The 125154-nt window shown below is 32.9% G+C and overlaps 12 protein-coding genes across 15 annotated transcripts in view; 5 read left to right on the top strand and 7 right to left on the bottom strand.

Annotated features, from left to right (window-relative positions):
* The window catches only part of LOC11413515 (BES1/BZR1 homolog protein 2), a 2443-nt gene extending 698 nt beyond the window's left edge, over positions 1 to 1745 (bottom strand). The window contains exons 1-2 of the mRNA XM_003611886.4: positions 1283 to 1745; positions 1 to 472 (exon numbers count right to left, since the gene is read on the bottom strand). The exon at positions 1 to 472 is cut by the window's left edge and continues 698 nt beyond it. Coding sequence (XP_003611934.1) covers positions 1 to 472; positions 1283 to 1507 — 697 coding nt within the window. The 5' untranslated portion in view covers positions 1508 to 1745. The remainder of the gene's footprint in view (positions 473 to 1282) is intronic.
* A 10478-nt stretch (positions 1746 to 12223) lies between these two features.
* On the bottom strand, positions 12224 to 32222 carry LOC11410975 (uncharacterized). 3 transcript variants are annotated; one of them, XM_003611881.4, is made up of 26 exons: positions 32111 to 32222; positions 31866 to 31925; positions 31135 to 31261; positions 30981 to 31043; positions 30184 to 30285; positions 29929 to 30094; positions 28978 to 29076; positions 27757 to 27906; positions 26754 to 26793; positions 26495 to 26552; positions 25301 to 25383; positions 24306 to 24404; positions 23079 to 23194; positions 22883 to 23004; positions 20651 to 20721; positions 20118 to 20223; positions 17953 to 18092; positions 17296 to 17454; positions 17118 to 17221; positions 16770 to 16945; positions 15309 to 15498; positions 14791 to 14890; positions 14493 to 14661; positions 13286 to 13368; positions 13115 to 13191; positions 12224 to 12599 (listed from the first exon to the last, which is right to left on the bottom strand). In XM_003611881.4, the coding sequence occupies exons 2-26, from the start codon at positions 31911 to 31913 to the stop codon at positions 12428 to 12430; spliced, it is 2820 nt and encodes a 939-aa protein (XP_003611929.2). In that variant the 5' UTR covers positions 31914 to 31925; positions 32111 to 32222; the 3' UTR covers positions 12224 to 12427. The 3 variants fall into 3 exon arrangements, with proteins under 3 accessions (XP_003611929.2, XP_024639727.1, XP_024639726.1); XM_024783959.2 differs by having other exon boundaries at positions 22883 to 23001; XM_024783958.2 differs by lacking the exon at positions 32111 to 32222 and adding an exon at positions 32014 to 32031.
* A 3723-nt stretch (positions 32223 to 35945) lies between these two features.
* LOC11409946 (uncharacterized) lies at positions 35946 to 40618 on the top strand. Its single transcript, XM_003611879.4, has 4 exons — positions 35946 to 36175; positions 37489 to 38115; positions 38621 to 38796; positions 39448 to 40618. The coding sequence occupies exons 1-4, from the start codon at positions 36090 to 36092 to the stop codon at positions 40044 to 40046; spliced, it is 1488 nt and encodes a 495-aa protein (XP_003611927.2). The 5' UTR covers positions 35946 to 36089; the 3' UTR covers positions 40047 to 40618.
* Positions 40619 to 41551: 933 nt separating this feature from the next.
* Positions 41552 to 45398, bottom strand: LOC11408646 (NEDD8-conjugating enzyme Ubc12). Its single transcript, XM_013598065.3, has 6 exons — positions 45242 to 45398; positions 44231 to 44343; positions 42593 to 42701; positions 42279 to 42357; positions 42047 to 42163; positions 41552 to 41943 (listed from the first exon to the last, which is right to left on the bottom strand). Exons 2-6 carry the CDS (start codon positions 44337 to 44339, stop codon positions 41806 to 41808), a joined length of 552 nt encoding a protein of 183 aa, XP_013453519.1. The 5' UTR covers positions 44340 to 44343; positions 45242 to 45398; the 3' UTR covers positions 41552 to 41805.
* Positions 45399 to 54616: 9218 nt separating this feature from the next.
* LOC11407094 (geranylgeranyl pyrophosphate synthase 7, chloroplastic) lies at positions 54617 to 55904 on the top strand. The gene has a single exon (XM_003611876.4). It carries the CDS (start codon positions 54637 to 54639, stop codon positions 55750 to 55752), a length of 1116 nt encoding a protein of 371 aa, XP_003611924.1. The 5' UTR covers positions 54617 to 54636; the 3' UTR covers positions 55753 to 55904.
* Positions 55905 to 66913: 11009 nt separating this feature from the next.
* On the top strand, positions 66914 to 69168 carry LOC11416577 (UPF0496 protein 1). Of its 2 annotated transcripts, none has more exons than XM_024784394.2 (2): positions 66914 to 67088; positions 67838 to 69168. In XM_024784394.2, exon 2 carries the CDS (start codon positions 67898 to 67900, stop codon positions 69038 to 69040), a length of 1143 nt encoding a protein of 380 aa, XP_024640162.1. In that variant the 5' UTR covers positions 66914 to 67088; positions 67838 to 67897; the 3' UTR covers positions 69041 to 69168. The 2 variants fall into 2 exon arrangements, with proteins under 2 accessions (XP_024640162.1, XP_003611921.1); XM_003611873.4 differs by having other exon boundaries at positions 66914 to 67249.
* A 1919-nt stretch (positions 69169 to 71087) lies between these two features.
* LOC11415587 (DNA (cytosine-5)-methyltransferase DRM2) lies at positions 71088 to 78278 on the bottom strand. The gene is made up of 11 exons (XM_003611872.4): positions 78046 to 78278; positions 77868 to 77934; positions 76384 to 76423; positions 76095 to 76223; positions 75074 to 75173; positions 74934 to 74980; positions 74153 to 74266; positions 73673 to 73772; positions 73089 to 73180; positions 72241 to 72993; positions 71088 to 71685 (listed from the first exon to the last, which is right to left on the bottom strand). Exons 3-11 carry the CDS (start codon positions 76384 to 76386, stop codon positions 71251 to 71253), a joined length of 1773 nt encoding a protein of 590 aa, XP_003611920.2. The 5' UTR covers positions 76387 to 76423; positions 77868 to 77934; positions 78046 to 78278; the 3' UTR covers positions 71088 to 71250.
* Positions 78279 to 91445: 13167 nt separating this feature from the next.
* Positions 91446 to 92138, bottom strand: LOC112421955 (uncharacterized). Its single transcript, XM_024784181.1, has one exon. The coding sequence runs from the start codon at positions 92136 to 92138 to the stop codon at positions 91446 to 91448; it is 693 nt and encodes a 230-aa protein (XP_024639949.1).
* A 2493-nt stretch (positions 92139 to 94631) lies between these two features.
* On the top strand, positions 94632 to 96829 carry LOC11406332 (calcium uniporter protein 2, mitochondrial). Its single transcript, XM_003611866.4, has 2 exons — positions 94632 to 95260; positions 96056 to 96829. The coding sequence occupies exons 1-2, from the start codon at positions 94700 to 94702 to the stop codon at positions 96524 to 96526; spliced, it is 1032 nt and encodes a 343-aa protein (XP_003611914.3). The 5' UTR covers positions 94632 to 94699; the 3' UTR covers positions 96527 to 96829.
* Positions 96830 to 98726: 1897 nt separating this feature from the next.
* Positions 98727 to 99943, bottom strand: LOC11407408 (elongation of fatty acids protein 3-like). The gene has a single exon (XM_003611864.4). It carries the CDS (start codon positions 99892 to 99894, stop codon positions 98986 to 98988), a length of 909 nt encoding a protein of 302 aa, XP_003611912.1. The 5' UTR covers positions 99895 to 99943; the 3' UTR covers positions 98727 to 98985.
* A 3491-nt stretch (positions 99944 to 103434) lies between these two features.
* Positions 103435 to 104864, top strand: LOC11405855 (E3 ubiquitin-protein ligase RNF185). Its single transcript, XM_003611863.4, has 2 exons — positions 103435 to 103585; positions 103913 to 104864. Exon 2 carries the CDS (start codon positions 103931 to 103933, stop codon positions 104648 to 104650), a length of 720 nt encoding a protein of 239 aa, XP_003611911.1. The 5' UTR covers positions 103435 to 103585; positions 103913 to 103930; the 3' UTR covers positions 104651 to 104864.
* Positions 104865 to 121865: 17001 nt separating this feature from the next.
* On the bottom strand, positions 121866 to 122336 carry LOC112421954 (uncharacterized). The gene has a single exon (XM_024784180.1). It carries the CDS (start codon positions 122334 to 122336, stop codon positions 121866 to 121868), a length of 471 nt encoding a protein of 156 aa, XP_024639948.1.
* Positions 122337 to 125154: the final 2818 nt, after the last annotated feature.

The following is a 125154-nucleotide window of genomic DNA, read 5'->3' as shown; positions in this document are numbered from 1 at the left end:
CCCACCGACCAGAGTCCACTGTAGAAGCATCTGACTCATCACATTCTGGAATGGTGGAAGGGGGTAAGTGGTTACGTCGCGAGGGGCTTGATGGTGCAGAGGTAGCGAAAAGGGGGTGGCGAAACGAGGAGTTAAAGGAACCATTACAAAGGGATTCAAAATCTGCTTTTCGCTTTGAACTTCTTGGAGAAGAAAGAGGTGGCGTAACAGGAGCACTGTTGGAAATCCTAAGGGGTGGAAGATTTGTTGGGATTGAAGTTATGTTGCGGATGAATGGTAGGAGAAAGGAAGAGGGGTTTGTAATTCCATCCATGCGAGTTGGACTCGTAGGGTATGATGGTATTGGACTTGGGAACGAAGAAGATTGTGGACTTGGGAACGAAGAAGATTGTGGACTTGGTTGCATTGAAGAACAAGCACTCATATTTGTAGGAGTTCCTCCCATCTCATTTGGTAATGGTCTCTTACTTCCCTGTTTCAAATTCATTCACTCATATTAGTCTAGGCAACAATCAAAATCATCTACAACACTTTATATCAACAATTCTTCAACTCATTATTAATTTCTTCGAATTTAATAGTTTATGGTGTTTGGTTCACCTCTGACAAAAATTGATTCTGACTAAATACAACTTAAACATAAAATGACTTTTCCTTAGTATACATTCAAGTAAAATGACTTAAACAAGTCTTTAACACAATATTAACTCATTTCAATTTAGTAGTTCATGTGTGTTTAGTTCAACGGTAAGAAAAATTGATTTTGTAAAATTGATTCCGACTTAATGTGACTTAAACATAAAATGACTTATGTTTGTATACATTTATTTATGTAAAATGACTTCAACAATTCTTCAGCATTATTAACTTTTTTCAAGTTAGTAGTGCGTATGTGTGTCTGGTTCAATATTGAGGAAAATTAATTTCATAAAATTGATTACAACTAGATGCAACTTAAATGTAAATTAATTTAAGTTGACACACATTCAATGTAAAAATATATTGAACAATAAGTTAAGATTTTACTCGAAGTTAAATCAATTTCACTAGAGAATATCCAAACATGTCAAAATTAATTCTACTCCTACAAAGTCAATTTCACTTATTCAAAATTAGAGCAAAAAATACACTATATCATGCAGAAATAAGCTTCACCACTTAGATCACAAAACCAAGTTTCTTATAAGATAGATGTAAACCTTCAACTTGAAGGAATTCAGTGAAATTGAAGCAGATCAAGATAAAAAGCAAGTTAGTTAAAAAATTGAAACGAGATCTGAACCTTTCGATAAGTAGTACCATCTTCTTCAACGATCCAACCAGCTTCAGAACAAAGAGCTTTCAAGACTTCATTATTATCACAGTGTTTAGGAAGCTTAAAATTACCTTGAGCTCGTAAACCTGAATAGATCTTAGCAGCAATAGCTCTTCTTCTTCTCTCTCTTCTTTTGTTGTTTTCTCTCTCCTTCCATGTTGGTAATCTCCCGGAGGATCCACCGCCGGTCATCGTTCCGGCGAATAGAGAGAGTTTAGAGAGAGAAAGTGTGAATTGTTTGAGTGACGAGAAAAGGAAGAGGAGAAGATTATGTTGAAGTTTGTAAGAAGAGAAGATGAAAAAATGAAGAAGAAATGTTGCTTCCTTTTTTAGTAGATTCTTCTTTCTTTTCTGTTTCTCTCTCCTACCCTTTTCACACTCTCCTAGTTTTCACTTCCTTAATTATTGCTCTACTGCTTTTTTTTTTTTTTTTTTTTTATGGAGAAAAAAAAAGTTGGATTGGATAGGAGAATGGAGAGGAATGGACCCCATCAATACTGGTCAGAAATTCAGGTTAATAAATGTACTACTATTAGCTCAATTTTTTTTTTTTTTTTTTTTCAGGGGAGCTCAATTGCTAATACTAGTATATTTGTACATTTGTTTTTCTTAAATCACACAAAAGATTAATTCCTTGAATTAACTTGGTGCATATTTGGTTCTGTTTCGATGATAATCGATTTTTGAATGAATTGATTTTAATTAAAAATAAGTTATAGATAATGTGATTTGTGTTCGAGTACAGTCACTTAAAAATGATAAAATAGTTGAAGGATTTAAATATCTATCGATAGTATCACACTATGATGGTAGTATTTATACATTTTAAGTCTAGAAAGCAAAGACATAAAATGTTGAGTTTTGTTAATAACAAAATTGTTGAAAACGTTGTTTTTATCAAGTATTTACACTCCCATTTAGCAATACACTATCATATTCTTCTAAGCAAAACAAAGTACTACTACTCTCATGAGTGGTAATCTTATGATGTAATTGATCAAATTTATTTGTTTTTGTCTTATTTTAATGCAAGTAGTAGGTGTGTCTGCGAGTGTTACTCTTATTGACATTTATTCTCTTATCGAATGAATTTAATGTATATCTCAATGGTTTATATGAAACTCATTTTAAAGTGTGATTCACTTTAGTTTAAGTTAATAAAAGAGTAAGTGATAGAGAAAATAGGTTACAACTACTCTTTTTAGTAATACAACTCTTTTGCTACCTAACCAAAACTTCTTGCTTTCTTCCCTTTTTCCAAATCCAGTCGTCCAGATGTAGATCTATGGTCGTGGTGGTGCGACGAGACTACGTCTCCGCACCACCGTTCCCCCCCCCCCAATGATGGCTCTCCGTTTGTGTCCGTGGGTTTCTCCGTTTTAGGGTGCCTGCTTGGGTTTTCTAGTGGTGCCTTGAAGTGGTCGCAGCTGATGTGGTTTTGGGTTGCTGTTGTGCGCGGCTGTTTGATGGCTTTTGTTCCTATGGTTGTCGCAGTTGAGGAGGTGGGTTGCAACTGAGGGGTTTTTGCTGGGTTGCTTTGGTTGTTGTGTGTTTGGTGGTGGTATTGTGGTGGTCGTGTTGTGCGGCGTTGGCGTTGTGTGGTGATGTGTGAACCGTTTCCGGCGGCGGAAGTTGGGTCGGCTGTTGGTGGGTGGTCCGGTTGGAGTGAGTGTTGGTAGTGACGGGGTGGTGGTGACGAATGTGTGGTGTGAATGGGGTGAATTGTGGAGCCGTTAGGTGTGTTCCGTTTCCGGTGGTTGTAGGTGTGGTGGTATCTCGTTCATTCACGATTAATCCTCCCTCAACGAACTCCCGGATCGTTTGTCGTCGTAAGGATCGTGGTGGTTAGGGTTTGTTTACACTGGTGGCCATGGGCTTCAGATTTTGCTTGTTTTGGTCCCATGACGTCACTGTGTGTTCCTTATTTTTACTATTCCGATGTTGTTTTCTGTTGTGTGGTGGTGTTGTGGTGGAGGTGGTGGTGGGGGATCGTGGGGCTGTCTCGGTGAGGTTTAGTAGGTGGTCGTGGTTTATTTGGACTCGGATTTGGTGTCAGAACGGTTTACCGACGGGAGCTATTAGGGGGTGGTTGGTGGTGTTTGTTGGGGTGATTTCTTCTGGAGGATGCCTCGGTTACTCGAGTCATTGTTTCGTCGTCACTAGCTCTTGTTTGCGTTTTTGTGGGTTGTTAATGTGTTGAGGGTGCTTGGAGGGGGGTGGGTCCTGTTGAGCTGTGCTATTTCTTTTTGATCGGTTTGTTGTCTGCACCTATGCTCATCATGTTTGTCTTACTTTTTGTGTGTTGGTATCTGATGGACCGGTTACTTTTGCTTCGAGATCGGGAGTTGGTGTCTAGCTGCAATCTTGTTTGGCTTGATTTGGTGTTTCTCTGATGTACCGAGGGTGAGGGGTGCCCTTCTGATTTGGTCCTAAAGTCTGGTGGACCGATCACTTTTGATTCGAGATCGGGAGTCAGTTCTTTGGCATTGGTTTTGGGCTTTTATGGTTTCTTTCGGTGGATCGGAGGTCGAGAGGTGGTTGAAGCGGATTGATCTTATTGGATAGGAGCTTTTCGGATGTGGCTCTGCTTTCGTGTTGGAGAATGGGAGATTATTTTTGTGGCTCTGCTTTCGTGTTGAGGAATGGGAGATTATTTTGAGGGGTGTTTCTTTGGGGGTGAGTAGTGACGACAGGCTGTGCGGGATTTCGTTTTTACAGTGGTCTTTTCCGTGGAGGAATCAATTTTAGGTGGTGACATGTATTTTGATGGTGTTGTCCTCATGGGTGTTTTTAGGTTGTGTACTTTCAGGTTTTCCGCCTATATACAGCACATTTACACTTTGTATTCTCATTTTCACCGGTCTCTGTTCGTCTTGAACAGAGATCTGATGATTTAATAAAATTTGTTGATTAAAAAAAAAAAAAAAACTCTTTTGCTACCTAATATCATGAACAACAAATGGCCAAATCATGTACATAGCATTAAATTTGGTTAATCTAATTTGTAGTCAAATGAAGAATAACATGGTTATGTATATCATTAGACAACATTAACATTAGCAATGCTACTCTTTGCTACCTAACATTACGAACAACAAATAGCCAAATGATATAAATTGCATTAAATTTAGGCAATCTAAATAGTAGTAACTGCTTCATAGAGTTTGATATTTTTGCGTACGTGCTCAACTGGTCTAATAATTCGTTATCAGTTAGTCCATTTAAAGCATGGAAAATCATCAATAGGAAACATGCCATCAGAGGCCTAACATATCCCTCCTTCATGAATCACACATGACTTGTTGGTTAACAATTTGCATTCCAACAGTGTAGCACTGTTTAATCACGGATACTACAGTCCATTTCTGCGGCGAAGACTCACTCACCCACATGAATATGCCCCACACACCTACACCTGCTATATAGTGCCCTATCCCCTAGGTCTCGTTGGAAAAAATACACAAAAATTAAAAGGAGTAAACATTAATTTTGATCAAAATAGTTCTCAATTACAAAACATTCTTAAGATAGAAGGGATCAAAATGATTTTCATGGTCGAGTAGCAACCATCGAGATATGAGTTTGGAGTACGTTTAAATATTGTGACGTTTAAGTCAGAGCAAAGAGGATATTTAAAATTGGTTAGATGATGTTTTTTTTGAGTTATAATTCAATGATCTTTTTATACAATCAATGATATAGACGTCGAAGTAGTCTTGGAGGGCGGTTACAGACGACGAGCGTCAACAAATGTAACCGTCGACAGTTATTTATGTTAATGGTCAAAGACATTACAAATTCAAAGAAACATGTATCTTTAGACTATTAGAGGTGATAGGTCACTGTGAGTCGACCGTAAATACAAGCTTGATGTATTTGGATCTATTACTAGGTCCATTGTGTTCATGCCAAAATGTATTTTGATATGTGTGCGTTAAGCTTGTGCTTTGAGAATGTCTCAAACAGGGCCGGACCTTGGTGAGTGCAAGAAGCGCTACCAAACCGAGCCTCTAAAAACTATGGGCCTCAAAAAAAATTATAATACCCACCCCACTTAAATTAAAAAATTATTTCTTTGTATAATCACTTAATCAGTCAATTTAAAAAGTTATTTCATCGAAAGAATCACGACAATTATTTCTTTTTCGCATAAACCATTCGTTTTCCCCTTTCCTGCGACATAGAAGTGACATTCAAACGACACCGTTAGATAAATTTCACCTCTCTTTCACTTAATTTTATTTTGTTTTGTTTTATGTTTAAAAGTTCTTCTGATTCCGATTTTTTAATGAAGCTTAGCTACACACAAAAAATTACGTTTTTATTTTATTAGGGACTATTTTAAAAATAGAACCGAGCCTTCTATTTCATAGGAACGGCCCTAGTCTCAAATAGTATATTTTGTTGGAATATTTTATTATTTATTATATTCCAATATCATTATGTGGGAAAATATCGTAACGATAATTATATTAGCTATTTATCAATTGTGAGTCTTAGTTGATTAGTGATCAAATTAAGTAATAAGGCTATTAGATTTCTAATTGGATAATTAATTAAATATTTAATTAGTTGATATGGACTTAATGAGTGGATGTTCGGATGACCCATTAACGGAATAATGGGAAACTCTAATGGCCATCCAATATAAAAGAGGCTATGGTTCCCAATATACTGTACACGGCAAAACTCTCTCTTCTCCCCATCTGAAGAGAACTTGAGGCATAAAGGTACCGGTTGAGGAAGAACCAAATCAGTCGCCGCTAACTCTATTGTGTGTTTCAGATCATCTCCTCTCTTTGGTTATCGTTGTTGATGAGAGAGCGGCTACAAAAGCTTTATCCAGGTATTCCTAATACCCTAATTCTTAATATCTTGATAAATCAAACATGTCGTGGATCCGATCATAATCATGTTCAATGTTTTGTTTGCTTCCGCTATTGATTCATAATTGTTGAACATGTATTATGAAATTTGTTTATATTAAGACCTAAATTTCCAACATATTTTGTTAGTGATTTTGCAAATTAAATTATCAACAAAAATCACATTTAACATTCAAATTAACTAATAAAAATTTAAACGTGAGAATCAAATTTACTAATGAAATATTCATTTTGGATCCATTTTACATAAAAGAGATCTAAAAATATCAAATAATATTTGATATTATCAAAACATCTTTAAATGTATATTTTATTATTAACTTTATAAATTAACACCATAATACATTCAAGACCAAACAAACTATACCATTCCCCTGAAAAATAATAGTAGTACATCGTACTAAATTAACCGACAATATACTCATTGATTCATTTTTTGTAATTTTAATATATAAGAAAAATGAGTTTAAGTATGCTCCATTTAATGCTATATTTAGCCTATTTAAAGATTTGGATGCAAGACACACACGGGCACATAAACATATAAGGGTTGTGATTTTATTTTAAGAAATAAACATTTATTTAATTAATTAAAAACCAGAACGCTAAGCCTTTGTCTTTCTTCTTCTTCGCTCTGCATCACTGTCTCTCCACCGCCGCCTCCATTGCCATTCGCCACCGTTGAAACCTGCATCGAAATTCTGTTTCATCTTCTTACTTTCAGCAACCAATGAAAATCTCTAACATCTGAACCCTTATATGTTTCTTGCACAGTCCATTGTTTTTTCAACCAATTTTAACAATACGTTCGTTGTTGTAAATAATATTGAATTTTCGTTCAATCAAATCTTCGTTCACCTTCTCCCATTATTGTTTGCCATTTTCTATTGCGGTGGCCGAGAGTGAGGCGGAGATGACGATATAGTGATAGAAACACATGAAAAGAAAACGGTTGCGACATTGATTATACAGGTGGTTTCAACGGCAACGAAGGAGGGCGGCGACGGCTCAGGGAAGAGGGGCGGTGGTGCTCAGGGAAGAGGAAAGGATGTGTTTGAGAGGAAGAGAGACACGTTCTGGTTTTTTAATTAAATAAATGTTTATTTTTTAAAATAAAATCACAACCCTTGAATGTTTATTTGCCACATGTCTTGCATCCAAATTTTTAAATGGGCTAAATGGAGCATTACCTAAATTGAGCATGAACTCAAGAAAGAGGGTCTCACACATTGATCGAAATGAGTGTTTTACTCAATTATAAAAGATGATGGTACTTCCTCCGTTTTAAAATAAGTGTTACTTTAGTTAAAAAATTGTTTTAAAATGAATGTCACTTTATATTTTCAATACAATTTTAATTTTTATCTTCCATCTTTATCCTCTTCAACTTTTCTCTCACAATTTTCAATGCAACTTTAAATTTATCTTTTTCTTATAAAATAAGGACAATTTAGTAAAAATATTATGTCTAATGATTATTTTATTTCATTTATTAATCTATGCGCAATAGCGAGTGAATCTGTGACCTCAATTGCTTCTGTTCCAGACAAGATTGTCAGGTAAAAATTATATACTGATGGAAGGAATCGAAATTTACATTTACATAGTAAAACTGACAGAGATTTCTTATGATTTGCGAGTCTGGGTAACATATAACTATTATTTTGTCTGACCCTTGTCACTTTATTTTGGTAAGAAACCAAAGCTAAAACTTGCTTGTACAAAAAATATTTTTCTAATCCAAAAAGAATCATACAAAATATTTTTGAAAAGGAAAGCAAAAAAATACAAATTGATGAACCAGACCAGTGACTGGTCAAAGTAAGTTGCAGCCCACATGCAAATTCGTTGTGTGACGAAATAGAGATAAATATGAACAGCAAAATCATCCATAAATGGGACCCAGATGTATTACATTTGTATCTACAACATTATTGCCAATTGGCTTCAACAAACCAAGTGCAAGTGCACGATCGCAACACATTTTTTATACTCTTCCTAAATATATTATTATATATAAAAAAAATTGACAGAACGAAATGAACGTTATCTATTTTAGAAATAATATAAAGTATAGAGTGTCACATGTGGTATGAGACATAAAAACTATATACCCACATCTTAGGCTAAGGATACCCTTGACTATTGGCCCCATCCATGCCAAAAGGTTCATGCATATATATACGGTTGGATATGAAGTGTATTTATAAGATCATTCCCTCCAACCGTATACTACCATCAATAATAATGAAACGCACTTTTTATAAACAAATACTTTAAGTTATAGACAGAGGTATAAATGAATTTAAAACTAACTATTCAAACAAGTTGCGTTTAGATTTCCTTATATTATTTAATTTTATAAAAACAATACTGATGCGAGTATTTATTTATTGTTGTCAAATAATCTAATAGATAAAATTCATCTTTAAAAGGCAAATGAATGATATCTTCAAGATGCAAATCTATACAAGTTAATAAGAGTCAAAAAAATGAAGTATGAACAAGTTCTCCGGTAATTGAGGTTAACTTAACTGCGACGTGACGTGACGTGACGGTTAGTTGTAGTGAGGGATAGATAACAAAAAGGGACAAAGAAGGAGATGTATGTGGGACCCATACAGTCGGCTTCACACGTGCGTGCGACACAGAAATCCGTAATAATAAAAAATTGATTATTGAATAGTGTTTTTTGGAGGGGACCATGTTTGACGTGTTGCTTAAGGCTGTAGCACCATAATAGAGGAACCAAAATTAATTATTTTCATGCTAGTAGTAGTACGGTTTTATGTTATGTTACTCAGATGCTCTTATATTATGTTATGGTTTCCATGTACTACTCACTGACTCAACTTGAGTTTATGAAAATTAAACAAGGACTACTACTACTAAATGCCTGTTTAGCAAAGCGTTTTCACGCCCCAAACCCACGTTTTCTTCTCCAAACGCGAGTTCGGCGGTTCCTATGATGTTTGGATGAATTCAAACGCGGTTTTGTAGATTGTACGATAAGTGCTCAAACGCGGTTTGGTTTGAAGCTACAAATCTGAGCTTCTGCGGCAATCAAAAGTGAATTCAAGATTCAACTTTTCAATGACTAGTTTATTTACCAAATTACCCATACCTTCTTCTCCAATCATATGTTTACACACCCTGTAATCGATTATGATTTGAGGAAAAATGGAGATTAGAAATTGAAAATAAATGTCAATGGAACAAGGGGAAGAAGATTTGTGTGAAAATAAATTGAAAATAAACACTTATCTGTTTACACACCCAAGCTGCGTTTATTTGATTGCAGTATGAAACTATCGAATTTCTGGAAAAATGGAGAGTGGGTTTGATTTTATTTTTTTTAATTCTTGGATTTTTTTTTTGTTTCTACCATTGGGTTGGAATGTTAGTGTTTTACAGATCACAAAACAATTGGGTTAATTATTTCACATAAGCAATACACGCTCACACATAAAAGAGGGTGTGTTATTTTTTTTGTTACAAAAATTAAGAGGGTGTATGATTTTATTTCACATATACTTATATATAATTATGATTTTATATATGTCAAGACCCTTTTGGTAATTTACACTTTAAAAGCAATTTTGATTTAAATTATCCAAACAACATCAACTCATAAGAATCACTTTTAAATAAGTGTATTTAAACATAAATCAATTCACCTCAAACCCACTTTTAACCAAAATCAATTCTCTAAAACTTAATTCTATCAAAATCAATTCTCACCGCCGCTATACTAAACACACACTAAATGTATTTAAAATAAGGTTGACTATACGGGGTTTATTTTTGGACAGTAAACGGGGGTAGATTGTTTTATCCTAAATTTTAATAATTTGAATAAATTTTATAATATCAATACGATGCTAAAATATCTTCTACATCCAACTTGAATCGGGTAAAATTATACGGAAAATGTGTCTCAGAAACAATAGTTAAGGAATCAAATATACAATAATATTTGCATTGGAAGATTTCCTTTTTGACCCAAACTACAATAAGGCAAACTTTCTTTCAAAAAAAAGTTAATGATGTTGTATTCTTATAATTGGATTTGAATTTAAGATTTTAATTATCTAGAAAGAATAGTTACTAACCCAATAAGAGTTAAGTAAACCAAACTCAATTCACGTGGATATAAAAGAGTAGTAGTCTTCACAATTTAGTGTTAGAAAATAATTTGATGAGTTGAATGGAATCCTATACATAAATCAGTTAATAAAAGGATCGAAAAAGCTTTTATTGTATCACTTAGGTTATATAGAAATTCTTGAACCCAAGAGTTAAGAATAATGAGTTCTTGATTACCCCTAACAGAATAACCACTTAGAATAAGGAAACATATTATATTTGTACAGAAATGCAAAATCGTATGGATACGGTCTTGGTTGTTCGTCTCGATCAATTGGATGGTTTCTTTGTAGATTTCCATACGAAGATTTTGAAAATGTGTTTCCGGATATTCCTTTAGCATTTCATCCAAGAGGAACAGTTCCTCAAACTCTATCAATTTCTTTAAAATCGTTTTTTCTTGAATAATATTCAAGAAAATTTCGGATTGTTTCGTATTCCACCAATTAGTAATCCAAGATTCCAGACTTTTCTTAAATGTAAAAGAGATGCACCAGGGCAAAAAGACTATAGATGTAAGACATGTAAGGGGAATGAATGCTTTCTTTTTTGCCATTTTTCGTCTTTAATGAACTCAGTTTCATCTCATTTGTCAACTATATAGAATAGAATAATAATTTTTCTATCAAGCATAAGTTCTATTACAAGTAAATACAAGTAATAGAGCCTAGCCTATGTATCAATTTCTAATTTTTTTAATATAAATTGAGAATCGATTCTCTTTTTTTTTATTTGTAATTCGGAAATTTGTTTTTTCCTTTAATTGGAAATTAAAGAATACAAAATAATACAAAAATAAAAAAATAAATGCTTTCTCAAGAAAGCATTTATTTTTTTGATACAACGATTTTCATTGGTACACTCATGAATCTGGACAAGTCCCAAGCTTTTTGTATAACGTTGCGTGGAGTCCTATCATAATAATCATCAACAGGAGTCAAAGGAATGGTCCCTTGTTCTGATGTTTGCATATAAAGAACACCACTTGATTAAATCATAAAAAAATGGTATCAATAATGTACAAGAAAAATATATATATCATTCACTTGATTATTATAATGATATATCTATGAAGATAATTTGTTTGACAGATTATTGAAGAATAAATTATTTTTGTGGTGATTAACACTAATCACGTTGACAATTGACGATTCAACGATTGTATCTTAAGGGATAGTATATGAAGAAATGATGAGATCTTAAGATATTATAACCGTTTTATATGAAATTTGAACTTCCTCAAAAAAGAGTATCTTAAGATCACAACATTTCCTTCTCCTTCTTTAGGAGAATTCGACTACGAAATTATTTTTCATTTGAAATATTTTGGTGCGATTCATGAACACATTCTTATTTCCAAAGCTCATTATTTCTTTCTACTTGTTGAGAAAACTCACCTACAATCACTTCTTTCCATTCTTGACATAAGCAAGATATATTAGACAATTGAATAATATTACAAAAATTCCAACACTTGACTACATAAACCAACTTAAAATGTAAGTGTAGTAGTATGCCACAACTTTCCAATATTGATCCTTTGGAAGAGTTTCTTCGTTTGTTTTCTTTTACAAAGAGGCTCTCTACTTTTTCAGATTTTTTTTACCACTTCTTTCTTTTTCTAGCTTCTCACTCTCATTTTCTTTTTCTTTAGATTCTTCATTCTTTTCATTTTCTCTCAACTCTACTTTCTTTCCATATTCTTTTTCTTGAACAAAGATGTAATAGGTCATATCATGTCACATCCATGATGTATCCCAGAAAGCATCTGCTAACCAATTTTTTGAACAATAACTAATAAAAAATGGGATAATTCTGAGATACGTATTTGAGAGTCTCCTATGAATATCGGTATCTTATATTCAACACAAATAAATGCAAGGCAAAATGGTTATATTATATAAAGGAAATCGCCATAAATAAATTAACATTTGCTAAGGAGTTATCAAAATCCACTTTTAAGTCCTACTCCAAAGGTATTTATGTACAAAGCTAATTGCAAATCATTTCCATAAACCCTTGTACCAACACAAAAATTCTCGTAACAATCTAATTAAACTCGTAATGATCGCCTGAAACCTCAATTAATCTTTGGTTTTGGTCGTCTTGGCCTTAATACCATATAAAGGCAGCCTAAAACAATCAAGAAAGCAGGAATAGTTGTCATATCAAACACCATCTGCATTTTTCTCTCTCTTGTGCAGTTAATTGGATGGAGTAGGGTCAGGGTCGTATTAACTTGCTCAACAAATCTGCAAAAATGAAAAACCTTGTTAGAGGCAAAAGAACCAATGAAGAACAGGCCCTTACTGAAGATGCCAAAACCATGTGGCACACAGGCCAGCTTTTAACCAATGAAGCACAAAATAGATCATAGATGCGCTGCTAATCGCTTACCACCCTCTGCATCCCGTCCCCTTCATCTCTCGTAATTCTAAAAGGGTATCACCATATTAAAAGAGCCTAGGGGGCAAGTTAAGCGTGTTCTTATTTCTACAGGTGCGTTTGTTACACACTAGAATGCAAAGAGTAAGAGAACAGCAGAACACAAACGTTGAGGCACATCACAGTATACAACTATCTATGTGGGTACCATTACGGTAACTATTTATTTTTTAAGAGGAAAACTAGCTGTTACGGCCAAGGCCTGTGAATTGTGTTGCTGTAGTCAAATTGTGGTTTAATCCATAATTTCCAACAATAAAACTGCACTATTTATTTATGCAGTCTAGAGTCTAACATTGCTGAATAGTTTACATTGTCTAACCTTTTGGATGCATCCTCCAAGGTGTTTAGTAGCCTTAAAGCATCAACATATCGCAATTCTCCGGTGACGGTTGATGCCTGAAAATATAATATTAATAAAAAATCATGGTTTCAACAACTGTTTAAGAATAATATTTAAAATTTATAGAAGCAATTAGTGATTGCTACTCACCCTTCTCCAAAGGCTAACAACATAGTTGTATTTGTTTACAAGCTCATGCTCCTGGGACTGGAAGATCTTGAAAGTGTTTTGAGCTTTATTTTGTTAAGAAATCAAATAGATAATTCATCTGGTATCACAAGGAAAATAAATGCAATAATAAAATATTCCTGGTAAAAGGCTGCTATTTTAATAAAACAAATAGGAACCTTGATTACCAAACAAGCTATAAACTTATTTACCAAACACCTACTTTTTTTTTTTTTTTTTTTATCAAACAAGCTTATGGACTAGTTCAACAAGCTATAAACTAGCGTTTTTGGCCTTGCCAACATAACCTATATATGAAATACTCATTGCATGCATGACAGTGTTTTCGTCCTAATGTTCCTGATATTTACTTGCTCACCCCTATTTCTCGGTCCACATGTCATAGTGAACTATTTGCAATTCTGTCACTTTCTTTGTTGGCACCTATGAAAATTATTTGTTAATAAACTAATCAACAACCTAAGTGACATAGCTACTATGGTATAAAAAATGCTACTCGACCAGAAATAGTTGGCCTGCTTATTGACTCTAGGAAGAATGAGTGGTCCTTATCCACAATCACTATGAAGAGTTGAGAGTAGCAAGGGTTGAACCCCACATTGATCGGTGCCCTAATGCAAGAAAAGTTGGGATGTCTTCACAGCAGCCCCCAAAACCTCTGTTGTGTAGGGCATGAAGGGATGTGTTGATATCCAATATCAACTAGATATATGACCACATTAGTTCCTATACAGCTTGAAAAATCCTTAGCCCATGAGGTAGCTTTTGAGGTTGTGTTAGGCAGGTTTGACTCAATTGGCATCAAATCTTATCTAGATCTATTATTATTAGGCTACCTGAACTTGCTCACACTATATGTCCAATCCTACACGAGGGTGTGTTGGAAACCCAAGTTGCATTCACTGTCGCCACCTTAGGCTTCCTTCATTGCAACCTCCAGCATCTTACTTGTGTAGGCATGAGGGATTGGAATCCTACAGACTAGTGCTGCAACATAGTCAGCGAAGGATTGGAAAGCCACATTCCTCGGCTTCAATAGTTTTTGGAGTTGAATTAGACTTAACACAAATTCCAAGATTATTGGTAAAGGAATCATTCTGTACAACAGTACATAAGAAAGATAGTTTCTCTATCATTAAATGGTTGCAATAGTACACAAGAAGGATACTAGTACGCTCCATTAGTAGGCGATGAATGGCAGAATTAACCAGTAGGATCGATTCTTCAAGAGTTGTGATGACATAACTTCGAGCAATTGAATCAGACTGGAACTGTGAAATGTGCCAACCTTGTGATGTAGCAGAGAAAGGATTGCATCCTGCCGACCATATCCAGTCCTGTCATGTTCAGAAATGAATATTAAGACATTGCAGTCTAACTATACTTGCTAATGAAGTTATTTATATTTAGAATAATGACCATTCAAGGAACCCAACACAAAGAGAATAATGGATATAAAGGTGTACCTCCATTGCAGTCTCATGGGCTTGACCATAAACAAGATGAAGGGGAAGTAAACCCGCAAGATGCTCAGCAGTAGCAGCTACTGCAGCTTTTATAGGCTGCCTTTATAGACCAGATGAAGGATAAAGCCATGGAAGAATTAATAAGTGGATTTATGTTCCATAAAGAAAAGTCTTACAAAAAATGTTCAATACAAAAGTTCAATTATTGCCAAGTGTTTTCAGCAAAATTATATCTTTAATAATAATATTTGTAACATTATATAACTTGAGATCTACTTCAAAATATAACTTGAGATCTAATTTCCCCCTTTCCCCCGTCAAATTAATAGAATATTATTATCTCACAAAAAAATGAAAATGTAAGGCCTATGATGAATATGATTAGACATCCCTTAATATCCTGAATATTTCAGCTCCATCATCAACATATTTCCAATATACCTTATAAAACTATATTTGATTTACAAGTTATATGAAAAAGATAGTTTAAAAAACAAATGTTTGTTTCTGACTCTAACCTCAAGTTCAATAGAAGAGAGTGTCCATTACAATGTAGATGGCTTTCCCAAGAAGAGGGCTCTGACTGAACAACAATAATCATGTCGGATAGTGCTATAGCCTGAAAATGTTTGTCCAGTAACAATGGTTCACTGTGAATGAACCAAAAGATTGGAACCTCTAGCATGGACCTTGAATGTGCATGCCTACCTGCTTCGTTTATAAAGATGATTATCATCTTAGTCGTATACCATAATATCAAGTAACAAAAGAGAAACATTTTCTCAAACAAAAGGAAATGAGAAGAAAAGAAATTGTTGAAGTTGTGGGATTTAGATAAAAGAGGGAGAGAAATAATAACATCGAATATTATTGATAATGAGTTAATACTAACCTGATACCAAAGACTAAACACTAATCCCTATTTATAGGGATGCATAGACTCAGTCCTAAATCCAGATGATAATAATAATAATAATAACAATAATAATAATAATATTAATAATAATAGTAATAATAATAAGTAATATAAAATTTAATCCCAATAGATACTCTAAGATTGTAAACTAATTCTAGGAAATAACTTAAGATATTCTAATATAATATTAAAGTTATTATAAGATATTTATAATATTCTATGTTCCTAACACCCCCCCTACAGCAAAAGCTTACTAAACTTTAAACTTGTTACAAATATACCTTTTCAAAGAGAAAATATAACACCTGACATAATCAAACCCAAACATAGTGGCGGATGCATGCATAATATTTACATAAATATTGTTTTTAAGAAAATTAACTCAGAAAGTTTCTCTTGAACAAAATAAATCAGTACAAATTTTGATAATTTATTCTTCTAATGTTTATGACTTCTTTAACACTAAGCACACATAGTGATACAAAATATATCATATATATCATATTTTGTAAAGAAAACATTGTCCTACATATTATAGACTATTTTTGGAGATCTTGTTCGTAATATTCTATACTTTGTAGAAGTTTAAAATATTTTTCATTTGTGAATAAGTTTATTCACTATTTTGTTGCCCCTACTATGGAGAATTTCTAGACCAGCCACTGCCCAAACAGACATCTTTTGGACAATCTAACGAAGAATGGCAAAACAATCAACCAATGATGTCAAAACTTCAAACCAAACCAATAAAGAATGTTGAATCACCATAAAGCAAAAGCTACCAAAGTCTAACCATCATGAGCAGGAGGTAAAGGATGAGCCTTCACCACTCAAGACTGAAGCCAAAAATATCAGAAAGCTTAACAATAGAAAAAACCAAACTACAATGATACTATGCGGGCGCTCACTAAACTTATCAGTCGACAAAATTCTTTTCCTTTTGAACTTTGCCTTATGTTTTTTTATTTTTTTAACTCAAGAGGACGGCATCAATTCTTTTTGTTTCCAGGTACATGTAAATGACATTCTAAAAAAAAAAAAAAGGAGCACATAAGAAGGAGACCTTTAAGAGAACCATGTTTATTTAGCCTTTGCAACTGATACTGCAGAATGGAAGAATCAAGATAGGTGCGAATTGTCTTTCGATACGTTCCATTGACAAGTAACAGGGGGACAGCAGCTGCACGTCGTGCAACAGCGAAGGCCATTGCTAAATCAGGATCATCTGACAGAGGTAGCCTGAAACAGAGGAATACTAATATCAGTAGAAAACTAGGAAAAATCCATATTTTAAGGGAATATGACAAATTAAGTGTTTTTTCAGTGTGCCTGAAAAGAATTTTCAAAAACCAAATGTCTAATTAGAGGTCGGAAAAGCAAAGAGCAGAATAAAACACTTATGACTGCATACATGTGTGGACTGAACATTGGTTTCTGAGAAGGCACCATCAATGAGGAGAGTCCATCCTTAATAGCATTCATATCCACAGGAAGCTCTTTAATGTGCCTAACTTTCTGCAAATATAATTGCATGAAAATAAATATTCCTCTAATTTGAGCCGTTTGATATGATGAAACATACATCTTACCTCCTGTGTCATAAAAAACAACTGAAAGGATATCTTCTCATAATAATGGAAGGCCCCGTCAGAAACTGAAGGCGATACGATATGTCTCATAGATCCCCATAGTGTCGCACCAAGATGTGCAAGAAACGAATCACGTGCAACTGTGTAGTTCTGGAACTCCTGCATTGAGGGAAACCCATGAACCAAGCTAATATTGAACTGAATTAACCAAGTATTGGCATGTTATTAACTATTTACTTTATAGTGGGTTGTGAAAAAAGAAATTAATTCTGAACAAAATTTAATATTTCATTAACCGCTTAATGAACATAATGAACCAAATATTTACTAGTCATTACCCACATAGCATTATGTGAACAGTACGTACGGTGTTGATAAATGTATCAAAAAGTAATTTTTCTTTGATGAAGGAAGAAACTATTTTCTATTTGGTTACAATTATAAAAACTAATTTTTACTTCAAAAGGTGGAGATAATGACAACTTTTTTCAAAAGCAACCAAAAGTAACTTTTCAAAATAATCAGAAATCTGATTTATTTTTTCCTTTCAAATTCTTTTTTTTTTTTTAAGAAAACCCATAAAACCTCTTAATCAGATTTTTAAAATTAAAATCGATTAAAAAATTGAGCCTCAATACAGCAGACCAATCAGCTGACCTCATGTGTATCACTGAATAAATTCCAGCCCTCCATCCTCTTTAATGTCTCTATGGCTTTTGCCTTATGTCTTTCATCATATTCTTCACCTTCAAAAGACTGCAGCTCATTTTTCAAATCCCGCATCCTCTCGTCAAGTTCTGAAATTATACATATTCAAGGATGTATGAAATATACAGTGTAGATATTAAACTTTTTGGAGCACTAACCTGCAAAGCTTGATATTTAAAAAAAAAATTAATAAAAGGAATTTTGTATCAGAAATAAAAGAAACTGGCTTCACGAAGTGAGATGTAAGGACACACAAACATGTCCAAACAATTACCATACTGATGTCTAACATGTGTCATGTTGGATATTTCTAGACAATTATCAGATACTCCTAATATGCTACATTTTTTAACTCTTTGTTTTAAAACATTAATGTCATTAAGATCAATATTTTCAACAAGTGCTCATGTTTGCAATTGTGTTTACATATTTATGGAAGTTAAAGAGATCAGGGAAGATAGGAAATTTGAGAGATTTCTATTTTGATTTTAGAATGTAAAATCTGAAGTTTTTACTTTTTTTGAAAGAAAATAAACTGAATCTGTTATTAATCTTCTGCGAACAGAAACTATATTTCTAGTGTTTTTGATCAAGAATATATTGGATAATGCACTCTTATCAATCTTAAATAGATCATGTGATAACACCATGTTAAAATCTTGATTAACACACAGAGAAAGCTATCCACAAGGTTATAAATCACACACAATAGCAGACAAAAGCAGCTCCTACCCACTACAACGTCATCCGTAGCGTCACAAAAAATACAGAAAATTTTCAGAAAAGCGGTTATCCTGTTATAAAGTTTTTGAGTTCGATCACTACACGCAGTTATTTGAGATTGTTAATGTTTTTCCTACGTGTTTTTGCCTTCATGCATGTTCTATTGCATGAAAGATTGATAGAATGGGGTTAGACTGGGATCAATGAACTTGCTCGCAGAAGCATGAAATTGGCAAGTTTGAGCAATCCTACGAGGGTGCTTATCTGGTCCAGTTTCACGGTTCAATTTGGTAAAACACGTGACTTCGCGACTTCCTTCCTTTACTGTCTCTCTCTGTCAATGTTGTAACTTGGCATCAACGGAAGCTCCCTCTCTCTGCGATTAAATTTCTCTAGAACTGTGACCTCTCTCACTCTCTATTCGACTGTGTGTGGCTGCGACTTCCTTCCCACTGCTCATTTTTGTAAAGCTCGTGCACTCGCCTTGTACGAAACTTTTGCAGAATTGTGCGACCTCCATCTCAAGCTCACTTGTTGAAACCTTAGTACTGTAGGAAATGTTTTAGCTCATTTCTTTCTCTTGTAAATAGTAGTTTGTCTTTATTATCCACGGTGCATATAAATCAAACATGCCGAGTTCATTACTGAAGCGATTTGCCTAAAAACATACATCTCTTTTTAGTCGCTAAGTAAATAACTTTGCTCTCTGCTCACATACAAAAGCAATATTCTCAGGGGAACTGATGGGATTTGGAATCTCAATAAAGGAGAGCTGTGGATTTATTGATAGATTAGTGATGAGCAAAGCTCTACAATGGATGAAAACTGAAAAAGAAAAGATAACCAGAGTCTAAGATTCCTACCAGAGTATTTCTACTCCTAACCAGAGAAGATATTTCTCCTAACAAACTCTCAACAATATTCTCAATGCCTTTCCTACCTCCCAACTCTCTTTCATATAACAAACGCATCCCTTGAATCCAGGGATTGCACCAACTAACTATTCTATTTCCTCTTCTTCTATAACCTTCTAGAAGGTGTAAGTGTGTGACATGTGTGATTTGGACCCAATTATTGGGCCATCAAACCTATGGGACCCTAGTGTCCTATCAGGAACTCAAGGAAACAATTTTTTTATTGAAAAATATTAGAGAAACTTCAAGTTTAATCATCCCAATGCACGAGACTATCACTACGTTGGGTTTGTAAAAGGTAAATGTACGCAGCCTTATTTTCGCAAGAGAAGAAGTTGTCTTGAGGATTTGAACCCATGACTTCCAGGTCACAAGACAACAACCTTTACCATTGAGCCATGGCTCACTATCCAAGTTTAATTTTAAAAAAAAAAATAAAAAAAAGAAGAAAAAACACAAAAATCTCAAACAGATTACCGTCACAAAGAGCAAGTTTGCCTTTCCTTCCCTTGCAATGTTTAAAAGCAAAAAGCTCATATATATCAATCTCAGCCAGAAGAATATCAATAGCCTGGTGTTCTTTCTGCAACATTAAAAATCAAAGCTGACTTACTACGAATTTCTTTAGAAATCAAACATGTTTTCCTCTTAGCATCCTAATTAACATGCCAATAAAAATTACTAAAATCATCAATTATTTCTATCGAACATAAAGCCACTGCATAGTCATGTCAATCCTAATGCAAACTAAAATCGAAGTCTAAAGCCACTGCATAGAAGTACAGTTAATTAATTATCCTCAGATATTTATTTCTATCGAACATAGTTTCTAATCAATATTTTGGAATAGCCACAAAATTAATTTTCTTCTTTTCATTTTTGGCTTCAACTGCAGTGGAAAGAATCTAACATGTGGTCACTATTTCCTACAACCCATTGAAACCTTGTTCATAGAAGAAGAATAAATGATATGCAATCCATTGTAATAAGTTCATTTGAATAACACATACATCACCAAATACAGCAAATTTCTCGTGAATAGCATCTTGCAGAAGGTCCTCAGCTTCTTCTTCTGAAATTTCTGGAATAAGCATCAAGAAAATCAATATAACATAAAAAAACAATGACAACTCAAGTTAAACTGCGCAATATGTACTAAATAATTAAGGTTCAACATACACATTTTATGGGCCTAGATTAAGTAATTTAAGAAATCAATCAGTTCATTACCACAAAAAAGAATAAAGAAATTAGTCAGTTCAGTAGGACACCACAACAATCATCAGATTATTCAATGGATTATGCTTTTTTGGGCCCCCCAAAGAGGTTCAGTTTGTAACTCCCCAAAGGCTTTTCTTTTTTGTGTTTAAAGAGCAAATAGGGGGCCCAAAAGAGCAGTCATCTTATTCAATTGCACAGAAAAATAATTGCACACGTTTTCTTTTCCTTTGGCACATCAAGAGTGACGATATAAATCAGTCAATGCCTTGTCCACCTTAACCTTATAATCAATGACAAGATATCTGTCAAATTAAAATAACTGCTTTGGAATTCTATCCTTACATCTCGAACATTCTTCGCAGGCAGTTCACAACTCTTGGAAAAGTAAGAAGCAGGAGGTTGTTTCTAGAACTAGTGCTAAGTATTGTAATGTGGCATTGGTCACATGTGAGCCTATATGGATCAACCAATTAATGCTAAGTATTGTAATGTGCCTCTACAATGAAGTTGATAAGCAATAATCAAGGTGCTCTTCACATTACTTTTAAACCAGTTTTTCACAGAGGAGCAAACAAATTGAAGTGGATTGTCACTTCATTAGAGAAAAAGATCTAGCTGGTTGCATTGTTACTAGTTGCATTAGTTATAATGATCAACTGGCTAATATTTTCCCTAAATCTCTCGGGGCCCCTCAAGTTGATTTTATTTGTAACAAGCTAGGTGCATATAATCTATGTTGACTTTGTGATTTCTGTGTGTAAATTAGACCACACTCACCTCCATTTATAAGTATATAGAATAAATACTAAAAATGCTAGTTGATATGATTTGCTCATTCAAATCCTAATCTATGATTCTGATATTAATAATAAATATATGGATTTGATTTTTTTATTATAACACTCCTCGTCATTCTAGAGCAAAATCAAACAAGGACAGATCCTCGTTATAATGATTGGTTCTAGACATTCAGCTCCCAATTTATTAACCATTTCTGAGGTGAACCTATAATCTATATTGGGCAACCCCATATTTATCCATGATCCAGAGGCGCTTTCCTGCATGAGGGGTAATTTGAGATCCCACATTGACAAAGGTAAAACAGAAGTAGTTCTTATAAGGCTTTGGATAAGGATTGTCATATAAGGACTTGGGTAAGACTCATCAAGCATTGACTTAGGCAACTTTCACCCTAACCCTTACAAAGGCTGCTTTAGAATAAGAAATAAAATTTAGTTGCAAAGTCAAGTGTAAAACCGAATTTCGAGCTGAGGCTCACAATGAGTCATACTTGGTGGTTTCAAACTAAAATATGAAGAACCTATGAGGCTATTTTGCGATAATAAGACCGTCTAAGCATCACTCACAAAGTAGTTTAAAACATAAGGGAAAGCATATAGCGATTGATCAACATATCCTCGAGGAAAAAGCGTCCCTTCTAAGATCTTGCAAGCTGGGAATGAATAGATATTGACTCATCACCTCAACGACGGGGAGTGGTGACATTATACAAAAGGGATTCAATCTTTCCTTTATTATTGTAATCATCTTGTTACCTTAAGTAATGTAATTAGGCATATTTTGGTACTTTTTTTAGAGAATCAATTATTTCTGAATTTCAAAACACTGAATCTAATGATTCAGTTTAAAAGTATTTATACTTGAGCTAACCTACAGCCTCTTGTAACTAACACCAAGACAGTCACAGTTGTCAGTAACTAACCGGTCCTTATGCAGCACTTTACAGGCGGTCAGCACTTTGATCAACACACAAGATGCATATATATTAACACACCTAGTATCTGTTTAATTAGGACATATTCGATTCAATAAAGCTTATATAATTATACAGTTTATGTAATTTTTTAATAATGAAATACAACTCAGATTTCCTCTCCAGTCTCCACCTTTTTTCAAATGATTTTTCTATTTATATTTTATATGTGGATCTAAGTGGAATGCATTGCCATTTTATATCAAACAGGCGTGCACCCACCCAAAATCAAATACATCATTACTACCTGAAGCTGAACCAATTGTCCTTTCGACATTTGGTAAGCTTGCTTCTGTACGCACGCCATCTCCACCAACGGCAGGCCCCCACGAAAAAGGACCGGCGCTTAAATCAATAAAGGCCCATCTGCTACAAAACATGAATGAATGTGAATAGAAAGAAATGCGTATGTCTTCACATATGCCATGCGAGATAAATTGAACCTGTTCTTTCCAATCCACGTGTCTGTGAGACATTCTGCTTGAAAACCACCATAATCCCCAGATTTTAATATCCTTTCCAAAAAGAGCTTTAGATCTTGATCCTTCCCTTTTAGTAACTTCAAATGCCAAAACACGAATTTTAGTAAAGAAGTGTGGGGTAAATATCCTGATACAATTGTGTGGAAAATATTTCTGATATGTTTCAAAGTATAAATAAGATACAAGCTGTAATATGTTTAAAAGAGGCTATTCTTAATCTAATGGGCCTGATTAAGAGGCCAATTACAATTATTTACAACACTCATCTCAAGATATGCATATCTATCATTCCAATCCTGCAAGATGGTTGATGGAGGAGAGTCTTGATCTAAAGTATCTCCGTAGTAATGAGGGCAAGGCTGTGATATACAGCCTCGGCACTGGAGTGAGAAACCACAGATTGTTCCCTAGATCACCAAGGCACTAAATTTGGTCCAAAGAACGCAGCTTCCCCAGATGTGGAGCAACGATCATCTAGGTCAGCTGCCCAGTTAGCATCACAAAAGCCTTGGAGAGGAATATTATGAGGTGTTGTGGCAGGAAAGAGATTAAGGCGTAATGATTGAGTACCGGCCAAGCAACACAAGATCATTTTTAGTTTTTACAGCCTGTCAGTGGTCTTCCAAAGGATGAGCAATAAACTGGTAAACTTCATTAACTGCATAGCCCAACTCAGGAGGAGTAAAGTTAAAACTGCAGTGTAATGTTAAAACTGCAAAGATCAACTCAGGAGGAGTGTTAAAACTCTCAGCGGTCTTATTACCAGGCCAAAAACTGCAGTGTACGGCGGTAAAAAAACACTTGACATTAGCGGGTGTAGTGAGCAGTAATGTTAATTGAGAATTGGAACTGGAAAGGCAGTGAGCAAGGTTGAAGATCTCAACGAGCTATAAAAAAGACAGTAAAGGAACATGAAACCGCAATGAAGGCAGAAAGAGACGGGGAAAAAACGCAATGGCGGCTAGGGTTTATGCGAAAAAGGTTACAAAACCAGGAGCCCGTGATACCATGTAGAAAATATTTCACTAGTGTAAATAAAGTACAAGCACTAATCTGTTTAAATAGAGACTATTCTACATCTAACAGGCCGAATACAATTTTACAACTAGTTACAAACAATTACAATTATTCACAACATATTTCTTACATTTTCAAAGAAATATAGAGGCTTATTTGATGAATATATACCTGTAAAGCTTTGGCCTCAATGATTTGAGCGATCTCTTTCCCTTGATGCAACTTCCCAAAATTGTTTAGTGTCTCAAGCCAAATATTATACCATTCCACCTGCAATTTATAGTTGTGCCAAAAAAAGCAAAATTTTAAAAAATAAAATAAATTACACTGCCTTTGAAAAGAAAAACAGAAAAAACAACTGACCCATAACAAAAACAAGCAGAACAACTATGATAGAAATGTCACTAGCTTCTCGTAGAATTCTACAACAAAGACAGGCCTTTTTCTTGAAGAGAAGAAAAATATTATCAGAGAAAAAGGAAGGAGTATAAGATGCTGCTTGAGACGAAAAGGTGAGGAAACCTATGGTTTTCTTCAAACCTGTGTTTTTCTTTTGGGGCATAACATATATTTAAGACTGAGAGCTCACATTGAAAGGAAACCATAGATTTGAAGCTTGAAATTTATGTTCAAACATGGGTGAAGAGCCAAAATTACGAGAAAAAAAGATAAATGACTAAATTGTTACCTAAAATTAAGTTAAGGGACCACAGGAGTAAGTGTAATTTTGCCTTTTTTATATTTTGCTACGACACATGTTAGACACTCTTTGGACACATCTCAGACAGATCTACATGGGTTAAAGATGTGTCAAAGCAATGATGATCAGTGATGGTTAAAGACAATAAATTTAATTACAACATTTTTAGTTCGGTAGTTGATGATGAATGAAGCCGAAAAACTATTGTATCTTGTTTTAGAATTTTATAGTGAAACAAATTACTTAAATTTGATGTACAAATATACATATTTTGATTCTCAATTTATATATTTTATAAATAATGTTCATATTTTATTTAATCATAATAAATAAATATGAATGAGCGTCCTATGTTTTTCACATTAGCAGTGTCTAAGCGACCATGTCATGTCATTGACGAAGTCCATGATTCATATGCTTCATTATTTTGATATATGTATAAAATAAAATAAAATAAAAAACTTACAATTTCACTGTCCTCTGCTCTTGTCCATGCAAACTTCATCATTGGATGCTTTACATATAATGGTCGCTGAATCTTTGTGAAAGCTGTCAATAAATTTATATTGATAAATGAGGGTCTTGTTGAAGTTATTGGTTTTGGATAAAAGAAGGAGAAAACAAATTAAAAGGACTTTGAATGATGGCAATGGTGTAATACAATTGATAATAATTTGATACCAACTTAATACTAAAGACTGAACACCAGCCCCTATTTATATAGATGAAAGGCTTCTATCTACAGGAAAATTAAATAATATGGAAATCAATCTACAGAAATAAACAGGGGTTGTGGCCGACCCTCCTCCTCCTCCTCGTAAGGCTAATAGTTATTAAAGCTTTAAGTTAAAGCCACTGGAAAATATTCTGAAACTGGCAAACAGTGGTGGCCGAAAAATCAGAAAGAACACAGCGGACGAAAGGAAAATCACAGATTGCATGGGTAACAAATTATTAGAGTTTCTTCAGAATTGGCAGTAGAATAGTAATGAAACAACAAGTCGCAGAGGGATTGTACCACTCTGACACCACGTTGGAATTATGAGTATTAGATAAAAGAAGACAAACAATAAGGACCTTGAACAATGACAATGGTGTAATATTATTGACAATAGTTTGATATCAACTTGATACTCCAACACTATCCCCTATTTATAAGAGACGCAATTAATAGGAAAATCAGAAAACAAATGATAATAATAACTTCCTGGAATTTGTGGTTGGGCCTAACACAACCCCACAAAACCGGCTTGTGAGGTGAGGACTGCCCCCACTTATAAACACTTGTTCATGCCATCTCTTATCCAATGTGGGACTCTTTAACATAACTAATTACTAAATAATACACAAACTAATCTTAGCAGATAATTAAAGATTATAATAATATTGTGATATTATAAAATATCTTCTAATATTCTAATGGTTCACAAGTAAAGGAGAGAAGAAATGGACAGAAATTTCTAAAACCTAACTGCAGAAGTAAATTCATAACAACGCTGGATGCCTTTTTCACACCAGATGGAGTCAGTTACTAGAGTCAAATGATGTTTTTTGTCTTATTGTTGAAGATTCTATATTTCCTTGTAGATATCGATTTTAACAACATCTTGAGCGTTATGTATCCTTCAACATATATATTTGTTTGAGAATAGTTTCATACCAAGAGTATTTTCAGGAACCTCTTCAGACTGAAGTAGCTTCGTTTGCAAAGTCTTATTCTGCATGACATGGAAGCTGTTAGTTCTGGCACTTAAGGTATCTTAAAATAGAAAAATATCTAACAATTAAAGTTTTGGCATGCAAAATACCCATAAACTAAGCAGAAAAACATCAAGCATGGTACGATACAATTAACAAATGGAACACTAATATCAGGTTTAGAAAAGTTTAAAGGAGAAAAGACGGAAAGTTCCATATACCTCCTTTAAGAAGTTAAATTCGGACTCCGATAAACCTCTCCTGAAATATTTTGTATAAAATAAAAATCAGGCAATATAAAGAGACAGTTATAAAAAGCGACCACACCAGATCTTTTATACTTCGATTACCATTTACATTTACAATTTACAATATAAACAAATCTGACTCAAAACATGTATGAAACAGACTCAAGGAGGCAAATATCAGTTATTTTCTGGCACTTTTAAAATTATAAAATGTTCGCGTAAATATGTGAGCTAAAAAATGTATTTCATTTACTTGCTCAATAGAGTTAAAAGTTATGCGTGTGTATATACATGAGACTAATGGGTTTGGGCCTAATATTTAAAATATTCGAACACTCCCCCCAAGCTTGAGCATATAGGTTATATGCACCAAGCTTGTTGCAAATAAACTCAATTTGAGGACACCTAAGAGACTTGGTAAAACTATCAGCAAACTGAGCATTAAAACAGATGCAATTGGTGACTATAAAGCCATGCAAAAATTATCTTCAATGAAATGACAATATACTTCAATATGTTTGGTTAAAAAAAAAAAAAAGGGGGCAACCCGGTGCACTAGAGCTCCCACATATGCAGGGTCCGGGAAGGGGTCCCACCAATTGGTGTATTGTACGCAGCCTTACCCTGTTTTACACAAGAGGCTGTTTCCAGGACTTCAATATGTTTGGTTCTCTCATAAAAAAAAAAAAAAAAAAAAAAAAAAAAACAGATTAGAAGTGATATCAAGAGCTGCCTGATTATCACAAAAGAACTTCATCTAAGAGACCTCTGCAAATTTTAACTCATGAATTAACTGCTTGATCCAATTAGGCTCACATGACTATAGCCATAGCACGGTACTCAGCCTCCGCACTAGGTTACCTACAACATCCTGCCTCTTACTTTTAATATACAACAAATATGTATCATGTAAAAGAGATGCCATTATTGAAGTTTATAGTAATAGTAAATGATAACATTTAACAAGAATACTAACCGATAACCATATTTAGTCTTCTTCTCAGCACGCTTGGGATTCAAAATAAAAATATTATATGCATTTTCAAGTTGAAGGTATTCTACGAGGCTAGCGAAAAGGCCATCTATCATGTCCACATCTACTTGCCAATCACCACCATCATTATCCCTGCAAATAGGAATTTGGAAGAAGAGACAACACAACAAGCCACATTATTTTTCTAAAACATGCAGAGAGAAAACATACAGAAAAGAATCATTGGAATTGGAAACCCAATTGCTAGCTTATGACATCCTTTTCATAACACCATTTCCACTTGGTCAAAGTATTAAAAAAAACTAAGCTAGTGGACGGGAATCCACTTTCATATGTTGAGCAGCATTCACAGTAGTTTGATTTATTAAAAAAAAAAAAATTGAATGCCAAACGTTAGTAGTTAGATTAATATTTACTCCTTCGTCGGTGTTTGAACCCAAGACCTCCAACTCCTTTAACCCTTAGCGCAAACAAGTTGAGCAATCCAACCCAGGACTTGTTAACTTGCTTGCACGCCCAGTGGGTTGCATTGTTTATTGTACCAAGTTGTTTGATGCATTGTTACTTGTACCACAAGGGATTCAGGCCAGATTACAAGAATGTGAATGTTTCTTAACAAATAGCCTAAGTGTAGTCTAGACTTCATTCTTATGCTCTAACTTGCTGATTGAATCATTAAAACCACGTATTCATATTTTATGTATACTAGTTAATAGACAGACATAGAGGAGAGAAAGAAGTGAATGAAAAGGGCAGGCTTCTTAAAAGACATCAAGGCCTTTGGGTAAAATAATTAGTAGAAGGGGGGGAGAGAAAGCAAGCATAACAGAAGGACAGGTGGCATAGGCTTCTTAATCCATGTAGCCGACCCGACTTAGTGGGATAAGGCTTGGTTGTTATTGTCTTGTAACAAGCTTTGCTCCAACCGCTGTTCTAGTCTTTATTTTCCTACAGTTTCTGGTGTAAGTACTGTTACAAAATTTTCTCACCACTGATCATAGTGTAATTGCTATTAAAGAAAATACATATCAATTTCGTACATCAGTTTTGGGTCCTAACAAGTTGTCAATCTGTGCTTGTGCGCTTCAGTTTTCATAACAGGAAAAGAAAAAAGAAGTAATAAAATATTGGCATAAATGTACAAAGAGCACTTAAAAGTTAAAAAGGTTCTAATGAGTAATAACTAATCTAAACATAACTTACCCACTGCCAACTGGAGCATCCTTGCGACCAAACACCCTTATGGCATGCTCAAAAATGGATGTAACCTTCTCTCCCATTTCAATAGCATGGACTGAAAAGCTGCACCAGAACATCCACAGTCGTAGTAAGAAAAGATAACATATACTCTCTCACTACAAGAAGATTCAAAGAATAAATAAACAAGAATTCTATACAGATTTACTTTGGAGATGCCATATTAAACATCTTCAACCAAGATGGCCGTAAAAAATAAAAATAAAAATAGAGAAGTTTGCCACTTTTTTTTGTAGGTTTACAAAGGGTTTGAAAAATACTTTTGAGCCCATTATCTGATTTTGCTTATTTTGGTTGATTAAGAAGAAATTTCATTCTTCCAATACTTTATTATAAAAAATAAAAGATAAACTGCCGAATGAAGTAAAAACTGATAGACAAGCACAATCAGAATTGACTATCAATGGGACAAGATAAGAAGGTTTAGTTTTAAAATGAGTCGAGCTAAATTAATATAAAAATAAAATATAAACTGCCAAAATAAGTGATGACTGACAAACAAGCACAATCAAAATTGACTATCAATGAGACAAGATGAGAAGGTTTAACATTCATTTGAATCAAGCACGGAATAATAGATAATGAACAAAGCCATATGAAGGATCTATTCTTTTCTGAGAAAGAAGATAGCACAGCGCTGGAGGTTTTATAAATATACATTGTACCCATCTTACTTTTCATTCCTCGATTAACTACAAAGGTTTTATGAAGTAAATCCTTCAAATTTGATGCCAAATGAGTCTGTTTTGCCACATACTCCTGTATATGTCAATATACCCTATTGCATTGAAACTTAAATGGATGTAACAAAATCTAGTCTTCAAAAGAAAGAACATATTAAAATAAAATGAAATAATTGCTTGTATTTTATTTATGGGTTTAACCAATAAGTCGTACTTGTAATTTATGTGACTGGCAACATGAAGGGGGCGCCGTTGCATTTTATCTACACTTGTTTTGTCGAATGCAGTTAGAACCTCTTCATGTCGAATTCTTGTATGTTCAAAGATGTGATCAATTTTTGTAAACCAACGCTCAATTTCTTCGGGAAGAAGCTTGAATTCTGTGGGACATAAAAAACAATATGGAATCCACAATACTTTTAAAATGAAATAACCAAAGAAAAGATATGTCAGTCGTCCAACTATGTACCTTGGTTGCCCTTCCCTTCAAATCCTATAAAAATAAAGTTGATAGGAACAGGAAGATAGATGGAATCAACTTCCTGCAGCTTTAGATAATTCGCAATATTACCTGAAATACAACAAATTAGAAAATAATATGTACTCAATTTTCAAAATGAACTGCGAAGTTTTAGCCAATTCGCACTCTAGTGCTGCTAAAATTATTGCAAACGATTAAAGCGAAAAAATAACTACTCATGCATTTGGCAACAATGCAGGAAAAATTGTGGATGTAAACAAAATTCATAGTTCTGAATATTCTAAAACAAAGCTACTAAGTAACTGAATAGCATAGAAGCAAACGATCAGAGCACTCAGAATTAACACAAATAATAGGAGAATAAGACTTGAACATATGTCATTTGTGTTAATTCCAATTAGTTAGGATAGTTACTGATTGAGAGGAATCTCCATACAGCTACATGTCTACCCTACTCTCAATCAATCAATAAATTTATAATTATTCCTCACCTTTGTTATTTTTTCTAGTTGACTTACATTTCTAATCACCAGGCTCCTATCAATACCACAAATCATTTTTTAATCAAGTGTAACATAGTCTCCGGCGAAAATAAATGTGGCGAACCCAAGCCCAAACCAACTATTTATCTTTCCATGAGTTTCTACATAAGGATGCACCAAAATAGATGTGGCGAACAACCGAAGCTATTGTCCCATGGCAAGGAACGTTACAGGAAGACAAGCGCTAAAACCCTAAACTAGTATAAAATCAAACAAGCGAAGTTTGAGAGAATGCATTCATACCTGAATTGGTGTAATTAAACGCGCTTACTTTTCCATGATTTGGAAACTTCAATTCATCAATATCTGAAGAAGCAACATACCAAGAGAATCAAAAGAAACTCAGACATACATACTAAAGAAGAAAATTGAAGGAAGATGGTGTACACATTCATACCATTATGTATAACATCCTCACTCCAAAAACGACTCTTTTCTTTGAGGTTAAACAGTGAGAACACAGATGATAATCTGCCACTTTTCTGAGTTTTAACAGGAGAACCAAGTGAAGTAGCAGCTAAGAACTGATAAAGAAAAAAAACTTAATAAGCATCATGAAAAACTTAGCAATCAGGAAATGGAAGAATGAAACATCCATCCAGAAGGACCTAGGGCCTGTTTGGATTGGCTTATTTTTGAGCTAATACAAAGCAGCTTAAGCAAATAAAAAAGCTTTTGGGCCCATTTGGATTGAGCTTATTTTGAGCTTATGTAAAACAGCTGATGCAAAAAAATAAGCTTCTATTTATTATTCATAAGCTTGTTAAGGTAGTTTATCAACAAACAACTTATGAAGATACAATATTTGTTAGTGAGAACTTATGAATTAATATAAAAGCTTATTTATTTGCATAAGCTCAAAATAAGCTCAATCCAAAGGGGACCTTTATGTATATTATTCATAAGCTTGTCAAATTATGAAAAAACAGCTTATGAGGATACAATGCTCGCTAGTGAGAAGTTATGAATTAACATAAAAGCTTAATTATTTACATGAGCAATTTTTCATAAGCTCAAAAATAAGTCAACCCAAATGGCCCCCTAATCAAATGTCAAAAATGAATCATAGGCTTAATTAGTGGAATCAGTCGAATCAATAAATATATAAATAAAGTAATTTATTATTACCAGAAGAGTAGAAATGGCGAGAAGGAAGAACTTGCGAAGAACCACCATTAGTGCAGCAACCTAATTCAGAAGCATTCATGATTATGAATAAAAACAGATTAAAAAAGTAATTAAGATAAATTAATGAGAAATGAAAGTGAGCGTAAACCTCTGAAAAGAAACGAAGCGTGTGATTGAAAGAAAAAAAAAGAATGTGGATCGTATAAGAGAGGATAGATCGAGGCGAAGGGTAATTTAGTACTTACACAGATTAGAAATGATGGTGACTTGAAAGGAGCAGAGTAGAAGACTGGAGAGGAGTGAAATGAAAAATGAAAATCGTTGGAAGAAGAAGAAGAAGAAGTTATGAGTGCTATATTAATTTTTTACATATGTAAATTTATTTTTTTAAGGAATATTAAGTTGAAGTAGCTCAACAGGTGACACGTGTCCAAAAGGGTAATTTAGGTTTTAGGGTTTTACCACAGCATCTTTTTTTTTTATAGGCTTAATTATACTTTTGGTCCTTGTCTTTTGATCAACTCACGAAATTGGTCCTACCTCTTTTAAATCGAACAAAATCGTTCCTAAACTATATGTTTTTTGCAGTTTTAGTCATATCTCCCTATTTCCAACTCCTGAAACGCACAGAAATAACAGTTTTAGTCCAACCACCTATGCTCAACCATGAAATAAACAAGGAATAAATTATGCGGGTATAAGGAATCTACTTTATTTTTTCAGCATATAGTTAGTGTGCTGAAAAAATAAAGTAGATTCCTTATACCCGCATAATTTATTCCTTGTTTATTTCATGGTTGAGCATAGGTGGTTGGACTAAAACTGTCATTTCTGTGTGTTTCTGGAGTTGGAGATAGGGAGATAGGACTAAAACTGCAAACAACATATAGTTTAAGGACGATTTTGTTCGATTTAAAAAATATAGGACAATTTTCGTGAGTTGGTCAAAATAATAGGACCAAAAGTGTAATTAAACTTTTCTTATATTTAAGAAGGATTTGTACCACCATGTATAATAATAATTTTTAAATAACATCTGTAAAACTCTCAAAGCACAAGAAACAACATGACATAAACACAAACACATAGTGCGCAATCCCCAAAAGATTTTTCATGAAAACCCATTCCCTATTACTCCCTCCGTCCCAAATTGTATGTCACTTTAGAAAAAATATTTGTCCCAAATTATATGTCGCTATACAATACCAATGAAAATTTAATGTTATTTTTCCTATTATATCTTTAACTATTTATTACTCTCTCTTCTTTCAATTCCTTCATTTATCTTTCCCATATCATTTATTGAGGATAATTTTGTAAAACAACTCATAATATCTCTTTCCCACACAATATTAATTACTTTTCTTAATATGTGTTAAATGCCCAAAACGTCATATAATTTGGGACGGAGGGAGTACTAAAATTGAATTATCAAACCCCATTATAGACCTTATAACAATACTCAATCCACTAATCAAAATAAAACAACCCCACAAAAGAAACTTCAAAACAAAAACAAAATCATTTGTCCATTTCAACTTCAACCATTTCATAGAGACATAAACACAAACACCTAGAGATAAGCAGAACATTCATGTCTTACTACAAAAATCCATTTAAAAAAAATTATAGCAAACGGGCCCTAAATTAATACCAAAAATGGGGTTAGGTGTAACACCCTAATCCCGACAAATATTTTAGAAAATTGTTGTTCTTACTTCAAAAACGTCATATTAAACACATGGAAATTCCTTAAAAGCCCCCAGCGGAAGTTAACTACCGTTGAGGAAGCCGACATCAGTTAAGTGCCGCTGGCCTCAGCGGTAGTTAACTGCCGCTGCGTGAGATACATATTCTAGCCAGTAGCCGGAATCCAGACACTCCATCGTCACCATCTTCTCTCTAAAAATTTAAAATTTTCACTCTCTCTCTCAAAACTCTACCAAACTATCCAAAAAAAATTCCACTCAATCACAAGTAAGTTATTACTTATGCTATTATCATAAATTTTAGTTAATTATATATGTTTATAATTTTAGTTGTAAACTCCAATATCCCAAGCCAACCCCAAATGGATTTCTAATAATGACAATCTTATTTCAGAATTTGTCACATAAAGCTTATAAATAATAATTATTTGTTTGTTTTGGGAGTATAAGAGAAAAAAAAAAGTTAATAATTTTTGAAATCTCGCAAAAATCATCCCGAGCACCTGTAAAAGTAAAAAATCACCATCCATAATTTACGAGTTTGTTCCCCGAAATTTGACCTCTTGGTTTAAAAAAAAAATCTCATACAAGTTGGACGGCCATCCTCCCTTTCTTTTCCCTACTTGCTCGATGGGTGAATCTTGTCGTTAATCTCTGTTCTGCTTGTGCAGCGGAGGGCAGTCGCGGAGTCAGGAATTTTGCAGATCCTGGGCAAAATATTTTGCCAATTATTTCGAGAATATATATTAAACAATTCTATAATATTAGAAAATTTGTGAATTGGTGCAGTGGTTTGTTTTGTTGAAACTAACATGAACGGCGGTTCAAGTCCCAATAGGACAAATTTTTTGAATATAAAAAAAGAAAAAGAAAGTTACCATGGATCGAACCCACGCCCTAGTAGGGTTAGGGAGCACGCCTATCCACTACAACACCATGTAACATATAATGTATTATGGATAATATTATAATTATAGGTAAGTTGATGACTGCAGTGGCACTATGGGTCTCCTACGAGATCCGGGCGTGTGCCCAGGCTAGCTGGGTGGTAAAACCGCCCCTGGCGGAGGGTCCATCTCCGTCGTGCCCATGAAACATTTACACACCTCCATTACTTTTTGGGGTGCCTTCGCCACAAAAATTGTTCACCTGAGATTGGTCCTTGATTTGTATCATGACACAATGTAAGAATTTTAGCTCTTCTATAATATCTCACTGAAGGCACGGCTCCACAGAAGGAGGTCTTCTTTGCCCTCCATCAAAGTTACACAAGAAAAGTCCAAAGTCGATCTCAATAAACACAGAAGCTTCATAGGGATTTTCTATCCGGTTCTACACCTTCACATGTATGTCTATTTCACCAAATCTCTCTTTTAATTTTTGCATGTATTATTTAAATGTGTGTAAGTTATTGAAGATAAAAAGTAAAAGAAAGTTAAAGATAAACACGATGTACATATGATATCTATATTTTAAAGATACTCGTTCATATTTCTTCTTCATTCACATCATACACTCTCATATTTAAGAAAGAAAGAAAAAATAAGCTCATATTTTTAACCTAAACTGTCGTTTACGGTGAATTATAGTTTATGATAAAAAAAAAAAAAAAATGAGTTTAGGATTCAATTTATATAGAGTGCGCGTAGTACACGGTAAACTATAGTTTATGATAACATAAACTGGAAAAAAATCATTCTTCATAGTAGATAAATAAAAAGTAATAGATAAATAATTTTAAGACTTCATAATGATTTTGGAAATGCTCAGGGCCAGAGAGACTAAGATTTTAACTGTGGAAGATATATATAGCTCAAAGATGTATTCCTACTCACTAATGATCAACATGCTCGTAGGGACATGATAGTTGACCCAAGATATCCATCATGTGGTTGCAGTGGTGGGTTTTTATTCCACATTCTTGAGGATAGTCTGTTGGGGTCTAGTGTTTGGAGGTCAATAGCTGGAATGCACTTCTTAATACATTTTCAAAGCCACATCTCCTTGGTTGGAATATCATTACAATGTCTAAATCTTATACATGTCAGCATTGCCTTTATATTGTGTGCCATACATTGCTTGGAATATTATTTATATGGGCTATATACTAAGGTTTCATCAGAGATTTTAGTTGATATTTTAGATTTTCATTGTGTCTTCTTCTATTCCTTCTAGCCACGAATGCAAGTGTGGGTCCAATCAAAGGTGAGACGAGATGGAATGTTAATGTTAGTTAATATCGTACAATCCACGTTGATCCGATGAATATTCATTGTTTTATTATCTATGATGTCTTGGACGGTTAGATTTTTCTATTGACCTTTCTTTGTGTATATATTTCAGACACACCAATTATAATAACATCGTATATATATTGTACAAAAGAGTTACTATATTTGTTGTTTTTAGTCTATTGCGTCAGATCCACCAAGAACGCTGGTTTTGTGGCGTTTGTGTTGGTTATTTTCTTCTTTCTTTGGATTTTGGATTTTGGATTCTCATATCATATCATATCATGGGACTCATTCGAACACATAACAAACATACCACAACTTCTGTACTTCAATCCAAATCATCATTTTCCACTCCTCAAACCATGAAGTCGGTACTTCTCCCTCCCTCCCTCTCTCTCTCTCTCTCTCTCTCTCTCTCTCTCTCTCTCTCTCTCTCTCTCTCTCTCTCTCTCTCTCTCTCTCTCTCTCTCTCTCTCTCTCTCTCTCTCTCTTATTTGAATTCAGTTATCTACAATTTTTGGGTTTCAACTTTTATTTCATTAAGACACATGTTTTATATGAATCTTCTATTGATTTCTTAACTATATATTATCACCTTTTTTTGTAAACTTTATATAGTTAGAAGAACTATTGATTTCTAATTCAGACTGATACTACGTACATAGTACATACCCATAAGTAACGTTTAGTCTAGGAAATTTAACAATGGGGTTTTAAAACATCTTTTTGCCTACCTCTCATGAAGCAAACAAGGTATGAAGTCTATGTTTGGAATTAGGTGAGTTTGAGGAAATTATGGTGATATGGGGATTATGTTGAAGATCTAAAATGTAGCTTTTGTCTAAATTATGGTGAAGCACGATGATTCTATCGAATTCCCTGTCATTCCAAACATGCACCAAATTGGAGTTATGACAAACTTGCAAGTTATGACAAACGGAGATGAGGATGCTGTGTTGTGTGTTTCATTTCTGGTAAGACTGGACGAGATAGAATTAGAAATGACAATGTTAGAGAGAGAGTTCAGGTAACACCTATAGTAGAAAATATGGTGGAAAATAGGTTTAGGTGGTTTGGCATGTAGAGAGAAGATATGTAGATTCTGTAGTAAGGAGAGTAGATCAGATGGAGGATAGTCATATCACTAGAGGCAGAGGAAAGCCTAGAAAAACCATAAGAGAAACTATTTAGAAAAATCTAGAGATTAATAAGTTGGATCGAAATATGGTTTACGATAAACATTATGACGTAATTTGATCCATGTAGCTGACCCCACTTAGTGGGACAAGACTTGGTTGTTGTTGTTGCTCTTTCACCAAGCTGAAATTAATGGATCAGTTAGACAAGGCATGAAATTAATGGCCAAATAGAACTCTTATAATAATGAAGCTTGAGATTGCATTAGTAATGGAATGTAAACAACCTTGATCATTAGCATAATAAACAACTTATAATAACATATATCACACTTAAAAGGGTTAAATATATGTATTAATTTAGAATTTTCATTAAAAAGCTTGTAGTTCAGTGATACTGAGAAAAATCAGGTCATAAACTTACATCATTTTTCACCTAATTTTGTATGATCTTCATCCTTTTACTAACTTATTTCCATTCCTTTTAATTATACATAATGAATTGCAATCATCTAGCCTTACCATAATATTTTATTCTCCACAGAACAACAATACAGATTTATGGCGTGTCTCTTTCTCTCATTCTTATCAACCTAGCTGCTATAATGGAGCGTGCCGATGAAAATCTTCTTCCAGCAGTCTACAAAGAAGTTAGTGAAGCATTCCATGCAGGCCCGTCTGATTTAGGTTACCTCACATTCATAAGGAACTTTGTTCAAGGACTATCATCACCGCTAGCTGGTATACTTGTAATTAACTATGATAGACCAACAATACTTGCTATGGGAACATTCTGTTGGGCGTTATCTACAGCTGCTGTTAGCGCTTGCCACGATTTTAAGCAGGTTGCATTTTGGAGAGCTATAAATGGATTTGGTTTGGCAATTGTGATTCCAGCATTGCAATCATTCATTGCTGATAGTTATAGGGAAGGAGTTAGAGGAGTTGGATTTGGAGTAGTAAGTTTTATTGGTACTGTAGGAGGAATTGGAGGTGGTGTTATGGCTACTGTCATGGCTGGTCAGAAGTTTTGGGGAATAGATGGATGGAGATGTGCCTTTGTTTTGATGGCAAGTTTGAGTGCATTTATTGGAATCCTTGTTTTACTATACGTGGATGATCCAAGAAAAAGATTTTCTCCCATTCAAGATGCTAGTGAGAGTTCCGAAAGGTAAGGAACAACATTCTACATCATACATAACTCATGTGAAATTTAGGTAAACAGATTCCTCGTAGAGAGCAATCTCCTATATTCATTGAGTCAGCAGCTCAATACCGTTTGATAAAGGCTCAAATTTTGTGCTTGATCGGATGGTGTTGACTTGATGACCGAGTGAATTAAACTACATGGAACCGGGATCAGAAATTTAGGGAAATAGATTCTTTGTAGTCAAATAGTGGCTGTAGGAAGATCTCAACCATCTGATTTTGATCAGTAGTTTAAATTGTTTTTGATTTATTTAGCCATTCAGTTTTTGATTTACCGAATGAGTGCTGGATTCTTTTGATGTAGGTAATCCAGTTCGAAATTTAGCACGGTATTTTGTTGACCTAGTAAATAAATGCCTTCAAACTGTCATATTGTTTAAATCCTCATGACTAACTGACAAATAACTTAATGCTTTCATATGTCTTTGATATGTAATTGTTTGTAAATCAGCTTTGTGTGTCAGCAGGGATGATTCTATCTATAATGGCAATGCTAGTGTGACATCAACTTGGAGGTACTCTTGGGCAGCCACTAAATCTGTCATCAAAGTTCAAACATTCCAAGTAATTGTCTTACAGGGCATTATTGGGTCACTACCATGGACTGCCATGGTCTTCTTCACAATGTGGTTCGAACTAATTGGTGAGCATGAAGCTTTCTTCTCTATATTAACATGATAATGCAACTTTGCAAAATTGTATTCTAAGATCACCAGCAGCACCGTTATTGCAAGAACTCAACTTCGGTTCTTAACCTTTCTTGTGGTCCAAAGATACCACATGAGATTTGAGAGTGCCAACTACTTTTCACTCCAATAATAGAGTCCAACTTGTGTTTTTAACTTACTTCTATAATTTTGCACAAGGTCATTTGTCATACTCAAATGTAACAAAACACAAGAATAGGTTCTGATGGGTAAGAACACACACGAGAACCAAGCAATGTGTTAAAACCCGAACTGGACATCCAATCAGCCGAGATCTCCAGGTTATGGCTCAATCGGTTCAACCATTGTTGAACAGGATGACGAATAAATAAAAAAGTAAAAAAGATTAAAAATGTAAAAGATGAAAATCTAAAACAAATTAGCGAACTAGCCGATTCCTAGCTCAACTGACTGAACCGGCTGGTTTGGTCCGAATTTTAAAATATTGGAACCAAGTATTGGAAATGGTGTAATAACATACATTACTTCTTCAAATTTTATGAAAGGAGTAATGATTCTAAAATGTGCTGTAATATGAATCCTTTTATATCTACTTGCTTGACACAATGAATTTGCTCACTATGCAGGTTTTGATAATAATACTTCTGCAACCCTCCTAAGTCTTTTTGCTATTGGATGTGCTATGGGATCCTTGATAGGAGGGTCAATCGCTGATCAACTGACACAAATCTATCCATATTCAGGTCGTATCATGTGCGCGCAATTCAGCGCCTTTATGGGCATTCCATTCTCATGGTTTCTTCTTAGAGTGATACCTCAGTCAGTAACTAGTTTTCTTACCTTTTCGATCACACTCTTTTTTATGGGACTAACTATAAGCTGGAATGGTACGGCTGCAAATGCACCGATGTTTTCTGAGGTAGTCCCAGTCAAACACAGGACAATGATTTATGCATTTGATAGAGCTTTTGAAGGCTCATTCTCTTCTGTTGCAGCTCCTTTGGTTGGCATTCTTGCAGAGAAAATGTTTGGCTACAATTCTAAATCTGTTGATCCTATCAAAGGATCTTCAGCTGAGGCTCTTGCCTTGTCAAAGGGACTTCTTTCAATGATGGCAATTCCATTTGGATTGTGTTGCTTGTGTTACACGCCATTGTATTATATATTTAAGAAGGACCGCGAAAATGCTAGAATGCAAGCCCTGAAAGAAGAGGAGATGATGTGAGACAGTAACTAAGAACGGTAGTTTGCGTGAATGGAGCCCATCATGAGGTGAGGCTGATAAATGAACTCGTTCTGAACAATTGCTTATACTTGAGATGGCAAATGTAGCCAAACGGATCGGACATATTAAGTACCAAACATTTCAAAAGGGAAAATTACACAACCTCTCCTAAGGTCTATTTAAACATCATAAATACCTCTACTTTTTAGATTGACATTGACCTCCCTTATTTTTTCAATTAAGCGATGCGCTTTTCCTTGTACCTTTAACAATGTTAATCTTCTGCTAAAAGAACAAGAAAATGCTCACAAGTCCCATATACTTTGACGTTATTGCTCAGCTGAATGATTTTAGAGCATTAGCTGCTTTGGGCACCCAAAATTGATTTGATGGATGTTACGTTTTATTTGGTTTTTTCATATTTGGTTTTTTTTTTTTTGGGAGGGGAGAACTCACCTTGTATATAACTCACAGGTGGTTTTTTTGATGAAGATTAGTCACTACTAAACAAATGTAGAAATTTTGTACCAATAACATGGTAAGTAAAAAAAAGATATTGGTGTTTTGTGATCTGGGTCATTTGTCTTTTACCTTTAGCATTTTAAACCAAGTTGATTTTGTTTTCGTATTTGATGTCACTTGAATTTCATGTTATGGTCATCTTTTGTTGTCATAAAACTACAAGGATTGACACCTAATCAAATATATATCAAAATGATTTGTCACAAGTACAGTATATCAACAAAATCGTAGACCCTCCAGTCATTATTATAAGCAAAACTTTACATATTACATTCATTTAATTAACGATGTATGTTGTCTAAAGGCACAAAATAGAGTGGCACTACCAAATGAGCTTCAGTGAACTGACGGAGGCACAAAACTCGCATCAAAGCAAGGGAGAAATTTACAAATTATTCCATTGGAAAAGAAAATACGGAGAAGACAAACGATAACTTTGGTTTTTGTCTCCTTTCACCAACGAGAGTTTGATATTAAAATGGAGATGGGTCAGTGATGAATGTTATGGTCATACAGTTATATGGCACTTGGCAGCTTCATTCTGCTGTTTATCAACTGTACACAGTACTGCACATTAAGTGATAATGTATATATTGAATCAACTCCACAGCACAAACTAATAAATTTTACAGCAGCAGCTTAGAACCTCTAGAAAAACACACTGGCCTGAGAAGAAAATTCATTGTATTATGCTAACAGATCTCAGTTTAAAGAAATTAGTTTAAATGTAGCTTGAAGATTATTAACTATTCCACAAAAGTGAATAGCGGTTTTTCAACGTTGTATATAGACATCTACAGAAACTTGAGCGCTTATTAAAAAATAAAAGGCTAACAGAGTACACAAATTGTGTAGCTCTTATGTTTCTGCTTATTTGGCTTCTCAAAAAGAATGAAAGCATTACGAGCGTTGGAGCATGCTTTAGATTTGAGAATTCAAGGAACAGACAAGAATCAACATAAAATGCGAAGAGACAACACAAATATCGACCGCTGAACCCATTTTCTGATTGTTTAGAATAGTACGTCAACATTCCATAAAGCACATAAGTTACATCAACATTCCACTTGTTTGGCTTTAAGATGCGTTTGGTGGTCTAAGGAACTATCCTGATGCTCCTCCACCAAGAAAAATAACATACTGACGAAAGTAAAATGCAATTTTCTTAAAATAAATTTTACAAACCATGGGCATTGATAATATATTTCAAAAGGGCTTGGAAGTTGTTGAGCATGGTTTACATACAGCGGGGGAAGAAGGTTTGTCCCACATACCCACCAGACATTGCCCTCCTCACATTAGATTCAAACATCTTTGGGTTATCTCTCAAGACAGCGGCAGCATCATGATTCAGGGGATCCTCGTAATTTGGCTCCTGTACAAATAAGTAATAGATTAGAGTCGATAAATTTCAAGTATCCCTGTTCAAATAAATTTCAAGTATCAAAACCCCGATATGTTAAAAAATAGAGCCATACTGTGAAGAGATGATACAAGCCATAGATGACAGTGTTTATATTAAGGACAGGCTTCCAGTCTTCTCTTAAGATGTTGAGACACACATTTCCTTCCAAGTCAATATTTGGATGGTAGACCTGCATATACACATAATGATACAAATAAATTTACTACATTAAAACAGAATATGAAAGCAAGGTAGACACCCAGAAACATGAATTGTAGTTAAATACATAATGAAGTTGATCCTACCTTTGTCTTGCACTTCACCTTGGGTGCTTCATGTGGATAGATGGGAGACACATTGAAGGAAAACAAAAATGCACCTCCTCTGTAACAAAAAACAGCATAGTGGTGGTTAACGAGATTTTCTGTTTTTCGTCGGTGACGGTGTAGATCTTACTACCAGATTATACATTGAATTTAGCATTTAAAGATGAAAGCAAACCAAACAAATAACAAGATATAAAGACAGCAGAGGGACATCAAAGCCTTAAACAAGAGTCAATTATAAAGTTAGGCTACAGGTAGAAAATAACAAAAAGATAAAGTGGCAACTTCCTTACAAGTAATATCCATCATCTGGTCGAATCAAAACTTCGAAGTTCATCAGGTCATCTTTGCCATTGGGAAATTGCATGGTGCAAGACTTTGGTAGATTCAGCTCACTTATATCTGAAAGAAACATTCACTGTGAAAAGACTTGTATAACAAAATAAAGTGGCGGAAACTATAGGCAAAGATTGAAAAACGACATAAGAAATGTCTCAGAACAGCAGCTAACCTAGTGAGCTTATAACCCTTCAAAGGATAGCAGTCTACATGTTTAAGCTGGCTAATGGTCAGATGAATCACTAATAAAACTACTAAGGATGTAATTGAGAATAAACTCCAAATTTTCAAGATAAAAAAACTTCATTAAATATAATGGGAGAATATACAGCCGCCCAAGAAAGAAAAAGAACAATCACATAGTTTTCTCACCCCCAAGGTTATCACTTAACAAGTATAGGCACTCCAAGCATAAGAACATTCACACTTCACGGCCACCAGAACAAAAGAAAATCAAATAAAGGAATCATTATTTGCTTCTACAATTTTCTTTTGTCATAATATACTGTGAGAATACTCAATATTTAAATTAAAAATCATTCAACAATAAAATTATCTGGTCCCTGTCCTCCTCAAAGCAGGAGAGCCTACAGTAAATTATCACGGAAAACAATGCAACCCTGCTAATTCAACTCCTAGATCATTCTTACTACCACATCTCAAGGGTTTCCATTCACTTATCTCTACCTTGTTTCTTTTTGTGCCTCATCCGAAAAAATAGTAATACAACATACATCTACCTTTGTACAATTTTACCCATTTTACGCAATGTTATTAGAGGATGATGGTGGTACATGGCAGCAAGCCTAAAATCCACCATAAGAGTATGGCAGATGACATTGCAGCTTATATCAGAAGCATGGAGGGTTTTCATAGGAGTATAATATATACACACACAAACTGCAGAATTAACAAAATAGAAAAAGAACTAATAACCTTCAAAAACGATAAACTAGAAACATATTGCAAGAAATTAAATTCACCAAAAGTATCATTATTAGCAGCTCTTGAATCAATTAACAATGAGGACAGAGTCACAAAGAAAGAAATATATAAATAGGGATGAGAAGGAAATAGAGAGATAGACAGCGATTAAAACTCGATGAAAAAGAAAGGAGGAAGAGAATGGGCCAATCATTAAATATCTGCAGTTTACTGAAGATTGGTCGTTGTTAGAAAATGCAAGCTGTATGACATTCAGTATGAAAAAAAAAATGTTCCCTTCAACACCTAACTACATTATGTAGATTATGCTTTTCATTTTCATCCTATATCAACTATAAACTTCTAGAACGTAAAGCAGCAAACCAAAACATATATCTTCGGTAGTCAAATGAAACAGCCAAAATAATAGTGTAATTTATTTCTGGATTTCATTCTCGCCAGCATCCTCTCCAGTCACACTCCAAGGCCCAAACAACCAAGCCCCCAAAAAATTCCTGCTCTGGCAACTACACATTAGCACTAAACCTTTATTGCTTGCCTTTCCCTCTCGATTCAAGCATTCTGGCCGTGGGTAGGGGCAAGTGCCACACAAATTTTACACGATGAAACGCTAAAAAAAGTAAATAATTCAATAAGAAAAAGGTAACCTTTGTGAAGACGCAACTCGCCAGCACTTTGCTTCTTAACAGGTACTCCATTACTGGCATTTTCAGCTTGTTCTCTTTGCTTTTCCTTTACTTTAAATAGTTTAATCATATTCCTACAAGAACGACATCAACCAGCATTAGAACACTTCACATCACAGACAACGAAATTATCCAAGCAAAAACAACATCTACAACTTCCTTTCAATAAGAACAACAAACAGACTAAAACAAAAACACAATAAAAAAAAAAATAAAAAAAAAAAACAATCAACCCTGTCCCTATCTAGTTCCTTAATCCAACCAAAAATTGTATGTTTAATATCACGGTGGGTTTGCCAAAATCATTGTAAGTCACCGCGATTTTGCAAAAGCAACACTACATAGCTTTTGCAAAATCACAGTAGCTCACCTGAGTTTGAGTTCGATTTTTGGATAGAACAACTCTTGGTCAAACTTTACAACCGAACTCCAAATTACCAACCCTTAAAAAAAAAAAAAAAAAAAGTAGCTCATCGTGATTACGAGACAACAAACCAACTCGATACCAAACAGCTTCATAGCTTTTGCAATCAAACAGAACCTTTTTCAGAAGCAACAAATATTCACAAGCTTAATAATAACAAAAAATTAGCTAGGTTACACATTAAACTTAACCCAACTAATTTTGTCCCGTAATGAATAATGATATCAAAGAATCGACACAAATTAGAATGATTAATCATGATAAACAAGAATAAGATCGCGTTTAGGTAAAAAAAACACTTAATCACACCGATTCAACAAAAAGCACCGCGATCTAAACGTAGAACTTCAACGCGTACGGAAAAACAAAGAAATCACAGATACTAGATAGTTCGTTTAAATATAAATTAAAATAAAATGTCAATTAGAGAGAGATAAAGGTAAATTATGAATTAGAAAAACAGAAACCCTAGAAAAGGAAAGGGGAAAGGGATCGATAATTGAGAGATAGGAATAAGAGAATAGCGTGAGAGGAACGGAGGAACGAACCTGATTGATTGAGAAGATTGAAAAAAAAAGAACTAAACTGAGTTGATTTCACAGCTCAGCGATGTTTTCTTTTGCGCTTCTCTATAAACAAACTCGCTTCGTTGGTTTTATTTTTTTAACTCTATTTTCTATTCACGAACGATATCTATATATTTCACGTTTTTAGTTTTTGTTTGTTTGTTTTTGTTTTACATGTATTTAACCAGGCATGGCAATAGGGCAGAATGGGGACGGTTTTACCTTCTTCCATTTTCATACCCTACACTTAAATAGTTACCCGTTATCCTATATATATTCGGGGGAATGAGAAATGGAATCTCATATCTGTTTCTGGCGGGTTCGGTAAACCTGTTTCATCCTCATAGTGGGTAATTTTTTAGTAAAAATAAAAGTATTTTTCAGCTCCGAGCGCAATGTTGTAATGCATTATCCAGGGTAGAGATGATATCGATCGATGGCTATGGTGATGGAGAAGAGAGGGGTCGAGAATGTGAGATATGGAAGGAGATAAGAGAGAACTATGATAAGTGAGCGTCGTCTCAAAGATTGCGACTCTAACTATGTGAGTAAAATGATTTAGGGTTTCGATTACTATTTATATAAAAGCGATAATAAATTAATTTTCTACATTTGAGACGGGTTTAAGTATGGGTTCGGGGTGGATGCCTATATCCCCATTACCCGTGTCTTAAAATCGAAGAAGACCCGTCAAAATGGGTTTGGTTCAGGTGGGTATCCACATTATCCACGAGTATGAGTTTTGTTGCCATGTATATATATAACCTAGATACTCATGTTATCATCTTATTTAATACTAATATTATCTCTAGAAAGAATAAAAAAAAAAAAATTGTTTTGAAAATAATTCTGTATTCTAAAAAAATAAAGATTGTTTGTCCCTTTTAGTATCAGGGAAGATGATTACTAACCGTCTATCTGTAAACTTTTTTTATTTGTACTAGCTAACAAAAAAGATTGGATAGGTCATATGTCCTTCCAATCTTTAGTTTTGGGATTGAAATCAGCGTAAAAGGAAAAATAATAGCCGAAAGATGGGATTGATTTGTATATTATATATAAAAGTTTATACTTTACTAGCTAATTATTCAATTTAACCACATGAAAAAACCCCAAAATATTTTTCATCTTTGCAATATTGAAATTAAAGATTTATTTTTTTGAAGTGTGATTCAAAGCAACTCAACACCACTCGGTAACCAACTTATACACATGATTACCTCTGTGTTTTGTTGTCTCTTTTCCGTTTCCATTTCCATTTGATCACTTCATCAGGAGAGAACATAAAACACGATGAGTTATGCTCTAGCGATTACAAGTTGTACGGTTCACCATCTCATTCTCTGAGTTCACCAACCTACACAACTATTCCAAATCCACAATAAAACACATTGAGCTCACCCACTGCAGTCCCAAATCTACCGAAAACGATCTTGAACCCTATTACTGGCGGAGCCAGACAAAAAAGTTTAGGATGACCGCCATCAAAATAAACTAAAATATATAAATCATATTGTATACAACACATTTAACTTGTAATAAATATAAAATGGCTTAATTACACTTTTGGTCCTCGTGTTTTGGTCTACTCACGAAATTGGTCCTGCTCTTTTAAAACAAAACAAAACTATCCTTCAGTTATCATTTTTGTTGCACTTTTCATCCTACCCCCCATTTTTTCCTCCAAAAACGCACATGTGTCAGATTTTTAACTGATGTGGCAAATAAAACACCTATGTGGCACTGCATATGTGGATAATATCATTTATAAAATTGAAGAAATTAATTATATTATTATGGAAAAACATTTTAACATTTTCATAAATAAGAATAAATTAAAAATTAAAGATATATAAGGGGGGAAACTTAATAGAAACCCTGTTTTCTCAAAATCCCCAATTCGATTTCTCTTCTCCTTGCCTCCTAGAAACGAAAAATTCATCTTCTTCTTCCTTGCCTCCATCAGCTCGATTCGACCATGGCAGATAAGGGTAAAGCAAAAGTTGGAGATGAACCATCATGGTGGGACCCAAAAACGCACATCTCTCCTACGTGAAGCACAACTGTTACTAGACACAGTATATTGTGACATTTTCGATTTCAAGAACAGGGCAGAAGCTTGCGAAAATTGAAGAACAAAATGATGAAGGGGATGATGAGGATGAATGAAGGAGAAAACGATGAAGGAGAAAATTGAATTGAAACCCAATTTGGGAATTAGGGTTTCTGAATTTGATGAAGGGGATGATTTCCTCTTTCTTTTAATTTTTGTTTTTTTTAAATATTTAAAATGATATAATTGTTTTTTGAAATTAAATAGGATTTTTGTTTTTTAAAAATTCTTGTTTTTAATGACATGTAAATAGCATTTTTCAGAGTGGTAATGCCACATAGGCCTTCATTTGCCATATGTGCATTTTTGGAAGAAAAAATGGGGGGTAGGACGAAAAGTGCAACAAAAATGATAACCGAAGGAAAGTTTTGTTCTGTTTTAAAAGGGCACGACCAATTTCGTGAGTAGACTAAAACATGAGGACCAAAAATGTAATTAAGCCATATAAAATAGATTATCAAAAATTTAAACTACATAATACATAAAGTGGATCATCAAAAAATTAAACTACATATAAATGAATACATGTGACCCCAAGACGTCCACTTGATTTTTTTTGCTAAAGAGATAACATCGTAAGCAATATGGAGCATCTTCTGACGGTGAATATTCTAGCCACAAAGGAAACATGCCAAACCAAGTGTGTTGAAACCACCTTGGATGATTCTCTATACCATACAAGTGATAGTTTTCTAATTGCATTTGATAACGACCCTATTTTAGATACACACTTCGTATGACCGACATCCTTTTGATTTGTGGATATTACAATCATAATGCTAAGACTCTTAACGAAGCAATTTCAACCAATTTACATGGTTTAGTGAAACAATTTCAAAATCAACCCAATTTTAAGTTTCAATTTATTTTTACCTTGTTGTTTTAGTTTGTAATCGATTTCAAATTTTCAACTAGTTTCAAAATCAAATAACACATTTGACAGATTCAATTTCAACCAATTTATATTCAATTTTCTCTTTCCTTGAACAGAGTATAGAAAGGGGTTAATTGGGGTTATGGAGAAATTTAAGTGAAACCAACTCAAAATACCAAACTCATTACCAAACAACAAAAACGACAATAAACCACACATGATTCAAAAATCGAAGGAAAAAAACAAATCGAAGGGAAATTGAAGCAGGAGATAGAAAAATTAACTTACAATTACAAGCTACAAGTAGGGTTTGTGGAGAGCTGGAGTCTCGAGACGGACATAGAGATGGACGGAGACAAACGAGTGAGCTTGAACGAAGATGGAGGACGTAATTGTCGCGATGTGAAATGAAGGTGATGGATGGAATGGAGGAGGGTGTCGCAGAGAGAAGAAGAAGATGATTATTAAGTGAGTACACGTTTTAGGAAGAAAAGAAATTGAGGATGACAGGGGTTGTAATTTTCATGTTAAGTCAAGGGTAATTTAGTAATTCCCAATCTATTTCAATGGGGAGGCCATGACCATCCCATATCCTCACGTGGCTTCGCCACTGAACCATGTATTAATCTCATGGAAGTTCCATGATGATTCTATTCTAAAAAAAATCGACCAAACAAACAAAGCTCCCAAAAGCCTAGAAATCCTTTGCAGATGCCCTCATCAATGTCTGTGACTAAACCCTCCAGCCAACTTCCAAAGCCCATAATTTTATGGGTTTGAGACGAAGGGATGAAGTTTTGCTAAAGAATTTGGCGATGAATAATTGATTAATGGGGAGAAGAAAGTAATGACCATGGATAGAGAAAACAAGAGATTCATCTGAGTTTTTATTTCTTTTGTTTGATAGAGAATAAGGGATGAAGGTTTTAGGAATAGAGAAATCTAAAAAAGAGAGAAATATACATATATATATATATATATATATATATATGAAGGTTTTTTATGTTTTTTTTTTAATAAAATAGTGACATGTCAAAACATATACACATGTAATGAATGAAAAAAAAAAAAAAAAACATAAGTAAATTCACAGACACATACCACAACACATACCACATCAGCGTATAACATGAATCAAATGGGGTCAGTGAGTATTTAGTGCTAGCAACACTCTTTCAAACATTCACTTTTTTTATTGGTTTACAATAAGGTGAGTCTCACACTTTGGAAATGAGTTTTACTTAAAATAGCGGGACATACATTAATTTCCTTCAATTAAAAAGTTGGTGTTAGAGAGAGTGTTGATAAAATAGTGTCCATAGTATTCCTTTTGTGCAAAATCTTCATTTTATATGGTTGGAATCTAAAAAAAATTACAGGAAATAAATCGGAAATCATCTATATTAGAGGGGTAAACATATATTACCCTATTTTATGTTGGAGAAATTTACAACATGTGTTTTAAGTCATTTAAAAATTATAAATGATTATAGTCCTCTAGATAGACATTCTCACATCAATTAAAATATTATAAAGTCATTAGAATTTGGTCAAAATTAAGGGTTGGTCAAAATGTCAGAGTATTTTAAATATTTTTTATAATTCTATTTTTCTACAAAATTGGTTTTTATAATTACATTTTTATCATAAAAAATACATAAATTATATTATCTTGTTTTTATCATAAGAAAAAATATAAAAGAAATAGAAAATTATATAATTATGTATTTTACCATAAAAAATATGTTTTATTAAAAAAACATTAAAGTGATTCATTGGATTTCATTAAAAAAATTGATACATTGAATTTAAATAAAGTAGATGAATTGGATTCATCCATATTATTAATTGGAACAATTGAATTCAATCCATTAACAATTTTATTGTGTAGTGGATGAATCTATAGTAAAAAATTACACTACTCATTCTAGAATCTAATTAAAATTGTTGATTTTAATAAATATTTCATTATTATTATTAATTATTATAGTTAATAGTGGAATGATGTAGTCTTTTAAATTTTAAAAGTGTAATTTAATATTTCAAAACAAACAATGTTAGTAAAAATTTTCTCTTCTCCAATCATCTCTTTAAAAAATATCTACTAAAACTATTAAAATATTTATATTTTTTTTTAATCAAAATAGAAAGATATTATTTTTTTGAAGAAGAAAATAGTAGATATTATAATATAGACTGGTTCTCATCATATATTGTTTCAACCCAAGTTCTATAGGTATACTCTAACACACCTATAACTAAAATGTGTGCTGCTTTGTTTTGTTCCAGATGAACATATTTAACATCAAAAACATCAAATATGGCATCATTGTAATTAACCTTGCATTCTCCAAGTCGTCGCAGCTGCTATATCATATTTTCGTCACATTTTGCTTTGAATATTATTCTGTTGTGTCTTCTTTTTGTTATTATTTCCACTATGGTTTCTTGACCCATTACTGTTCTCTATTGCTTTTAAAGAAACACGAGGCAGAATCTAAAGCAATGTTGATTGAATCTAAAATGGGCAAATCTTTGTCTTCATAAATATTTTTATTTCTAGAATATGATTAAAATGCTATCAATATATAATAGTTTGCTATAATAGTTATACGGCTTAATACATGTTTTGATCCCTTAACTTATTTTTGAATTTCATTTTGGTCCTCTAACTATAAAGTGTCTCAATTTGGTCCCATAAATATTTTGTCGTTATCTCTTTTGGTCCTCTATGATAGTTTTTAACATCAAAACTCTAAGGTGAACCATATTTAAACTTAACTCTATGCAAGATTTAAAATTAGTACTAAGTGGGATCCGAACCAAATTTGAATTCCCAGTTCCATTGCATGAAAATATGATTAGTAGCTTCTTCTTTAGTGATGCACCATGAGCAAAAAAAGGGTATTCTGATCTCTAGCTGCTCACAAATACCTTCAGGAAGAAGGAAGAAACTTGTAACATACGTAGAATAGCTTTTGCCACCAATACGATGAGAAAACCTCTTCCAGAAAAAGAAATGCACTTCTCTTTTCAACCTTTCAATTTCTTCCAAATTCTCTCTTAGTCAAATAGTTACACCCTTGATATTTTAAATTTTCTCACATATTTTGGTAGACCTAGATATCTAGTACTAATTATATTTGTAATCATGATGGGAATCCATCTTTGAAATTGATGCTTTATTTTTGGATTCACATTTCCATTAAAACTCATCTCTAATTTGTTGAGGTTTATCTTCTAGCGCAAGGCTTCTTGATAACTCTTAAAAATATCTTGATATTACTTATAGAGCTGTCAAAACGGACCGGGCCGTATGGGCCGGCCCGTTTAGCCCGATTAATTATAGGGATTGGACCTTAAATATTGAGCCCGAATTTTAATAGGGCTTTTTAGCCCGGACTTAAAAAGCCCGCTACCCGTTAGGGCCAGCCCGAACGGACCGAGGGTAGCCCACTAGCCCGCATAACAAAAAAAATCCTATAAATTATATATATTTGTCAAATAATTCTTTACTTAGTTGATTATCAATGTAATAAATAAAAGTGAAAATTCAATGAATTGACACAAATATACATGTAATATAAAATTATATTTATTTGTTTCGTTATTTATAATTTTAAAGATCGAATATATAAATATCTATAACCATAACGTATCTAATTTATTTAAAACTGCTTTCCTCGCCGTTTTAGTTTACGACGTTTGTACGAAAATGTTTACAATTTATTTTTGTTCTAGACATTATTTATAAAAAAAATATATATATATATAATTTTTAATACAGGCCGGCCCATGTAGGGCCGGGCTCAGGTAGTATATTTCAAGCCCGTTTTTCAACCGGGCTTTTTGGCCCGGCCCGATAAAGCCCGAAGCCCGTTAGAACCGGCCCTAAACAGGTCGGGCCGTCCGTTTTGACAGCTCTAATTAATTAGCTTCTTTGGCATCAACCGTACAACACAAAATGTAGATGAATTATGGGGAGCGGGGAATTCTTGGCTAAAGTAATATGATGTTTTTTTTTATTCACACTTTTTAAAATAAGTCGAGAACAAAACAAATCTAACACAATTCATAATATATGGTTGTAAGGAGATATTATGAAAAGGTACTAGCTAAATCCTAGAAAGTACTTTTGCACATATTATGAAAAGGTAAGGAGATATAATATCTCGTTGTATAATTTCTCTTTCAAGTTTGAAATAATTCGAGGGTTTGCCATTTATGAGAATGGAGAAAGAAACAACAAATCTAACACAATTTATAATGGTATTAACTAGATTATCGGAAAATCCCATGGATAGTAAAGTGCTTTATAGGAATTTTCATTCAACCCTATCATATACATCTTTTCCATGCCAAATTTTATACCAACAAAACCTTTATTTACTTGTATTATTTTATTTTGGGTATGAAAAGCTTCTTGAGCAGTAATGGTGTTATGAATTATAAATCTTCAGGAATGAAAGTGTACTTTGATAGGGATTAACGATAATATTAATAATACTTTTGATTATGGTGATTAATTTAAGGTATATGAGGGTATTATTAAAATTTCTAAGATCATCTATTATTAAGAATATTAAGGATAGAAGTGATGACATTACCAATAATGTCCCAAACCTAGGATAAAAGATGGTTGGTAGTCCATTGAACCAGGATCAACCAAGTTGATCATTTATTTGATAGATAGAAACATATCTTCTGCTATAAAATACTGATCCAAATATATTTTCATGTATGGAGTTATCAACAACTGAATTAACTTCAAGGTCTCGTCAAATTCCTTAGCCTTGATTTGATCCTTAATGCTATATTTAGAAGTAAGGTCAGTAAGATGTCTCAAGTTCTTCTTGATATGTTCTATAATTTTCTTTGGTATGGTACCAAATTTCTCATTAATCCACAAAACACATGACAATTTCTTGTTATCTCCTCAGTTGGCCTTCCAAGTTTGCCAATATCATTGCTTTCTTCCCCTTGAAGCCAAACTTGTTCAAATCTTCTGATTTTTGCAAATTTTCTTCTGTTAGACATGCAATAAAAATTAGTGTTAATTACCATTAATATGAAGAGGGAAATTGGATACTTAATAGAACATTAACCTTGACAATTATAGCTTTATATGGAAGTTAAATTGTAGGTTTATGGAGATTTGAGTCTTGTTTAGGTTCTTGACACCATTTGATGAAGGTTTTTGATTTGGGTAAGGTTGTGTAAACATTTTTTTTTAAAGAAGTCAAACTAATCCAACTGAATAAACGCCATGGAAAATCGAACATGAGCACACTACAAGGCCGTAAGACAACATTACTGGTCACTAGATCAACCCAAATGGGTTGAGATTGAGATAATACTTAATTAATTAATAGTCATGTCCATCTCTTCGTTCTGACTATTCTTCATGAGAAAAATAATATTTTAAAACCGTATCAAACTAATATTTTAAAATCATATAATAAAACCGTATCAAACTAATATTTTAAAATCATATAAAAAGTCAAATAAGTGAGACAACTAGATTATATAATTCAATTGACTGAAGCACTTCAACAATAATTAAACAACATAATTTTTTTTTTGAAAAATAATAAATAAATATTTAAACAAGTTAAAAAATATGAATCTGTTGAACCGATCGTAATCAATTGAGTCCCATTCAAATCAAACTAAAGTATATTCGTCCTCATTTCTTTCTTTATTTATTATATATTTACATTTGTCATTAAAAAGAAAAAAGAAAAACTAAGGGATACTTGTAATAAACCAGTCAACGAACCGATAAATTCATGATTTAATCAGTTTAATTGACCGGTTTGGTTCAGTTTTTAAAACGTTGCATCAAACAATTAGGTTCATTTTTATTTTTTTTTTGGATAAACTGCTTCATGGTTTATGTTTAGTCGTTATGTGAATCATAAGAAAATACCGACAAATTGGCAAAACAGATTCCCTCTTCTTAAAAATACATCGATTTCCAAATTCTGTGTTTGTCATCTACCCAACCTTAATTTTTAATATCCTCGTTTTTGTCAAAAAAAAATTACAAGTAATAATCTTAAAATGGCAAATACAAAAATAGACAATAATTTTAAAGTAAATTTTTTTTTTTTTTTTCTAAACAACCCAAAAATATCATTATAATTAAAAATATATTAAATACAATTATGGTCAAAATCAAAATTTTGGTCAAAATCTAAAAAATTCATTGTATTTGTATATGATTCTTTTCTTTTTGACATACGTACAAAGTATATGATTATTTAAAAATATAATATAATAATGTGAACAATTTGATAAACATCAAAGAGAAACCTCGTTGGAACTCTATATAAATATAACAAGGTGGTGAACACAAGAGCATAACCACACAAATATCAATCACCAATAATGAGTTCCATGAATCTTGGTCCCAATTCTATGTTGAACCAAACAATCACAACCAAAATCCAAACTATCATTCCCTTCCTAGCTATTCCCATTTTCTCATCTACCAATCAACAACAAACAAGAAACAAATTGGTTTCTTCTTTTCCCTCTCTCAAACTCTCTGCAGTCCTCACTAATACAAACATAGTGAAAGACAAAAAAACCGAAGAAGAAACCATACCCAATTTCAATTTTAATTTCAATGGCTACATGCTTGAAAAAGCCAATATAGTGAACAAAGCATTGGATGAAGCAATTGTACTACAAGAACCCGAGAAGATTTACGAAGCTATGCGATACTCTCTCCTCGCTGGAGGAAAGCGTGTCCGTCCGGTACTCTGTATTGCCGCCTGCGGACTTGTAGGCGGCAAAGAAGAAGCATCAATTCCATCGGCATGCGCTGTGGAAATGATCCACACCATGTCGTTAATCCATGATGATCTACCGTGCATGGATAACGACGATCTCAGACGAGGAAAGCCAACAAACCACAAAGTCTACGGTGAGGACGTAGCTGTCCTTGCCGGGGATGCACTACTTTCCTTCGCGTTTGAACACGTGGCTGTTTCAACCATAGGGGTCCCACCTGAAAGAATTGTTAGAGCAATTGCTGAGCTGGCAAAAGCTGTTGGAAAAGAAGGACTAGTTGCTGGACAAATTGTTGATTTGGAATCAGAAGGAAAATCAAACGTGGGATTAGAGACACTAGAGTTTATTCATCTTCGTAAAACCGCGGCTTTATTAGAAGCCGCGGTTGTTATGGGAGCAATAGTTGGTGGTGGCACTGAAGATGAAATTGAAAAATTAAGGAAATTTGCTAGGTATATTGGATTATTGTTTCAAGTTGTTGATGACATTCTTGATGTTACTAAATCATCTGAGGAATTAGGGAAAACTGCTGGGAAAGATTTGACTGCTGATAAAGCTACTTATCCTAAGCTTTTGGGATTGGAAAAATCTAAGGAGTTTGCTGACAAATTGATTAAGGATGCGCATGATTGTCTCATTGGATTTGATGTTGAAAAGGCTGCTCCTTTAGTTGCTTTAACCAATTATATTGCTTATAGGCAAAATTAAAGTTATAGTTTTTAATTTGTTTAGGATAAAAATAAAATTGGCGTTATGAAAACATTGGATGCAAGTAAGATGCAGACACAAAATGTTTGTACTATCATATTGAAATGTTTTTTTTTTTGTTTTTGTTTAGACCTATCAATACTTTTCTTTTCCCTGTTTTGGTCTTCAATTTTTTCTTTCAAGATAAATTGCATTTTCAGGTGAATTTGGGATAAATTAAATATGTTTCTTAAGGTTATAAGTTGACTTCTGCTGTTGAAAAAATTAGCATTCTTTTCTAGGTGTTCTTCAACATTTGATTCCCCCAGTCCTAAATCAATTGATTTTTAATGTCTTCACACGTATTAAAAAAAGTGAAGCATGTATTATTTTACAAATAATAATCTTTATTAATTATTTGAATATTAACCACATGGCATACATTCATGTTGTAGTATTTTTTGTTGTTACAGAAAATTTAGATTAAGAGAGGCACAGTTCACCAAGAATTATCAATTTTAGTGAAGATTTGTAGTATAATTTACATTATATTCTATGTTTTTCAAAATAATCTATATGGTGTGAAATTCCAGACATGAGTGAGTGGAAGGTCCAATCCCTTTTTCATGAGGATCAGAGGACTTAGACAAAAAAACGTATTTATTTATATTAAGAATAAACATAAAAACATATTAATACACTATCATTTATATTTTAAAATATTATGGTGATTTTTTTTTAAAGGAAAATATTATGGTGATTAAAATGGTAAGAGTTAGGTAAAGAATAAACATAAAAACACATTAATTCACCATCATTTATATTTTGAAATATTATGGTGATTTGTTTTTAAGGAAAATTTTATGAGTTTTTTTATTACCACCCTATATATTTCTGGTTACACCCAGTTTTTTAAAAAAGTTTTTGATAATACAAAAATTGTCCTTTTATATAAATTTTCTTAAAATCTTGATTTCATTCATTGTCACTCTAAAATTTCACTCTCTTTCACCCACCAACGATCAAACAATCATGATGTTCAATTAATCTCTAAGGAAGATTAAAGAGTGAATCAAAACATCTTTCATTCATACTCGATTGCATATAAATAAGTGAATTTTTTCTTCTTTTTCAATAATGCTGGTTTCAATTTTCTTCTTCTTGTTCAACTGCACTGTACGACAGTTTCAGTTTTACATTGTTGAGGTTAACTAAAATTCAGTTTAAGCAGGTTCATGTAAACTTAGTTTACATAATTTACTTAAACTTAGTTTACATAACCTACTTAAACTGAGTTTAAGTATGTACATACTTAAACTCAGGTTACATGACCTACTTAAACTAAGTTTACATGTATATACTTAAACTGATATTACGTATAATCATTGAACAAGGTTGAAATTTTAGATGTACACTTAAACTCAGTTTACATGACTTACTTAAACTTGAGTTTAAGTATGTGTACTTAAACTCAGTTTACATGAGCTACTTAATCTAAGTTTACATGATCTATTTAAACTGAGTTTAAGTATGCACACTTAAACTTAGTTTATATGACCTACTTAAAATAAGTTTACATGTACATACTTAAACTGGACGTAGAATCATTGAATAAGATTTGAACTTTTAAATGTACACTTAAACTAAGTTTACATGATCTACTTAAATTGAGTTTAAGTATGTACACTTAAACTTAGTTTATATGACCTACTTAAAATAAGTTCACATGTACATACTTAAACTGAGATTACGTAGAATCATTGAACAAAATTGAACTTTTAAATGTGCACTTAAACTCGGTTTACATGACCTACTTAAACTGAGGTTAAGTATGTACGCTTAAACTCAGTTTACATGACCTACTGAAACTAAGTCTACATGACCTACTTAAAACGAAGAGGGATTTTAGGGTGTAATCAAGAAAAAGGAAGATGCTTTTTGAAAATTAAATTTTATGAAAAGGTAATTTTGTCATTTTGGGGTGCAACCAGGATTAAACAGAGTGTCATTAGAAAATCTCACCCTATACATTTAGTCAATTGAATGTTAATTAAATTATCTCAAATTAAAGATTCTTAGTTAAATTAGTCCCTCCATTAAAATATTTGTTTGAAAAATATTAATCCAAAACTAGCAAAAGAAATATATATTATTTTAAATAATCTTTTGTTGAATCAAAACAAAAAATCTTTAAATAATTTAAGTTGATTGAAATGAATTAATTTAGAAAATATAATTAACATTTCACAAATTTAAGATATTAAATTGTTCAATCTTTATAATTTGATGACCATATCTTTTTTCTTTTTCTTTAGCTTAACCAATCACTCAGGTTTGAACTTGAGTTTAGACATATAATAGAGTCAGAGTTCTTAAAAAATGTTTGTTGTTCGAGAAATCTTGCAAATTTTGTAGAATTAATTTATAGGATATTCTGTGTAAGGAAGCTCATCCGCAGGGTCGTTTTTTAGAATTTGGAGGCTCGGCTCTAGGAATGAAAAGAGGTCAAGGATAAAATCAAAACGTTTTTTTTTTTTAAAGAGCAATGTTCTATTTATATTTTTTAAAAGATAAATACAAGGTGTCGTATATATGCGGTACACCTAAAGGTGAAAATGAGTCTAAAATCCATAATAGATTATGTCCAAATAAAAAAGGCCTCCCATACTAAAAAATATAATTAAAGAAGAAAAAAGAAAAAGAAAAATTGATTAAAAAAAACATGAGTCCTAAGTTAATTAAAGAAGAAAAAAGGAAAAGGAAAAGAAAAAATTAATTAAAGAAGAACATGAGTCAAAAAAAGGAAAAGAAAAATTAATTAAAGAAAGAAGAAAAAAGGAACAGAAAAATTAAGTGTTGGGTGTTCAACCCATGACCTAGATAGTGCTAACTCCCATTCATTCCGATGAACTATATCAACTTATATGATATTTTTTTAACACCGCTTCTATATATTATTTATTTACATGCAGCATATATATGAAGAAAAAAAACATTGGACCTCCAAAATTTAGAGATCCAGCTCAATAGAGCTGTTTGCACCCCCTTAAAGTCGGCCTTGCTCATCCGATTCTTTGTCCAAAAAAAGTTCATCCCGATTCATGTTTTTTTTTTGGTTCATTACTGGTTTAGATGAACCATACAAAAGGATACGACAAAATGGGGAGAAAAACAATTCCCTCTTCCTAAAAACACAATTAACTCCAAATTCCATTTTTGTCATCGGTATTTGTTCTTGTTGGATTTATCTGCCCAACCTTAATTTTTTATTTATAGCCTCTATTTTTCAAACAAATTTAAATATCAATATAAAAATGCAATATTTTACAATAAGAAATATATTTAATTCCAAACACCTTCCTAAAAAAAAGTTTCAAACAACAGAAATATATTTAGTTTCAAACAACTTCCTAAAAAAAATGTTTTGCATATACGTTGATGTATCTGGTCGAATATTTTATACTTAAATCAACTACATGTCGTTACACATTTAAAGACAATCTTTAAATATTATCTCATCTTTCAATCATGTATTTTAACCATAAAATTAAAATCATGTATTTAAAAATCATGTATTTTTAAATATTGTCTCATCTAGAAGAGTTCTTTCCCTCTAAAGTTGTTTTATACAGTTAAGAGATACTCCTTCCGTTTCTAAATATAAGCAAATTTTACTTTTTAGGTTCATTCAATTAATGATGTATGTGGTTTATAATATGGACCACATACATCATTAATTGAATGAACTTCAAAAGTAAATTTTGCTTATATTTTTGAAAACGGAGGAAGTAGTATTTCACCTTGTTAGTACTTTGACAGTTGCTCGTAAGGTTTGGCTACTGGTTCCGTGGCCAGAAGAGATCCTAAACAAAATGGTCACATTAAGCCTTTGCAGATAATATAATTTTTTTGCTTTCGCACCGGTTTTTATCCACCAAAGGTAGACGATTAATCCGGCTCGTGCGTAGAGGCATGCGCACTGATAAAGCGTTGTTCTCCTTAGAAATCGAACCCGATATTCCTCGGATACGTCCTTAAATATACTTTGTTGATAATATAATTTTAGAAAGGCCTGATTTTTGTTGAATATACTTTGTTGAATACTAGACTACTTATTGAGCATGGTAAGGTGGTTAAATAATACTTTATCTGACTCAATTATAAGCAATTTTTTTTCATTTAATAAATAACGTATATAGTTTATGTGATATATAATAAAAATTATATACATCATTCATTAAATGAATTTAAAAAGTCGTCCTCGTGAGCTTAGCTCAGTTGATAGGAACAATGCATAAATAATATATGTAAGGTCCGGAGTTTAAACCCCAACCATCACAAAATAAAATTAAAAAGTAAAAAATTATTTATAATTGAGACCGAATGGAGTGTGATACTAAAAACATATTCCACTTATTGAGTTTGGTAAGGTGGTTAAATAATATGTTGCTAAAAATAGTGATTGGGACTTGGAAAGGAATTATGCTCTTTACCTAAATAGTTTTGCTCATTTCTAAAGTAAATGACCAAAATATCATTTGCATGTTAACTCACGCTACGTGGGTTAACTCATGCAGCGTGATTTAAGTCACGCGAAAAAGTACACACTAAAATTAGGGGCGGTTTCACCGCCCGGCGACTCTGGACTCGATCGATAAGCAGTGGCGGATCTTTCTTGCGAGCCATTGATTTATGACTATTTACATTTTTTTCATCCATTATCCATTTTTTTCACACATTGATGGGCTAAGGATGCTGATCACGTGCATGCAAATGAATGCTACAGGATACTTGTCAACTTTTGGGCAGCTCAAATGAAATACCAAAACAAGTTCATTTTATTATATAAAGGCACATGTTAGATTTTTTTTTGACACTGAACTTACCATGCCATTGATTAATCGATTATCCTCATCACATGGCTCCATTAATGAGTACAAGTCCAAAAGGTGTGTGAAAAAATTGGATAATGGATGAAACAAAACAAGCGTGAGTTAACTCATGTTGGGTTTTAGTGTGTGTTCGCGGCGTGAGTTAACATGTATAGGGGTATTTTGGTCATTTATTTTAGGAATGAGCAAAACCGTTTGGATAAAAAGCAGAATTTCTTGGAAAGGATCTTCGTAGCTATTCATGTTGAAATTATTAACAAGATTAATAGTTTGTGAAGATGGTTTTCAGCTTATAAGGTTTGTCCTTTCAAAAAAAAAGAACTTATAAGGTTTGTCGTGAGTCGTGACTCGTGAAGATGGTTTTAGGAAATCCGGCTTCATTTTTTGTTTGGCTTGGTGGCAGGAACGGATCAATACTATAGCTAAGTGTGGCTATAACCACAAATATTATTACCTTTTTTTTTTGTTGATCTTCAAAATATTGATTATTTATGTTGCACATATATCACATTCCATTCTATGGTCTAGTGGCAGGGTAGTTTTATATTTTTGTACGTGTTTTGGGTTCAACTTCTATAGCGTTCTTCATTTTTATACAATTTTTTTTTAAATTATTAATTTTAAAAAGTTTATCATAAAAAATTGTCTTGCAGCCTGCAGGGATCAAACCTGCATCAAAAGTGTGAAGGGTACACACCTAACTAATCGCTTAGCCATAGTGCTTGATATATGTTATAGTTTCGCATCATTTGAATATATAGTATTATAAACCAAAGATAATTTACCCACACATGACTACATTGTCAGGATCCACCCATACTTGGTGGTGACTTGGTCCAAAAAGCTTTGCGGGTTTCTTTTGAAAATAGCTAGTGGGTGTATCAAGAAGAATGAAAGAAAATTCTATCGTAGAATGTTAACTTATATGTCATGTTAATCAGGCTCGTTTCTAATATTTTATGGGTCTTAAGCCAAGTTTGAGAAAAGACCCTCTTATATCATATATCAATTTTTTTTAGATAAACGATAAATGATATATGCATTAATTATGACGGTCGCTATAATATGATGTTTTGAAATCTCAACCACGCTGACACTCCAAAATATCGTGTGTCAAATGCACCTCATCCTGTATATTATTAATAAAAAAGAATAACAAAACAAAAAATAATAATTAGGTGGACCGAACCAAACCCAACAAAGTTAAGTAAAACGATAGTAGACATACCAAAATTTATACAAGTTTCATTATCTGATTTGATAATTCAATTGATTTACTACCTCTAAAAAATTTCAAAGAGCTTCACAATCATTCATCACCATAAATTTATAATAGTATAAAATACACTTCCCTCGCACCCAACGTTACTTTCATTCATGATAAAAGACATATTATATTATGAAATCTAAATACAAATTCAAATTAACTTCAATCTAAAAATAAAAAAGCATCCTCAAAATAAAAAACAAATTTGATATATGAAAATGAGTAGACATTTTGTGTTTCACGTGTTGTTTCTGCGATTTATGTTTTACTTCTAAATTTTGTGTATTGGCTAATGAAATGTTAGTGTGAAAATGAAAGCGATGAGTTGGGGGTGTGAAAATGAAATGCTTTTGGGTTGTAAAAAAAGAGAGGATGAAACAACTGTTGGGTTGAAGTCCGGTAATAGTTTGGGCGCTTATTGCTATATATACCCCCTTTTAACCAAGTAATCTATATACGCCCCTACCTAATTCTTTTTTGAGCTCCCTATGGACATGTACCTTAGGCAGTGCGGATCCAAAAATTTCAATACGCGGGGTCAATGTCATTAAAAGTATATAAAAATATATAGATGCATAAGAGATAAAATGCCAATATCATGTGATTAAGAAAACATTAGAGATTCCAAAAATTTCACCATCATACATCAAAAAGTTAAAGTTATCTTACTATCTAAATATTATTGTCGTTCTCTTAGTGACTTCGTATTTTAAAAGTGTTGTATGATTTTTTTTTATTTTCAACACTATCAGATACGTCACTTTCTATATATGTTATCAGACAACCATTCAAAAATTCATCTCCTATTTGGTTGCGCAATTCATTCTTCACATATTTCATAGTAGAGAGATTTCTTTCAACAATTGCATTGGCCACCGACAAAAGCAGTGATAACTTTAAAAGTAAATATACCATTGGATAAACAACATGTTTTCTTGTTTCCACCATTTGAAAGATCAGTAATCCCACTAGATAGCGTTTTGAAAAGAGTTGGAACAATTTTTGGTTCTTTGATACTTCTATGAAGTGTATGTGAGAAGTGGTATACTGTGTTGTGTAAACTGTTGGCTGCCCCAAGTTTATTTGGTACTGAGACAAAGGATAATTATAATTAATAAATGGATTTTCTTTTTATGAATAAAAAGATGAAGAAATAGTGGATTTTATTTGTCTGCACGTGTGCCACTATGATGTTTTCAGCGAAGTAGTGCGCCTATAGTGAAATGAATAGCTACTAGTATGGAAACCCGTGCCAAACACGAGCTAGAATTTCGTGATATTTAAAATATTAAGTAAAGATTTGATATCATTCTCATTTGTCTGGTTGTTCTCTGTGCAATGGGTCAATCCATGCCAGTGTTGGCTCCCTCGTAAGGCCCAACAATGGTATTATAGCTCAGATCGACTATCTGGAGAAGCAGAATTGATTTATAGTGGTAGATCTCGTATGCAGAGAGTTTCGTACTTGAGGGAGAAATGTTAATGTGTCAAGTGCGAGTTCAAATCACATTGGATGTAAGAGTAGATATTGAGTAACATATAAGTGTTACGACCCATATACCTAATTTCATAAGGTTTGGGGTGAAGATGTGTTGTCAAACTCACATGTATTGTTCTCTTTGTTTAATGTGATTATCAAACTCGATGCATAATCTACTGAAAGTCACAAATAAATTGTCTTTTAATTTTTTGATGTCGTTTGTTTGCATTTTTTATCTTAAAATTTAGTTTTTTAATGTCATTGTTTTTCATCTGAATTTTTTACATTCAACCTCTATTAATTTAAATCAACTTTTGGACTTTGGCGGCAAGTGGCAATGGAAAATTGCAGATGTGTTATGATGAGTTCACAAAATACGTGTTTATTAGACATTTAAAATTATGTGACATTTCTTAATTGAATCAATTTTTTTAGTAAAATAATTACCCAAAAATCTCCAACTCCTTTAACAAACTCATAAAATCACCAATAACTTACACTACTCTCTATACTCTCACGGTGTGCCACTATGTTTTCAGCGAAATAGTGCGCCTATAGTGAAATGAATAGCTATATGGGTTCAATACTCAATAGTATTCAACAAGTAGGGTTTATTTGTGTATATATCCCTTACTCTTTAATTTTATTAGGTTTGCAACAACTAAACCTAAAAAATTCCCTCCAAATGATCCGCATTAATTGCTAAGTGCTAACCCTAATTATATATTTCCTTCCAACACTTCTTCAATTTGAAATTCAAAAAATTTTGTTAGAAACCATGAATTGCATTAAATTACATCTATTGCTATACCCCTTGGAAAATACACAACTCTTCAACCAAGCACGCATCTTCAAAATAATTAATACATTGTATAAGATCTCTTATGTTATTAAATTCTATGATATATGCATATATGATATGTATTTAATTGGAAAAAATATATTATTACTTTTAATAAATATCAAAGTGTAATTATTCTTTTTTAGAGCTGTACGTGTAATTTAGAAATTCTATTAATTGAAGTGACTTTGTATTTCATGTAAGTGAAAATTTAAAACAATTATTACAAGTCAATTTTTGATGTTTAACTAAAAAGGTAATAAATAAAATTGACCCGTACAACAATATAATATTGTATTTTTTTATCTTTTTTCTTTATAATTTTTAAAAAAAAAAATGAGAAGATAATGCCCCAATAATATATTGTGATAAAATAAAACAACAATCTTTAATTGATTAGTTTTTCAAAACTAAAATGTAAAATTTAATAAGATTCAAGTGTCATTGAAGGACATAGTAAAACAAATTTGATTGTAATATTGTATCTATAATAATCTAATTTGTGTTTATTGATCAACCCATGATCTTACGAGTTAAAGATTATTCATTAGTCTCTATTATAGTCGACAAGACCTGTGCGTCGCACGGGTTAAAATTCTAGTTTAATTTAAATTTATTTGTTGGTTAACTAAATAGTAATGAAGTGGGGTTAAGTGACCCCAATTTCTAATACGTGTATCCATTAAAAGTCCTAGGTCAACGCACCCCAGTTTATGCCTTAGGCCAACCCTAATGTTTAGTGAGCAGTGCATCCCTGAAAACTATTTGTCATGATTTACATGATTTTATTCGGGTTTTAGGGATTTAGGTGGCGATCAGGGGTGTCTTTCCTTAATATTTTTGGACGGTCGATGTTCATGATTAGATTATTGTAAATTTGAAAGGTGTTGGGTCTCGTAGAGGCCGTTCTTGGAGCTATGGTTTTTGTTGTAATTCTTGGTGGTTTATGGATGACTCAGAATGAGTTGGTCTTTGCTGGTAGCAAATCAAGGGTACATGAGAGATTATTCTTAGAGTTAGAAATCAAACAACTGAGATGTAGTGATGGTGCAATTATAGAGAATGGGAGGGAAATGACTGGTGGTAGTGTTGGTCACAATAGCAATGGCAGATTCATGTTTGAATAATTTCATAATATTGGTTCTTATTACGTTATTATGGCAGAGATGTGGGGAAAATTGAAGGAGTTGGAGTTCTCTATATTCAAAGGTTTTTCAAAGGTTTATGTTGAAGTTGATTCTATAATGGCGATTGTGCTAAGATACATCCATGTTTTTCCTTGGTTTCCAAGATTCAGAGTCCGGATGACAAGTTGCAGGTTTTCAAGTAATTTTATTGATAAAATAAAAACTATTTTAACTTCTACCGTGTCATTATTATAAACAAAATTCTATTTTTAGACTCATTCAATAAGTGATATATGCAATCTAAATTATAAACAACGTATATAATTTATAATAGTGACTAAAGAGTGTAAGTCTCAACAATGTTACTCCTCCGTCTCATTTTAATTGTCATTTTTGGGTTGTGAGTGTTTCTTAGGAAAATAATTTGGTGAATCGGTTTTAATCGTAAAATTAATATCATTCAGTAAAACACTCTTATTAATTCTAATTAGTGGAGTAGTTAATTGGATAAAATTTAATACATAAAGGTATATTACTAGAAAAAAATAATTAATGTTGCATTGATATTTTAAAATGATAATTATTTTGAGACAAAGATAAAAATGTTAAATTGTTAATTAAAATGAGACAAAGGGGGTACATTATTAAAATAATCGGATTGAGATTCATGTCTCCAAGACGGAAAAGTCACGGTGACTTGCAATTTGTGTGTTTTATGAAAGAAAAAGATGAAAAAATAATAGAAAATAGTAGAACAAAAGAGATATACACAACATAGTTGTGACTTTCCTACCTTAAAGTCATTTAATGCTAAAGAGGCATGTCATGTTCTCTTGCGAAGTGATATAACTCTAATTTTAAAAAGCTTAGGATTAAAATGAAGTAAAATGTTAACAAGTGCTCTAAATGTATACCCTCCGGTCATTATTATAAGCAAAACTTTGCATTTTAGATTCATTCATGATGTCTATGATATATAATAAAGATCATATATATTATTAAATGAATGAATCTAAAATGCAAAGTTTTGCTTATAATAGTGACTGGATGATGTACTCCCTTCGGTCTCGAATGTAAGAAACAAAACAAAAAAATTGTTGGTCTCAAATGTAAGCAAAAGTATACAAAAGTCATCCTATTAAATGTTAATATTCCAATTTCAACCTCATTTACTTTATCCAATTTGTTTCACATTCCCATGTTTAACGCATTCCAAAGATTTTTCATTGGTGGAGTTTAAAAGTTATGTTTCCAAGACAAGGGCATAACAGGAAAAATGGTATTTTTTACAATGACTCAATCCACTTTCTTAATATGTGTGATTTTTTTTTTGTTTCTTACATTCAAGACCAGAGGGAATATTGTTTAAGCATCTAAAAACAACAACTTTTCTATTGGAAATTGTAATATGACTTATTATTTTTTTTAGTAAGTTTACTTAAAATTCTAAACCGTTAGATATTGATATTTGATAGAGAGGGATTGGGTTGAACCTCAAAGGTGGATCAACATTATGGTAATCAAACACGCGCATAACAGTCCAATCAACGCAAAGTAAAAAAAAAAAAATTACAGAACATGTTTGCCAAAAAAACATGTTTGCCTTTTCGATTGCAAATGTTGTTTTTTTGACCAAATGCAGTTGGTTAGGGACCATCTCAACCCAAAACACAAATGCAGTTGGTACTTTCCGAACAGTTTCCTTAACTCACTGTTCCTTCAATTGCTTTGAGTCCACAACACAATCTATGTAATCTTCTTCTTCTTCTTCTTCTTCTTCTCAGTCAATGCTTCTATTAATGCTGTAATTACTAAATTATCATCATTACTTTTCTATTATTAGCCATAGATCTCTATCTAAGGTTCTATTAAGTCATCTTACCCTTCACTTCAATTCTAGCTGAAACCCAGGTATATTTTTTTTTAGCCAACCCCATTTATATATAGATTATAGATGCATAAAATATTGTTTTTACTAAATATAGATACATAAAAATTGAAACTAATTTTGGGATTTTTTTTGTAATTTATATTCATACATTCCTTTTGTGTCTTCTCAATTGAAGTATTGGCTTTATGGATGAAATTGAGCATGTTCTTGTGGATTTTTTAAACTTTACATTTTCTCAGATTTTTGAGAGTTGAGACTTGTTGGTGATTAATTGACAAAAACCATTGCTTGTAGCCTTCTAATTTTGAAATTTGGTTTAGTGTATGGTATTGCTTAGTTCACTTTTGGAGGAGGCAAAAATTGATTTTTGAGGTGTATAATTGATTTTTACATGTCTGGATGTTTTCAAATAGAATTGATTCTAACTTGAAGCTAGAATTTGAAACTTTTGCCTCTACACATTGATTTTTGGTCTTTAAGTTATTATTCGACCTACTTTTACATGATTGTATCTAAACTTAAGCCACATTACATTCAATTCAACTCAATTTTATGCATAATCAACTTTACAGAATCAATTCATTTAAAATCAGTTTTTGTCACTGCAGAACCAAACACACTAACCATTTTGGTGCTTCTTAGCTCTCTATTGGGACTGTGAAATTGGGATGGGATGTCAGTCCAGCAAGGGGATTGATTCAAATACTGATGTCCCAACACCGATTCAAATGGGTGCGCATTCTCTTTATGCGGCCGATTTAAGCTCTTATGAAGCTGCATGTGTTAATGATCCAAACTTGCAATCCTTCGATGCTACCATTCAGGAACGCACCAACAGAGTGATCAACTCTCTTGCTCAAGGGATTGAGGTTCGCTCTATATCGCTTGAGTCGCTAGGTGAAGTTACCGGAAGTCTTCTTGACATGAACCAGGAAGTTGTCAAAGTCATTCTTGAGTGCAAGCAAGATATATGGAACAAGAAGGATCGCGACTTGTTCTCCTTGGTGGAGGATTTTTTTGAGAATAGTCTTCAGACATTGGAGTTTTGTAATGCCCTTGAGAAATGCCTGAAACGAGCGCGTGAAAAACTTGTTGTGGTTAAGTCTGCAATGACTTGTTTTGATGAAGAGGTTCAAAATGGAGTTGAAGGGTCAACTTATGTGAAGACGTTGAAAGGGCTTAAGGATTTCAAGGAAACCGAGGACCCTTTTACGGAAGAGTTTTATTCGTTGTTTCAGTCAGTTTATACTCAACAATCATCAATGCTGAAGAAATTGCTGATTAGAAAGCAAAATCTTGATAAGAAACTGAAATCTCACAAAACATTGAAGAGGGTGTCAAGTGTTATTTTCGTAGCGGCTTTTGTTGCTGTGTTGATTTTCTCAGTTGTGGCAGCAGCAATATCTGCGCCTCCTGTCGTAACGGCTTTGGCTGGTGCATTGGCTGTTCCGATAGGCTCAGTTGGAAAATGGTGCAACTCACTTTTTAAGAAATACGAGACAGCTTTAAAGGGCCAACGAGAAGTAATCAGTTCAATGCACGTTGGTACTTATATTGCACTGGTGGATATGAATAACATTCGGGTTCGTATCAATCAATTGGAAATAAAGATTGAATCCATGGTGCAAACTGCTGATTTTGCTCTTGGCAATGAGGATGCTGTAAAGCTTGCAATCGATGAGATTAAGAAGAAAATAGAAACTTTTGCGGAGATTATTGAGAGTTTGAGTGTGCAAGCTGATCAATGTAGTAGGCAGACTAGGAAAGCAAGGACAGTGGTTGTACAAAAGATAATTAAATACTCTAGTTAACAACCCTTTATTTCTGAGTTCTTACTACTAATCCCCCAGCTTACATCTGCAGTGATGCGCTTTATGATTTTGAAGAAAGAGAAAATTATTCATGTGTATAACATTTATAGATCTCTATATTATTAATATATATAATTATATACAATTTTTCTGCTTTAAGTTCCTTTATACTCTTGCTAAATGAAATTGAACATAAGCTGTGAGTATAATTATGGCATCTTTGGAGGCCTAATGAAAAAGCTAGAGCAAAGTCTGGGACAGTTGATAGTGAAAACTGAAAATATATATGCATTTATGCTCCCTTACTTCTTTATTTAAGCAGGAACTTCTCAAGCTGAAAATTTTGGGTATGAAGCCAACTTCACAAGCTGGAGTGTCTTTGCACATTGAATATGCTAAGAGCATTATTCCTCCCCCTAGATATGTAAGAGAGTAATAGTATATGACACTATGGCAGTACACTACCATTTTATTAATTGAAAGGGTAGCATGAACAAATTCACTGCCTTGAGAAGGAGCATTAATAGCTTCCTTGATCTTTTTTGATTCATCTTCAGATTGACAAAATGAAGTGATGAAATCTATAGACCCAACCCAAGTGATGCTTTCAATAGGTTAGCACCTCCAGATCCTGACTATAACAAAGTAAAAACCAATTTGAATCATTTTACCTGTCATTACCAATTGGAGTATATGAGAATAAAATATGCACACAATATAAGTCTACCTTATTACTGAACACTTCATAGGTCCCATCATAACATATACTAGTTGGCACTGACATTAGTTGAAGTACAAAGAAAACAACGCAAAATAACGATAACAGGTATTTAAAAAGTGTACAATGAAAAAACTGAAGATAATTCTATGCAATAAGAGCAGCTCGAGATTCTGACAATGCATGGTAGTCTATACTATAACGCTTGGCTTTGTCAAGCAAAGTGAATTTTTGAGTAATGGTTTGAGCAATGCACGCAATACCTAGGCCTCAATGTTGTTAACAGTGGCAGTAAGGCATCTATCAGGAAAGTATTTCACCAGAAACAGAAGGGAGGTCTTTCCCTTCACTAAGTTCAATCATATCTCTGCAATCCATTTTACATAGGAAAAGAAAGCATAAAGACAGAGAGATAATCATGTTCAAGATTGAATTGAGTAGTTCGTAACATACTGTATATATTATCTGTAGTCACACTCTTTCCATTGATTTTGATTTGTGACATCATAGGTTTGGCCATCCTTCTCAGACTTTATTGCACAACAATTGATTACTCAATTTTCATTTGTACAAACTCTATCAAATAAAATTGTGATTGTTGCCAATTTTCAAACAACATAAAATCCCTTTCCCTCTTAGTCATACTAAGAGTACTACAACGTTTGATCTAATTTACATGGTACATTTGGGGTCCTCTATAAATAATATCCCACAAAGCCATCGTACCTCATTATATATCTCCAGACCTTCCATCACACCCAATTCCTACCACCTCTGACCCTACACCCTTTTGCCTTGCAACAACACTTAGAGTCTACACGCATTCACAAACATCCTCCTCGCCTTAATGACTATATGTCTGTCCCATAATGGCCACATTTAGTATCATCACTCCCTACCCTTTACATTCTCTTCTCACTTTTGAAAACCCATATCAGTGAGAAAACCCATATCAGTCTTGCAAATCCTGTGTTTTTCATCTCGACACATATTGAACCCTGTACATATACTCAAACATATTGAACCCTCTACATATACTCAATCATAAAATCAATTACAAAGCGGATGGTTCTATTAAACGGTAAAACCAATATTCATCCCCGCAAAATCAAACACCCCAGTGTTCTATAACTTTTCTACTCTAGCATACAATCTCGGTATGCAAGAGACAAAAGTTGATCCTAAAAAAATCTATCCATAGATGAAACAGAAAAATAACAAGCCAAAAGACTTGCAAGTAACTAGAATCATATAACGTTATCCATAGTCAACTCATCTATCATTTTTAGACGTACTAAACATAAACAATGTACTAACAAAGTAGTAAAATGAAACCAGAAATGTTACGGAAAAATTTTATTTGATACAGTTGCCTTTCCTTGTTCGACAATAAAAATGGATTAGAAGTGTTTGCCTAATGTTGAGGTTATATTAGAAGATCCTGCATGTTTGGATTATACACATCCTGAAAATGAAATTTCTATATACAATTTCATTGAAATCTCGGCGCCATAGCTTTCACCAAGTCTAAAATTCGAAAGTAATCGTAAAAGAGGGCTGACTCTGTTCCCTCGAGTCCAATCCGGCTAACCCTGTTGCTTCCAGCCAGGTTATTGCATGGACTCCCACCAACAACGAGATCAAAACCACCACATGCACTCATGAGCTGCTCCAAACGCTCAGCATCTAGCTGTTGCACATCATCGATATCAATCAAATTACCTTTTTGATTTGTCTGTTCCCACCAACTTCTAACAATGTTCCTATTTACTTCGGATTTTTCCACCGACACAACATTATTTAGAGGGACACCGAGTCGATGGAGAGCTACTTCTGCACCACCAATTCCAGAAAAGAGGGATAAAAGATTGATCCCATTAGGATACATTTCTTTAAGAACAGATAGGTGATACGCCACTGTGTCAACCTGAAATAAACTGAACACATAAGGAAAACGAATTGTACACGGAAAACTTAAATGCATAAGCCACAAATTTCTTTTATAGAGAAAAACAATGTAACTTGCTATCACAATCTATTGGAAAGTTTCACAGGGAAAAACAACGAAAATAAATAGTATTAGAAAAAAAAATTGGCACTTGGACAAAATTATGCTGAATACAATGTAAAACACAAAAATGCCACTGATGCGCTGTAAATGAAAGCAATTCTATGTAGAGACTTGTTGCACCAAAATCTATTTTAACGTTTTATTCAAAGTTTATTGGTCTGATAAAAACTGTTTTAGATTATGAATAGAAAGAACGTATTGTTGCCAATGAACAGAAAGAACACACAGATTCCCTTTCACTTGATATTTGAGAGATCTAATGCACTCCCAATTCTAATTACCACCAAATAAGCCTATTATGCCTTATTTATTTCTACCAACAGACGTATCAGAAATATATATATATATATATATATATATATATATATATAGAGAGAGAGAGAGAGAGAGAGAGAGAGAGTATTTTAATACCTGGAAAGAATTTCCAAGTGATTTGAATCTGTCGGTCCGACTGATTCCACCCCCCCTTGTATGATTCCTAGGGAAGCCCAGCAGCATTTCCACTTCGTCGGGCTCTAGGGGGGCAACTTTATTCTTGCCCACCCATACCAAATTCCATTTCCGACATTGTTCCAAAACATACTTCTTGACAGATTCCGATGGTTCTTCAAATTCTTCACAACTTTCCAGCTTTTTCCGGATTCTGTCGGTGGTTTGTGCACTGCCATGTACCGTTTGCAAACAATTCAGGTTTTTTCTAGGATCCCATGATGGCCACCATTTCCTCAATAGGGGGAATGCATCAAGTATTGTCCGTGGTGGAAGAGGTAAAAGCGGGAATCTATTGGCAATAGGGAGATTGTGAACATATCCCCTTTTCCTAGCCGCAGCACAAAAATATTTTGAGTCTACATATTCCGGCTGCACGTCATACAAAAACCTAGATATTGTTTGCCAAACACCTTTCGGTGTTAGTGCCACATTTTCATAGTAGAAGTAGGGAGGTCCAATAGCATTCTCAGGGAGTGTCCGGTGTGTAATTATAGACTTTGGCTCGTTGGGAACCCCAAACCCCATCATTGGGTTAGGCAGATTAAGTGTTTGGCCATCATCCTCCTCTTCACATGGAGTTCTCTTGTCGGACACCTTTCGTTTTTTCTTTCCTAGCACTTCATATTCATAAAGACTACGCTTTCTTGGTTTTGAATGCCCACTGCATTGTTGCTGTCAAAAATTAAGTTCAAAATGTAACATATGAATGGTAGATAAAATTATTGTAAGGAAAAAAAATCAGAAAAACATATGCATAAACTTACTACCTTATCTTCAGGAGGCAGAAGGGAATCTTCTTCTTTCACCAGTTGAGCAACACCGATAAAATCGACCAGGTCGTCAAGTGAGGAGTCTAGGCCTATAGTATTATGAAATAACAGCGAGTCCAATGAAATGGTCTGATCTCAATGTATACTTATTCAAAAACTCAGTCATTACAAGACCATTTCAACTTTTGTCCTATATGTACTTGTTGAGAAGTTCATAAAATGGCTCTAAGTTTTCTTTTCCAGGGGACAGAAATCAAGGCAGTGTTGTAAAATAGCACAGCTATAGCGGCGTTGCTATACCGTAGCAGAATTTAGACAAACCGTTATTGTTCCGTGATACGCTATTTAGTATAAATGGTTGTAAATCAGAGGCTATAGTGACGATGTAGCAGTGTTGCATAGGGAATGGTAACAATCTGCTATTTTCCGCGATTAACACTGAATCAAGGTATTGGAAATCAAGTGAAGATGGCATGGAATATTCAACAAGAACCAACTCAAGCAAAAAGGTCTAGCATTTTTGCAAAATTAAAAAGCAAAAAGCCTTGAACAAATACAAGAGTGAATAATACGAAGCACACCTAATCTTTCTATGGCCATTAAAGCCTCCTCTTCCTTGAATCCCATGTTTACCAGAGACAGCAGTGTATCATCATTCCTAGAAACAGATTTTGGCATTTCCTGCAAAAAAACAACAATCATCCCATAACTTAAAATACATAGCCAGCAAAATACTTGCTCCTACGACATTCAATTCCAGGCCTCCGATAAATGCATTTAAAAGCAAGTGGAAACACGACAAAGATACTTTCATTTTTCTTTGAAGTAGACAAAAGAGAAATTTTATAAGTTACTCAGAATCTCCACAAGGAAAAAACACAAACCATATGAATTTATCTCATGTTTTAAAAAAGGTATCAAGTCTATTACCACATACCCTGTCGCAGAATAGAAACAATCCGAGTACATTACACTTAAGACCCAAAATAGCATGATGATAAGATGAATCAAATAGCAAACTCTGAAAAACAAAATATCAAAGCACAATGAACGGTGTTTACTTCATCAGAAAAAGAATCCCCATCTGATAAATCATCCCATGAGCTCCCTGCATACTCTGAAGAGGTGGGATCTGGTTCAACTTGCTGATGCTGTTGAGAAGAACTTTCTAGAGCCTGGAAATATGAAGAAAAACAAATATTATAGACTATGACAGTAGCAACCAAAATTGAAAAACAAGTAAATATTACATTAAAAATGTCAGATAGAAGTCTAAAAACAGGTCCAAAAGAACCAAAGAGGTGAAATGGGGGAAAAGGGAGCTAATGGATAAAGCCAAAGGAATATGCATTTATATTAGCACACGTAGATAAGTAATATTGGCTACCTACTTGTTTTGACTGTCCCGAACCTACAAATTTTATTATGGCAATCTTGCAAATTAGTTCTTAAAAAAAAAAAGTAAAGCAAGCACAGCCACAGTCCTATGGATATCATTGAGATTGGTAAAATATTATTTCAAGTGTATCAAGGTAGTAGAATCTGGGAATTGGTAAAATATTATTCTACATAAAGAACATCCCACAGGGCTCCCAGTCCCACCAGGTGGAATCTGGGGAGGGAGATGTACACAACTTTACCACCGCAAAATGAGAGTCCCCCGCAAATTGAGAGGCTATTTCCAAGATTTGAACCAGTGACCTCTTCTGAGTCACAAGGCAGCAACCTTTCGTTGTGGAACTCAAAGTGGGGGGATACTGCATATTGGGTATAACATGATAGTAGTTTTGAGGGAAAACGACAAAATGCTAACAGTAAAGGCTTAAGAAAAAATAAACTTACTGAATATGTGAGAATCTCTTCAAGTAGTTTATCTTCATCTTCCTCACCTGGATTTCATCAGAGCAGTATTAGTAGCGAGCTTTATGAATCAAAATCTAGTAATCTACACTTAAATAGAGTAAAGCAGTGCGTGCTCCGACCATATTCCTGGATTACTTTGGAAACAACTTCTCCAGGAAATCCCATGCTAATGAAATGGTCCAAGACCTTGGTATTAGAAGGACCTGCAAAGGAGCTTGCCTTCAGAGGGAGAGAATATATGTTAGTATTTAAACGATTCCATTTCATGTGAAAAATCATATTTCGATATGCACTTTTCTCAATGATGCATGTGATTGTGCATTGGGTTTAAAACACTTTCAGGTGCAGGTAATTGGATTGGATAAACCATAAATTCAATAGCTGTATAAATAAGGAACTTGATTCAAGAGGAACTAGCTACAATGAAATCAGAAATGTATATATAATTGAAATACGTATTATATATGTAAAACTACTTTGGTAAGGTCGCAATTCTCAAAGCTTCTTTTTCTGCAATGACCTGGTAGGTTAGTCAATCTTTTGGTTTATCACTTTCAATTGGTTGCCTATCACTTAAGTTAACAGTATTTGGATTGAGAAAAGGCCAGCGTATATGTATTATCTTTAACTTTCAGGAAATTGGTCTGCTAGTTTCATAATATTAAACTGCTCATACGCAAGGTAGTCAGAATCGAGATCCTAGGTAAGATCGGGGAAGGGTCGCAAGATTGTAAATCATAGGATCGTAACACGGATCGTAAGATCCTACCAAATTTAGAAATTTATATAAAAATTTAAATTGTAGCAATCAGAAACAAATCGCACCTAATAACAATTAAAAACCACAAAAACAAGAAAAAAGCTTTCAAATAGGGATATTTGAAGGGCGTTTGAATGGAAACCAGGTTGAGTGACCCGACCAGAAAAACCCAGAAATAGCAAAACACGTAGAATCGTAACAGATTCCACCACCTAGCATGGAGATTCCACCGTCTGCTAGCAATTTAGAGTCCAATCGGCAAGGAACATGGTGATGGGGAGCAACATCGTAAAATCATAAGATTTTAAGTGCTAGCCATAGATTTTGACTACCATGCTCATACAGATAACTTCCAGAAAGAAAAAGGTACATAAGCTTACTTCTACAGACGCAGCAGTAATAGTCTGTCTACTTGGAACAGTTGAACTTAAGGAATTAAAGCTCTCAATCTCAAGTTCATCATCAGTGTTCCAATCAAAATTGTCACTCTCAAGACTAGAATCATCACCCTGCAATAATTTTTACACAGTTATCACAGAGATATATAAAACAATTACAAAAAGCAAGAGAGAGAAAAACAATTACAGTTGCTCATATTCCAAGGGACACTACAGTCGTACTTGTAAGCATATGTGGAATGTGATTTTGAAATTGGCAAGAAAAACATACCATTTTTAATCTCTCAATTTGCCAGGTACAGATCTCCGGGCTGCTCAAGAACATAAACAAGAAGATTAGCATGAACCTCAAATTGAACAACATAACCAGAGTTATCATGAACCTCAAACAGCAAGACAACATATAAACGTCTATGCTTCCTTGCTGCCCAATGTCCAGATCAGTTATACTTTATTTAGAATCGTGATTTCAGACAACATATAAACGTCTATGCTTCCTTGCCGCCCAATGTCCAGATCAGTTATACTTTATTTAGAATCGTGATTTCATAATGATGTTTGTTCAGAAAGAAATTCAAAACTTGATTACAATTTACAAAACAAAACCCCATGCATACGAAGATTTCTTTTGGCATTTTGCCTGGAAAAAATTAAAGATAGAAAACATAGTCATATATCCAAACATGCTCTAAAAGACCTGTTTACGTTGGCCTTTCGAGCTTATCTACTAGCATAAGTTTTGTGAGGAATGTTTGAGAGAACTTATGGAAATAGTGTAAAACATTGTCTATAAGTTGCTTTCAGCTTATTTTTATAAGTTCTCCAAGATAGCTTACGAAAACAGTTTATAGCTTATATGAAAACAATTTAACTTTATAAGTTCTCCAAGATAGCTTACGAAAACAGTTTATAGCTTATATGAAAACAGTTTTATTTTTTATCAAGTAATTATTACACAACTTTTTAATAGAATCTTACTCTTTTTGGATGCTTAACCAATGCCCATGGGGCACTGTTTAACATTCTCCTAACTTTATTTTAACTCGGTTTGAATAAACAGCTTATTTACAGCTTATAGCACAAGCGCTTATCATGATAAGCACTTATGCATAAGCTTACATAAGCTATTTCTAACGCAAAATATAAAATAAAGTGAAATTGTTTTCGCTTAAGCTATTATAAACTGTTTTCATAAGCTATCTTGGAGAACTTATGAAAATAAGCTGAGAACAACTTATGGACAATAGTTTAAGTTGTTTTCCTAAGTTCTCCCACAGTCTCATACAACTTAATGACTTATACCAGTGGATAAGCTCAAAAAGCCAATGTAAACAGGTCTTTTAGCGCTTATCATAATAAATGTTTGTGTTATATGCTGCAAATAAGTTGTTAATCCAAACAATGTCGAAAACTGAGCACAATTAAAAAGAATTACACTGAATTCTAAAAAAACTCAAAATAGAAACACACAACCAAACAGGTTAGACACCTTCATACAAGTTCGAGCCCGGACCTCGCATTTGTGTGTGAGTTTCAGATAGTGTCAAACAACAATGACCGTACGAAATTATAAACAACAAAACTAAACTAACATGCAATGAAAAAAACAGAATTCACTCATTTCCATTTCGCAAATCACAAAACTGTAACGAAAAACCCTAAATTAAAAAAATAAAATCGTTCATCAGTGTTGAACAACGATGAATTTCAGAACAAGAAAACAAAAACTAACATGCAACAAAATCGAATTTCTACCTTCGTTGGAAATGGTAGATGTATGAACTCACTCTCCACTGAAATTATCGATAATGGTCTTCCACCTCTGTATCAAATTACACAAACAAATTCAAATAATTAAGTAAAATCCATGCAATTCTTCACAATTTAATTAAAAAAGAAACAATTTAATTAAAAAATGAAAAAGAAACGTAACCTCTTCCAATTTTCACAATGAGAGAAAGGATGAAGAAGAATGTGAGTGAAGTGAGAGAATGAAGAAGAAGAAGAAGAAGAATGAGTTTTATTCACGCACCGATTCACGGTGTAAACTCGCGACGTGAAAATGCTCATGCACTCTCGGTGGGACCCACGGAGGAGATAGATCTCAGCCGTTGGATTTAGTACTTGTTCTTTGAGAAGAATAAATGGACCAGCTAGTATGATATGATGAAATTTCACATCATACTTGCCGAGAGTGGGATAGTTAAAAGAGTTCGGATCTGCTCCATTACTTCATTCTTCAAGTTTCCCCGTCCCTTGCTTAGATATGTGACACGTGGCATGGAAATATGGTTGAAATTAAGAAAGAAATTTCAACCTTTCATTGTCCCCCTTCTTCTTAGTCGTACCATCTCTTCTTCTTCTTCCTCTCCCTCTCAGGTTTTCTGCTTCCCTCGCACGACTTAAGGACTGCCATGAAGACCAATCACTCTGCCGTGATCCGCCGCCACCGTGTCTTTGTTCTAATTACTCATAAAACATCTGAAAGAAAAAACAACAGAGACGCTCCAAGAGAAATGTAGCTCATGAAAACTACAATTTTCACACCATCTTTGCTTGTCGTCTTCATCGTCGTCATATCACAGCCACCATGCGACCACCACGAGAGACTAATGATTTTTGCTTGTTATCACCATCGTTGCATCACAAATTTAATTTATGGTGGAATTAGCTTCTCAAGTCCCGCTGCATATTCCATTTTCTCAATTTATGGTGCAAATATCAATTCAAACCATAAAAATAACGATACGGACATACAATGTCAGCGACTCTCGGTGGAATGATGGGCTGTCGCAGCGGCGATGAAGCAGGTAAGGGTATAAAAAAACGTGACAGGGAGAAGAAGTAAAAGAGGACTGGAAGGTTGATTTTATTTTTTAATCTCAGCCATTGATTTTGTATGTGCCACTTGTCATACATCTAAGCAAGAGACTGGGAAACTGGAGGAGATAACTACTGGAGCAGATCCAAACTTAGTTAAAAGAATCTCTTTCTTTTCTATTACTTCCTCTGTTTCAAAATGAGTGTCGTTTTAGATGTTTACACATTAAGAAATGCAATGATTAAAAGAAAGAGAATGGTTATTTTACCAAATTATCCTTATTAACTATTGATTAGTTTTAAAAGTAATACTTTGAAAATAGTTTGCAGAGTATTAATTGGAGGGTACAATTGAAAAGAAAAAGTTATTATTGCATTGGAAACTGAAAGTGACATTCATTTTGAAACAATTTTTTTTTGCTAAAGCGACACTCATTTTAAAACGGAGGGATTATATTTTTTTTTGTCTACTATTTTTCTTTGTGACGTCAAAGTCATTGAGAAAAAACTAATGTTTGTCAAAATTTTGGTAAAAGTGTGTAACAAATATAAAAAAAATACTATTTTTTTTAACAAGCTAAAATAGAATTAGATTAAACACTGAATAAAGCATTTTTCTTGGCACATAATGTGCTTAAAAGAAACTTTGAAGTTTATTACAAAATGTCAAAAACAAGGCAAAATTAACTAGCTCTCGAATAATCAAAAGGGTGTTATCTCCAACCATAATAACAATAACATACTACTAGATTATCAATATTTATCTTCGACCACAAAAAAAAAAAAATGTTTAACCTGGACAAACAACTTAAACATAGAATTTTTCTTATGATTAAAGATCATGTCATTTCTTTCATTCCAAATGACACAAACACACGTAAATCAAATTAAGTGCATGAATGAGTGTCGTACTTTAGAGCCACATGTCAACTGAGCATACCCAACAAAATGATCTGAAATAGAACGGGGGTCAACTGATATGAAACTCAACCATTTATGAACCAGATACCAAAGAGTATCAAAAATATTACAATTAAGGAACAAATGATTTGTCATTTCCACCTCACTACACCTACTCACACAGTTGATCATCATTAGTAATAGCACCACATCTAACCAAACTGTCTTTTGTAGGTAACCCGTAACGAAAAAGATGCCAAGCAAAAACTGAAACCTTCAAAGGAACATAACTATGCTAAATCAAGTATGAATATACTTTGCGATTGTGAACTAGTGAGGAAGAGGTAAGCACCACGAACAGAGTAAGCACCACCCCGATCTAACTGCCATAGCCACATATCGTCAGTGTCAACCTGCAAATGCACATTAGAAAGAAAACTCGAGTGCTCCCCAGCCAACTCCTCTTCCCAAACCAACAAACGACGCTGCCACTTCCAAATTGAGATATGATACTAACAAGTTCATTGTTTGTGATGAAGGATTTTTCCCTCTCATAAAACTATTTACACGTAAGTATAATAGGATCGTGTCCACAGGGAGTTGCGTATTTCATAAGCATTTTCACAATATTTGTCACGTTAAGTGTTTGGGTATAAATTGTTTATTTGTGTAAAACTATTTTCCTAATCGACATAAAAGTAAAACGAGAAGAGATAGGGCTATTCCGCTTGCGGTCAGAGACATCAACCAAGCGTAACAGCTGCAATCTCTCGATCGATTAACGGATTCTAACTTTTTAAACTATATTATCACAATCACTCGACAATATCATTCGTGTCCAAATGATATCGTTATTTCTAAGAGATCGTTTAAACATTGATTTCCCAAACATTTAAACGATCACAAAGTCGTTTGGGTAGTTTAATCGACGATTTCCCAACCGATTAAATTACCCAAAAGCATTAAGTTCTAGATTAAAAGTGATTATCAAATATTAACATCCATGTCTAGAGTGATAACTTAAGATAGATTGTTATTCTATTTCTAGATTCAAAAGTATGTGTCCATATCATTTTGAATCTCAATAAAACAATAAAAACAAGAATAACAACAATATTGAATAAATAAGCTAGAACCATATATTAAAAGATCAAAAGATTACATAATAGCTTGTTTGAGATTAAAAATGAGATCAAAAGCATTAAGTTCTAGATTAAAAATGATTATCAAATATTAACATCCATGTCTAGAGTGATAACTTAAGATAGATTGTTATTCTATTTCTAGATTCAAAAGTATGTGTCCATATCATTTTGAATCTCAATAAAACAATAAAAACAAGAATAACAACAATATTGAATAAATAAGCTAGAACCATATATTAAAAGATCAAAAGATTACATAATAGCTTGTTTGAATACCTCAAAACTACAAGAGTAGATGTAGCTACATATGTCTATGATAGCTTTGCAAAGGATGAAGAAAGGGTGAAGATTCCATGACAAGATCCATGATGTCTCAACAAATCTTGGCTTGAATCTACTCCTAACTACCTTGCTTTGTGTTTCTCTCTCTAGAAAAGCCCTAGTCTCTCTCTAAAACCAGAAAAATATGAATAAAAATGTAATAGAATAGTTTGGAAAGAGAAGAGAAAACTATTTATATGGGCTGACTGCGTGCCAGTTCGCTTAAGCGAAGCATAGTTCGCTTAAGCGAACATCCAGGAAATCTCCAGTTGACCATTGAGGTGCTGCCACGTGGTCCCAATCTTCTGAAGTTGGATGAACTTCGCTTAAGCGAAGCACAGGCGAACATGTGAGCGAACTTTCCTGGAGCTCACTGGAACTTGGTCGCTTAAGCGAACCATAGGTCGCTTAAGCGAACTGACCTTTCTTCATGAGTGAACTGGAAGCGTGCTTGTAAGCGAACAGAACGGTTGCTCTCTGTAATTGGTTCGCTTAAGCGAACGGACCTTGGTTCAGGAGCTTCCTTCTTTTGGTCCTTGCTTGTCATTTCCTGCATAAATTTGGTAGAATCAGGCATGTAAAGCATAAATGGTAAAATTGCACTCAAATGGTAGCTTTTCCTTAGATAACTTGCAAAACAAGTCACTAATTTGCCTAAGTTAACACATGAAATATGTTACTTTTGAGCACTTATCAGTTTGGTACAACATTCTAACAAGTGTTTTAAGATAATTAAAACTATAATTAAATTAGAAATAATGTGAAAACTTTGTCTTAAAAATTATGCGTTCAATCATTTAAGGGATAATAGTCATTTTGATCTCCAAATGTGTAACGAGTAAGCACAATAGTCCATCAATATAACCAAAGTTTAAAATAGTTTATGATTGTGCATTTCATCAGTCAAAGTATTTTCTAATGATAAAATAGTTCTTTAATATTGACATTAACTTTTTTTTTTTTTTTATATAAGAACTAATATGACAATAAGTAAGTATTTATACGATAGAATATGACAATAAATAAGTATATTAAGGGACCAATATGACAATATTAACGAAATATTTAAATATGAGGGACTATTTTGACTGACATACTCCCTCCGGTCACTATTATAAGCAAAAGTTGACTTTTTAGGTTCAATCAATAAATGATGTATGTGGTCTATATATAGACTACATATATCATTTATTGAATGAATTTAAAAAGTGAACTTTTACTTATAAAAGTGACCAGAGGGAGTAATGCATAATCGAAAGCTATTTTAAAATTTTGATACATTGAATAAGTATTATGTCTACTTATTATAAGGGATCAAAATAACTATTACCTCACTACCAAAACATATACTTAAACACTACCAAAAAAAATAAAAATAATTATTACCTCATCCATTAAACATTTAAAAGTTTTTTAAAAAAATATATATTTTATTCAATTCAAAAATTTCACTTTTAATTTCCTTACCACGTGTTCTTAGAACATGTATTAACATGATACTAATTATAAAATGACAAAAATCTTTCAATGAATAAAGAAGGGCTCATTGGTGCTAAAATAAGATACAAAGTATGATAATTGTGTTAGGATTTAATTTGTAAACATTGTCAATGAAAAATTATTTCACACATGCATCTAGTCGTCTGTAGTCATATGTATGTTGCATTTTAAAACACATAATTTGTCATATTTGTTAAATGATGTGACAACACGTTTTTTTTAGAGAAATAAAGTTAGGGAAATGTTACTGGATAAGGAATTATAAAAAGAAATATTTTCTTGAAAATTGTGTATATTACTTTTTGAAACTTGAAAAAGTGTTATTTTTAATATTAATTTTATCTTTTCTTACTATTTTTAGTTGCTTAATTAATGCCCCGGGGGTACTGGTTAACATGACCTATAAAGTTATTGTATTTCATTCATTAATACGTGTTCAACACGATACTGTATTTCTACCAATCAACATTTGGAAACTAGCTGATAACAATGTCGTTTTTGCTAAACTATGAGCAACCTCATTTGTTTATCTCTGCAGAAACTCGACGCGTGTGTTTTAATAAAAATTGTTACAAAGATATCTACAATGCTCAATTATATTCCCAAATTATGTGACATCGCAATTATGATAATTGAAAATATCAACCACTCTCTTAGCATCTAACTCAAAATCCACAGGTCTTAAATTTAACTCATGCACCCAGTCTAGAGCAGATAAAAGTCCTAAAACTTATCTAATGTGTACCTCACAAATGGGACTGGAGAATTTTTGTTTAGTCAGAACACATTGTTTTATATATAAAAATTTACATCGACAACGTATAGAAATTAAAATTATTGTATTATACTCCATATCTCAATTCATTTTCTTATGACACAACAATATATAATAAGTTGATTTGAACCTTATCATATTTTCTCTCTTTGGTTAAAATCTCTATCATGGGCGGCTCAGATTAGAAACAGGTAGGATATGATAAGAAAATAAATTAATGTAATATTTTTATAAAATTTAGGTTTAATTACAGTTTTGATCTAATTATTTTCACTCATTAACATAATTAATCCATCCATTTTGAAATCACTCGTTTTTTGTCCTTTTGTCATATTTTTTTGTTATTTAAGTATTGGTAATCTGACATGTTTTAAATGACGAGACATAAAATTTGATGATGCAACTCAAGACCCTAATTTCATTTTCATTCCTAAATCTCCTTTTCACCATGAAAATTCCTTAAACCACCACAAACTCACGACAAAGACTATCTCTTCCTCTCTAAACAAGAATTCATTCATTCCATAAAAAAAAAAAAAAGAATTAAAGAAAAAAAGCTAGTTCTTCCATAAACCACCACAAACTCACGACATTTTTTATTTTATTTTTTGCAAAATATCTAAGCCTTAAATACTTTCTTTTTCCCCTTTTGGAATCTGACATTTTTGGCTATACTGAATAGGATTTGTTTGTTTTCTTCTTGAGTCATGGAATTAATTTCCGTAATATTATTTGATATGAAGCTTTATGCAGCATTTAGGATTATGTTGCATCTGTCATGTCACATGTATGGATTGTCCAAGGCATTTCACTTGTTCCTCTTATAACTCTCCCCATTTTTGTGTTAGATTCAAAGAAATCTACAGTTGCGAATAGGAGAGCAAGGCAGATACCTCCAGATGATGTTTGAGAAGCAAAGCAAATCTGGTGTTGAACCATTTAAGGCATCATCGTCGGCCATTGAGAAGTGTTTTGGGTTTTATTTATTTATTTATTTTTAATTTTTTTAATTTATTTAATTTAAAAATTGATTTTTTGGTTTTTAATTTTTTTTTAAATAATTAATCACATACGTGGTCTGCCACGTAGGCGTTGAATTAGTTAAAATTGGCTAAATCTTAGGGGGCTAAAATTGTAGTTTTTGTACTTGGGAGGCCAATATTGCAAGTTTTTGAAAGTTAGGGGGGGGGGGGTGCACTTTAGCCTAAATAATATTGTTGGAATTAGTTGATCAACTACTCCCCTGATGAGTCCTTTTGATCAATTATCATTTTGGTCAATTGTATCCTTTCAACGTTTTAATTATATCTTCACTCATTGCTCTTTGTACGTGTTAGTGGCCGAAAAATAACATAAAATATATTGTATGTATTAACTTTTGATGTCTCAGTGAGTAAATCGATACAACATTACGTTTCGATTATAGTTTGTTGTTGTAAATCAATACATATGTTTAGAAACTACTCCCTCCGTCTCTTAATAAGTAAGCCTTTTGTAAAAAATTATTGTCCTGAAAATTAATGTTACTTTCATCACTCTTAATTCAATATATTCTACTTTGCATTTATGATAATGGTAAATGCACAAATACTTGATAAGAGCACTTAAAACCATTTTTCTCTCTTTTATTAATACATTTTTCTTAATAAGTATGAAATCAGTAAAAGACTCACTTAAATTGGAACGAATGGAGTATCATCTACAAATGAAATTATTCCACATCTCTTAAATAAAAAGTATACGTCTATCCCTATCTAGATCAAAAGTTCACTTTGTATTTCACGTTGAAAAAGTATTAAGCACATAAATAACTTCATCGATGCAAAACATAAAAAATTATCTACTATCCAAATCAAGAGTTTACAAATTAAAAAAAATCATAATTTTTTTGACTAAAATTAAAAAATATTCATTAATTTATGTTGTTAAAGTGTGTCAATACGATACAAATTTGGGAGAAAAAAAAAAAAACATAATCGATTACCCTTAATTCCAAAGTATAATAAAGTAACGGTATTCAACGTATATGTAAAAAAGATTTTCATAATCTCCGTGTATATAGTAATTAATCTCATATTCTATATTTTGGATTATTGTTTATTATTCTTCCCAATTTTTGTAAAAAAAGAAAAATATTCCAATATTCCATTTATGACGGTGAACCTAGTCTTGATTAAGTGTATGTGGCGACACGTTTCGCATAAATGCAGCAACGAGTAGCCGCATCAATTAATTTCCAGTTTCTCGCTTTCTTTTCCTTACATGATATTTTCATATTTCACTTTCCTAAATTTAACTTATCCGTTTTGATGTCTACAATTGTTTATATAGAGTAAGGAAAATGCAACAAAAATTAGTAAATTTTAATTTATATTATGATAATTTCCCTTTTGACTATAAGAAAAAAAGTAGATATAATAAATGAAAAATGTTTTTTATACAACCCAAAAGTATACACCTTAAAAGAGATAGAGATAAAAATGGTGATGTGATAGATTGATAATGAGATATAAATGGAGAAATAAATATAAAATAAAAAGCTGAATGAGTGTAAGAGAAAATAGGAGGTCCAAATATCATTGTGGATAATTGTTCTGAATTGTCGCAAAACTCAATACGGACTCAGACCTGGGTTATCAGGAGTTGAATGCTTCGCAAACCATACTATGGATACACCCAAAATTCCACTGGATCGTGTTTCGGACCCTTAACCACAACCGTCCAGTCTAACAGCGACGAAGCTTGCCAATTTTATACAGGATGACAAAATATAAGATTTTTTTTTAAATTAATATATTAGATTTAATTCATGAGAAAAAAATCACAATCATTTTACTTATATAAAATGTAAATTAAAGTAACACAAAAAGAAAACTAACAATAGCTATTTATTTAAAAAAAAAAAAAAAAAAAAGTTCAAGAACGCTTGAAAGAGTCAATCAAATTCATCGATAATTGACTTTGTCTATATTTTTAATGTAACACAACTAAGTAATTTTATTTTTTAGTTTTATCTTTACGATTTTCATTGTTAATAATATTCTCTTTTTAGTTGCTTAAGATATTTCAAAAATGTCAAAATAAGACCAAATAAATCTTTTAAACAAGTGATAATCTTTTGAGTATTTTATTTCTCTTGACTTTGTACAAATAAATTTATTTGGGGTAGCTAAACATATTTGATTGGGGTAGTGAAACATAAAATCCACTTTTTAATACAAATAAAAATATATTTTTGGGGTAGCCAAAGCTACCCCTCTCTAGAACATAGCGTCACCCCTTAGTTTAGATCGAAAGTTGCGACTACATTCAGATTCTTACAAGTGTCTTATGATGACCCCTGACCAATTGAAGACCTAGCATCCAAAAACATACTCATTCCCTATAAATACTAATGCACAATATCATGTAAGATATCTTACTTTTATCCTAATATTTGCATCACTCTCTTGACCACTTACTGACTAGAGTGTCATAGCACGTACAAGTACACCATCGTTCTGGTGGAGAAGGACTCACTTGAATGGATTAATAATAAACATGACAAATCAGGTTTATGTGCAGTCGAAATGACGTGAGTGCACCACAATCAATAACATATGAACCGTCCAATCAAGATCAACTGTTCCATGTTTAAGCTCGAATTTGACTTAAGAACAACTAAAGTTTGAGTTTAAAATTTGGATCATCTGATCTTAATCAGACATTTCATGTGTTGATCGCAGTGCAATCAACTACACTTAAACCAAATATCACATATGCAAGTACTATACTCATTCGCAATTGTAGCATACTGATTGCGTCCTTTAGTAGCCATAACATGGGTTCGACTTAGTTGTTTCCTTTTGCTCGAGTATTATTTAGGACAAAGGTCTTTCTAACGAGTGCATTCAAACACTCTTTAAAAATATGAAATGATAAACTTTTATGAAGATTTATGTATCTGAAGCATTGAAAATTGACGCATTTAACCTCTTTAATGAATATTTTCTTAATTTAAACTCCTTAAAGAGTACCTAAAGAAGTATTTCTCTTTAGGATAACATATCATGTATTAATAAGTAAAAAAACAAAAAATAAATATAGATAAATATAAAGTAAAGGCCTATATACACTTAGGATCGTGTAGGAGGGACAAATGATATTCCTTTAATAGAATATATCATGTCAAATATGTAGACATCTAAGGTGTAAACGTGTGATGGTGTAAATAAGGAAACAAACGATGTTACAACTATGATTACAAGTTGGTAAATATGAAATTTAAAAATCAAGTTGTTTGGGTTCTAGTGGCAAGGAGCTCATTCCAAGGACGTATTTGAGGAATATCGGGTTCGATTCCCAGGGGGAACAACGCTTGGGCAGTGCACATGCCTCTACGCATGAGCCGGATTAGTCGCTCACCTTTGATGGATCAAAAACCGGTTAAAAAAAATGAAATTTAAAACCACTCTTTGAACTGTTGTGCTGATTGTGTTGTGTCAATGAAGAGTTTTTAAAGAGTCAAAATTAGAAGGGTTTCTAATACGAACTTTTAAAAATGACCCAAATATAATTCCTTACTCTTTTTAGTAAAATTAAAATTTATTAAAAATAGTAAAATCCATCTTTAAACTGATCCATATTAGACAGCAAAAAAAAAGAATTTGAAACTTGAAAGCCTTCCTCCTTAAGTTCCACTATTTCCTCTAAGTAGATCAAATACACCCATCCACTTTTTACGAGTATAGTAAATCTACCGTGCTTTAAGGACAAAGTATGCTAAACATTCAGTTAATTGAAATGCTTTTTTTAAGAGATAAGTTAATACGGTTTTGAAGAACAAATGATGTACTCCGATAAGAAATCAATCAATATAACATGTAATTTTCTATTTTATTTTTTTAATTTTTTTTTTATAATTTTTCTAGTGGCATATAAATAGATGCTGAACACTCCCATATCTATAAAGTTTGATTGGGTATACACCTTTATCAATCATTAATTATCATATGATAATTTTATATTAATTTATTTTAAAATAAATTGAAATAATAATAGAATTTTGGTTACGGGGTATGTAACCTAAATAACATTGAATACATTATTTGGTGATATGTAACCGTGAATACCAAGTCAATACAATTCAATTATAATATGCTGATCATTGATTAAGCAATAGCCAAGAATAAGCAAACTGTATTTAAATGACAAGAAGTATGTAAACATTAGGATATGAATATCAATTTCTATTCATAAAACAAAATCAAAGTCATATAAAGGATAGTTTGTGATTTTGTTTTTTTGAAAAGCTAAACAAATATATTAATAAATTAAAATAAGCTTCTCTAGTACAAGGCGTATCAAAGAAAACTTAAAGATTCAGAAACTACACGAAATTAATCAAGCTACCTTGAAAAACCGAAAAACGGATTCACCAATGCACCAAAATTACAATAATCTAATAAGTTTTTTCCAGTTATAATGCACCAAAATTATTAAATTAATTCCGTAAAAATTATTTAACAATATTTCTTTAAAAATGTTATGTGAATTTAATTTGCATGAACTATTTGTATAAATGATCCGTCTAAAATGAAATATAAAACAAAAAAAATTCAAATACAATTGGTTTAAAATATGGAGCAAATAAATCTTTTTTCCTTTTCTTTTTTGTTCATAGTTCATTCCGAAACAAATGTTCCATAAATTTCATTTTTATATTGTATAATACACACACATATCTAGACACCTACGAAAATATTTTAAGAAATAATATAATGCATTAAAATTTTCATATAATCTTTTTTTTAACAAGCAAAAATGAAATTATATTAACATTAAAAGTAGAAGTTTCTCTAACACAAGATGTGCCAAAGAAAACAACTAAAGTTTACAACAAAGTCCTCACACAATAATAACAAAAACTCAAACTAACTGATGCCCAAACATACAAGCGGACACAATAACCAACATTGAACACACTTAGTACAAAGTTAGCATTAGCAACTTTAATCCACCAATAAGAATGAAAAAGATTTTTCATATAATCTTATTCAAAGTAAATGTCAAAAAGATTTTTAAAATCTAATTATTTATCCGGTAATCCTAATATTCCATACTCTTTTATTTCACTACTATAGGCAAATATTTTCAAATTCATTAAAAAATTGATATATTTGATTTATAATATAGATTAGATACATAAATTTTTCAACGAATGTAAAAAACAATTACACCCTCCGGTCACTATTATAAGCAAAAAAATACATCAATCTTTGGTCACAAATATAAGCAAAAAAAACCACCTGCACACTTTTTAATACTACTATTCCTAATATACCCCTCTTAAAGTCAAGTGTGATTTTCAACACAAGTTAAAATCACACCTTTTTCCATCACACGTTTTCATTATGCTTTTACGTCTTCCACTTGCAATCACTGAACGATACATTTTCCCATAACACCTAGTATTATAAAAACACATTTTCCTTTGAAGCAATTTACGTCTTCTTTTGGCTTCTTTTGGCTGTACACACATCTTCTTCTTTTCAACTCAAAAAAATAAAATAAAAATGGCATCACCACAAAATTGGTTTAATGAAGTACCCTCATTTGATTTGGGCATTGATAGCAACCCGGAAGATCTTTCCCTTCTTGTTGTTGAAGATTCACTCGATGGGGACAGCGATACCAACCTAATTCAAGATACTTTGTTTGAAGGTGAAGTGATGTCTAAAAGTAATGACAAGGTCACAACAGAGCAAACATTGGTGTTTGAAGATGTAGCATTTGGAGAGCAGTACAAGAACAATTTCGACTTGAACAAAGCCCCTAATGAAGATGGATCTTATGTGAGTGATTGTGGTGAAGCTCAAGAGGTCATGCAATCTGGTAGAGTGAAGAATCTGCGCAAAAAAATTGTCCAACCATGTGAGAGAGCTTTTTTGGACTTAAACATGGAAAACTTTGATCTGAATGAAGTTCCAGTTGAAACAATGGACTTTGGAGCTGAGATTGAGGAGTTGAAGGATGAAGAGTTGGAGAATGGACTTGAGATTGATGAGTTGGATGATGAAGAGTTGAAGAATGGACTTGAGATTGAGAAGTTGGATGATGAAGAGTTGGAGAATGGACTTGAGATTGAGGCATTGGATGATGAAGAGTTGGAGAATGGAGTTGAGTTTGAGGAGTTGAATGATGAAGAGTTGGAGAATGGACTTGAGATTGAGGAATTGAAGAATGAAGAGTTGCAGAAAGGGATTGAAGATGTGCTGAAAATATACATAGATTCAATGAACTAGGCGTGGCATAGAAAGAGTTGATGTTTTTGTGTACTGGAATAAACTTGTTGCTGTAACATGTTCTCTTTAGTTAATCCTTTTTCATAATGAAGCTACACCTCTTTATCAAAATTTTATAACTCCTCACCTTTCCAAGTGACAAATCAAGATAATGTTGTTCTCACTATTATTCTAACAATCGTACTTTTGGATTATATACCATGCTTACTAGTCTTTGTTGTTCTTATCTAGCATGGCAACAGTAGACTCAAAAACCATGCATCTTCTCCATTTTTAATTTTTTTAATCTTGCAAATTTTGCATGCAAGGTGTCACACCTAGTAAGCATACACGCCTTTGTTGAGACACTTGTGTCACGCCTTGACAACTCTGTGTAAGTTAGAAAGTGTTACTTGAAAGCCTTGTACAAATTTATCTTCACTCTAAAGTTGGCATAATATTTTATATTTATGCAAATGAAGAAACAATAATTACACCAAAAGACACGATAAAAATACTCAATAATTTCTTGAAATAAAAAAGTCTCCACAACATTATACTAGTACACCAAAAAATATCATGAAATACAAGTACTCAAAAGTTTCTGCCCTCACATTTCATCAACATTATACAAGTACTCAAAAGTTTCTTGAAATAGTTCTGGGTCACATGTTAATTGAGTGGGTAACATGCCTCTCCTAAGCAACTTCTCTTTCTCCATGTGAGGAATTTTGTAGTTGTTGGATCCTTTCACCTTCATGATCTCAGTCATACAAGATTGAAGTGTGAGAAAAATGTTGTTCGAACTTTGGGCGGAAAAAGCATCAAAAGATTTTTGCACAGCTTCAATAAGTGCATCAACCGAATTAGTTACTTCCTGTTGCTGCAATGATTGAATAGCAGAAAAAAAGCCCAAATCCAATACATTTAAATCGGGAGAGTTAGGAGGTTGAAAAGTTAAACGAATGTCAAAACCCCCATCGGCAGCCGCTCTACAAAACTCTTCATCATCTAAAGGCACGTGACAAGGTGCATTATCTTGTTGGATGTAAATTGTTTCATGTGCATGTTCTTGTGGCCATTTTTCTTTGAGGGCCGGTAAAACTTCGTTGATATACATCATTCTAGTGACTTCTCTGTTTATAGAAATGATTGGTTTTGTTTCAAGTGTCCCGGCAGGCCTATTGATGCTAGACCTTTGTGCTGCTACCTTGTGAACTATAGGAAAGCAACCAATTTTTCCTGAGAATGTCTCGTTACCATCATCATCAAATCTTGGCCTAGCCACGACAACTAAAAACATTACCTTACCAATGTAATTTTTGTTCCTACACATACGATGTGGCTCATCCTCATCTCCAAGAAGGTAATAGCTGGATGACTTTTTGGTTATGTAGAATCATTTTTCATCTATGTGAACAACATTATACATAGGTTTAAACACTGGATCATGTGGTATGCTACTCTCCTCAAGCATATCCAAGCAGAATTCAATACGAGCTTTCTTATTACTATCATTCAAATATGGTTTCAACACATTCGAATGTCGGCGTAAGACCCCTTCTTTTATGTATTTCAGCAAAGTTGTCTTGGTTTTGAGACCCAAGACAGTTTGTAAAGATCGAAGAGTGCTACGCTTAGCTAACGAAACATTGCGCATTTTGTCAAAATCTATTTGGATCCTTTTTCGACCACAATTTTTTGTTTTCTTATGACACGGATCAGCTGTTTTTTTTATTTGCCTCCAAATCCGATAAATAACATCTTTGGAGACTGAAAAATAAGATGCCAATGTTTTGACAATCCCTTTACAAAGTTTTCCATTATAACTTGTATTTAACAACAAATGAGAAACAAGCTTCCGTTGATTGTTGTCCAAAAAAGAACGCTTGTTATTAGATCGTTGAATTTCCTCAACGATAATTGCCTCTGCATGATTAATAAAAGAAGTTTTTGTTGTTACTAAATAGAAGAAAGAATAAAAAACAGAACCGTAACACTCCTGATAGTAAGAGAAAAACTCAGCTTGCAAAAGAACAAAGACATGATTACAAAGGCCAAATACAGAAGCGCTATAATAGACCAGCAACACAACAAACACTGAAAAAACACCAAATACATGAAACTCCCCTTTTTGAATCTAATGTTTTAATTTTAATACATGAAACTAATTTTAATACATGACCAGCAGCACTATAACACATCAGAAACTAATATTTTAACTTTAATACTACTACACCACTTTATTTGAATCTTCTTCAATACAACCAGCAATATTAATATCTCAAGTTTAACTTTAGCAACGTTATATCTCAAACAATGGTGTATAATAGTTTGAATCAATTGTCTCACCTTCATTTAATGCATCACCCATATCTTCATCTTCTTCACCAAATAAGTCATGCATGTCTTCATCTCCACCATTTATATCATCTTGGGTCCCTGGAACAAAAAGTTTATAAAAATTCAAGAAAGAAAGAAAGAAAAAGAAAACTCATTTGAATTAATTTCAATGAAACTAACTAACTTACCTATATCATCAGCTTCACTTCCAAAGATATCATGAATGTTGTTGTCTAAACCATGGCCACCAGTGACATTTTCAACATCATTTCCGCATTCATCTTCAAGTGACGGAGCAACGTTCAAGTCGAAAATGTATTCTTCATCGGAAGGCTGCACATTTAAGTCGATGGGTAACATAGCTCTGTTTTCATTTACCGGTGACCTATCGGCAACTCCGTCGGAATCATTATAAGGTTCGTTCAAGTCAATATCAAAAGCCATATTGAAGAACACTCATAGATGGTGATAGTGAACATGTTCATAAACTATTTATAGGAATATGATATGGAATGAAAATTAAAGTGTCATTCAAATGAAAATTTTGGCGCCTACACCAAAAATTTGGTGTTTAAAAATCTGATTTGAAAATGGGTGAAGTTTGAAATAATTGTGAGGTTAATTGATTAATTGATGTTTCCAACAGAAAAGTAACTTACGGCTCTGCATATTCTCACGTGTGGTGGGAAACTGGAAGGTGTAATGACAAGCTCCTGCAAAGTGTTAATTTTAAGAAAAGGGCAATATAGTCCATTTGACTTATGTTTTACACAAATTCTAGAAAATTAATTACACTTAACAGTATTTCTTAATCACCGTGAAAGATGTTTTTTTTGCTTATATATCTGACCGGAGGGTGTACTTCTTTCAGAAAAAAAGAACAAATATTACTGATAGAATGAATTATTTTACATCATTGTTAATTATAATTATTCCTTTTTTTTTTTTTGAAAGAAAAATAATTATTCCTTTTTATTTTATGCAAAAAAAGCACATTCCAGAAAACAAAACATAAAAACATAATTCCATTTATGGCAGACAACAACAAAACTTAGTCTTTGATTATGTGTATGTGGCGACACGTTTGTTTAGCGTAGACACAGCAACGAGTAGCCGCATCCATTAACTCCCACTTTCTCGCTGTTTTCTCCTTACACGCTATTAATAACGATAATTTCACTTTTCTAATTTTAACAAAACTTATCCATTATTACGATATATTGACTCAATATTTCGACATATCAGACAACCTATCCTTATCATAATCTACTCAGCACAAAAGTTTTTCATATCTCAATTCAAATCCAACGATCAGAATTCCGCCACGTGTTCGGTTTTTATCATATCGTGTAATAACACACGAGAATTTGATATTGTAATTATCACGTGTGTTCTTATCCTTTTGTTTTGGAGAACTATATATTTCGTTTCTTTCACCATTCATTTTCATCAATGTTCCTTTTCATTATCATTTTCGTTCTTTTCTTTCAGTTTTTTTCTTCTTCTGTGAATTTATTATCAATGGCGTTTAAGAAAACGCTTGCACAACGGTTATTTAATATAACCAAAATCTCATCACAAAATCTCACGAATTGTCGCATTTCATCTTCCTCCGTCAGTGTTTCAAAATCCGAATCTGACATTTCTTCAGAACCAGGCGAAAATGGCGCATTCAAGAGATTCATTCACAAAAGAACCGGTTTAGAACCGAAACAAACCGGTTTCAAATCAGAGCTTCATCAACCAAACCTGATGGAGAAGCTGAAAACAATGGACAATGGTAGGAATCGTATTCGGTTGGATGGATTGATCATCAAAACGCCGGCGGAGAAACCGGCGATGCCGAAGGAGGATGGTGTTAGCGTCAGTGATGTGAAGAAATTGTTGAAGGTGGCGCAATTAGAGATGGTGAAATCAAGGCTGAGAGAATCATCAAAGAGTTGTGTAACGGTTTCGGAGTTGATTAGGATTTGTTCTGAATATTGTTCCGATCATGATCAAGCGGTTAAGATTGTGAAAATGCTTGATGATTCTGCGGCTGTGATTATTCTAGGAGATGTTGTTTTTCTTAGACCTGAACAGGTAAATTTTTCTTTCTATCTAATTTTTCATTTATTTCAGTCAATTTAAATATTTAAAAAAGTTTATTTGTTATTTTTAATTATTGTGGGTTGATACAGAGGGGTAATAATGTAATGTAATGATGGAAATGGTGAAGATCAAATATAGGTTGATTTTGATCAAAGTGATTATTTGGAAACTGATAATCTTTTTATGATTATTTCTCGTTTTTTTCTTCCACAGGAAAATGAAACATTGTTGTTTCGAGAAAAGTGTTAAAGGACTGCTAAAAGCCCACCAGAGCTTTCATTCATCAATATCATTCATTCAACTAGCCCTTAATTATTTTTAGTCTAGGATTAGATTAAATTAGAATAGAAAATGCTAAGTATAAAATTAATTAGTACCATTAATTGAAAGTTAGGGAGTCCTAGATTCAATCAAATGAGGATTCACAATTGGGATTTTATTTTCCAATCCTCTCTTGGTTAAGCATTTTATGAATATACATTGTCGTGTGCCTTAGGTTAGACATGCGTCTTTGGATTGACAGTGAGTTTGATGAAATTATGGTGTGCCAGCGTGATTTTGACAAAAGTTACTTTGGAAGCGATTTCGTTAAACTCGCTGTTCATCTAAACATACACCTGGTGGTTCATAGGTTTTAGTAAAATTGTTCTCATATATGTCCCTTTTAGGTATAGTTGTGAAGTCTTTCAATTTCACAATAAGTTTGTGTCATTCCTAGAAGAAAAACCAAAAGTAGATAGAAAAAAAAAAAGATTTACCCAAACTCTGTAAAATTTTGTGATACAGGTAGCCAAAACACTCCAAAGTCTGCTTCCTACACCGGGAATAAAGGTGTCAGATTCAGTAAGAAAAGAATATGAAGAAATGGAGAAAAAGAAGTTGGCCATAGATGAAGAAGCCGAAGCCTTGGTTGATCGTGAACTTTGGGGAGGTTTGGGTTTCATTATGGTGAAAACAGCAGTATTAATGAGACTCACCTTTTGGGAGCTTACTTGGGATGTAATGGAACCCATTTGCTTCTATTTAACATCCATGTACTTCATGACTGGTTATACATTCTTCCTCAAGACCGGGAAAGAACCTTCTTTTAGAGGTTTTTACGAAGCTCGTTTCAGCTCGAAGCAGAAGCGCCTTATGAAGCTTCACAATTTTGACATTGAAAAGTACAATAAGCTTAGCAACGTTTGTTCTCCCAATGCTCCTCCTATGTTTGATTCCTCCACTGCTCTCACATCTGGAAATTCTTTACATCACTGATATAGTGACCTAAAACAAAAATAAAAATGTAGCAGGTTATAAGACCTTAGCTACATATTCTTGTTCCATTGACATTAGAATACAACAAATACTTGCCCCATTGAAAAACAAATTTGGGGTTTTTTTGACTGAAATTTTTGGGTTTAAAATCCCCTATATTTTGTATTAGATGTATACATGCTAACATTGTGTTAGAATTAGACGCGGACGAATGCAGAGTGTTTATTCCAAAATTTCTTTTGTAAAATGTCACATAAATAAATACATTACATCTTGAGAAACCAAAGTTTCATTACAAATTAAGGGTAAACATATAAGGATCAAACTAATCTAACGACTAATTACTACTAACATTTGTCATTAAAAAAAATAAGTTCAAAGTAATTTTATTTGAAGATGTTATTTTGAGTTGAGTTGACTTGTCCGTGTGTGTAACCATATTTTATTTGTTGTATTCCTCAAATATTATTATCACTTTTATTTGAATTTGAAGTTTGAGTTTTATAGTGTGTGTTTGGAAAACGAGTAGCTTGCGATTAGAAGTGTGTTTACTTGAAACTACATTTTTCACATTGGAATGAAAAGTTTCCGCACGCTTATGAGTTATGATGTGCATGACAAAAAATTTAAGGTGAAACGAAGATGGTGGGCTTGGAGTAAAAAATCTGCATTTTTTTTATTGTTTCTTTGCTAAGTAAGTGATTATGGAGATGCCTTCGTTATGATCCAGTACAAGAGAAAGTGTTTAGTTCGGAAGGATGGATTTGTTGTGGTGGCAGACATATATTTAATTCGTTTGGAATGTGAATCTGATTCAGATTGGTTCACTCGAGAAATACGAAGTAAGCTTGATGGTGGTAGTAGTGGATTGTTCTGGAAGAAATGGTGGATTGACGATCAACCTTCATACCAGAAATTTCCAAATTTATTCTGGTTGGCTTTGAATGAAAATGAGAGCATAGCACAGAAGGTAAGCTGGACCGAGAGCAGAAAACTGGTGCTGAAATTGGTTATCGGATCTGAACTAGAATGCGAGGCAAGAAGCTGCTGAACTGATGGAGTTACTTGCGAATGTGCTGCTACCGACAGAGGTTTCAGACGCACGGTTTTGACTCCCTGATGAGTGTTGCGGATTCTCGGTGAGTAGTAGTTATTCGGTCTTAATTAATGCTCAAACTGTAGCAGCTTTTGATGAGGAATTATTGGCGGCTATTAAGCGTTTTTGGATCACTTCTGTTCATCGAAGATAAGTGTGTTTGGTAAACTACATTTTTCACATTGGAATGAAAAGTTGTGTGTTATGTTTTAACAGTATTGAATTCGCAAGTTGTGCAAAAACCTCAGAAATTTGGAAGTTAGTTTTCACTTGGTTGGATTGGAAGATAGCGGTGTGGGGGGATGATGTTGTTACAAATTTTCTACAATTTTATTCACTTTGCTCTCCAAAAGAAAGTGTCTCAACGGGAAAGTGGCCAACATTGTCGAGGTGGTGGAGCACATCAAACACTTATCTTTGTCTAGGTTTATTAGCAGGGAAGGAAGCAATAAAAATCTTGTTTTTTCTCAATTGGTGGAATAACCCACTTTCATGTGTTCAAAGTGTGGCCTGCAATATGCCTATAAGTTTAGTTTACCTCAGGTTTTTGTTAGCAGCGAATGGCAATACTGATATAGCAGATAATATGTTGATGTTTATCAAGGTGGAGTTTTAAGTCCAACATAACTAGTAAGCTGAAATAATGAAGAGGTTGAGGCTTTTCTTTTTAATGGTAAATGTTAGTATGTTAGTCGTTATATTAATATTTTCTCTTTTGTCTGGATTCAATACCTTATGTCATTTAATCGCTTAACTCAACTAAATGAACTATCCTCCTCTAATGTATGTGTAGTGTAACTGAGAACTCTAGTTTTTTGGCTCTATGCGTAGCTTGTGCTAGTATGCTTCTAATAAATTTTGCTTATAAAAATTGAAATGAGAAAGAATTATATTCATTTTAACCTGTTTTACGAAAACTCCCACTAATTTGAAGAATCTCCTTTACAATTCATTACAAGAAAAACTTATAAATACCAGAAGTGTCACATTGTACTAATTTTTTTATCGGTAGAAATTCAATCTATAGTACCTCACAACCACTTGTCGTAGACACATTCTACTATCGGTGCATTTATCATTTGAATTTAAACAATATTCGTTAAATCTGAGAAGTACACATGTTGTATGGTACACATTTAAGTTCTAAACAGAAGTACAGCTTAAGAGAATACAACAAACTGCCATCATTCAAATAAAGATGCACAATATGTAGCTAAACCAATTTAGTGCTACACGGCAACCCTCCAACAAAAACAAAACCTGCTAAACAATACTATTTTCTTCTACCTAAAAAATGTAGTTGTCCAACACCAACAAAGTTTGATCACATACAATCCTTTTATGTGAGGCCTAATTTGTTGCTTCAATTGGACTTCAATTTGTTAGTATCTGCATTATTTCGTGCACCTAAGACAAGAGAGCAATCACCAACAATCTCATTCTTCTTCTTTTTGCCATTAGCCCTTACATAAAAATTAACAAACAACAACAAAATAACACCATTCAAAATAGAATTGAAAACCCAAGCACCAATTCCATTACACCCACCTCTAAATAAATGTAACAAAAGAACACCAACATGACAAACAAGGTTGCATCCCAACAACACCATCTGAAAATTTAAAACAAGTGGAAGACTTGCGCCGCCCAACCCAAACGCGGTCCAAAGTCTGTGACCATGCATTACACAATATGCCAAGGTGGTAAAAAGAATTGCAAGCACTTGAAACGATTGCGAGAATTCTAGCCACAAGAATGACATTAAAGTGGAAATGGAATGGTAAAAGAGTTGTAAGAAAACCAATTTACGACGTCTTAGAATGGCGAAAAAAGTTATAAACATATGAAGGAAACGAGATAGGTAGAAAATATAAGACCAAAAGAAAACACGGCCTGAAGGGCGAGTGCCAAGAGGAAAACAAAGTAGCCATTGAAGAGGGGTTTTTGATCGACGCCAAAACCATCGTGTTTCTTTGATTTCAGAGACGGTGGAGAGTAATATTCCAAGGAATATGATGGTGGATACGATGGACACGGTGAGAGAATGAAGTGCAGGTAAAGGGCCAAGAGGAATATGTTTGGTATGGCAAAGAAAGATAGATAATAAAAGGTGGAGTAAAAGAGAGGTTACAATGTAAATTGCTATGGACATAAAGATAAAAGACCATGTTGAACCCCAAGATTGAGTGTGACTCCATCGAAATCCAACTATAGAAGGGTGTTCTGAAAGGTAGAAATTAAGGGTTTGAATCACCTTGAATGCATTATCCATGGTGATGGAGAGGGTTCCGTCGGAGGATTACGGAGACTCCTCTCCTTGTATTTTATGTTCTAATTACTTTGTTCTTTATTTTGAATGACAAAATGATATATATAGAAGATTTTTTTTTTTTTTTTTTAAAGAAATATAGTTAATACTTGACTCATCAACTGAGGAGAAGTATCAAGGATATTCGACCTAAATATAAACAACAACAACAACAATCACCTAAAATAACATATAAAGGAAGGGGTTCGAAAAGCACTCGTAATACAAACATGAACCACCTTCGTAGAATTTTCTATTTTTTGACATTTTGTTGAAGATGATTTTAGAAAGAGAGGTTAAATTTGTGGCCTATTATAGGGTTGCCGTTGTTTGTTTGTGGTGTAATATTGTTGGTCTAGATGACATAAATTTTATGAATAGTTGTTTGTCAAATTTCCTCGAGGAAGCATAAAACTAAAAGAACATGAGAAAAATAGCGATATAATAGAAGTGATAATTTGGTGATTGATATGCAGAGACGAATCCAAAAATCTCGTAGAGGGGGCTTAAAATATCAGTTTTTTATAAAGAATAAATATTAATCATGAAACTATATGCTAGCTTCTATTTTAGGGCTGAAAAACATCATTTTAACTGCATTTTCAAAAATAAAAATCATGTCGACTAGCACTATACTATTATATAGATTTCGTCAAATAAAAACTAGTACTACATCACACTATATTGATGGTTATGTTTAAACTTTAAAGATCACTAACCATCCTTTTCCATTGACATGTAAAATCAAGGTAAGTGATATTCAGTGGCGGAGTCAGACAAAAAAATTTGGGATAGCCGCATCAAACTAAACTCAAATGAGTGTTGATGTAATATTGTTCCTACCTCAAACATCTCTGTCGAACAAGGGATAATTTTCTAAATGCATTTGATAAGGACCCCATTTTAGATACGCTCTTCGTATTGCATTTATTTGATTTGGTGGATATTGCCAAATTAGAATACACTTTCCAGGATCACATCCTAAAGAATTCTCAAAGTCATCCGGGTTTACTCTATTAAGCTTTGAAGGACGGTGCTCGTTTTCTATTGGGTTCAGGTTCGGATGAAGAAATTATAACTTCTTCATCTCTTTCGATATCATCGACCTTCCTCTTAAAAAAGAAATCAATTCTTCAACTCTTCGTCTTAACTTTTCTGATGCAAAGAAAAAAAAAACAAATTTATCAAAATGATATATATAATATAACTCATAATTACAGTTTGTATCTAGTAACAACCAATTTAAGATACTTCTAACTGTGTTAATGAAGTACAAAGACTTTCATAATTATAGTGCTAAGACTCTTAATGAAGCACTTTTAACCAATTTATATGGTTTAATAAAACAATTTCAAATAAATGGAATGGAGGAAAGCAGTGTCGCAATCACATCCAGGGAGGAGAAAAGTTTACCTGTTTTAGGAAAAATAAATGGAATGCATCATAAGACTCAATCTTTTGGCAAGAACCTTGGCCACAATTTTATACAAACTTCGTAGTAGAGAAATTGGCCTAAACTCATTTATTCTACAAGGATTGCCCACCTTTGTAATCAATGTTAAGAAATAAGAGAGAATATCCTTTGGTAGTTGGGAGTTTGAGGAGAGTTCATCAAACATCAATACAACATCCTTCTTCAATGCGTCTCAGAAAGCATTAAATAAATTAAAATTAAAATTATTCAGTTCGGGACACTTATTACCATCCATTGACAAAAGAATCTCTTTGATTTCTTCTTCCGAAAATGGTTTTGATATCTCCATATTTTGATACTAAGTACAACGAGGGAATTCAAGACCATCTAATTTTTGTCTTTTACAAATGTTTTTAAAGAAGTGTTAAGAAAAATACACGACTGTATCTTGTCTGACCGCTATCGGATTTTCCACCCATTCCTCCCCCACCTTTAAAGTCGTGATAGTATTAGACTTACTCCTACTTTTGACATATGCATGAAAATACGCCAAATTCATATCTCCTTTCCTTAGCCAACTTGACCGAGATCTTTGAAATGCTAAGCAATATTGGCTCTTTAATAGCAGCCACAATTTCGAAAATTTGCATTTATTCCATCTCTTGTGACAGTGATGACTCTTTCCATCCAAATGATGGTATAGCTACTTGTGGTCAACTGCTTAGAGACCGGTGTGGAGCCTTTATTGTGGGGTTCACTTGTAAGGTGGTGAACTGTTCTGTATTGCAGGCTGAGCTTTGGGGTATCCTCCATGGTTTGAAACCTGTTCTTGAGTCTTACTCGAGGTTTCTCAGAAGTTCTCTTGAAATACTAGTTGGTTATCTTTTCATTGAATTCATGTTAACCGATCATGAATAAAATTACAACACCCTTAATAGCATCCAAGAGGTCAAATGGATGCACATCTTCTTGGAGACTAACCAAATTGCTAACAAGTTAACTAACTATGCCCATAGCTTAGACATTGATTGTAGAATTTTCAATGTTACTCCTTCTTTAGTTTGGGCTTTTAACCCCCTCTCTTAAAAAAGAAAAAAAAAATTTAATAATTGAAATAATTAAGTATAGGGTCATTATACGTATCTAAAATTTTGTTTTTAGTCCTTTAAAAAAAAACTTTTTAATTCTAGTATTTTTTTTAAACATTATTAGGGACAAAAAATACTAACGACAAAATTTTACGAGGACTAAAATGCTAATGAAAAATTCTACAAGATTAAAAAAGCTAACAAAATGTTTTACGAGTAAAAAGTACGTTTTTATATGGGAATTAAAGGCTAAATTCTAAATATTTATATTGACCATTTACTTAGAGTCTATTTGCTATGGATTAAGATAAAACTGATTTTGACATTGAATAAATTTACAGATTTTATAAAAAAAATCAAAATCTATTTTGCGTCTGTTTACGTAAAAATAATTTTTTAAAAAGAGATTTAATAGAAATTTCAAACGAGTAACAAAGAATACTATATAATAAAAGAGATTTTTTATTATAAAATTAGTTTAATCTTTTGACTCTTATTTTCTCTCTCCTCCTGGAAAATCTATTTTTTTGAGAGACTACCGATAACAACTTTTTATTTGAATTTGTTTTTTAATATTTTATTTAGACTTAAATTTTCTTAAAAAGTTGTAACAATCAGATATAATACTCTTAAAATTGATTTTTTTAAAGATTTTGGTTTTTCCGTAAAAAAAAATAATAAATAGTTCTTTGAGCATCCACAATAGAGATATCCATTTTTGGGTTCTTAAATGGGTCCCACGCGTGCACATCATTCATTTATAATTTTTTAATAGTAATACCTTATAAGTATTCATTCCCTCCGACCCAAATCTCACACAAAGTTTTTAAATAGGACTCACTAATTAACTATCAATAACATTATATCATTACATTTCAATTTTTTAATATTAAAAGCGTATAAGCCCCGCTTAAAGTTGGAGGTCTTAAATAAGACCATGGATTTTATAACACCTTGAAAAAAAATTCACTTCAATAAAGGTAGTTAATAGGTATCGGATGTTAAATGTTTAAGACCATCTTAATTAACCCTTGAAATAAAAATAACGAAATGACTTTTTAGACCAAGAATATTCGAGTTCAAAATCTGGAAAGTTCCACAAGTTATCTGTGACAACCAAATCAAAAACTGAAAATCCAATTCCAACGCAATCGTAAGTTTCTTTCTCAATTCTTGTTTTACATTTTTTTTTACGTTGCTGTTCTTAGACTCGATCCCTATCTCTGTCTTTTTAATTTTTATTTTTCTGTCATTTTCGCCGCTCGAATAATCATGCGATTTTACCCATGAATGCATGTTTTTTTAATTTTATTTTGGTTATTTATTTATATATTAATTCAATTCAATTTCTCTGAAATTTTAGGGTTTCGTGTATATAATAATAAAAACTGATGATAAAAACAAATTAATTTATTTATTTTCTCGGTGAAATTTTAGGGTTTCGTGTTTATAACTGATAAATTTGTTGTTACATTTGAAGATCTGAGAGATTAGAGAAATGTCTCGACGTTTCGGAGAATCAACGAAATCAGCTTCTGCATCAAATCCATCATGTTCATCAGGGAACAGTTCCAACAATGATCCTGGCGATGTTGGCGATTTCGAATGTAACATATGTTTTGATTTGGCACAGGATCCAGTGATCACACTTTGTGGTCATTTATTTTGTTGGCCATGTCTGTATAGGTGGTTACATCATCATTCCCATTCACAAGAATGTCCTGTTTGTAAAGCACTTGTTCAGGAAGAGAAATTGGTGCCTCTTTATGGTAGAGGAAAAACGCAGACGGATCCGAGAACTAAATCGTATCCGGGGATGGAGATTCCTCGTCGTCCTTCGGGACAGAGACCGCAAACCGCGCCGAATCCACCACCTCATAACAATGGGAATTTTACTGCTGGGATTGGACTGATGGGTGGATTTATTCCGACGGCTACTGCTAGATTTGGAAATTTTTCGTTTTCGCCGGGTTTTGGTGGGTTTGGCGGGTTTATCCCGTCACTTATGAATATACACTTTCATGGTTTTCAGGATGCTACTGTTTATGGGACAACTTCTGGTTATCCATTTGGGTTTAATGGGTTTCAGGGTGGGAATGCGAGAGGTTTCAATTCTCAAGCGACAGGACAAGTGCAACGGCAGGAGGATAATTGTTTGAAGAATTTGCTTATGCTGATTGGATTTCTCGTCCTTCTTACGGTTATTTTTTTTATGTAATGTTATTTTTCGTTGAACTTACTTACACTGCTGTTAGTTTGTTTTTAATCTTCTACACTAAATGGAGTTATTTTGAGTTTGTGAATATTTTTGTTGGTTTCAACTTTTAAGAGGGAGTTGTATGCTTAAGAATGCTGCCTCTTAGCCCTTTTATCAACTGTATTATAAACATCTGTTATCCGTAGTAAACTCGAATGTTTCTTGTTTTGCTTCATCCATCAATTGCATTTTTTGTTTGCTGTCTTGTGATGAATGTTCTGTTTCCTCATATATTTGATCTTTAGTCATTGTTTTGACAATCTCACAAGAAGGGATTAGGTTCCTAGACTGAGGGTTTTGTTTAGTATATAATTTTGACCATTCACTACATATAAGTGGAGATTATGATAACATGCATGCTTATGATTAGTAAATTTAAGCTTTCAAATTCCAACTGATTGTAACACTGCAACACACATACACATTCACTCTAAGGAGCCAAAGAGTCGATTTTCGAGTATCTGAGTGACTGATAGCCTTACAAAAATTACAATGCTTAGCATCAGCAGCACACGTTTTGTGAATTAGTTATTGATAGCTGCTATCTTATTAATCTCCCTGTCACTGCAAAGATAATGTCAGTGCAGAAAAGTAGAAATCCTATGATGTAGTTCCAAATAGAGGCAGATTACTTTACATGTTATTGCACGACCTTATGGGATTGCAATAAAGACATAAAGACATCATTTTGCTTTGTAGGTGAATATAAATCTGTTTTGGATTTTGTCCAATTGCATTTGGCTACAAAGCTCTCTGTATATTCTGTTTTTACTACTTGCACAGTTTTGAAAGCTTATACTTCTAAGACTATCTACCTGTTTGGTTGTGCGTTTCCGTCGCCAAATGCATGTTTATGGCGATTTCACCGTGATTTACAGAAGCTCCAAAAGCAAGCTTTTGCGGGCAACATGGTTTTTCAACACATAAATTGTGAACGCATCATTAAGGCAAACACACGCCAAAGAGATGTTAAGAGTCAGACATCTCGGAGCCTGGGATCTTTTTGCCAGCACATGCACGTGTTATTTTGTTTGACATCTGTGCAAATTGATTCACCCATTACAGTTTATTATTATCCTCTGCAAGTTTTTCAAGCATTTTAAAATTTCTTTTGCTCAATCGTCTTCAACTGTTGAACACCCCAGTATCCGCCATGGCATATGGCAAAATAAAGCTAGCTAACCATCCTGAATACCAGAATTCAAATGAGGTTCTTTGTTTTAAGTATTATAGCTACTTTTCGTTCTTATTATATAAAAGCAACTTAGATCGCCAAATGCAGCTTGCTTATTGATAGAAAATTAGCAAGTGTACTAATTTGAATCGAGTAATAAAATAATTCGTTTCCTCAGGGACTGGTTTAATCTCTACTTAACAAGAACATTATCATTAAGATGTAATTAAATTGGGGGTTGCCTTAAGCAAAATTGATTTTGTGTGCAATTGTGATTAAAATGATGAAAGTAATGTTGGTTTTTGAAATAAATTAGAGAGATGACTAAGTCATTCGATTCATCTGCACTTCACTCATTTGGCAACCTGTTTCTGATGTCTACGAATGTCACAAAGTAAACGATGAATTAACACATTAACTTAGGTCAATCCCTTGATCCTAAGTCCGCTTTTCTAATCATAATTCCCTAATTCCTTAGGTAAACCTATAATTGTCAAAGGAGATTAAGTCTGTTAATTCAATGATCACAATCTAACAACGCTCCATCCCTAGATTGTCTGTTAGATTGAACAACATAAATATATCTGAGTTACACGCTACGGTCAATAGTCATATAATCTCTTAAATCAATTATATTGGGTCAGAATCATAAAAGCATTAAGACCAAGATATACTGAATAAACTAGATTGACATTCATAAATGTAAGAGTTTCAGGTTACATCCACATGAGCTAGTACAAAATCATCTCTTGACCTAATCACAAAGGACTTAGCTACTCATGGCTAAAGCATAAATAACTAATGATAAAGAAGAATTCATTACATGAAATTGATAACAGGCTATGAGTTTTGATGGTTTCCCACCTTTTGCTCAGTGATTCAGCTCCAAAAGTATGATTTTCTCTCTAAAAATTCGAACCCCTCCTTCAGAAAACAACTTGGCTTTTATAGTACAAATCTGGGTTCGCCAAAATCGTAGCCCGATTCCATAAAATCGGAGCACGATTTCTCATTAAAGTCCAAAATCAGAACACACGCTCCTCCAAATCAGAGCACGATGGGATTCCATCGGAGCCCGATTTTTTACGTAGCAAAAGCTACAAAATTAGGCCATAAATCGGGCTATGATGCAAAATATCGGAGCACGATTTTTCTACTTCCTTCAAGTATCAATTCTGTCTTTTCTAACTTCTAACTTGTGCAAACAACATCTGAACTCAACTAAAATTACATAAAAATTGAGCCAAAAGTAATGCATGACCTAGTGTATCACTTATTCAAAATTAGAGATCTTCATTGCACCAAAAGATATGCTAGAACAAGTTCTATCTCATGCATAATTGGAGAAGCTGCGATGGAGGTCGCATATAAGAAATTACAAGAGTCAAGATATGCTAGAACAAGTTTTTATTTCATGCATAATTTGAATAAAGATCTTCAATGCACCAAAAGATATGCTAGAACAAGTTTTTATCTCACGCATAATTAGAGAAGCTGATTGTTGCTTATGTCTTAAGGGTTTGTTTAATCTCTTCTCGGTTGTGGAATTTAAGTTTGAAAAGTTTTACCATTAGAGTTCTTAAATACCATTTGGCATTGTTAGGTTCACATTAAGAATTTAAAATGAGATTTATTATTGAAGGTACTTTTAGATTCTTAGCTTGCCTTGAGCAAGTCGCACCATTAAATAAACAATTTGATTTTTTCATAGAACCATTAAATTTTTGATATACAAGAGTCCCCTTTTGAAAATACTTCTAGTAGCTTATGAGCTGTTGGGTTTATCTCGACAAATATTTTAAAAAAATCAACTTTTATAATTTTTGTTAATAGAGATAATTAAAGATGTCAATAGTAAAAAATATTTTTTCCCAAAAAAAAAAAATAGTAAAAATTATTTCTTGTAATATGTGAAACCGTGAATTATCACTTAATATGAAAATGAGGGAGTAAGTTTTTGTATCTTCTATAGGAGTTGCATATGCTTATGATTTTAGACTTTTCTCTTTTTCAATTGAAGTATTGAGTTGGATTCCGTGGCACATGGAATAATTATATGCTTTGCTTAGTTTGTATATCTTTTTTCTATTGATAAATACATAATTGGTTTAAGCAATTTTTTTAATGGCGTTTATGGTATAATTTGGTCTATTTTCCAGTAATTATAGTCCATATTTGGTTATTTATTGACAGAAAGAAATCCAACTATGATTCAATCAATGTAAGCTACTTTGAGGACAGTAGCACATGTTGTGGATTAATTTTCACTTACATGATTAATAGCTATCGAATATTGACCATTGGAATCAACATGTTCTAACAAACAACGCATACGAAAGCACATGCAGCATAATAAAAGCAATAGAATTGAACATTGTATCAGGGAAAAATAGAACTAGAAAGAATATCAATTGTGGGTCTTAGGAAACTTCATCATTAGATAGAAATGGGATTGTGTGGGAATACATTGACTAACTAACGGCCACTATTTTTCAACAAAGCATCGTTATTAAAAATTAATCTAAATATTTTAAAGAGTATTTTCAGACAGTATAAATCATTTGAAAGTAGAGTTTTGAACAGTACGAAATTAACCTTTTTTGTATTGCTGCTGTATACATATGAAGATACTGAGGAATGCAAACATTTATTTATCTATTATTAGTGGGGTCTAGTACAATAGGTAGGAGAGAGATTAAAAGAAAATGAGAGAATATGCATTTAAAAAAATGGATTTAAGGGTATATGTCTCTCCAATTGAGAAAACATTAGAGAATAAGACTTGAGAGAATCCCCTCCCCAAATCATAAAATATCAAGGTTGATTCATGCGATTAAAAAAACATTTATCTATTCATTCCATCTTAAAATAAACATATATTTATTCATTCTTGCATTTCTGCCTTCATTCAATTATCACATTTTATCAAAGTAGTTGTTAATATAGAAAATTAACATTTTACTTATGTACTATATGAAAGGTTTTCGTCAATTAGAGTGTTTTTGAAGCATCATTTTTAACAAGAAGTGACATATGACATTCGAAAGTGGCATTTTAAAAAAGAAGTTCTAAAAAAGTTATCTTAAGTTGTAGGAGTTTAGTAATTACTTTAATTAGGGACAAATGTCAATATCTTAGAGTAGAAAGTTAGTTTCACTTATTTATAATAAATAGTTGTAACATACATAAAAAAATAATAAATAGTTGTAAACTCTATAATATGAGTAGGAACTTAATCACTTATGATAAATGATATTTAAACAACCATTTTTTTACAACTTTTGTGACAACTTTCTCTTTCATACTCACATTATATTTTTACTTTCTCTCTCTATTGTTTTGGTTTTTGTGTCACTACCTCATTTTCTTTGTAAAATTTTGGTTGTCACAAAAGTTGTCACATATATGAATGTTCAAATAACACAACTCATCACTTATATGTCCCTAAACATCGCAAGTCTTCTAACAAAAAAAATAAAAATCCCAAGTCTACGTCATGAATACGGCGCGGTTATGGTGCATAAGGAATCCTTATGCACCCTGCATAAATCCGGAAATGGTTTCTGTGAGTTGTACTTCAAAACCATTAGATGTACTTAATGGTTTCCAGCACCCTGCATAAGGATTTTCAGCACCTTACATAAAATTATGCCAAAACTATTTTGCTATGGAAATGGTTTCTGTGTGTTGTACTCCAAAATCATTTCTGAATTTATGCAGGGTGCATAAAGATTTCCTTATACACCATAACCGCACCCCATGTTCCCATGAATACATGGGCCACAACAACATTTCTAACTATTTCAATTTCAAGCATTTTGTTTATTTCTTTATTTTCCTTTTTCTTTATTTGATTCCATTTTCATTTCATCAATGTAAATGCTTTTCTTCATATTTATGCATTTCTTTTCTTCTATCAACTAGTTACAAACCCGTGCTTCGCGCGAGTTCAATAACATATTCGATAAAAAAAATCTTTGAAAGAAGAGATGTTAAAACGACGGAATATTGTGATTCATCATAAAATATGTATGAGCTGATTAAGAGAGCATATAATCAGTTTGTGAGATTAGGAATTGACATAATATTTAGGATGAAAACAATTGGAACCAATAAAGGAACCAATGATGTGTAAATTTACATATTATCCAAAATTATAAAAAAGAGTGTTGTTGTAATACCCATATTTACATCAAATGAAATCAAGCAAAGAAGTAGCATCAGTGAGTGAAGATAATCTAGTCTAGGATTAGAGTTAAGGTGATCTGTTGAAAGTGCGGATCATGAACACCAACTCTTTATTTGGAAACGACTTGAACATGCATATTTTTAGGTGGCTTCTCTAGATCAAAAATTAACTTATCACCTACCTCTAACATATGTTCTCGGCGAAATTTGAACCATTGGCCGCCTAAGTATTTTTTGTAACTTGCTCTCTTTGCCGTTATCAAGCGACACTTATACCTTTTTTGAGCTTGTTTGTCGATGAGTGTGATTGTTTTCCGTGTTCCTTTTAGAAATGTCATTGATATCTCATTTGAGAAGTGCTAGGTACAAAACAAATTGCAGTGCTAATTAGAAGTTATATATATGTACATTTCTAAAATATTTACCAAAGCATTATAAAGATTTACTGTAGGAAAATAGCATGTTTTATTTTTCTCAAGAGATTAGGAAAACAACATTACAATTAACATGATACTAATTGGAACCAATGAAGGAACCAACAATGTGCAGATTAACGTTACATAATAGTTAGGTTTATAAAAGAGATTGCAAGTTTCATAGACTAACCAAAAAGGGATTTTTGCCAATACTTACATCAGACAAAATGAAAAGAACAAATGACATCCCAAAGTCAAGATAGTTTACGACTACAGTTCAAAGTGATACGTCAAAATAGTAGAAGTTAAAATAGTTCAACAACAAAGATCTACTTTGGAACAACTCGAATTTGCAAGTTCTTCTGTGACTTTTCGAGATCAAAGATGAGCTTACCACCTTCTTCCATCACTCGTTATCTGCAGAAATTGAACCACTGCCCACCCAAGTAATTTTCATAGCTTGCTCTATCGGCGATAATGAGATGACTGTTATACTGTCTCTGTGTCTGGTCATCAATGAGAGTGATTGTTTTGCGCTTTCCTTTCAGAATTGTTCTTGACATATCGTTTGGGAAATGTTAAACAGGAAAATAATTGCAATATTAGTCTAATGCATATTTACATGGATAAGATGTATGCGAATATAGTTACATATAATCTATAAAATAAAGGTAGCATAACTGATTTTAAGCTAAAGAAAATGTAACATGACTTCTAATTTATCATCTTATTATCTTCCAATAAAGTCTAGATAAATGCATGCATGTACATTATATGTACCCCATTGACCAATTAACATTGTTGAAACAAATGGAAATTAAGCATCACTTCCACATGTGCATATATAGTTAGCACCATTTGACGTTGATGTCTTCGAACATTTGGTGCAACTCTCATAATACAATCCAAACTGGTTAGGATTGAATTTAGTTGTTTTCCAAATAGTGATGCAATATGTTTCCTAACACAAATTATGCACATGAAATAAAGAATAATGCAATATGTATTTTTAATTTGTGCGTAAAAAAACTCAAAGCATGTTTGTGCATAAAAAAAGCAGACATTGACTAAGTTTATAAATTCAGCAATTGGCCTAACCTGAGACAGTTTGAAAAAATCGTTGTACGAAATACGTTGAGAAGAAGTTGAACTCTGACTTAAATTCTAACTGAAGTTTTGACTCTGAGCTTGAGAAGTGTTAAAGTCACGACAACAATTCAAGAAACATGGTCAAAAAACAATCAAATCAAATTGTGAAATAATAAGTTACTCTAACATTGTATTGTGAAATCATAATGCAAACTTACTAAGTCTTAAACTTCTCAACAACCGGATGATGTAGGTTGATAAGCAACCTCGAACCTGACCAATTGTTACATATATTTGGGTTGCCATTTACTACAAAATGGAAGCAAAGAACTCAAGGTAAATAGATGGTAAATGATAAAGCTACGGAGTATTTTTCTCATAGTGTTACATCAACTATAAGACATTTTTCGGGTCATTATCAAACTTATACAAAATTCTATCATCCGATGTTGACAAAATAGAAAATATTACCTTTTCTATTTAGCAATGTTTAGTTTTTTTGAATAAGAAAAAGATATGCATAGTTTGTTACGATATAAAGGTGCAATATATATATATATATATATATATATATATATATATATATATATATATATATATATATATATAAGATAAGTATAATTTTTTTAGGCGTCTATACCTTTTATGTGTGTCTATATATATATATAAGCATAATTTTTTTAGGCATCTATACCTTTTTTGAAGAAAAGACATCTACAATTTTACTTTTAATTAAAATCAAAATTTTATAAAAATTATACGCATTAGCATAACAAAAAAACAGACACACATAAAGTATTACTCTAAACGCTAATATGTGTGTCTGTATATTTGCGAGGTTGAAGAAAGAAAATAAAAATATTTTGTATCATTAAATGATAGCGTAAATAAAAATATTTGTGAGGTTGTTATGATTAAACGATATTTAAATTAAATATATAAGTGATAAAAAGATAATAAAATTTCTTTGAAAAAAGGTAATAAAATTAAATGGAACCTCCTTTAAAAAATTAAATGGAACCGCTAAAAAAAAATCAAATGGAAGAAAAAAACATATTGAAATATAATATTTGAAAATAAAAGAAAAGGTTCCCAACGTGAATTGAAGAGAGATGCTTGTGAAATAAATTGTCGAGAAATAGTTTTTAGAAGTAGCATTCAACAACTTTTGGCCAAAGCTCATTCCATTCAATTTTATTTATTAAAAAAAGTACATTTTTTTAGTAAGTACTTAATTGATATTGTACTTGGCCTAACTTCTTAAAAATGTAGAGAATTTGAAAAAAAAATTGGGTCAAACGGTATCTTAATCTCCCACAACGGCAGTGTAGAAGCAACTGAATTTGGGAGAAAAAATTAGAAAATAGTTAAAAATATAAAAAATTGGAAAATAGTCAAAAGTTTTTAAAAATATGAAAATTGGAAAATAGTTAATAAAAATCGGCTAGGTAGCACTCAACCAAGCAATACTAAAAAAGAATATATGCATTAGCGTAACAAAAAACAGACAGACGCACATAAAATATCACTTTAAACGTTAATGTGTGTATGTATATATTCGCGAGGTTGAAGAAAGGAAATAAAAATATTTGATATCATTAAATGACAGCGTGAATAAAAATATTTGTAAGGTTGTGATGATTAAACAATATTGAAATTAAATATCTAAGTGATAAAAAAATAATAAAAATCTTTTGAAAAAAAGATAATAAAATTAAATAGAACTGTTCAAAAAATAAAATAAAATAAAGTTAAATGAAAAGAAAACATATTGAAATATAATATTAAAAAATAAAAGAAAAGGTTCCCAACGTGAGTTGAAAAAAGGTGCTTGTGAAATATATTGTCGAGAAATAGTTTTTTAAAGTAGCATTCAACAACTTTTGGCCAAAGTTCATTCCATTCAATTATATGCATTAAAAAATGTTCCCTTTCTAGTAAGTACTTAATTGATATTGTGTTTGACCTAACTTCTCTTTAAAAATGTAGAGAAGTAAAAAAAAACCCGGGTCAAACGGTATCTTAATCTCCCACAATGGCAGTGTAGAAGCAACTGAATTTGGGAGAAAAAATTGGAAAATAGTTAAAAATAAAAAAATTGGAAAATAGTTAAAAGTTTTTAAAAATATAAAAATTGAAAAATAGTTTAAAAAAATAGGTGAGGTAGCACTCAACCAAGCAACACTAAAAAAAATTATATGCATCAGCGTAACAAAAACACAAACAGACGGACATAAAATATTACTCTAAACGTTAATGTGTGTGTGTGTAAATACTTGCGAGGTTGAAGAAAGGAAATAAAAGTATTTGATATCATTAAATGACAATGTGAATAAAAATATTTGTAAGGCTGTGATGATTAAACAATATTGAAATTAAAATAATTGATAATCTGTTTGACCTAACTTCTCCTTAAAAATGTAGAGAAGTTGGAAAAAGCCGGGTCAAGCGATACCTTACTCTCCCACAACGGCAATTTAGAAGCAACTGAATTTGGGTGAAAAAATTGAAAAATAGTTAAAAAAATAAAAATTATAAAATAATAAAAAAAAAATGGTGAAGGGCAAAATGAGATATTCACCCTAAAGATGATGAGGTGACACTAACCACACCCCATCAATAAGAAATTACTAAAATGCCCCTCCTAGAGATAAAATGGTAAAATCCTAAAGACTTATCTTTATAATATAGTAAGTAGATTAAGTGAACGTTTGATTCATTTGAGTTCTTTAATTTATTTTCTTCAAATCCCTGATCGAAGTTGCCCCAATTCCTGAAGAATCTCACTCTCATTTGATCTTACTTATTTGTTCTTGGATATGGTTTCTAAACCAAAAATCACTCAAAAAATGGCATTCTAATATTAATATGGACCTAGAAAAAAGAGAGTAATAAGGACCTAAAACGGGTCTAAAAGTGAAATACTGTCATTTTTAGTAAATTCAAATAAAATATGACATTACTTTTATATTTTTTTATAATAAAATAAACTATTTTACTAAAAATGACAAAGGTCTATCTATCTTCAGATAATTTTAAGAAGTCCTTATTAAAATACATCTTTAACCCTTTTTCTACCGAAATAATTTAAAACCACTCATAGTTTTACCGTATATGGTATTTTATTCAAGTTCACAAAATTCACAACTCTGCAAAAATAATTTTTAACTAAGTGTGCAATTTATTTTTGAGAGTTAAGACTCGTTTCAAAGGCTTGCAAACTATCATTTTCTTTAAACTCATCAAACTCTAATGTGGGCCGTCCCCAATCTATTGGAATTTTTTATGCGGCATATAAATCACCACTCCTAAAATCCTTATATATAATGGCTTCATCAATATTAATAAATTTCCTAAGAAATACGTTGAGTACTCAGTCCTTAATATATTTTTTTTAAGAAGTTAAAATGGAATATATTACCACAAAAAGAGAATTTTACCTAACACAAGGTGTGCCGAGGTAAAACATAGAAGTTTATTTCAATGATACAACAAAAAATGAAACAGGAGAAAGAGAGCTAAAACCCATTGCCTAAGCAAAGTAAAGGACTAGACCACCGGTGCTCATACCCAAAAGCAAAAGTAATATTTTTTGCTTTTAGCTACCAATAGGAGAGACAATTAATTTTGTCTAAAATCTGGCAAATTGAGTCTTCCTTTAATCTATTATTTCTTTCTTTCTAAATTGCCTAAACCACTCTGAATCAAATTAGTTGCATAAACAAACGTTGTAATTTAGAGTTGCCTGTTAATTGACCAAACTGAATGAAATGGTCTGAAATATGAAACAGATCCACAAGAGAGTAACTGATCCATTGACGATCAAGAAACCATAAAGTGCTGAAGAAAGAACAACCCAAAAATAAATGACATGGCGATTCAGTTGCACCACAACCAGACACACAAAGTTGTGAATCATGATGAATAATACCTCTGCTAAACAAGTTATCCTTAAAGTATATAAGTTTAGTTTATTCTTTTGAATAAGATAAGAATACTTTGTTACAACACAAAAGTACAAAATATATATACCTATAATTTGCAATTCATACACATTATTCGTAATTTTTTCGTGATTTGAAGGGTTATATAATACAAAGACTTTCACAAACATTTCTTTAAAGAAAACAAAGACTTTGGGTGACATTTCTATTTAGTGACGAGTTTTGCAAGAAAACATAAATGGAGAAAATAATATTTTTTTATGTAAAATAAAGGTTAAATAAGTTTTTTTTTTTTTTTTTGTAAATGGAGATAACTTTTATTAACCAACACAGTTATTACAAACTACATGGAATCAGGAAACATCTAATCAAAGAAACAAGAACTAAGCTTAAACAAACAAAAGGAACCATTAGTATCGCACCCGAAGCATTGGAGTTTGCACTTTCTTGAATTAGAAGATTTCAGAATTGTTATCGTTCTTTAATGTAAGCATCCATTTTGATTTGGTTTAGGAGTTGTTGAACAGAACGGTAACAATTCTGAAATCTTCTATCATTTCTCTCCTTCCATATCATATACATTGTCACACTCAACACCATTCTATGAGTTTGATGCATACCATTGTTACTGTTACAATGAGACTGGACATATTACAAGATAGATTGCCAGTTGCTAGTATTGACACTCATATTTATCCATCTCATAGCACCTTTCCACACAACATCAGCATATTCACAAGAAAAAAACAGGTGAGAATGAGTTTCATTCTCCTTAGTGCATAAAATGCATACCTGATCACATTGGATACCTACTTTAAGCATCCTATTACAAGTTGGCAATCTAGCATGAATAATTAACCAAGTAACAAACAAACATTTTGGAGGGGCTGGATTATTACATATCATTTTCCTCCAACCAACCTTTGCAAAGTCACCGCTTATAGCATTATACATTCTCTTAATAGAGAAATTAGCTTGTTGAAAAACACTAACATTAACACTTGAAATAATCTTTGCTGCACCAAAGACTTTTTTTATTACCCATGAAGCTTGTCCAGGCACATCCATGAGTAGCACATTTCTCCCCTTGGTGTAATATTCATGAACCCATTTCACCCATTGAACATCCTTCTTGTTGGCCAAGTTTCAAAGAAGTTTACAAATTGCAGCTTGATTCCAAGCTTTCAAATCAATAACATTCCAACCACCAGCTGTCTTAGGTAGACATGTATGCTCCCAAGCAATAAGAGCTCTTTTGGAGGTGCCAGATTTTCCAGTCCAGAGAAATACCCAACAAGCTGTTTGAATAAGTTTTAGAACCTTCTGAGGAAGCACAAAAACCTGACTCCAATAAGTTTGAACACCAAACAAGACTGATTTGATAAGTTGTAACCTTCCAGCATACGATAACAACTTGGAAGACCAATTTTCAATTTGTAAATGATAACAACTTGGAAGACCAATTTTCAATTCTACAAATGATCTTCTTCGCCAAAGGTTGACACTGAATAACAAATAATTTTTTGGAGGACAAGGAGACCCCAAGGTACCTAAAAGGAAGCTCACCTTTGATGAGGTTAAACTTAGTGACAATAGTATTTAGAACGCTCATGGATACCCCTCCCAAATAAATTGAGCTCTTAGCTTGATTAGCTTTAAGGCCAGAAGCAACACTAAACAAGCTAAAAGCTTCAAATAGCCGAGAGACAGAATCCACATCACCTCTAGAAAATAGCAGCAAATCATCAGCAAAACACATATGAATTAAGTTTTTCCTTTGAAAAAATATCAAATTTTATTTTTTATCATCATGAAATAAATTGATATGTTTGCGTACATATGAAATTTTCCAACAAACAATTTAGTCTTTTTTTTTTTTTTTTGACAAAATACAATTTAGTCATTTAAAACCAAGTTAATTTTATTACGTAAAAAGTTGAAGAGAAAAGTCATAAAAATTGTATTTAAAACCAAATTTCAAACTTATTTTTTTGCGTAGAAACTTTTTATAATGTTTTATGCGTGTTTGAAAAAAATCATTTAAATATTTAACAAAATAATAAAAACTAAAACATCATACCAAAATTTTTAAAAAAGGCGCAAACATCTTACTTTCTTGTTGTCGAAGGTATCTCACTTTTTTTGTAAAAACAAAAATTTGAATCTAATAATTTTGTAGAAACAAAAAAAAAACTTATTTAATTTTAAAACAAGAGGAGAAATACAGTAGCATTTTCTCAAAAAAATAAAAATATTGGTAACATTATGTCAAGTCATGAACCGTGGTGGGATCAAAAGAACACAGAAGGTCACGTTTGAGAAAATGATAGCATGTCAGTCACTCCCCCGTCATATTTCTTGCTTGGAGTTGGACGTCCCTTTCCCTTTCAAATTAATTAAGAAAAATCTAACGTACGTGTACTATTTTGATAGGTGGTATGTGATTTGCTAATTAATCTCCTTCGTCTAAACACGTGAGATGATGATGACCTCAGACAGTGGTGTTAGTTTTAGAAAGGGTCTTCTTAACTATGTCCCGAATCCACTAGTTGAGGAAAAAAAAAAAAAAAAATTTAATTATTTTTTTGGTCTCTTAACTTATTTTTTGGTTTCGTTTTGGTCACTTAATTATTAAAAGTTTTGTTTCGGTCCCATAACTTATTTTTGGGTTTTCTTTTGGTCCCTTAACTATTAAAAGTTTCGTTTTGATCCCTTAACTTATTTTTTAGTTTCGTTTTGGTCCCTTAACTTATTTTTTTGTTTCATTTTGGTCCCTTAACTCTAATACATTCATCCTAACATAAAGGACCAAAGTGGTTGACGGAGGATGAGTTAAGGGACCAAAACGAAACCAAAAAGTAAGTTAACGGACCAAAACGAAGCTTTTAATAGTTAAGGGACCAAAACGAAACCAAAAAGTAAGTTAAGGGACCAAAACGAAACTTTTAATAGTTAAGGGACCAAAACGAAACCAAAAAGTAAGTTAAGGGACCAAAACGAAACTTTTAATAGTTAAGGGACCAAAACGAAACTAAAAAATAAGTAAGGGACCAAAAGAGTAATTAAGCCAAAAAAGAAATATTTGTATGGAAAACATAATTCTTTACATTTTTTAAACTTTGATTACACAAGTTTTAAGATACTACTATATTTGATTTTCTTAACTACTCCATTTGTTTTCAAAATACATGTCTATTTTGGAGAAATTGGAGTAACCAATAAACCAAATAAATTTTGTTATTTTTGATCAAATTATGTGTGTGTTTTCTATAATACCTTTAACCATTTATTATTTCATTATATTTTTTCTCTATCTACAATAAATAAGTAAGGGCATTATTGACAAGACAATAATTAATTTTGCATTGAAATTTAAAAGTATTTTTCAAAATAAACAAGTATTATGAAACAAAGGGAGTAGCATTTTACTTTTAGAAATATAAACATCTTAAATCTCAATTCATATTTCCCTATGTTTAGGGTTTAGAATCTAGAATTTTGATATTTTATTATCAGATTATCTCCACTCATTCATCAAGACAAGGATAAGGAAAATGATGTTTAATAGATAGGAAATAAAAACTTACGGGCACTAAACGCAGAGAAGAAGGATATTATAAGTTCAAACTTGTACTCTAATACATCTTGATTGAATACTTTTTTTTTCTTCTCCTTTTTTTCGCTTAGTTGTATATATCTTTTTTTTTTTCTTAATTTTTTTATTCTCTTTTAATCTTCCATCTAAAAATTTAGAAAACGAGAAATACAACTTTGTGAAGGAAAGAGAATCAGAGAATGATGGGAAGGAGATGATTCAAATTTAAAGAGTTTATGATATATGTACCCTTCGTGTGACACATCACTAATCTACACCATTTCACTTAACATTTAACTATTTTATTGGTTTCCGTTCATCTATATAAAGACTCAGTTATTAGTAAATTTTACTATTCAACAAACTACAACTTCTTTCATTCACTTTTTTTTGGTGGAGGTTTATTCACTTTTTTTATTACTCATGATTAGACATTTCCATGTTTAGGTGCCACTAATTTAGGGGTCCTTCCTTTTCACAACGTGTCTATTCTTTGCAACTTTTTTTTAATCGGCCAATTAAGTAAAGATAGTGATCTGGCCAAGTTAGTAGTCACAAATCTGTGCAACTGAACTACCAAGTGTCCATTCATCTCTTCCATTGCATGTGTTTTTAATTAATGACTTTTTTTTTATCCTAATTCCTCAATCAAAGGGATTATTTTATTTGTGATCCTAAATTAGTTAGTGTGTGTTTGTATATACTATGTACCCTTTCAAGATCACCAAACTAATGCAAACAAGCCCTTAGCCTAGTTCTTTTTTATTTTACTCAAAACAAGCCCTAAGTTGGTTGATGCTATTTTTAGATTTACTTTACGTGCTATTTTTAGTTTTTTAATACAACAAGTATACAGTACTCCCTCCGTCCCGCTGAGTCAGAGTTATAAAGTGAAAAAAGTAATTAATATTGTATTGAAAAGTAAAATAACTCAGTTATTTTAGGACTTTTTTTTTTGCAAATGGCTCAGTTATTTTGGGACGGAGGGATTATTTTTTTTTAGTACTCCCTCTATTTCTAAATATAAGCAAAATTTACTTTTTAGGTTCTTTCATTTAATGATGTATGTGGTTCATAATATGGACCACACACATCATTCAATGAATGAAGCTAAAAAGTTAATTTTACTTATATTTAATAACGGATGGAGTAGTATTTTAAACCGGATACAATTATTTTATCCTCGTTTTTTTAACATGTCAATTATTATCTTTCACTAAGAAAAATACTATTTTTTTACTCAATTTATTTATAACGATAATTGAAGCTATCAGGTTGATTGATGTATACGATATGATTTTCGTCATTATATATGATATGAAGTCTTAAATTGATGCTCCCTGCCAAAATTAGTCATACAAATATTGTTGATTCAAGTCAAATTAATTAGTAAACACTTCACTGGAGCTTTCTGCAGACATGGACGGCTAACCTAAAGAGAGGGCAACAAAATATTCGTATTAGCAACAATAATATAACATGATCATGAGGTACAAATTGGTTCAAATTTTTTCTACGATATAATGAAGTTATTAGATTATTTTGTTTTTATTTTCTTTCAACACAAATAAATATAATGAATTGTCATTGTTACTCCGTAGGAGTATAATATCGTCACCCTCATAGATTTCTTCAAAAATATCGTCACCCTCGTAAAATCTGAGTGTAATTAATATTCTTTTTGACCTTTTTGAAGAGAAGAAACCGGTTTCCATATGCATAAATAAATCAAATTACTACGTGCTTTTTGACTTTATATATTGCTGATTTCCAATGTATATGCAGGACTCCCTCCCTTATAAAAGTAAAATTGACTTTTTAGGTTCATTCATTTAATGATATATGTGGTCCATATTATTATGAACCACATACATCATTAAATGAAGGGTTAAATATGTTTTTGGTCCCTATAAATGTACCAATTTTTCGTTTTAGTCCCTCTAAAATTTTCCTTCAATTTTTAGTCCCTATAAAATTTTCAATCTTCACTTTTGGTCCCTCTTTTAAAATAAACTCATATGTAGAATTCATATTATTTAATAAAATTTTCCAGAAAAATTCAAAATATTATAAGAATCACTACAAAAAAAATTCAGAATTTTTTAACAAAACATGAATTTTTATATTTTTTATGGTTAAAAATTCATATTTAATTTGTGTTTTGTTAAAAAAATACACATTTCTGCATAATTTCATTAAAAAAATACAAAAATTAAATTAAAAATAGGGATCAAAAGTAGTGATTGAAAATTTTATAGGGACTAAATGCTGAAGGAAAATTTTAGAGGGACTAAAATGAAAAGTTGACATATTTATAGGGACCAAAAACATATTTAACGCTTAAATGAATAAACATAAAAAGAAAATTTTGTTTATATTTAGAAACAAATAGAGTATTTTTTATTTTATTTTTAAGAAACTACTGGTCTACATATAAATCTATTTCAACATTAAAATACAAACTCAAATTCGACATCATTGTACTTTCTTACATCATAGAATCAATATTATAAACAAAAAAAACACAACTTTTTAAATTTGTTGAATAATCGATGCGTTTGATTGATTAGATACAATTTTTTTTTGAGCAAAGGCAAAATTACTCCATTTCATTCACAAATAGAGAATACAAGGTAGTAGGAACATCATAAAAGACATGGGGGCTAGGATACGATAGAGCATCTCTCGCAATATTATGAGCCACACTATTTTCTTGCCTCCTAATAAACGACACTACATAGTCGGGATTACTTAACAAGAAAGTTTTGCATTATGAAACTAAATCACCAATTTCATTAATAGGAAGATTGGTGTTTCCTGGTAGATCAACCAAGAGCTTACTATTTGTTTCGAATGCAACATGGCAGAGGTCTTTGGAGATGGCCATTTTGAGAGATTCCAAGAGACCTATAGCTTCAGCTTCCAAAACAGTGGCCGACAAAAGTTTGAAATCTGACTTACCGAAGAGAAGGTTTCCAGAAGATTCACGGAAGCATAAACCATAACACATTACCAAATTACCATTGAAGAGGGTTGTGTCAACATTGCACTTGATTGTGCCGTGAGGAGGCTTTTCCCAGGCAGGGGGCTGCTCGACATGGTGCTCCGGATGTTTGGCTTTTTGGACGCAACTCCATTCATGAAGGACTTCTTGGGCGCGAGTGACTGTGTGAGTTAGAGTAGTGTCGTTGTCTTCCCAGAGTAGCAAGTTTCGACTCTTCCATAAGCTCCAAATAGTCATAGCTGCTGATGGTCTTTGGTGATCATGAAGATATGTTCGGTAGCATCAAATGGTTAACAGTTAAATCCTCAAAATTTGGTAGTGGCGAAGTGGACGGTTTAAGGGACAGAAGGTCTCACAACCAAGGTGTGCTCCACACTTTAATTTTGGAACCATCTCTAATCTTCCATCCATGACCCAAGGTAAGTAAATGTTGTGTACTCCAAAGGCTTCTCCATGTGTAGCTTGGATTATGGCCGAGAGAGGCATCCAAGAAATCCCTTCGTGGGAAATATTTGGCTTATAGAATTCATGAAAGTAGAGAAGACGGATTTGAAAGGAGTTTCCAACTTTGCTTACAAAACATGGATAAATTGAAAGCTTCCATGTTTCGAAAGTCGAGGCCCCCCAAACTTTTGTGGAGAGTTAACTTGTCCCAACGCATTCAATTAATGCCACGACTAACATTCTTTTTGAGCCCCAATAGAATGAGTTCATGATTCTTTCGATCTCCTCGTAAAGTGAGGTAGGGAGAAGGAAGGCACCCATACAATAAGAAGGTATGGCTTGGGCAACTGATTTAATCAAGATTTCCTTACCAGCACGTGAAAGAGATCGAGCACTCCACGCTTGACATTTTTATCAAATACGGTCCTTAAGATAAGAGAAGATTGGTTTCTTACTACAACCAACCATAGAAGGAAGGCCTAAGTATTTCCTTGAGCCAATAGTATTAGAAACACCTGGTAATGTGGAAATGTTCATGATGACACCATGATCTGTATTTGCGCTAAAGGCTATGGCAGATTTACAATAATTAATTCCATGCCCTGATGCTGATTCATAATAGGAGAGGACTTCCTTCAGGCTTTGCGTTTCCGAGATTGTTGCATTGCAGAAAAGGAATCTATCATCAGCAAATAGGAGGTGGCTAATGCGAGGAGCAGTGCGACACACACATGAACTGTGTAGTTTACCACGAAGCTCATAATTTTTTATAATGGATGGTAGACCCTCGACACATAAGATGTAGAGGTAAGGAGAGAGAGGACATCCTTGGCGCAGACCATGTTGGAGAGTAATAGGACCGATGCGATCACCATTAAAGATAACATGGTACTCAACAGAGGTAATACACATCATCCTCCATGAAATCCATTTAGCATTAAACCCCATCTTGGTAAGAATAGCTTCAAGGTAGGACCAACTTACAATGTCAAAAGCTTTAGATATGTCTAGCTTCAAAGAAACTTCACCAAATTTTCCATTTCTTTTGCAAAGCATGTGGCGGAGAGTCTCAAACGTCGTTAAAGCGTTATCCATGATAGAGCGGGAGCGAACAAAATTTATTTAATAAACTTAAAAAGTGAAAAATGTTAACAAGTATCTTTAGACACTTTTTAAGAAAGCAAATATAGTAATCATGTTTTGGATTTTTTTATATTTTTTTTATGATCATGTCTTGAAACTTATGTAATCAATATTTTAAAAGTTTTAAAAAAAATATTATTTTCAATGCAAAACTTCCACTTTTAGATTCTTCAACAAGTGTCAGTAGTGTTCTATGAACATCTGTCATCAAGACTCTTATAGAAAAACGTTAAAAAGTCAAAAGAGGGTGTATTTGTTTATCTTCTAGAACTTACATACAATTAAAAAATATACATGAAAATCACCTCTTACATCAGTTAATTTTTTTGTTAAGTAGTCCAATGACTAAAATTCACCTCTTAAATGTGAATAAATGAGATGCTCGAGGTTCAAACTCTCTAACAGAAACAATACATAAATTATTTAATGTATCTAAAAACTGATATATTTTTTCACTTCTAATATATAGTGACCACTTTCTTCCTCACACAAATTCCAAATCCGTCGTCGCCGTCATGTAGATCAAATGGATGGTGGTCCGATGAGGGTCTCTGTCCTCCGCACCACCGTACCTTTCCGACATACGGTTGCTCTCTCTGTCGTCGTAAAGGTTGGTTTGTGTTTTTGGTGTTTTTTTTGTTTCGCTTGGTTTGGACGTTGGTGGGTTTCTTTATGTGTCGTTGGATGCTTGTCAGTGGTTGTTTGGTTTTATTGGGGCTACTATTTGATTCGTTTTCTCTCTTGGTTGTGGTGGAGGTTATGTTTGCTCGCAACATAGGTGGTGATGCGATGGATCTTTGGTTGTGTTGGTTTGTGGTGCTTCATGGCGGTTTTCATGGTGGTGCTGATTTTGGGTGTTTTGTGGCGAGGCTCGTGGTGGTTTTTGGTGGTGGTGATGCGCGTGGTGGCTGGTGTTGCTTTTTAGTGATGGTTAATGGTGGTTTTTGTGGTGGTCAATGGTACTTTTGGTGACGATAGTGGTAGTGGTTGATTTTTGTGGTGGTGTTTGTGGTGGTTTTTGGTGGTGGTTAGTGATGGTTATGTTTTTTTTCCTTGTTGTATGATGGTACAAGGGTTTTTGGTTGTCTTTTGCGGTCTTCGTGGTGTGTTTTGGATGAAGGTGCTTGAGAGAGCTAAGGGTGGTGTTTGGGGTTTTATTCCCGACTGTTTTTCAAAGGTTGTTGGTTGCTGTGTAGGTTTTTAAGTTGACGTTCAGGGGTTGTGTGCGAGCAGCGGAATATGGGTGGTGAAAGTTGTTTTTGTGTTGTGACGATGTTTGAGGATTTTGGTAGAATGATAGACTTTTAGCAAGTGTACTAAAAATGTATCGAAGTAATAAAATAAGTTCGTATCCACGAGGACTGTGTTAATCTCAATTTAGCAATAAAATAAATATTTAGGATGTATAAATTATTTTGTTTGTAGATTTAATTTGATTGCATAAAATTAAATAACATAAAATAAAGAT

Source organism: Medicago truncatula, chromosome 5 (assembly GCF_003473485.1).
Source record: "Medicago truncatula cultivar Jemalong A17 chromosome 5, MtrunA17r5.0-ANR, whole genome shotgun sequence".
In the NCBI taxonomy this organism is placed as follows: domain Eukaryota; kingdom Viridiplantae; phylum Streptophyta; class Magnoliopsida; order Fabales; family Fabaceae; genus Medicago; species Medicago truncatula.
The sequence above is the reverse complement of the archived record's forward strand: the minus strand, read 5'-3'. Positions and strand labels throughout refer to the sequence as shown.

Coding starts and splice junctions, on each gene's coding strand:
- LOC11410975 (XM_003611881.4), bottom strand. CDS start 31,913: ATGGTGGTTCTTCGCAAGTTCTTCCTTCTCGCCATTTCTACTCTTCTG. Junction 13,369..14,492: donor CCTACTAATGGAGCGTACTA/GTATCCTTCTTG, acceptor AACAAAATAAAG/CTCAAAACACTTTCAAGATC. Junction 13,192..13,285: donor TTGTTAGCCTTTGGAGAAGG/GTGAGTAGCAAT, acceptor TTATATTTTCAG/GCATCAACCGTCACCGGAGA.
- LOC11409946 (XM_003611879.4), top strand. CDS start 36,090: ATGGGACTCATTCGAACACATAACAAACATACCACAACTTCTGTACTT. Junction 36,176..37,488: donor TCCACTCCTCAAACCATGAA/GTCGGTACTTCT, acceptor TATTCTCCACAG/AACAACAATACAGATTTATG. Junction 38,116..38,620: donor GCTAGTGAGAGTTCCGAAAG/GTAAGGAACAAC, acceptor GTGTGTCAGCAG/GGATGATTCTATCTATAATG.
- LOC11408646 (XM_013598065.3), bottom strand. CDS start 44,339: ATGATTAAACTATTTAAAGTAAAGGAAAAGCAAAGAGAACAAGCTGAA. Junction 42,358..42,592: donor CCAGATGATGGATATTACTT/GTAAGGAAGTTG, acceptor TTTTTGTTACAG/AGGAGGTGCATTTTTGTTTT. Junction 41,944..42,046: donor GCTTGTATCATCTCTTCACA/GTATGGCTCTAT, acceptor TTATTTGTACAG/GAGCCAAATTACGAGGATCC.
- LOC11407094 (XM_003611876.4), top strand. CDS start 54,637: ATGAGTTCCATGAATCTTGGTCCCAATTCTATGTTGAACCAAACAATC.
- LOC11416577 (XM_024784394.2), top strand. CDS start 67,898: ATGGGATGTCAGTCCAGCAAGGGGATTGATTCAAATACTGATGTCCCA.
- LOC11415587 (XM_003611872.4), bottom strand. Junction 74,981..75,073: donor CAAAGTAATCCAGGAATATG/GTCGGAGCACGC, acceptor GATGAAATCCAG/GTGAGGAAGATGAAGATAAA. Junction 71,686..72,240: donor CACTTGGAAATTCTTTCCAG/GTATTAAAATAC, acceptor AGTTTATTTCAG/GTTGACACAGTGGCGTATCA.
- LOC112421955 (XM_024784181.1), bottom strand. CDS start 92,138: ATGTTTTTAGTTGTCGTGGCTAGGCCAAGATTTGATGATGATGGTAAC.
- LOC11406332 (XM_003611866.4), top strand. CDS start 94,700: ATGGCGTTTAAGAAAACGCTTGCACAACGGTTATTTAATATAACCAAA. Junction 95,261..96,055: donor TTTTTCTTAGACCTGAACAG/GTAAATTTTTCT, acceptor TTTGTGATACAG/GTAGCCAAAACACTCCAAAG.
- LOC11407408 (XM_003611864.4), bottom strand. CDS start 99,894: ATGGATAATGCATTCAAGGTGATTCAAACCCTTAATTTCTACCTTTCA.
- LOC11405855 (XM_003611863.4), top strand. CDS start 103,931: ATGTCTCGACGTTTCGGAGAATCAACGAAATCAGCTTCTGCATCAAAT.
- LOC112421954 (XM_024784180.1), bottom strand. CDS start 122,336: ATGACTATTTGGAGCTTATGGAAGAGTCGAAACTTGCTACTCTGGGAA.